General features: G+C 47.4%; 1 protein-coding gene across 2 annotated transcripts; it reads right to left on the reverse strand.

Annotated features, from left to right (window-relative positions):
* Window positions 1-27,661: 27,661 nt before the first annotated feature.
* On the reverse strand, window positions 27,662-99,953 carry LOC142992487 (RNA binding protein fox-1 homolog 3-like). Of its 2 annotated transcripts, XM_076142952.1 has the most exons (12): window positions 99,864-99,953; window positions 56,655-56,906; window positions 49,973-50,116; window positions 45,394-45,447; window positions 42,866-42,958; window positions 42,051-42,111; window positions 41,901-41,954; window positions 36,589-36,721; window positions 35,573-35,612; window positions 32,721-32,779; window positions 29,792-29,870; window positions 27,662-27,706 (listed from the first exon to the last, which is right to left on the reverse strand). In XM_076142952.1, the coding sequence occupies exons 1-12, from the start codon at window positions 99,951-99,953 to the stop codon at window positions 27,662-27,664; spliced, it is 1,104 nt and encodes a 367-aa protein (XP_075999067.1). The 2 variants fall into 2 exon arrangements, with proteins under 2 accessions (XP_075999067.1, XP_075999066.1); XM_076142951.1 differs by lacking the exon at window positions 99,864-99,953 and having other exon boundaries at window positions 56,649-56,873.
* Between the last annotated feature and the right edge of the window lie 30,519 nt (window positions 99,954-130,472).

Here is a 130,472-nt window from a genome sequence, read left to right on the forward strand (position 1 = left end):
AAACTTGAGGAAAAAATTAAATTTGCCCCAAACTTTCTGGAATTGATCCTGGTGCCATCTAGATGCTGTCTTTGAAATTCTGTCTCTCTAGCTCTTTCCTAGGTCAAGATTTAGGCTTTGTACAAAATGAGAAATTTGGTCCATGGTTACACTGTCGTCTTTGAAAATTTGACAGGAAAATTAAATTTGGCCCATACTTTCTGGAATTGATCCTGGTCCCATCTAGATGCTGTGTTTGAAATTCTGTCTCTCTAGCTCTTTCCTAGGTCAAGATTTAGGCTTTGTACAAAATGAGAAATTTGGTGCATGGTTACACTGTCGTCTTTGAAAATTTGACGGAAAATTTAATGTACCCCAAACTTTCTGGAATTGATCCTGGCGCCATCTAGATGCTGTGTTTGAAATTCTGTCACTCTAGCTCTTTCCTAGGGCAAGATATAGGCTTTTTACAAAATGAGCAATTTGGTCCATGGTTACACTGTCGTCTTTGAAAATTTGACGAAAAAATGAAATGTGCCCCAAACTTTCTGGAATTGATCCTGGTGCCATCTAGATGCTGTGTTTAAAATTCTGGCTCTCTAGCTCTTTCCTAGGTCAAGATTTAGGCTTTGTACAAAATGAGAAATTTGGTCCATGGTGACACTGTCGTCTTTGAAAATTTGTTGAAAAAATTGAATTTGCCCCAAACTTCCTGTAATTGATCCTGGCGCCATCTAGATGCTGTGTTTGAAATTCTGGCGCCCTAGCTCTTTCCTAGGTCAAGATTTAGGCTTTTTACAAAATGTGAAATTTGGTCCATGGTTACACTGTCGTCTTTGGGAATTTGACAGAAAAATTAAATTTGGCCCATACTTTCTGGAATTGATCCTGGTCCCATCTAGATGCTGTGTTTGAAATTCTGTCTCTCTAGCTCTTTCCTAGGTCAAGATTTAGGCTTTGTACAAAATGAGAAATTTGGTCCATGGTTACACTGTCATCTTTGAAAATTTGACGGAAAAAATTTAATTTGCCGCAGACCCTCTTCAATTGATCCTGGTGCCCTGTATATGCTGTGTTTAAAATTCTGGCTCTCTAGCTCTTTCCTAGGCCAAGATATAGGCTTTTTACAAAACAAGCAATTTGGTCCATGGTTACACTGTCGTCTTTGAAAATTTGCAGAAATATTTAATGTACCCCAAACTTTCTGGAATTGATCCTGGCGCCATCTAGATGCTGTGTTTGAAATTCTGGCACTCTAGCTCTTTCCTAGGGCAAGACTTAGGCTTTTTACAAAATGAGCAATTTGATCCATGGTTACACTGTCGTCTTTGGAAATTTGATGGAAACACTTAATTTGCCCCAAACTTTCTGGAATTGATCCTGGCGCCATCTAGATGCTGTGTTTGAAATTCTGGCACTCTAGCTCTTTCCTAGGCCAAGATAAAGGCTTTTTACAAAACGAGCAATTTGTTCCATGGTTACACTGTCGTCTTTGAAAATTTGACGGAAAAATCTAATTTGCCCCAGACCCTCTCCAATTGATCCCAGTGCCCTGTATATGCTGTGTTTGGAATTCTGTCTCTCTAGCTCTTTCCTAGGACAAGGTATAGGCTTTTTACAAAATGTGAAATTTGGTCCATGGTGACACTGTCGTCTTTGGAAATTTGACGAAAAAAATTTAATTCGGCCCAAACTTTCTGGAATTGATCCTGGTGCCATCTAGATCCTGTGTTCCAAGATTCTGGCACTCTAGCTCTTTCCAAGTTCAAGATTTAGGCTTTTTACAAAATGAGCAATTTGGTCCATGGTTACACTGTCGTCTTTGGAAATTTAAAAGAAAAAATTATATGTGCCCCAAACTTTCTGGAATTGATCCTGGTGCCATCTAGATGCTGTGTTTAAAATTCTGGCTGTCTAGCTCTTTCCTAGGTCAAGATTTAGGCTTTTCACAAAATGAGAAATTTGGTCCATGGTTACACTGTCGTCTTTGGAGATTTGATGGAAAAATTTAATTTGCCCCAAACTTTCTGGAATTGATCCTGGCGCCATCTAGATGCTGTGTTTGAAATTCTGTCTCTCTAGCTCTTTCCTAGGTCAAGATGTAGGCTTTGTACAAAATGAGAAATTTGGTCCATGGTTACACTGTCGTCTTTGAAAATTTGACGGAAAATTTTAATTTGCCCCAGACCCTCTCCAATTGATCCTGGTGCCCTGATATGCTGTGTTTGAAATTCTGGCACTCTAGCTCTTTCCTAGGCCAAGATTTAGGCTTTTCACAAAATGTGAAATTTGGTCCATGGATACACTGTCGTCTTTGGAAATTTGACGAAAAAAATTTAATTTGCCCCAAACTTTCTGGAATTGATCCTGGTGCCATCTCGATGCTGTGTTTGAAATTCTGGCACTCTAGCTCTTTCCTAGGGCAAGATATAGGCTTCTTACAAAATGAGCAATTTGGTCCATGGTTACACTGTCGTCTTTGGAAATTTGACCGAAAAATTTAATTCGGCCCAAACTTTCTGGAATTGTTCCTGGCGCTGTCTAGATGCTGTGTTTGAAATTCTGGCTCTCTAGCTCTTTCCTAGGGCAAGATATAGGCTTTTCACAAAATGAGAAATTTGGTCCATGGTAACACTGTCGTCTTTGGAAATTTGATGGAAAAATTTAATTTGCCCCAAGCTTTCTGGAATTGATCCTGGCGCCATCTAGATGCTGTGTTTGAAATTCTGGCACTCTAGCTCTTTCCTAGGCCAAGGTATAGGCTTTTTACAAAATGTGAAATTTGGTCCATGGTTACACTGTCGTCTTTGGAAATTTAATGAGAAAAATGATATGTGCCCCAAACTTTCTGGAATTGATCCTGGTGCCATCTAGATGCTGTGTTTAAAATTCTGGCTCTCTAGCTCTTTCCTAGGTCAAGATTTAGGCTTTTCACAAAATGAGAAATTTGGTCCATGGTTACACTGTCGTCTTTGGAGATTTGATGGAAAAATTTAATTTGCCCCAAACTTTCTGGAATTGATCCTGGCGCCATCTAGATGCTGTGTTTGAAATTCTGTCTCTCTAGCTCTTTCCTAGGGCAAGATATAGGCTTTTTACAAAATGAGCAATTTGGTCCATGGTAACACTGTCGTCTTTGGAAATTTGACGAAAAAAAATTAATTTGCCCCAAACTTTCTGGAATTGATCCTGGTGCCATCTCGATGCTGTGTTTGAAATTCTGGCACTCTAGCTCTTTCCTAGGGCAAGATATAGGCTTCTTACAAAATGAGCAATTTGGTCCATGGTTACACTGTCGTCTTTGGAAATTTGATGGAAAAATTTAATTCGGCCCAAACTTTCTGGAATTGTTCCTGGTCCCATCTAGATGCTGTGTTTGAAATTCTGGCTCTCTAGCTCTTTCCTAGGTCAAGATTTAGGCTTTTCCCAAATTGAGAAATTTGGTCCATGGTTACACTGTCGTCTTTGGAAATTTGACGGAAAAATTAAATTTGCCCCAGACCCTCTCCAATTGATCCTGGTGCCCTGTATATGCTGTGTTTGAAATTCTGTCTCTCTAGCTCTTTCCTAGGACAAGGTATAGGCTTTTTACAAAATGTGAAATTTGGTCCATGGTTACACTGTCGTCTTTGGAAATTTGACGGAAAAATTAAATTTGGCCCAAACTTTCTGGAATTGATCCTGGTCCCATCTAGATGCTGTGTTTGAAATTCTGTCTCTCTAGCTCTTTCCTAGGACAAGGTATAGGCTTTTTACAAAATGTGAAATTTGGTCCATGGTTACACTGTCGTCTTTGGAAATTTGATGAAAAAAATTAAATTTGGCCCAAACTTTCTGGAATTGATCCTGGTGCCACCTAGATGCTGTGTTCCAAGATTCTGGCACTCTAGCTCTTTTCTAGGCCAAGATAAAGGCTTTTTACAAAACGAGCAATTTGTTCCATGGTTACACTGTCGTCTTTGAAAATTTGACTGAAAATTAAATTTGCCCCAAACTTTCTGGAATTGATCCTGGTCCCATCTACATGCTGTGTTTGAAATTCTGTCTATCTAGCTCTTTCCTAGGGCAAGATATAGGCTTTTTACAAAATGAGCAATTTGGTCCATGGTTACACTGTCATCTTTGGAGATTTGATGGAAAAATTTAATTTGCCCCAAACTTATTGGAATTGATCCTGGCGCCATCTAGATGCTGTGTTTGAAATGCTGTCTCTCTAGCTCTTTCCTAGGTCAAGATTTAGGCTTTTCCCAAAATGAGCAATTTGGTCCATGGTAACACTGTCGTCTTTGGAAATTTGACGAAAAAAAATTAATTTGCCCCAAACTTTCTGGAATTGATCCTGGTGCCATCTCGATGCTGTGTTTGAAATTCTGGCACTCTAGCTCTTTCCTAGGGCAAGATATAGGCTTCTTACAAAATGAGCAATTTGGTCCATGGTTACACTGTCGTCTTTGGAAATTTGATGGAAAAATTTAATTCGGCCCAAACTTTCTGGAATTGTTCCTGGTCCCATCTAGATGCTGTGTTTGAAATTCTGGCTCTCTAGCTCTTTCCTAGGTCAAGATTTAGGCTTTTCCCAAATTGAGAAATTTGGTCCATGGTTACACTGTCGTCTTTGGAAATTTGACGGAAAAATTAAATTTGCCCCAGACCCTCTCCAATTGATCCTGGTGCCCTGTATATGCTGTGTTTGAAATTCTGTCTCTCTAGCTCTTTCCTAGGACAAGGTATAGGCTTTTTACAAAATGTGAAATTTGGTCCATGGTTACACTGTCGTCTTTGGAAATTTGACGGAAAAATTAAATTTGGCCCAAACTTTCTGGAATTGATCCTGGTCCCATCTAGATGCTGTGTTTGAAATTCTGTCTCTCTAGCTCTTTCCTAGGACAAGGTATAGGCTTTTTACAAAATGTGAAATTTGGTCCATGGTTACACTGTCGTCTTTGGAAATTTGATGAAAAAAATTAAATTTGGCCCAAACTTTCTGGAATTGATCCTGGTGCCACCTAGATGCTGTGTTCCAAGATTCTGGCACTCTAGCTCTTTTCTAGGCCAAGATAAAGGCTTTTTACAAAACGAGCAATTTGTTCCATGGTTACACTGTCGTCTTTGAAAATTTGACTGAAAATTAAATTTGCCCCAAACTTTCTGGAATTGATCCTGGTCCCATCTACATGCTGTGTTTGAAATTCTGTCTATCTAGCTCTTTCCTAGGGCAAGATATAGGCTTTTTACAAAATGAGCAATTTGGTCCATGGTTACACTGTCATCTTTGGAGATTTGATGGAAAAATTTAATTTGCCCCAAACTTATTGGAATTGATCCTGGCGCCATCTAGATGCTGTGTTTGAAATGCTGTCTCTCTAGCTCTTTCCTAGGTCAAGATTTAGGCTTTTCCCAAAATGAGAAATGTGGTCCATGGTTACACTGTCCTCTTTTGGAATTTGATGGAAAAATTTAATTTGCCCCAAACTTTCTGGAATTGATCCTGGCGCCATCTAGATGCTGTGTTTGAAATTCTGGCTCTCTAGCTCTTTCCTAGGGCAAGATATAGGCTTTTTACAAAATGAGCAATTTGATCCATGGTTACACTGTCGTCTTTAAAAATTTGATGGAAAAATTAAATTTGCCCCAGACCCTCTCCAATTGATCCTGGCGCCCTGTATATGATGTGTCTAAAAATTCTGGCTCTCTAGTTCTTTCCTAGGTCAAGATTTAGGCTTTTCACAAAATGAGCAATTTGGTCCATGGTTACACTGTCGTCTTTGAAAATTTGATGGAAAAATCTAATTTGCCCCAGACCCTCTCCAATTGATCCCAGTGCCCTGTATATGCTGTGTTTCTGGCTCCCAAGCTCTTTCCTAGGGCAAGATATAGGCTTTTTACAAAATGTGAAATTTGGTCCATGGTTACACTGTCGTCTTTGGGAATTTGACCAAAAATTCAATTGCCCCAAACTTTCTGGAATTGATCCTGGTGCCATCTAGATGCTGTGTTTGAAATTCTGGCTCTCTAGCTCTTTCCTAGGTCAAGATTTAGGCTTTTTACAAAATGTGAAATTTGGTCCATGGTTACATTGTCGTCTTTGAAAATTTGACAGAAAAATTAAATTTGGCCCATACTTTCTGGAATTGATCCTGGTCCCATCTAGATGCTGTGTTTGAAATTCTGGCTCTCTAGCTCTTTCCTAGGCCAAGATATAGGCTTTTTACAAAACAAGCAATTTGGTCCATGGTTACACTGTCGTCTTTGAAAATTTGCAGAAAAATTTAATGTACCCCAAACTTTCTGGAATTGATCCTGGCGCCATCTAGATGCTGTGTTTGAAATTCTGGCACTCTAGCTCTTTCCTAGGGCAAGATTTAGGCTTTTTACAAAATGAGCAATTTGATCCATGGTTACACTGTCGTCTTTGGAAATTTGATGGAAACATTTAATTTGCCCCAAACTTTCTGGAATTGATCCTGGCGCCATCTAGATGCTGTGTTTGAAATTCTGGCACTCTAGCTCTTTCCTAGGCCAAGATAAAGGCTTTTTACAAAACGAGCAATTTGTTCCATGGTTACACTGTCGTCTTTGAAAATTTGACGGAAAAATCAAATTTGCCCCAGACCCTCTCCAATTGATCCCAGTGCCCTGTATATGCTGTGTTTGGAATTCTGTCTCTCTAGCTCTTTCCTAAGACAAGGTATAGGCTTTTTACAAAATGTGAAATTTGGTCCATGGTGACACTGTCGTCTTTGGAAATTTGACGAAAAAAATTTAATTTGGCCCAAACTTTCTGGAATTGATCCTGGTGCCATCTAGATGCTGTGTTCCAAGATTCTGGCACTCTAGCTCTTTCCAAGTTCAAGATTTAGGCTTTTTACAAAATGAGCAATTTGGTCCATGGTTACACTGTCGTCTTTGGAAATTTAATGAAAAAAATTATATGTGCCCCAAACTTTCTGGAATTGATCCTGGTGCCATCTAGATGCTGTGTTTAAAATTCTGGCTCTCTAGCTCTTTCCTAGGTCAAGATTTAGGCTTTTCACAAAATGAGAAATTTGGTCCATGGTTACACTGTCGTCTTTGAAAATTTGACGGAAAAATTAAATTTGCCCCAGACCCTCTCCAATTGATCCTGGTGCCCTGTATGTGCTGTGTTTGAAATTCTGGCATTCTAGCTCTTTCCTAGGCCAAGATTTAGGCTTTTCACAAAATGAGAATATTGGTCCATGGTTACACTGTCGTCTTTGGAAATTTGACCAAAAAATTTAATTCGGCCAAAACTTTCTGGAATTGATCCTGGCGCCATCTAGATGCTGTGTTTGAAATTCTGGCACTCTAGCTCTTTCCTAGGGCAAGATATAGGCTTCTTACAAAATGAGCAATTTGGTCCATGGTTACACTGTCGTCTTTGGAAATTTGACCGAAAAATTTAATTCGGCCCAAACTTTCTGGAATTGTTCCTGGCGCCGTCTAGATGCTGTGTTTGAAATTCTGGCTCTCTAGCTCTTTCCTAGGTCAAGATTTAGGCTTTTCCCAAATTGAGAAATTTGGTCCATGGTTACACTGTCGTCTTTGGAAATTTGACGGAAAAATTAAATTTGCCCCAGACCCTCTCCAATTGATCCTGGTGCCATGTATATGCTGTGTTTGAAATTCTGTCTCTCTAGCTCTTTCCAAGTTCAAGATTTAGGCTTTTTACAAAATGAGCAATTTGGTCCATGGTTACACTGTCGTCTTTGGAAATTTAATGAAAAAAATTATATGTGCCCCAAACTTTCTGGAATTGATCCTGGTGCCATCTAGATGCTGTGTTTAAAATTCTGGCTCTCTAGCTCTTTCCTAGGTCAAGATTTAGGCTTTTCACAAAATGAGAAATTTGGTCCATGGTTACACTGTCGTCTTTGGAAATTTGACCGAAAAATTTAATTCGGCCCAAACTTTCTGGAATTGTTCCTGGCGCCGTCTAGATGCTGTGTTTGAAATTCTGGCTCTCTAGCTCTTTCCTAGGTCAAGATTTAGGCTTTTCCCAAATTGAGAAATTTGGTCCATGGTTACACTGTCGTCTTTGGAAATTTGACGGAAAAATTAAATTTGCCCCAGACCCTCTCCAATTGATCCTGGTGCCATGTATATGCTGTGTTTGAAATTCTGTCTCTCTAGCTCTTTCCAAGGACAAGGTATAGGCTTTTTACAAAATGTGAAATTTGGTCCATGGTTACACTGTCGTCTTTGGAAATTTGACGGAAAAATTAAATTTGCCCCAGACCCTCTCCAATTGATCCTGGTGCCATGTATATGCTGTGTTTGAAATTCTGTCTCTCTAGCTCTTTCCAAGGACAAGGTATAGGCTTTTTACAAAATGAGCAATTTGGTCCATGGTTACACTGTCGTCTTTGGAAATTTAATGAAAAAAATTATATGTGCCCCAAACTTTCTGGAATTGATCCTGGTGCCATCTAGATGCTGTGTTTAAAATTCTGGCTCTCTAGCTCTTTCCTAGGTCAAGATTTAGGCTTTTTACAAAATGAGAAATTTGGTCCATGGTTACACTGTCGTCTTTGAAAATTTGACGGAAAAATTAAATTTGCCCCAGACCCTCTCCAATTGATCCTGGTGCCCTGTATGTGCTGTGTTTGAAATTCTGGCATTCTAGCTCTTTCCTAGGCCAAGATTTAGGCTTTTCACAAAATGAGAAATTTGGTCCATGGTTACACTGTCGTCTTTGGAAATTTGACCAAAAAATTTAATTCGGCCAAAACTTTCTGGAATTGATCCTGGCGCCATCTAGATGCTGTGTTTGAAATTCTGGCACTCTAGCTCTTTCCTAGGGCAAGATATAGGCTTCTTACAAAATGAGCAATTTGGTCCATGGTTACACTGTCGTCTTTGGAAATTTGACCGAAAAATTTAATTCGGCCCAAACTTTCTGGAATTGTTCCTGGCGCCGTCTAGATGCTGTGTTTGAAATTCTGGCTCTCTAGCTCTTTCCTAGGTCAAGATTTAGGCTTTTCCCAAATTGAGAAATTTGGTCCATGGTTACACTGTCGTCTTTGGAAATTTAATGAAAAAAATTATATGTGCCCCAAACTTTCTGGAATTGATCCTGGTGCCATCTAGATGCTGTGTTTAAAATTCTGGCTCTCTAGCTCTTTCCTAGGTCAAGATTTAGGCTTTTTACAAAATGAGAAATTTGGTCCATGGTTACACTGTCGTCTTTGAAAATTTGACGGAAAAATTAAATTTGCCCCAGACCCTCTCCAATTGATCCTGGTGCCCTGTATGTGCTGTGTTTGAAATTCTGGCATTCTAGCTCTTTCCTAGGCCAAGATTTAGGCTTTTCACAAAATGAGAAATTTGGTCCATGGTTACACTGTCGTCTTTGGAAATTTGACCAAAAAATTTAATTCGGCCAAAACTTTCTGGAATTGATCCTGGCGCCATCTAGATGCTGTGTTTGAAATTCTGGCACTCTAGCTCTTTCCTAGGGCAAGATATAGGCTTCTTACAAAATGAGCAATTTGGTCCATGGTTACACTGTCGTCTTTGGAAATTTGACCGAAAAATTTAATTCGGCCCAAACTTTCTGGAATTGTTCCTGGCGCCGTCTAGATGCTGTGTTTGAAATTCTGGCTCTCTAGCTCTTTCCTAGGTCAAGATTTAGGCTTTTCCCAAATTGAGAAATTTGGTCCATGGTTACACTGTCGTCTTTGGAAATTTGACGGAAAAATTAAATTTGCCCCAGACCCTCTCCAATTGATCCTGGTGCCATGTATATGCTGTGTTTGAAATTCTGTCTCTCTAGCTCTTTCCAAGGACAAGGTATAGGCTTTTTACAAAATGTGAAATTTGGTCCATGGTTACACTGTCGTCTTTGGAAATTTGACGGAAAAATTAAATTTGGCCCAAACTTTCTGGAATTGATCCTGGTGCCACCTAGATGCTGTGTTCCAAGATTCTGGCACTCTAGCTCTTTTCTAGGCCAAGATAAAGGCTTTTTACAAAACGAGCAATTTGTTCCATGGTTACACTGTCGTCTTTGAAAATTTGACGGAAAAATCTAATTTGCCCCAGACCCTCTCCAATTGATCCCAGTGCCATGTATATGCTGTGTTTAAAATTCTGGCTCTCTAGCTCTTTCCTATGTCAAGATATAGGCTTTTTACAAAATGTGACATTTGGTCCATGGTGACACTGTCGTCTTTGGAAATTTGATGGAAAAATTTAATTTGCCCCAAACTTATTGGAATTGATCCTGGCGCCATCTAGATGCTGTGTTTGAAATTCTGGCACTCTTGCTCTTTCCTAGGGCAAGATATAGGCTTTTTACAAAATGTGAAATTTGGTCCATGGTGACACTGTCGTCTTTGGAAATTTGATGGAAAAATTTAATTTGCCCCAAACTTATTGGAATTGATCCTGGCGCCATCTAGATGCTGTGTTTGAAATTCTGGCACTCTAGCTCTTTCCTAGGGCAAGATATAGGCTTTTTACAAAATGAGCAATTTGATCCATGGTTACACTGTCGTCTTTAAAAATTTGACAAAAAAAAATTAATTTGCCCCAGACCCTCTCCAATTGATCCTGGTGCCCTGTATATGCTGTGTTTGAAATTCTGTCTCTCTTGCTCTTTCCTAGGGCAAGGTATTGGCTTTTTACAAAATGTGAAATTTGGTCCATGTTTAATACAGTAGGGTCCGAACGACAGCCCCTCCATGCTGGTGTAATGGGTATTAAACCAAAATCACATTAAGCCGTTCAGGTTGGAGCGAGTGTCACACAGGCCACTATTTCTTCTTGCGTTTATGGTGTGTGGTTACGAGTAAGAGCACCTGCTGACGTGGCAGGAACAGAGACATTATAAAGCAATATTCCTCACCTGCAGGGCTGAGCTGTTTCTCACTCGTTTCACTTTTATGCACGTTCTGATGCAGATTGAATCATGAGTTCTGCTTATCTCTTTTATTGTTCATGTGGTGTGACATCTTAAAGTGCACGCTGTCATTTTTGTCTTTCTTCAAAGATGAACTGCTTTCAAATTCCCCTCATCTTTAAAAAAATATATATCCTGTTTTCATGATTACACTTAACTATAGCAGTATTAGAAATGCAATGTACAAAAGTTGCTTGCTTGATAAGTTCTGAGCCTAGGTCAGCAAAGACTGCATTCTTGATTATGTTATCTTCAGACAGAGCACGTAACACTGTAGAAAAAGAATGAAAGAATAGAAAAAACGAGAAGGAGGTGAAGAAAAAACAGGTGGAGAAAAAAGAGGTCCAAATTGAGAATGAACGACGGAACAAGGACATGAGAAAGGGCCAGAAAGAAAGTTGATCTCCTTTTTATATTTTTTTCTCTCATCTTTCTCCTCTCTTCTTCTAACCATAACCCTCACACACATCGACCGCTATAGCAGGAGGGAAAGCTCCACCTATCACCTCCTGTTTCAGCTAGTCCCTATTACAATACATTCATATTTCCTTCAAGCCTTTCATACTCCAGACTTTCAGGTACAGAAACCATTCAATATTATTCTGGCCTTCACACTGAGATCAGGAACTTCTTCAGCATTTAGCAAAAAATTTTATTTATGTAGTTCCACGAAATGTGCACGTGCGGCTGTGTGTGCATGCATAGACATTTTTGAATGAATGTTTTCACCCAGTGTAGTAGGAGTGAGTGTGGTGTGGGTACTGTGTGTACTGTGTGTGAGAGAGACCCTGTTGGTTTTCAGTCAAGTGTCTCCCTCTGCTGTGTAAAACATTCCATCGCAGAGGATAAAGCAGCGTCACTCCTTGCTCTACTGATGGGGGAACGGATGGCGAATTCATCGTCAACAACACGTGAACAAAGCACCTACACTTTTTTAGACACACACGTACAATCCAATACATCACCCTGGCTATCAATCTTGTGTTGTTTGTTGTTTTGTGTTCTGGACATTAGTAGAGGTTATTCTAATATTTTGTCCAGTCACGTATATGAGGAGGGCAGAATATTGGAAACACTTTTTTATATATATATATGTATATACAGTATATGTGCTTATGTTATGGCATACATTGGCCTCTGGGTGTACTACTCCCTTACTGTGTTAACGTGTAATACATTTGTCTTTGTCCGTGCAGGTTTCGCTCCTGTCATTACCTGCGTGTAGTTTTGTAAGTCAAAAGTGAAACTTCCCTGAACAATGTAAGGGAGCGACGCTGCAGATGGCACTCGGATGGGCAGGGTGCCGCAGTGTTCGCAGCAGATGGCGGCGTGCTCGGCTGATGGATGCCGTGTCTCGAGCTCCAGACTAAAAACCTGCTGGTCTCCGTGAGTCTCTGAGACGGAGGGGGGAGGAGGGAGCTGTACGAGTGCACCGCCGCCGCCATCATCAACCCTTGCACGCCGCCTGGCAGCAGAGGGGTTAAAAAAAAGAGAGCAAATTTATGATTATGTAACTGATTTATTAGAGGCACAGCAGCTTTTATTCCTCCTCATTGACGTTTATTTTTGTGTATTATGAGGCAAATCCTGGAGTGTGTGTGGAAATGACAGCTGAGATTAATTAGTGTAATATAAATACTTGAATGAATTGATGAGCAAAATGTGTTGCAGCTGTGTTATAAACTGGTTTGGATTCAGTCATAATTTGCCTAATGATTTATCTCTGCTAATTTCGTACGCCGGTGAAATGACATTAGGGGGGGAACCTGCGGCGGAAAAATTGATAACGCCGACAAATATTTGAGCCGCGCTTTTTCCTCTGACGCCAGCACGCTCGGCGTTGTGTCAGGCGGCTATCCGGTGCCGTGTGTTAGATGTGCCATGGTTTGATATATAGGGTCTTTTAGCCCCCGCTTTGGCTGGAATCCAAGGCCCATTTGTACAGATGGGCTTTTACGTGGGCCATTTTCGTAAAGCACCCTCCCCATAAAGCCAAAGTGTCTCATCGCTTCATAATTGTGTGATTATGTTCATTTCTTGTAGTTGGGGTGACAGATTCTATTCTAGCCCAACAGATGCTTTTATCATATTTTAGATCCCCATTTGACCTTAATCAAGCGTTACATGTATGAATAAAAGCCAGAGATAATATTTCATTTAGGAGGAGGTTCAGGTGTGTGTGTGTGTGTGTGTGGGTGTAACAGAGGAGGTAAGGTTAGTTTCAGCACTCCAGATAAAACAAATGAGAGCAGGTCAAAGTAGAGAAGTATCACCAGTGATGATTTATACACGGACACATGGTGCCACCAAGTGGGATTATTATGACATTACAGCTTCTGTATGGGGACATAAATACATTTTCACAGCATTAACAAGTTCACCAAAAGGTAAATGTGAACAAGATTGTTCCATAATTGCTCATCACTCTGCTCACTAAAGACTAATGCTCTTCTTTGGCCACATGATGGCGTACACATATCATTAGTTTGTGTTGCTTCCACCACACATTTTGTGTTTGAGCTGTGCGTTGACTGGCGTCTACTGGAGTGATAACGCGGTAAATACTTCATGATAACACCGTAAATACTTCATCAAACCACCATGAGTAATGGCTTAATCAAAGGTGTGTGTAGACATGAGCTGACCCCATTACAGAGCTCTGTTAGAGAGTAGAGCCTGAAGAGGTGTGGAGTGAAAAACAGTGCAGCTTTGAAGAAGAGAAAGGAAAAATCTTCAGTCCTGCCATCTTAACTGTAAAGCCTTTGATTCTCTAACATGGAGAGGAACTGTCTAGTTAACAAGAACTGTCCTTTCCATTTGCCCAGATCTACAGCGCCACCCAGTGGACGCACCTGGTAGTGGCCTTTAAGTCAGTGAACCTGGAAGTCCCCATTAATATTCTGCTCAAAATCTGAAATCCAGGGGTGCTACATTTGGAATATTACCCAGATTTCCAAGTTCTATTTTCACGTCTATGAAAGCACAGTTTGATACCCTTGATCCTCTTCTACTCTCCTTTGCATGCACATAGGGTGAAAACAGGCACTTATAAACACTCTCACGTTAAAAAGCTCCTGCTATGCTCCGATTGGCCCCGCCGCATCAAGACCAAACCGGACGAATGCTCGCTCAGACAGATAAATAAAAGTTTTACAAGTCGACGTCAGCGTCTAATGGAAGAAAAAGGAGGAATTAAGCTCTTAGCCTTCAGTGCCGTCATGTTAAATATCTATGTGTTTGTCTGACTGGCCGTATTTCAGCTGGGTGTTTTGCAGCTTTGGCAGCGCTCGGCACAAACTCGCTGATACATTATGCAATAAAAATGAGGGAAAATGACTAAAAGCACAATATGTCACCTTTAATTTGTTGTTCTGTTGTTGCTGATGCTCAGATGGTCGAGATGAAGTATTTAACGTTTTACTTATTTTCTTTCGTTTTTTGTTTTGACACTGACGTTTAATCGTTGCTGCATCTAAATAATGGAAGAAGAACTGAGAGACTTTTTAATGGCGTTTCATTCCATCCCTCGGGATTATAAGCATTACAAATTCTAAACGGACGCTTAAATCGTGAGCGTCCACTTTGCTGCACGCGTCTGATAAGAAGAAGCGCCGACGCATAAACAACCCCAATGTTCCGGGTTTGACTTTTTTCTGGATGCTGTGAGGAAAGAAATATCCCATCAGCCATTGTTTGTAGAGGCTCAAAGGATTACACAAAGTCAACAATGATGGAGGGGCTCTGATCTTTTCTTGTATTTGTGTTTCCTTTTTTACTTCCTGCCCTTTCCCCCCCTGAAGACGCGCTCCTATATTTTTACTCTCGCCGCTTTCCGTGTGAGAGTTTGTCTTCGCTCCGCTTAGGTAAATGGCAGCCTCGCCGACAGACAGGTGCTCTCCATCTTGTAACCCCAGAAGGGACCCCAGCACAGAGACAAATGAGCGGGGGAGCGTGGGCCCCTCCCCTTTCCACACGGCTGATCTCACGCCGCTGTGGTGGCGTTGGCATCGTGGGGATTTGTAGCCTCGCCGTGGCGCCCCAGCGCGAAGGCGCCGCACGCAGGAAGTCATCACTCACCACAACACACCAAGGCCTCAAGTAGACAAGTTTATTAATGATAATAATGAGGTTGATGAGGATGATGATAATATTAATAATTAGTCATAATTATAATAACGTTAATGTCATAATAAATATAACTCTTCATCTGAAGCACGTAAAGAGAAGCATACAGAAAGAGAAAAAACAAAAACACAAAGTTCAGAGTACAGAGCCAGAGGAGGGGAGGGGGACATTTTTTTAACCTTTCAATATATCCACTTAGTTTTTTAACATTTTTAAACTTTATTTAACTGGAACATTTACAAAAGGAGAAAGAGATAGATTTTAAAAAATCCTTATAAATAAATTTTGTCATTATTAGAACAAAATACAAGATTTCGGGGAGTCTGAGGATTTTTTTCTTCCCCCTGAAGGGACGAGAGGAAGAGGAGGAGGAAGGGAGAGGGGGACGGGGGGTCGAGGTTATTATGTACAGAACACCGGGAATACAAAAGGGGAGGGGAGGGGCGGGGTGGTCGACTCACACACTAGATGGGGGTGGGAGTTGGGAGGCGGCGTCCGGGTGGTAGAGGGGCGGGGGGGGGGACGTCCTTTCCGCGTCGCACACTGGAGCAGGAAGATCAAGAGCGGTTCAAGGCGTCAGAGGGGAGGGGCGACCTGTACACCTGAACCCCCCCCACCCCCCTAAACCCCACCCCCCCGATCCCTCCCCACTTTCGACGTGCAGGTTGGAGGCTTTGTTACACAAACGTCACTGAGAGGCAGAACTCATAACAAATCAATACTCTGATTATTTCGCCATACTGCGATTAGGGCTCAACCATACCTGTAGGTTGACAGAATCGATAGGATTCCAGGTACGTTGTATTCTACTCGGAGTGAGCTTAACTATTCACGCCAATTTCAATCATGTTATGTTTCAAACAAATCGATTTATCGCCTCAATCGCAGTATAATCAAAGTTTGATCCGGCATTTAAACGTGCCGCTCGAGATATCAAACCATCAGGGGGCAGAACCGAAGAGCCGCATAGCACAAGTGAGCTCAAGGAGAGGAAACTAAAGGTGGAGTCGCTCCATTTGGATTTGCTTTTCGTCCGTTTGCTGCAGAGCATCACGATGCTCCCCAGCTGCTCTCTGGTCCCTCTGCTCTTTCTCAATTTGCCTCTCGTGTCTTACTTGCTTCTGTTAAACCTCAAATACAAAATCCTCACGTGTGAGCCTGAAGCGCTGCGAGAGCGAGTAAGTAACTGGACGATGTCAGACTTTTAATGTGCACAAAGATCAAAGACTAAACTGCAACGCGTCTGACTGGAGATAGCGACTCTATTTGCTACACGCTGACCAGCAGAGTCATCGTCCTCTCGTGCGGCCAAGATACAGTAAGGAAGCGAACGCATCATAGTTTATTAGCACTCGATGATCATTTCTGTGCATTAAAGGGGACACATTATACAGATTTACATGTTCTCACTGTAGTTACATTTAGGGTACTGCAATGCTTTGATGCTGCTGTGCTCAATGAGTGAGGCAGACTGTTACCCCTTTTTTTCGGTCTCTTTAAGACTATGCCTTAGCTGGGAAAACACACATTAGCCTCGAAATAGGTGTGTGTGTGTGTGTAGACGGCATTGATGTAAACATGTTACAGAAGCAAAGGACCAATCAGAACACACCTCAACCTCAAGTTCTCACAGAGTAATAGTTAAATGTAAGTAATAATTCAAACTCCTAACCCTACGTGTCCCCTTTAAGGTTTCCAGTTCACGTGTGACATCATTACATCATTCTTTTCCGTTTGCAAAGTGCATAGATAATTAACTGGACAAAATCAGGCGGTGAGACCCGAAACCTGCGGCTCTTCAGCTCTGCCTCCTCCCACAACGCACCTGTGTAACTAAAACTCCAATCCACAGTCGAGTCTTTCTGACCCGAGACGACTCGGTCGCAGAGAAGCCGAGAGACGACGTGCAATGGTTTTTTAAAAATTCTGTATCGTTTCCAGAGATGTGATCATTTTCTCACAGCCCAATATATTGATTACAGATTGATTAACTGGTTCACATTTCTGCTCAAATGGAGTTCTTGACGCAGGCTTCACGCCTTCACGCCTCGCCACAGAAAATCAAACCATTAGCGCTCATCGCCAATTAAAGACGTTTTCTTGAGATCTCGTAACAACATTTTTAAAAATCATCCCATTACTTCTCTGGGCTTCGGCGAGGAGGTCGTCCGAGTCTTGTAACGGAGAAACAAATGCAAAAACCTTCTCGTGATGCCGCGTCGGAGAAGAAATCTTTGACTGTAGCCAGCTAAAACTTTACAACAGTAACTCGCCATGATATACAGTAGATTTCCTTTGTCGTATATGAGAAAAGTGTCTACAGATGTACAGAGGTTGTGTGGGTATGAGCCCTGATTCAGAACGAGTCGTTTAACCTGATAAGATGAAGTTATTCAAGGACTGTGAGGTGAGGATACTGTACAGAATATTAACAGGAAGTCTGCGTGTTTGTCACAGGAGCTTTCCACTGTTTGACTTCTAACCTTGGTCAACCTCGCGTTACCCTGATGGAGCTATTCACACTAAACCGCTACCGTGGAAAGTAGCGGAACCCTGAACTTTCTAACAAAGTTGTGCTTCACCCAAAACCTGCTCGGCTCTGATAAAAGTTTCTTCTCAGGGCCGGCAGGTTATTTCCAATATGCAATAAAACGCCCACCAGGGTCAGCAAGAGAGCCGCTGGGAAAAAAACGCCGGGTCGTAAACCGCGGCGCCGAGCGCAGCCGCCAGCCACGAGGCTTCATCAGCGGGGCCTCGTTATTAGCGGAGGAGCGAGCTCTTCCTCGGCAAGCGATGAATCTAGGTCACGTCAATACACATCCAGCGTATCCGAGTCCCGCTGCCTCCTGATCAAAGAGCACTGAGACTGTGTTCCAATCACACTTTGGTTCAAGTAAGAGAAATCAATATTCATAAACTTTTTATCTGACATCCACAACACCTTGCTGCTAATTAGCAAAGTCTTCCCAACTCCGATGAAGAGCCAAAATTACTGCAGGGCCGATGATGTCGTGATTCCGTATCTGTCGGGGTTGGGGCGGAGGGGGTTGCGGGGGCGGCAGGGCGGGGTGTGTGTTTGTGTGCGATGTATCAAAGAATATGTTGTGTGTAGTCTCTGTGTGTGTCCTTCTCGTGTGTTTATCTATGATTCTCTGCACAGGGTGAGTGTGTGTTGTGTGTGTGTTTTGGTTGGTGTGGTAGGGGGGTCGGGGGGGGATCGGGGGCGGGGGGATCGATTCACACTATCACCATCACACTTTCAATCATATAACACATGATCACATGTTACAGTTATATATCAGGGACATATTTAGTCGGAGGGGGGTCTGATATCTATGTTTGGGGGCCAGAGACAAGGATTTCTTGCCCACCCCCTCTACTCCCTGACGTCACCACAGCCCATATAATAGATATGTATATATATTTATATACAGAAAAAAGAATACATACTTATCGGACACCCTAGACATTAAAGTACATTCAAAGAACTGAACCAACATTCTTGTTTAAACACGTTTACAGTGACTCTCCTGATATAAATGATAAGTTTTTGCTTCACCAAATTAAAACATTTTTTCCTCTTTAAACGTTTTCAGTGCTGCAAAAAAAAAAACCCAACACACAAATAAATATTCTCAGAATACATTGACAAAAGAAAAAACATTGTAGTCGACATATTTCAGCCCTCGTTCGTCGTTACCGTCGGATGGGCACTACTGTATTTCTATAATGTTTTATCTAGCGACATAGTCTATATGCCTCAGGCGTGTGTTTTGGTTATGCACCTGCTGATGTATTACAATGGGATTATTTGATTATAATTCAATTTGTTACATGGACGTTGATGAGTTATTCTCTTCGGTGGAAACGTGCATCCTCGGGAGCTTTATGCACCGTGTCATGTTGCTCTGCGCGCTGGCTGGGCGAGTTTGTCCGTCGGTGCAGAGTGACACAAAGGCTCGGGCTTGGAGTCTGGCAGGTGAGTAAAGTCAGCGACGTTAGCGCCATTTTCTAACTAGTCCTCAGTCATTGACCTCTGCTGGGGCGTGGAGAGGGGCAGACCGGGGAGGGTTGTTGGTTAAATACCGTCTCACCGTCCCGCCGTGGCTCGCCCCCCCGCTCCCCAACGGCGTAAACCAGTGACGCTGCCACTTGGGGAGGGCGGGGAGCCCCGGTGGTGCTGTCAGGAGGAAGTGACATCATGACAGTATCCAGCGGGTGGGAAGAGAGGGGGGGCTGTTCAGTGACACTGCAACAAGGAAGAGGAGCAAAATCAGCAGCCCAAGGAAGGAGGGTTTGAAGGTCGGAAGGAAGAAGGCGGACCAGTGAGACCAGGAAGTGAACCTTAGAGACCTCCAGCTGGAGGCTGACCTTTGACTCCACCCAAAAGGAAGTACAGGATAGTGTGGCTGCCTGGATGCCGAGCTCTGCCTGCCACCTTTCTATACACCGCAGGGTTTATGTATATGTAGGCCGTTTGTTTTGATGACCTCTGGTCTGTCAGTGACAGGAGCAGTGTGCCATAGAGAGAGGAGGGGGGGGCTCTTCCTCCCTCTCCTTCCTGCATACCACAGAATCAGCATCAAGGGCCAACTGTTCATCTCCCTTACCAAAAAACATAAAAACATATTTGTACATATATACTGTTTTATACACACTTTTTACCATTGTAAATCACAAAAGTATAGAAAAATAAAATGTTTTATAATAACGGGACACTTTTCATTCTCTCTCTGTCTTTTTCTACCCGGCAAAAAGGTGGTCCCTGGTGGAAACTGGCTCACTCCGTCTGTCAAGTTTGTGGCTGGTTTGACACCGCTGCCGCGGCGCCACTTTGTACGCCTCCCGTCTTCCCTCGCCAGCCTCAGTAGAGGGACTCCTTCTCGTCTTCTTCTTATGTTATTTTCTTAAAGCTAGTTCTCCTCTCTTCGTTGTTTTCATCTGTGATGTCCATCAATACTGAGTACAGCTCTTCCTTTTGTATTTACTGGAAACAGGGGAGAGAAGTGGGGAGACTGGTAAATAAGCAGAATGTCATGTTTCTGATAGGCATACATAATGAAAAGTCAGCATGGTGCAGATGTTGTTGCTCAGTGCCACGTTTGTTTATTTCTGTGTAACAGAAAGTGTGTCTGGGTTCGGAAATTATCTTTGAAAAAAGTAAACACATGGCATAATGTATGGAAAAATATATAACACGCTTTCATCAAAGCCCTGCCGCTCCAAAAGTTCTTCCATTTATGTGTGCACACAGGAGGAGAGGGAAAGTTAAGACACAGCAATGGAAACTCAAGGAACGGTCTGAGGTTAGCGAGGCGGTGGCGGCTGCATTCGCGCTTCATCCTGAGCGTAGCAACGACGACGACACGCGAGCAGCTGAGGCCTCCCTCCTGCCAAAACCCTGCACCACAAAGATCAGAGCGCCTTCAAATCACACGGAACACGTGGAGATCTGCAGTTTGGCAGTGCAAAGGGAAGTCTAAAGGGGGCGTGGGCGGTGCGTCCCGGGACCCCTCGTCACGACGACGAGCAAATAATGAATAAGTAAAGACGAGGCTTCAACTTTGACAGGGCTTTGTAGTGTGTTCCGCCATAGTCATGCTCACTCACGCCGCTGCCCCTCCCCCCTTATCTATCCTATAGGTGTCTATCCCACCTCACGCTCACTAGGGACGCACGAGACGAAAATATCTAGGCGCAGGCTCGCAGCTCAGCGGGGAGCGAACACAAAAGCGCCTGAGCCTCATACGGGCGGCAGTGACGGGCGAGGCTGCACACACAAGTGTATTAATCACACACGGACATGAAGGATCCAGGAGGAGGTGTGTAACAAGCCTGCGCTCCATTACAACACACACACATTTCATCGCTTTTTAACCAATAAATCGTAGCTTCTCGTTTCCTGTCAAAGCCCTTTAAAGGGGGATTCCGCTGATTTTCCCCACAATACCCGAATTTCCCCAAATGCAGTTTAGTCGACATATTTCCCGAGTGAGTAACGGCTGTGTGAGGGCGTTGGGGGGAGCTGTGCAGCTGGGGAATCTTATGGCGTCAAACAAGTGGCATGTTTGAAAACAGAAGCTTTCCCAGGCAGCACACAGCGCCCCCTACAGCCAAAGAAGCCAAAGAAGCCTTCATTCAGCTGTTTCTACAAGCTGAACTGTAGAGGCTTTCACAGAGCCACTTGGATCTTAGGTAACGGGTCAGCGGGTCCTGCTCTGGGCTCCGCATGTCCACATGTCTATAAAGCAGCCGCCACATCAGCTCAGGGGAATCCCGCTGGTGCTTGGGTGGGCGGATGTTCTCTCTCTATCTGGGTCGGGTCAACGTGTTGTCGTCCTCTCTTTGGGGTCTGGACCACTGATCGAGTACTTGTCGAGTTCTATTCAGAATTTTTGGATCTGAACCTGTACATTTGAAAGACTCAGATAGAAATATTACTCTTGATGACCAATAAGCTAAACTTGATGTACAAAATCAGTGGAATCCTCCTTTTAAAAAGAAAGCAACCATGATTTCAATCTAAATTTTGTGTTGTGTCATTTGGAGCATTCTGGAGATATTTGGAGTTCTCCTGCCTAAATATCTCCCAAATCCTCCAACTTAGTTCAGATGTGACTAATCGTTTTGTAGCTTTGTAAACGTCGCCGTATTTAAGCTTTAAGCTGAGCAACATCAACAACAAGCATCCATGTGTGAAGGCAGACATGATGTTCTTATAGCTGCTTTATTCTGACACTCAAAACAATCATAGGTTACTTATATGTCACATATTGACAAAAATAATTCATGAAGGAAAGAAAGTCATAATAGTTTACTTTACCTATGAAAATGAATCCAAAGCAAATAACTTTACACCTTTCAGACAATATATTCTCATTATAGAAATTACATACAATGCAAGAACAGTTTGAGCTGAATTGAAAATACACAGATAACCCCACTTCATATAGGAATACATATAAAACAGTTACTCAGAGAATTGCGATATAGTGTGTATGTACATTTAAATGTATTTACAGGTACTGTAACTTTTTTGCTTGGTTCTCTTTTGTACAAATCTTTTAGGATGGATTAATAAATGCACCCACCAGCTTATCAGGGCTTAGTGACTACAGCATTAAATATAAATGAAGGGTAAAGAGTATTTTCCACTGATATGTAAATGCACCTCAATACTACTAATCATCAGCACTAACAGATTTGTTGATCTAACAGAGGTCTGCTTGCATATTAAGCTGGTTATGGATTAGAGACCAAAACCAAATGAAACAAACATAAATATATCAAAGCGTTTGCATTATAAAGTCACCGTTGAATTACTTTTTTTTTGTACTTTAAGCATAATAAAATGTTTCAGACCTCTCTAACATGATCTACCATAGCTATTTACACGTTATGTCCGTATCCTTTAAGCCTTGATAAGCTGACACAGAAACAGTAACAATGCTAATTTCTCTGTAAACGGTAGACAGACCCGTGCAGGTTGGCCTAACTCAAACGCGCCCCTGTGATAACGTGACGCAGCCTCAGTCAGAGCGGCTCAGTTGGTTGGGGTTTGTCAATTTAAGGAAGCACAAAGCAACTGTGTGTGTTATATTTGGGAATAACTTGGAATGGAGGAGGTCAACGAGGAGGTGACGAGTCGCTATCAAGCCCAAAGCCCAGATGGCAAAATTTGACAATATTGAAGAAATTGAAAACAATTCTTGATTAATACTTTTTGAAGATTATTCTGATGTTAATATTTGAGAATATTAATATATATCGTCCTGTTTGGGTGGAGAATCTCTCAGATATAAAGAATCACAACCCAGAGAGATTTGACAGCTAAATAATAAACAAATACATTAAGGATGAAATGTAGAAATTCATTGGAGATGTACTTATTAAATCATATAAGCCGAGGAAAGAGAGACGGGTTAGTCTTCAAATGTCAATTGATGTTTTACTTTTTATAGCTTTTATTCAGTTGTGACGACCTTGGAAAGTTTCTGATTGATTTTTAAAAAAGAAAATCCAAAATTCTTTACAATATAAATGAGCACTAGAAAATCCAAATAACAGAGATCTATTTAAAAAATATAATACAAATCCACACTAGTGTCAACCTTTGTAGGCGACAAAGTGACGAAAGATAAAATCGGTGAAAAGCTAATTTTACTGCAGGAAATACTAAACTGTAGGTTTTTGTGATAATTTATTCAGGTATTTTTCTTAATTAAACCCAGCATGTGTTCTCTTCCTATAGGCTTAAGATTGCTGTGATATCCTCACAATTAGGAAAATCTAATTGTGTATTTAACAATAATAATGATGTCATCCATATATAAATATCAGCACAGGCACCTCCTCTGCTCCCAGACCAAACACTCCCAAATAGTGAGCGTAACACTTTGACACCTGCATTCACTGATTTGAGGAAGAAGCGATCCAGCTGTTTGAGTCGCTGCGCTCGTATGCGAGGTCAGAGGTCAGAACGTCAACGCCACGTCATCACAGGAACGGAGAGTAACGCCATGTGAAAACTATCGGCTTACTGCAAACTACAGTGCGTTAGCAAACTGCATTCAACCTCCTCGTCCTGTCTCTCTCACTCTCTCTCTCAACCCCCCTCCCCCTCGCACACGGACGCACACACTCTAATGCACACACTGTATATAGCACATAGGCACACACATTCAGAAAACAAATAAAAATCTATTTCATTCCCGTCTAGCTCGCTAATAGTGGTCACTAACCCGACACCCACTCATGTCCTCGACTGCAGATTTCACATGGGAAACTCCTACAAATGCACAAACCACTTCTCTCACTTTGAAAATGCTAAAAATAAGACCCCAACGTTGCTTTTTTTTTTCTCATATAAAAACCCAAAATGGTGTTTACTCACTAGCATATAAAAGGAAGAACAATATTTGTCTACCCACATAAAGATTTATAATGGGTTCTTTCTTTTTTTTTTTTAAATATACAACATTACTCTATATCGTTTTTAACATCTGGACTAAACGTAACTAGCTGTATATGATACTTTTTATAAATATGTTACATCTCGGAAATTTATCGTAAAAGAACCAAAACAAATAAAGTGCAACAAACAGATTCTGAGACCACGAACACGTCTGTGAGTACATAGAACTTAAATATTATTGGCAACAGCTTTGTCACTTGAGTTGTATTTCCGTAGCTGCACTGAAATCTTGAGAGCGTACTGAGCGACACACACACACACACACACGTTAGTCTTTATCAATCCACCTTACATACGCACGCATTTTAATAGAAGCTAATGCAAAGACTGGATGTCAACACTCATGTACACATTTACATTGTGTCTTGGGATTCCCGGGTGGTCGTTATAATACGTTGCTGTACTTCTGGTACATCTTGCGTACAGTGTATAATTTGTTATACAGTAAATGTCTACATTTATATATATATATATATAAATATAATACAGTAGCTATAAGTAAGAATAACAGTAACGTCTGATTTTCTCCAGTCTCTCTCGAGCCGTGTCTCATTTCACAGACGCATCCCTGAAGGACGCAGGCGTGACTGTTTCTGACGTTTTTTCTGTCGGCGGCCATGTTAACGGCGGCCAAGGAGCCTGTTTCTGGTCGCAAGCTGAATAAGGAAGCGATCCCGCTAATTATATGGACACCTGCCAAAGATCATTTCACATAGTCGGGTAATTTTTAAATTAAAATATTACGATTTATGTAGTGTCCACTGCGGAAAACTATAACTCTTCGCTGGCTTAGCAACTACCTTCTGTACACAACAGCAGCAGAGACCAACTTATTAGCTAGCTACATAGTAGCATTCTGTTTAGAGTTTAAGTTATTTCAGATTTCACTTTTCTATTTATTTGAAATGCGGTGTATTGATTGGAACATGCTACAAGATGTTGTTGATGTTTTGTCGCTTTTCAGTTTCAGTTTCAGTCTCTGACGCTTCTTGTAAGGGTAACGAGAAGGAGCCAGAACTAGTTCCTTGCTAGCAAGTTGCTAGTCCCTAGCTAGGAACGCTGGCAACACTTGCCGTTGAAGTCCAGCGTTCCTTTTTTAAGAAAATAAGAGTGCTGCAATTGACTAATCATACTTTTGCATTACAGAGAGCCGTATATAAGGCCAAATACTTGCTTGTGGATACTTTGCAGTGTATTGATAAGGTTTTTAAATTATACACAGACTGAATGAGCTTTTTCAACACATATACCTTTTCAGTCAGGTACCTGCAGGATCCCCGTGCTCTGCTCTTCTTTAGTTCACAACTCGCAGTGTGGAAAGAAAAGCCAACAACAAATGAATACATACTGCGTGTTTGAAATACTGTATTAGCTCTTCTGCCATGTAGCCGCGACACTGTGAAAGTCAGTTGAATTTTAGCAGCCATGCAGCCGTGAACGTTTCCACACTACAACTGCTACAGTTCTGTGTCGCTTTTGATGGATGCTCTTAACCGGTGGCCTAGACGAGCAACTGTGGCGCAAGCGGGCTTCAAATGAAAAATTCAGAGGACGCTTCCTGTGAAATGAGACAAAGCCTTCGTTTCAGCAATTCGACAAAATCAACACAACATTTTCGAAAGCCATGTTGCAAAGAGGACCTGCTGGTTGTGTTAGTAATGCGCTCTCCCGCCTTCTGCGAGGGATCAGCGCTGTATCGTAGTTTGTGGTTTGCTCCAAGTTTCAGTTAGCTTATCCTGAGGTAAAAACATTTTGTGCAATGCTAAAAAACCAGTGACCAGTACGGGAAACGACCTCTGCTCTCACCCACGATAATGCTTAGTCGTCATGTGCATGAGTCAGTGTGAGGAATGACCTGGTATTACAGTGCAGTACATTAATCTGCCATGTTGTATTAGTGAGGATACCGAAAGGCAACCGCATCTCCTACGAATTAAGTTAATATGGAACTCTTCTGCATTCAGCAATTACGTTTGATGCTGCCTGGATTATGCAATTCTTCTACAAAACGCTTCCTCCAGCTTGTTTTTACCCAAAGAAGTCGTGCAAGGCAAAACCACTCGATTAATGGCTCTTCCAGAGATTTGGGGACTACCGCGGAGGAAACCTAACAACTGTGAGAAAATCGCGATGAAATCTTTGGTCATCAGTCTAAAATGGCGGTCTTAGATCGTAGAACAAGACAATTTAGTGAACCTGCAACGAAAGCTCAAACAGGTTCAGAAATTGTGAACTAAAATCTCTATTTCACCGAGCTACAGCCCCACGTCTATGTGCGGGGTAGATGGACGCATTTCTGCCTGCATAGTTTGTTTTTTCCCGCATTGCCTACGTGATATCGTACAGTCTGACGTGGAGTACGTCATCTGGGTGTTAGCACACAGTTTACAAGTATCAAATAGTTATCAGCACGAACTACTGGTATGATATAAGATCGTGGGGTTCCCGATCCATGTCTACATGAGCGTGGAATAAAAGCAATTAATCACACGGCAGGAGAGAAAACCTGGAGATGACCGTTCAGGGCAAAGAGAGCCCAAAACACAATGTCTTGAGCCTTGGGAAACCTGGTGATTCAGGCTCTTTCGGTCTCCTTTGTGTAGGACCCCAGGGAGAACTTTTGTCTTTTCTGATACCTCCCACCGGCCATATTTGTTCCAAATCCATGTCTCGCTTCATCTGTGACAAAACCGTCGTGATATTTGAGCTAGTTTGGGATCAGGTATCTCAAGAAGAATAAAGACGGATTCAGGATTATACTTGCGGGTTCCTTTTTAAAATGCCTATGCAACGGCCCTTAACTTTTTGCCGCACTCACTACTTCACGTAATCCAGGGACCCACCCCTTTGCCTATCCCTCACACAAACACGTAATGGCTGATGCAGAATATTTGCATAGAAACGTAGTTGGTAGGAGATTAGGCTGCAATATGAGCAGTGTGAGTCCAAAAAGAAGAAATCTGACCTCTGTGGCCCTTTGTACTCTGCATGCTGTCATAACACAGTACAGCTCGTAAGGCTCCACTGCACAAGTGCACAACAGTAGGACACTCCAACAGTTAAAGAAACAAAAAGCAATCAGAGCAGCGCTGTCATGTGACCTAAGAATGACTCGGGCTTGATACTCGCTGATCGGATCGACCTCTCCACTTTCCAGCGGACGTTAGAAGTTGTAAAAGTGATTTACTGGGAGACATCAGGGATCATACTTGGTGCGTCTGCGGTTTAGAATGACCCGGTGAGTTCTTAGTCAGATGACGGCAGCTGCATACACACACCTCTGAGCATGCATCATGCGTGCTGCAGTAGGCTCACATTGGTTATGGTGACACAGCACCCATATACAGCAATCAAAGGTAATGCACATGTGCATAAAAAACTTTCCAAAAGAAACCAAAAGCACAAAATGAATACAAAACAAGAGCAGACCAATGATGACATCAAAAAGGTTGTTGTAGAAATATCGGCTTGAGAGGGAGTCAGGGGAAGGGTGTTGGGTGTTGGGGAGGGTGGGGGGTCAGCATGGGGAGCTGGAAGCTTTTAGTTTGATTTAGCTCTCCGCCAAGGACCGGGGGGTTCGCTTGTTTTGTGTTTGTTTTGTTTGTTTTTTTTAGATAGTTTTTGGGGTAATGTCTCTGTCTTTCGCTCTTTTTTTCTTTCTTTTAGTAGGGAGTGAAGCGACTGTACCCTCCTCTGTATAGGCTAGCCTGCAACATCAAAGATGAAAAAGTACCAATCAGTATTCAGGTGACAGCTTAGTTGGTTTCTTTTTCTCCACAAATTTCCTTCCTTTTCATGCAGGTGATCGGGTTAAACTGACGATTGGTTTTGCTCGTTTGATCTCCTAATTGCACAGATTATCGGTGTGTGTATGTGTGTGTGTTAGGAACAGGGTCATCAAGGCTGTGAGAGAGTTAACATGCTAGTTTCTTTCCACTGCAGCATAACAGGCAGGGACTTCCCTCTCTGCTCTCTGCATTTCCTCAAAATTAATCACTTAAAGCAATAAATTGAAAATTACTGCAGTTCATGCTTTTCACAGAGGAAACGCATTCCTTGAGGATGAAGGCTTTTCGACTTTAACAATAGCAGAGATTCAACCAAAGCAGAATGAGTTCAAAAGGGCTTAATCACCGTTCCAACAAAGGTGCCCGAACCTTTCTGCAGGGCCAAAGCACCACACAATATTAGTCCTTAGATTTAGCACCATGCTCAAGCTATCTAGGGCGGACACACACATAAAACATGCAAGTGGGCCTATGCATGCACACCTGCACGTGCACACGCTCACACACATACACACACTCCCTCCCTCCCTTCCCTCGTCTGATCTTTCAGTTTCTCTGCCATAATTAGGAATTCAGACAAACTGCGAGTGTCTTCAAAGGCTAATTCCTCCTAATTTCGGGGGAACCCTCTCGCTTGTACCAAACTTTCATCCACATGAAATGTGGCTGTATGCTGGAAATGAGTAAAGAGAATTTCGACCCTAGCCTCAGAGGAACTAATTATTGTATAGCTTTTAAATGCAAAAACGACTCTTCTCTGCTGCAGCACTATTAATCAAATATGATTAAAGAATTAGGAGGCAAACTGCTCTTTCTCCTGAGCTCCCCTCCGTCCGTTAGACTGCAGCACGTCTCCCAGGAGCCGCACCATTTGTCCGCCATCAAACACACACACACACACACCCTGTTGAGTCTATGTTAGCTCCCTCGGCTCCCAACACACACACACACAGCGTTGCTCTTATATATATATATATATATATTTTGGTTTTAGGGGCCAAATCCTGCCTTAGTTTCACGGAGAGGGCAATTAAAGTGTCGGAGAAATGGAAGGAAATTTGGAGAACAAAAGAAAGAAAGAATAAAAAAAAAACATTCAAGCACATTTTTTAATTAAGTAAATGAAGAGGAAAAAGAAAATGTCTTAATTAATGAAAGCTTTTAGCTAGCAGCTGCACCGGGGAACTGTACGCATTTAATGTTGTTGAGAAATCGCATGCATGCCGGAATGTTACATTTAACTAATTTCTCAAAGCGAGAGAGCACGCCTCCAATCAAGCGTGCGGGTAGGAGGGGGTGGCCAGACGACTTCCTCCCTCCACACCGGCTCGCTCTCTCTGCTTTCTGTCCCACGGCTCGCTGCTGCATGCGCTCTGATGGCCATTAATGTGTAGGTTCAAGTTCGTGAGCCCGCTCCCTCCGTATGAAACAAAGCAAAGAGAAACACTCTCTGTGTTTCTGAAAAAGAGGCTTTTACTCGTCATCGTTTCTTTCATCTTTGATGTTACAGAAGCTGCAAAAGCTAGCTAAAAACAGACATTAACTGTTCAACGTCATCCCTTCAAGTTTGGTTCGGCTGAATGAAGAAAGTAAAAATAAATGAGCCGACTCTGTGGCGAGTCGGACGATGTGAAATGAACAGAACAAAGCTTGGAAATGCAGTTATCAGGTGAGAATGCAAAGGTTGTCTGAGCGATCGCTCGCGTTCTCAGAAGGAGCCTGCGTCAAATCAAAGGTGCATGAGGCGTGCTGGCGTAACACAACATGACTTTGAGCCAATTGTCAACGAGCTCTACAGTACTGCTTAGCTCCACTAGGTTGTGCCAGATTGCATGACAAAAGAAACCAAAACGGAACAAATAAACACATGAGTTAGTAAATAAAAACCAGCGAGCGCAGCGGTCTCTGGTCTTTATTTTGGAGTGTGAGTTGTGTGTCTGCTGGCGTGTGTCTTCTGGTTGCAGACATGGTGCAGATAGGACAGACGGCCTCTCACAGACTTACCATAGTGCCCACACTGTACGTGGCAGCAGGGCCAATTGTGTGGTGGTAGGGGTCTGCTGTTGCATAGACTCTGCCATAGCTGCACAAAAGGAGAACACACTCATTGATCTTTCATTGACAAAGAGGAGAACATTTATGCACGCTTGTTTAATGGCCGACCCCTGAAGTCGACTCTTTCAAGTCCCTAACACAATCAATTACCCCCCTCTTGGCCTCCTGGGTGTCCTGTGTTACACAAGGTGGTTCAAAAAGGCAAGTTCAAAGGTTGGTGAATGATTCTTGTCTTCTCATTGTCGTCGTGATTAGATGGAATAACTAATGAGCGCCGAGAGATAAATGGAGAGACGGGGAGAGAGAGACAAAGAGAGAGAGACAGGGAGAGAGGGAAAGAGAGCTAGAAAGACAGAGAGAGAGAGCGAGAGAGCGAGAGAGAGAGCTGAGTGAGAGGGAGGGAGAGGGAGGGAGAGAGAGAGAGAGAGCTGGAGGGCTTGGGTCTCTCACCCCGTGGTTGTGTACCCAGGCTGCACAGTGGGCTCACGCCCCTCTCTTTTCATTGTTGCTGGTTTGGAACTAATCCTTCCAATTTCCTTCTGAGACAGGACAAGATGTGTCTGCCTTATTTATTTATTTATTTATTTGACTTCACATATTCCTCTATTTACTTTCTCTCTTTTTTTCCCTTCCACAACGCCTGCTTGCAAATGAGGGTCTGCACGGAGCAGATAAGGCACACCCAGCCAAGGACCGAGGGCACCAAATCAACCAGGAATAAAAAACCAAGTGGAGAGAGGGAGACATTTTCCTAAAGGAGTCAACAAGACGTACAGCGTTCATGCCTTTTTCGCTCGAGCTACATTGAGTTATTTCAGATCTAAATATGGCTCGGCCCATTTAAGTCCGGCGGCACCCAAGGTCAGTGAGCAGGACGTGAAATCAGAATGGCTGTCTTAGCTCCTCAGGGGGGAGACCGGTGCCATGAGATGGTCAGGGTAACTCTCCATGGTCCTCTTATCTTCTGCCAGCACCAAACCCCACAGGCCCTCTGAGGCTAATACATCTACAAAATGGCTCTAACCCGAATGGCGCTGATGACTGTGGGGTCAAACCACCCGGCTCAATGTCGCTGCTTCCTGCTGAGGCCGGTTTGATGTATCAGTGTGCTGGGGTGAACTATACAGTGTGTTTGGTTACTTAAATGGCTTTTGGTGATGCAGGCGATGTTCAGATTCAGAATGTTTCATATTTTATCAGGCCTCTGCTGCCCTCTCTTTATGATTGGTTGACTGTTCCACCAGCGTGTCCGATAAGGTATCGCCGAGACAATGGAGACAAACCCCTATTGATCCGCAGGGCGTGACCGCTTATTCAAAAGAAAGCAAACAGACAAAGCAAAACTAACAGCTCGGAGGTGAATTACATTAAATCTGGGGGAAAAGTATAGGCAAGAGAAACAGGAATTAAATCACTCCGGGAGGAAAAAGCTGCTGTCCAATTTCTGCTTCTCGCTGAGCACGGCTGCTCATAATTCGCGGCGCGGCGAGGCCTGATAAATCTTACATTATCGATATGATCTTCAGGCTCTCAGGCAGGGTGTACGTTATCACAAGTGACACGCTCAATCCTTCCCAGATTAGATTCCCAAACCGGCCCACATCCCGGCTGACAGCGGCTTTCAGGGGCCGAATGAATCAGCGACGCCTCCTCAAACGGAGCACACCTGAACCAGAATGGCATCGCTCAGAAGTGACAGAGCTCCTGCTGATCCCCCCTCTCTCTCTCTCTCTCTCTCTCCCTCCCTCTCTCTCTCTTTCTCTCAGACCTGGGGCCATTCATAAATACCACTGATGTACCCACTCTCCCATCAGAGTGGCCAGACGTATCACTTCTTTCAACGAGTCCTACGCAGTTTAGCCTTTGAGGGCGTGTTCCTTCGCTCTCAGCCGAGGCCGGTGGCTCACCCTAATGGACGGGATAATAGGACGACAGAAACCACAGCGGCCACAAAGAGCCATTTCTCCTTTGTCAAAAAAAAAGAGAAAAAGGCCGGTGAAGAACGTTCCCCATTTCTCCGATCTGTTGTGTGGCTTTTAGTTAGGAAAAAACTGTGATTACTTCAAGGCAGAAATAATCCAGCCTTGGATAAGTTTGACTCTGTCAGATCTCCTGGAGCCGCGACGCGTTCATGGACGTGTTGGGAGATAAAGTGTTGTAAGCGTTCCAATTTTCCCCCTCAGATTTTCTCATCTATTTCTCCTGTCCCTCATTTCTTTACCTTCTTAAATCCAGTGAGGGCCTTTTGATGGTCTCTAGTGTGGCAAACTTCAAACAAAGTCAAATAAAAGTGCTCATAAACACTGATAGCTGTTGGAACACTGGGGCGTGTGTGTGATTGTAATTACGTCTATATCACCACATTCAACTGGTGTTTGATCTGCATTGTATTCTGCTTTCCTCTCCGCTGTGTAATTACACAGAGAACAGCCACATTAAACATAAACTCTCTCTCTTTGATGTGTGGATATTGAGATTCTTAAACAGTTTGGTCAAATTATATTTAAGCTGCGTTGGAAATCAGGAGGTGATGTGTTGTCACATTGTTTATGTGCGGTGATTAATTTGGGGGAAGAAAGAAGAAAATATACTGCACAATAATAACAATAATAAGCACAGAAATGCAGATCAATCTCACTTCCTCTTCTGTGTTTAGGCTTTTAGGAGAGATGCATCCTCTAATTCTTCTATTGATTTCTGATATGATACTGATTCCGTGTAATGAACGACCTTTGAGATGTGCCGCGGTTGAGGTACGAGGCGCTTTCAGACGGCAACACACACCCTCGTTCAACATGCATGCATACATTGAGATTAATTTCAGCAGCAGACAGTTTGCTCATTAAAATGATAAAGATTGCATGAGTGGGATTCTCACCTGTCACTGTAAGCAGCAGTGGTGGTGGGCTGGGCAAATCTGTATGCTGCATAGCCACCCTGTGAAAATATCACCGTGTTAATCAATGATTAAGCACAACTCGCACAGAGAAAGATTAGGTGTCAGAGCAACAAGGAAACAACAGCACAGACTACATCCTTCAATTTCCTCCGTGGTTAAATGGAAATGCACACAGCGCTCCACCCCCCCCCCCCCCCCCCCCCCCCAGCGGATGGCCAGAGCCGCAGCCTCCCCCTGCGGACGCCAGAGGGCGCTGTTTGATATATGGTGCAGTACAGGCGCTGCGGAGGCAATTGGGGGAATGAGTGATGTCCTGAGAGAGTGGATATTGTGGAGCTCGGCATTATCAACCCAGAGGCTGAATGTGGCGGCGGCGGCGGCGGCATTGGCGTTGGCGTAAGGGGGGGTCACGTGAAGCAGCTCCCCAAATTCTGCCCATTTTCAGACTGAGAAAAAGCTCCCGTGCTGCATTATTGACGAGCCCCTTTTCTTTCCTTTACACGACCCCCCTGGCTCACAAATGAAGTAGGAAAAGGCAGAAGAGGTTCGGACCGTTGGGGGAGTCGGGAACGCTGTATTCATTTGCCAGAGTGGGAAAGGAATTAAAGACCTCATTGTGGAGTGCTGCTATTACTCTCTTTGAAAAATGAAGCTGTTCTCCCACTGTTTTTCTATTAGTGCCAGTGGAGTGTGTGCCCATCTGCGTCCATACGGTGGATAGGTGGCTCTTAATAATGCATGTTTTCATTCATTTTTAAACTCAAGGGGGAATACGTCCGATGGCAAACAGCGGCGAGAAGTGACGGCGACGGTCTGTGGCCGACGATCGCGAGTGAAATCGGGGTCAGAGGCCGCGATGTTGGAATCCCACCCCCATCCCCTCATTCCCTTCACAGATTTCCACGGGGACAGGAAGTCGCCGCAGCGGAGGCAGATGACTTCCTGCGGGATGGCCGTGCTTTGGGACCGCGCTGATTACAGCAACAGCCTGAACAAACACAGAGCGATAAATCACTCTCCCACATTGTCAAATCCTGCACACAACAGTGCGGCACATTTGTTATTTTGTCGTGAGGAGTGTGCGTTTCTATGTGCGCTCACTCCTGTGTTCCTACGTGGCGCCGCATGAATATGTATTGGCACACGCTCTATACTGTGTGTAGTGTATATTTATGAGTACCTCCTATAATTTGAGTTTGTCGCGCTCTCTTTCCACCGCCCCTGGGGAGGTTATGGGTTTTTACGCCCGTGTTGGTTTGACCGACTCTGTCAGGCAGGATTACTCCAAAGGTTATCAGGCGATCCGGGTTTGACACCATCCAGGGAAGAAACCATTCAATTTTTGGTACTGGATGATGATGCGTTCATGGAAGCCACGCCCATTTCCACCTGACTACATTTTCAACCATTTGGGACCAAACTTTGCACGTAGAATGTCTCATCCTCAAGACACGGAGCCACAAATTGGAAGGCTGTTGGAGGCTTGGCGGAGGTATGCGCGCCCTCACTAATGCCCCTCTAGTTTATAATGTGTTGGCCGCTCGTATATTTCCAAACGGTAATTCCAACGGTGGAAACTGTAAAACATGAGCAGGCCGCGGCTTTGACAGCGCGCCACTGTCCACTGAATGATTGCGGTGGGACTGCTTCCTCTTTGTCACCGGAGACCTTCACGCACACTCAGCCGGTCTGAAGCAGAGCAGCGGTCAGAGCCAAAACTAATGGCAGTAAAGCACCAGGGGATGGCCTGAAGGGTTGAGTGATGGGCCGGCCTGTCCAAGTCTTGGTCAGGGGACACTGGGGTGCATGACAAAGCTGGACATGGCTGAACAAGTGTGAGGGACAAACTATATGACTTAGAGCTCAGCCCGGGTCTCTCCTATGGCAGAGGGTGTCACTAGAATAAAAGGCGGTGAAATACAGTCGTATCATGTGGGCTGCTGTGGAAGTCATACATCACTGAGGTTCAGCATTGTATTTTGTTCCCAGACGCCGGCCGTCTCCGCGCATCCAGACGGAGTGAAAGTGAGAGGCAACTGTCACCGCGCCTGTGTGTGCCCACTGTCATCTCGCTATCTCAGCAGACAGGGGGGTGGAAAAAAAGACGAGCAGATTCAAAAGGACAAATTACATCCCCCCCGCAAACGTTTGGACTGATGTCAAAGTGGTTGCGGCGTGGTAATTTCAGAATTATCTCCACAGCCTCCATGCTTTTCTCTGTCAAGGGCAGCGTGCGGCGGGGCCGGGCCTGACGTGACCCCGCCCGCACGGACAGCTCCAGAGGGAAGGCTAATCCCTTTATCTGGTGCCGCTCCCCTTATCTCCCGCACGGTGATGGCTGGGAGGAACCAGCTCCACTCGGCCCCGCGCGGACCCCCTGGGGCAGACAGGGATATCCCAGCCAAACCCCGTGCGAGTGTACACAAACACAGACACACACACACAGGAGAGGAGGAGGAGGAGAGGGCGAGGGGCGGAAAGCTGCAAGAGACGAGCCACCTCCAGAAGCCAGACGAATTTTTAAAAGAAGCGATGACCTGACTTGACACGGGATACTGAGCCTGCGTATAGCGCTTTGCCAAAGTCTGAGATCATAGGAAGGGACTGAGTGAGAAGAGAAAGAGAGGAGGGAGAAGCTGAGGGGGTTTTGAATTTTGTTGTCGGGTTTCTTGGCAAGGCAGACGGAGGCCTAATCGACGCCGGCTTGGCAGCAAGGCTGGGAGAACGCCGGGGGCTGAGGAGATCACGTTTTTGTCTCCAGGGCAGGCTTTTGTCTGCTTTACTTCTGTTTCATCTTAGCACACAAGAAAGAAAAAGCCAACTGTACTTACATAGATCTCCGCACCATAGAAGCCATCTTGGTACACCACCCTGTGAAATGAGAGCAATGGGAGAGACGTATTAGTTGATTTGGCGTGCACGCTGCGTTGAATCCCGGCCCCAATTTCCCCCCATCCGGCCAGGAGCAAGTCAAGCGGATATTTGCATGGCAGAGAGGAGCCGGAGTGGGTCTGTGGGGTCACTTCCTAGCAGCTTTAGTGTACCACAAATAATGAATGACACATTAAAGGGAAAAGTGCGACCATTTCACAATTCTCGTCCAATTTTCTGCTCTGGTAAAATTGTTTGTCTTTCCAGTTGCTGCAGTGTTGTCAGGAGGCTTGGTGGCGGCGGCGGCGGCGGTGGTGGGGTTAGTGGAGAGAGGAGGGGAGGACAAAAGAAGGCAGCGAAGGAGCTCCGTCACGTGACTCTGCCATATAAATCAACCAGCTGCCATCGGTAGCAAAGGGCCCCAGAGTGGGAGGGAGGGGAGGGGAGGGGAAGGGAGAGGGGGGGACGTGGGATTTCAAGTCCCGGCTCCAGTGCCGAGTCTCTCCGCAGTGAGATGGATCCTGATCTAATCACAGATAGACAGCCACTCCGGGCCCCTCGGCCTGCCTCCGTCAGACCTCTCCCACGGCCACACAGACCACTGATGATAAGAGGCGAGCGGGAGGAAGGCCCGCACAAAGCCTGGAGATCAGCGTGGGCCCTGGTCACAGTCCAGTAATGCGCTATCTCAGCTCTCTGCGGCTCCCTGCGGCTTTGTTAGTTCCTCCTTTGTCAACAGGCGATGCACACATATAAGAATGGGCCGCCGCAGCTCAGCGTACGTACACAGAGCAAATACACAAACACAAACGTGTATGCACTAACTCAAGCATATGCATGCAAACATATGGGGATGATCCTCACACACACACACGCACGCACACACAAGCAAACACAAACACACGCCAACACAAACACAAGCAAATGTCTGGCACTGGTTATTGTTGACGTCTAGATTTAGGTTACAGATACTTACGCGCCATAAGCCGGGATTGGTGGCGGCGGGGGTGCCGTGCGGAATGTGTTGTACACAGCCCGCCCCCGACCTCGCAAGTGAGCGCCCCTATAGGCCACGGTGGCGCCTGTGGCAGGGTAGGGAAACCCTGTTACTATGGAAGGAAGCACATGAGAGGAAAGAAAATGACTTTCAGAGAACATCCTCGACTTGGCATTGCTTACCTTATGACAGAATACATTAGAGAGAGACGTGTGGCACTGCTTTCCCTATGACAGAATGCATTATGGAAAAGACAAGGAAACAATAGATTTAATCTTTTCTAGGTGCGCCTCATCGAGCACTCTCCCCTTTCCCAGCTTGCTGCTTTGTGCCGTACTCAGCAAGGATCCACATTTGCTGTACGCATCCTTTCCCCAAGCTTGGCGAGGGGCAGCCTTGAAGCATAGGCAGGTAATGGATGCAATACCACTAGTTTCGCACCACGGCTTTTGCATAGTTTAGACACAATGGGCTAGCAGCGAGGAGAACAGTGGGAGGGTGGATGGGGGAGAGGTAGAGGGCATTCCGCGGTGTTGGGGAGAGACAAATGGGAGGTGAAGGTTGTTCAACAACCTCGCTAGATGTTCAGAACCTCCCCAAGGGGAAACGGAGCAGATGGGCCGGACAGCCGAGGCCCAAACCTCAGCATGACCCCATCTCCAAACCCATCTGGGACCATCTTTAGCCAATCACGCGGCTACACACGCGCTCCGCTGATGGCCACGAGCAAATCAGGATGGGTGGGTCGGGGTGAAAAGGCATCAGGGTGATGGTGCGACAAAATGTCCACGGTGGCAGATTAGAGGACGTGAGGTTTGATCTTCAGCTCTCTATTTAACCTACAATCAGTCCCACGCCTGTCTGATTACCAGCAGTGGAGGTGCATACGAACACGCCGATCCCACTCCGTCTCTCCCGGTCGTGATTAAGTTTGCCTCCTCTCTTCCAGTAATCGAAATTCCCTCACACCCACAGCCCTCCGCTCTTTACCCACACTCCCTCCCTCTGCATGCACTCCATCACAACATAGCTACTCCCATCATCCCCGTTATTCTTCATCCCCAGCAGCTCACCCTCGCCCTCCCGACGCCTCATTCTTTATTCATTCCGTGACATGTTTTTGGCGGATTCATCACAGGCCACTTCAGTTTCTCGAATCGGGGATCGCTGTGTGACGGGGAATGGGTGGGAAAATTCGGGGGGTTGAGGCGGGTTAATAACATGTATCCTCCGCCGCAGTGGAGGCGGCGGGGAGGCACTCGCCATCACAGATAAACTCCACCAAATGAGGCTCCGTGCTAGTTTGTATATAATGAGTGGTGTGTAGGCTTCTGCCCGGGAAGTGGCGGGCCGGCGCGGCGTTATTGTGCCGCGCGTCGCGTTAACCCTGCAGGTGGACTAGACCGGCGAGCGTCCTAATGAACGATGCACACCCCGGCCCCGCTGCCTCAATAAAGCTGACAGGGAGACAGATTAGCGCCGCTTTTAAAAACACAGAGAGCCAGGTTTAATGTCTTCTGCCATTAACATCACGCTCCATTAGCAGGTCCGCCGCGCAACATATTCAAACGCGGCGTCTCATTTGGCCAGGTAACGCCTACATTGCCCCCCTTCCCCTCCCCCTCCTCTTCCTCCACCCACCTACCGAGGTTACGGGACACTTTGTTTGCTGCCAGCGTACCAATAGACTGCCCGGACTCGCAGGGTGCCCCCTTCCCCCCCACCCCAAGTGATTTATAATGCTGACCTTGACATTTAAATTAGTCTCTATTTTTTTCCCGAAGCACTGGACATCTGAGCACTGTTGCTAAAGGGCAAAAACAATCCTCTTTGATAGTTTCCGAGGTGTGTTTTCCCCTCCGCCCCTCCTTAACAAATCGCTACTATTTCTGGGCGCGGAAAGTCCACTTGCTCCTTTCTTTGCCCGGAAATTTGTATGCAATATGCACGCGGTGATGTATGTGAATGTAAACTCATAATGAGTTGGCGATAGGCTACACTGCTTCAATAATAACCCATAAATCAAAGGCACTGTCACACCTTGGTAAGCTCGTGAAAAGCAACAACAGCCACGGTGTGTACGGAAGCACAAACCCGCTCTCGCCACCAAAGTCAAACACCTTTTTTTCCGGGAGGGGGGCGGCGAGGGCGGGGGGGTGTGGGGGTGAGAAAGAAAATATGAGTTATGCGCTGGAGGGCGTCGGGGTCACGCAGCACCTCATATGTCATATGTGTCAACTTGAGAGAAGCTCAATACCTGCAGAGCCAGTTGGACCCGAAGTAATCCAGCTCTGTGCCAATGATGGGGTCATAGCCGGCCCCCATAAAGAAAGACCTGATTTTCCACAAGGTTGATCTCTCTAATACTTCCCGCTCAAATACATCGGGCAATAAGCACTTAATCCACGCGCTGGGGACCAAAAACAGCTTAATCTAATCAAGAGTCTGGAGCTTAATTATCCCCCCAACGTACACTCCAACAATGAGAGGATCTGTCTACATATATTAAGATGGCAATTAGCCTTTCTTTTCTGTCATTTACACAGCTGGTAGCTTTTCAGGAGTCCTCAAGAAAACACCACCTCAGTAAGTGAGAGTACGAACTGGTGAACGGAAAGCTGCTCATCTGCTGTCTGCTTAGGAATTCTCTCCCTCTCTCTCTCCTTCTCTTCCTCTCCTAGCCTAAGGGGTTTGGTCATATGAGGGAATAGCCAAGTAGTCGCTGTCCATGGTGCTGAAATCCAGTAGCAGCAATAGTCTCTACTGGAAACTGCATATATACATTTTTGTCATTTTAATGTTTTAATGTTTTACTTGTGCCATCATACTGAGATCATTTTACATACCTTACATATTACATACCATTATCTAACTACATTCATTTTAGCCGTTGTAAAAGTACAAATCTAATCACATGACGTTAAAGCCTGGTGACACATTCATACCTTTACCTATATGTACACATATAGATATCCACATAATCAAAAGGTAGATATATATAATGTATAAAAGTACTATTTAAAAGATCATGTGAGTCCTGCTGTGTACTCTTCATATACTGAATGTACACAGCCACACCTTTATGATGTTAAACTGTAGTTAATCATCACAAGGATTAGCATTGCTGAAGTTTCCCTGTGGTACAGAGGATGTAGCAGAGACACACACTGGACAGCCACCAGCTATGACACACACGCCACAATTTCCACTGCCATGTTTTATTGCCAGTACCTCCATTTGACTTGGAACCCAATCACATTGCTCCTCTCCGCCAAGCCATGACCCCCCCTCACCCCCCCTTACAGCCACCCCCCCTCCAGCGGGGCTCTGGGGAGGTTTGTTTTGCAGGTAGCAACAGAGGACATGGACCCTGGGTTGGCGCCGTCTGCCTGCGCGCTACCAGCCACTCCTCACCTCTATCAGTAGGAGGAGCCAATCTACCCTGGACGGGGTTAAGAGCGGGGAGCCAGCGTGAGGCTCTCATCCGTCATTCTCCTGAATGGGTTTTGAGGACAATAAACCTGTAGCACCCGGGACGAATGGAGACGAAGTGCGCTGTCACCGAGCCAGGATTTATGGCTCCCAATTTCACTGATCTCCCGCACAGAAATGAGGACTGATAAACAGTGATTAATCGCCTTTACATCCCATTTTACTCCCACCAAAAGTATATTAACTGTAACTACCATGATTTCAGAATACATCCTGATTCCTGTGCACCATTTTTTTGTGTTTTTCCCTTTGGGGAACAAAGGGAACATTGTAGTCAGATGCACAGTCGGTTCGTTTTATACATACACACTGTACATTCTACACACACACACACATATACATATACATATATATATGTATATATATATAAATAAAGGTTAAAACACCCTTTTGGCGCTCGTTAGAGTTTTGTTTCAAAAATGTATCTCTTATTTATGTTTCCGATCCTCCCAGCTGGCAAGCATATGTTGTCGTTTAGGCTTGGCAAACTCCAGCACCATGTCAAGACGACTTGAAAAATTAGCAGCCAATAAATCACCCAACCCCTCCTGCTTCCCCTGCCTGGAGTGGTGGACCACACTCCCTCTGATTTATGAGATGATTTGGGAAGAGTGTGTGTGTGTGTGTGTGTGTGTGTGTGTGTGTGTGTGTGTGTGTGATGGAGAGAAAGTGTGCATGAGAGAGGGAACATGTATTAGTGTCTGTGTTCTACATAGGTTATCTATTTCTGTATGGTGGAATGCGATGGTCTGAGTGTAAAGAAACAGGGCAAGGGGTGGCGTCGCCTGTGTGTATATAGGTCAGAGAAATGTATGTGGAAAGAAGTTCAAAATGACCTCATATTTATATATTTATCCAGAAGTTACACATGGCAGTAGCATGATGAGTATTTTTACGTGCTTGCACATGAGGGTGAATGTGTATTTGTGTGTGTGTGTGTGTGTAATTATCAGGGGAAGATGTCGGAACCAAGTGAGTGGTGTGGGGGTAGAGGAGGTGGGTGGGAGGGGGTGAGGGGTTGGAGATGAAATAAAAATGATAGATGACTGCTTTCTGTCATGGACAGTTATTTAGAGGTTCGCCGTAAAGCTGTCCGGGGAATGAACAGATTTTAGTCTAATGAGCAGAAAGGAAAGCCGTTAAAGTGGCGCGATGTGCTCAGCACTTCTTCCAAATGAAATAGTACCATTTCCCCCTCATTAAAATGCAAAGGGTTCATATAACATACAGCAATAAAGCTGGCATGTCGAGGCAGGGAGAGATAGGGAAAACCCCACTGAGCTCATCTCATTCCTCCATTACTGAGACCAGAAGGAATAGCGAGCGGCCTTCCACAGGGTAGGTGCCAACAATATCACTCACTCAATCTCCCTTATTCGGTTAGCTCTGTAAAAGTCAATCTGGCGCACTTGGCAAATCCATCCACAGCGGCAGCCTCCAAAATCTGATAACAGTTGCAGGGGCGCTTGCTCTTGAAATCATTTTTTTTTTCTCCCCTCTTTTCAGCTTTACAGTTGCACACTGCGCAAACAATGGCTCAGACTCCCTCAGCCACTCAGAGCGGCTTGGATCATCCACTGCTTATCGCCCGCCTCTCTCAGATTCACTTAGATTTGAGGGGGGAATTTAATGTTCAGTAGGTTCGGCGCAAGCACGATTGTAGAATTCGGGGGGTCAGGTTTGGAATTGGGCTCCGGGTGATAGCGTCTACAAGCACGGAGTGATGCAGTGCCTGTGTGCTTATAAGGGAGCCGGAGGAAAACACCTCGAGAATCCTGCCTGGTGTGTTTGTCTCTCACCTGCGTACAGCTCGGGACCGTAGACAGCTCCTACCACCGGGTTCAGCTTCCAGCCTGGAGAAAGCAGGAACAATCAGTCTTAAGAGCGACAACAATAAGAGCACAGAGTATATGCATAATGTATATAATGCAGAGTTTGTAGGCACGTACCGTTTGTGTAAGGGTTGGCCACTTTTTTGTTTGTCATCACTCTTGCTGTTGCATTGTTCACCTGTGCAAAGCGACAAAACAACGCAGCCATTGTTTACTGAACTTCACACTCAACAGCTGTCCGACACGGGCCAAAGGCAAGCAGCAAACCAGCCAGACGTAAAGATGAAATCATAACGTAAATGAAATAAAGTGATTATGTAAAACAGCGTGGTAGCACTTTGGAGAGATTGAGATTGGTTCCCCTTTACATGAATTTATTCATCAATTCCATTTTCTCTGAGATTATCCAATTACTGTAAAGAGGGTAAGAGCATGCACCAATTACCTACAGATATGAATACAAAAAAATGAAACAACCTCAAAAACCAGTAATTGGTTGGAAAAACAAATGGATTCGCAAAGAAAAACAGAGGCGGCGCTTTGATTTTCTCCTATTGACCTGATGAGAATGACTGAATAGGGGCTTGGCTCGTTGTAAACAAGACCAGCATCAGAGCAGGCAAACGCTAAACGGTGGCGACTGGGGGGGGGGGGGGGGGGGGGGGGGCGTCGCCTCAGAACCTAAGGGATGATGGCATGCATTCATTCTGCATCGTCAGGTAATGATGGACAACTGGGAGTGTCCGTGCTGGCATGTATGGATCACACATGCTACTGAGTACAGGTTATAAACACCATTATGCATGCATGCATCCATACACACATACACACACACACACATGCTAATGCACAGGTCTATACGTATGAGAGGGGGGTTGGCAGCAAGCAAGAAGTAGAGAAGGAAGAAAGGGGAAAAAGTGAAGAGAAAGCACCTCGATTTTGCGTCCCTCTACGATTGTACCATTTAGTTTCTCCCGTGCACGATCGGCATCTGTGCTTGTTTCAAAAGTTACAAACCCAAAGCCCTGTGCGCACCAGGTCGGGCCAAGGAGGGAGCCGGTAAGGATGGACACACACACAGAAAAAGAGAGAGAGAGAGAAAGGAGAAAGAAGGGGAAAAAGAGGTGAGAAGAGAGGAGAAGGTGAGCAGGAGCAGCAGCAGAGTCAAGTTGTAAGCAGCCGGATTAATTAGAGGCAGTTAGTGTAGCAAACAGAGAGATCCAGAGACAGGAGGAGAACGGTGACACCAGCTCGCATAACAAACCTGCCCCGCTTTGACCAATTAAACGGCACGACGGTGCTGCTACGGCTGAATGTCAGGAAACAGCGTGTGCATATGACTGTGAGTGCCCATAACAGCCCTGTAATTATCTAGAAAAACTGGACGTGGGCAGCTGGAGGAGAGAGCCGGGAGTGTGAATCCTCCGTTAAAGTTGATCGTCGACTATTTATAATTTATAAGAGGGATATTTTTACTGCAAAATGACTCCGGTTCGTCGGCACGTGCGCACACACACACACAGAAACGCACACAGAGGAAAAAAAAGTGAATGGTGTCTCTGCCAATACCCAGATAGAAAACAGTGAAGGTATCGACTCTGAACCTGACCAATATATATGGACCGCTCATTTCCATCCCCACCCCCACATCCCTCTGTCCACCCCCCCCTCCCCCCTCCTCCCCTGGGGGGTTTGTCACTCGCTTGAGTTATGTGGACTGGGATGCTGGACCTGAGAAAGCCTTAACATATGCTGGCCAAACAAGTCCCATTCCTTTGGTTTCTATATATACACTTATAGAGGTATGGGCAGGGGTGGAGGGGGGCTGGGGGGGGGGAGAGAGAGAGAGAGAGGGAGCATGGCCGGCGCTGCCTGATAATTGCTAGAGGATGTAATACATGTGAGAGATGGCAAGCGGCGTGATCTGGTATGCATACGCAGGATCTCCGGGCTTCTATTTCGAGCATAAATAACACAGGACCTGTCCTTGGGGAGAGAGAGAGATAAAGAAATAAATTCAAAAAAGGAATTGAGGGCAAAATTAATCCTTTGGACATTCACCCGACTGCGGTTACCCCCTCTATCTTTTTTTTTTTTTTATCACACGCAAATAATTAGCTTACAAGGGGGGAGAGAGGAGCCACCATTTTTCAAAGGAGACAAACATATTGAATGCAAATTGCCAAAGCTTCATAGGAAATAGATTGTTTATTAATGGCCTGGTAGGTTCATTATATAGCGCGCAGGGTGCGGGGGGAGTGGGAGAGAGAGAGAGAGAGAGAGAGCGCGCGTGAGAGAGCGAGAGAGAGAGAGGCATCATGGGTAATGGCTTTGTAGGGCACAAACAATAAATGCTTGTTACGGCGGAGGAGGCAGCTTTATCCGGTGCTCAATCTTGTCTGGCTGAGGGGGCCCGAGTGCGGCGGCCTCGCCTGGTTCCAGGGCTCCCTGCATGCCTATATATGAGCCCATACCACTCGCAGGTATGAATGGGAATCAATAGTATTCATGCCTCAACACCCAGCCGGGGAGCCTGTCTCCTTTATGAATGGAAAGCCGTGGAGCTTGGTACACTCTATTAAATGAACAGCTGGATGAGTAGCACTCCGCTGTTCACACCACCAAAGGCTTGAGCCGTCCACGGGAGGCGGGCGCCGAGATAGATACTGCAGTTAACGCGGCGCTGTGGCGATTCTTCCTACGGGCTTGTTGTTGGCATTTGGTGGTTAGGAAACGCTTGTTCTGCAGTTATATTTACATACCCGACTGAATTAGGCTAAAATTAGACATCTATACGGAGAGTAGAGTTAAAAATATAAGCTTTTCACAGGCAGAAAATGGTGCAAACGCTCCTGCAGCCAGTTTTTTTTTCTGAAATCTAATAATGTGTATGTGTGTGTGTGTGTGTGTGTTTGTGTGTGCTGGTAAATATGTGAATTATTCCATACAGTAACAAGATGGTGTCCTACGTCTCACAAGATACATCATTAGTCTTCGAATTCTGCGTTTATTTTCAACACACACATATCATTATTCTGAAATGACGTTTTTGTAAAATATCTAAAGAAGATGAGGGGAATAATGACTGAATAATATAGAAGCATTTTTTAATCGATGCCTCGGTTTGAAGGAGGACCGGAGTTCTTAAACAAGCGGTTTCAATTCCATAAGCTGGAGGACCTGCAGCCACTGGTGGATTAAGCGAATTGTGAAACAGCTCAATAATGAATTGATTGACAGGGCTAATGATTCACAACTCAGGTTAGGGCCACGACAACAACAACAACACAGAGAGAAAGGGAGGGAGGGAGATAGAGAGAGGTACGGTGGATGCAGCTCTCCAGGACGGGGCTTAGAGACCACCACTCTTCCGCCAGTGTACACACACCACACTAATGCCATCATTAGGAAACAGAAGAAGTACATGGTAATGAAGCAGCTGGCGTTCTAGTTCACTTACCTTGGATCCTCGCTCATTAAAGATAATCTCCACATCTAAAATCTTTCCAAATTGCTGCGGAGAGAAAAGAAAAGAGGGAGAGAGGGAGACAGAGAGACACAGAGAGAGAGGGGGAGAGAGAGAGGGATGGTGTTAGATAGCCTTGCTGACTGTGATGCGTGAGAAGGCCGGCTACAGAAAAAGGGAAACCATTAAGGCGATATGGAAATGTTACTTTTGTGAGGAAATGGCGGTCAATTTGCATTTGTTAGCTCGGCAAACTGTTTTTTGAAGCCGGCGTGCTTAAAAAGACAATTCCCGTCTTGTACTCTGCTGAGCTATTATTACTATTAGCGCAATCTATCGTTTCATCAGCGCTATAGGAGGAGCAGATCACAGATATCATCAAGCCTGTAAAGACCCTGCGACAAAGACGCCGTCAGATCTTTATTTTATTGTTGTTGCACCACGTGGAGATCAAGTGAGAGGAGGATATTATCAACCACCATGTTTACATTCATGTCAACATGGTGGTTGATCTTTAATAACGCTTTAATGTGGGAAGGTGGGGTGATGTCATTATGACCTAAGCGCCTCCGTCAGACACTAAAGCTTAGGTGGAGTCCAGCTTGTACCTTGCGATGCTTTGATCGAACTCAAGTGGACAAAAGAGTCTTAAGAGGACGTTGTGGACAGAACGATTGCAGTGTGGGTTTTAAGACCCAGCAGACTCCTGTGATCTCTCTTATCCTGTGTGAACTGCATGTAAACTTTACACAGATCCTTTGACAATAATTACTTTACAAACGTGCTGAAAACTAATCTCGTCCGAGTAGGGCTTTCGTTTCCATTCACACACCTCTCTCTCACACTCACACACACTCTCTCTCTCTATTCCCTCTGCCCTTTTGTTTGCCAGCGCTCCCAGTCAACAGGACATAAGGGGCAGCCCCGAGGGGTTAACACGCTCAAGCCGTTTCGATTTAACAGGCTTGCCTTTCGGATCATTAGAAAACAGAGGAATGAAAGTAAACTGTAAGTTCCTCTAATGAGTGGAGTGAGAGCGACTTTTAATTGCTGTCTAAAATGGCCGTATTATTTCATTAAAAGTAATTACCCTGTCAAGCGGTCCGCATCGCCTTCATTTCGGCACAACAGGGAAGAAATGGGCCTTCCATGTGGTCGACGCTCAATGGGAATGGATAGATCGTTTGACTGAGCCGCTAATAGGGGTGAGGAGGAGCCGGCTATTATCTGGCTGGAGTGACAAGTGGAGTGGGCATGAGGAGTTGAGGTTAGCAAAAAACACACGGGTGCCTCCGCTGGAGAGGAGGGTCAGGCGGCGACCTCGCCACGCACAGATAAAAAGGTGCGATTATTTATAACCACCTCCCATTTCCGCAGACTGCATTACCTCCCCTATATGCTCTGGTACTTTCGCCTCTCGTTGGGAAATAGATTCCATAGATCCCATCTACACATCTGCCTCATATGGCGCTCGGCTCCATTGATTCGAATGGGAAGCGATTTTAAGCGCGAGGCTCGATCACACACACACACACACACACACACAAGCATTTGTATCCCAGCATGATGCCCCTTTCTCGCCTGAGATGACAATGCTTCCCCCACGCAATGTGCAGATGCTAATTGTTTTAACCGAGCGTAATGGGCTTGTGGCGTCAATTAATTAGTTTCAGAGGAAGTCGTCTTTGTGGATTTCCACATGGCGCTGGGGACTGCTCGCTGCTCACGAGTGATCTCATACACTTCTATACCCACCCACCCACTCACTCTCACACACAAACACACACACATACACACACACGCACGTATACAGAAACAGCTGCATCAGCAACACCAATAAACAATAGCATCAAAGGGAGGGGTCTCTGGAGGGAGGACAAGGGAGGGATTGACGTCATCTGCACGGTTGCAGCCATAGAGAAGCCTCTCTGTGTGTTTCAGTATAGAAAAGTCCGTGTCAGTATGGAAAAAGAGCAAAATTATCAACTTCATAATTTCCTAATTTTCAACAAGCAACTCCAGTTTATGTTCTGACTGCTTGTCTGAGGCTTTGACCGACTGACTGGTTAAGGTAAAGGATAACAGGCGATCTGGAGGCCGAGACACAGCGGAGCATCACTTCATATATAAGTACTTACCTAATTAAGAAATCATTCTGCTCAGTATATTAATTTAAAATGAATGGATTAATAAAACATAATGTCATCAGGATTGTAAAATAAATGAATTATAACGTACAAGCTTATGCTGAAGAAAAATAGTGATGTCATTGTGTGCTCAGTTTTCCCAGTGAACAGAAGATTTTTGGACGTTTTTGTTCCGTTGAGATATTTTGAGCGTCTGTGTAAATTGGAGCGTAACTCCAGCCTTTCCTTGTAATGTTACTGCAACTTATTGCAACTGGTATGATCCTACGACCCGAACACCATCTGAGCCTCAGGACCCCCCGCAGCCTCGCCGGGTCAGCAGCAGCCCGGCTCACTGAGGCCGTCGGTGTCTGACATAAACACAGGAAAGTGGGTGTAAACTGGTAAAAACAAATCAATATGTCCACCGCAAAGTTGTTTCAGGGCTGTCTGATGCTGTGTGTCTACACAGTGGTAAGCCTCACTTTAATACCAAGATGCCCAGAGACGTCAACGGCCCGTCTTATGGCTTGAATGCTGCGTTTGAGTACCATTGGAAAATTAAAATTGAGATGAAATTGAAGATGCTAACTTGGAAGTTTCTTTGCGTTCCTTCCTTTGCATAAAAGAACAATGGCACTATTACCATTTTCCGAGAAGGACATGAACGCACCACTTTACCATTTGGTTTTAATCACTTTCCAAGAGCACTCGAAAGCAGCATGAGTGCCCTGGTGGCAGCCTAGAGTCTCCAACCCCGGACAACAACAACAACTCCTGAAGTCATTATTAGATCATAATGGACTGTAGGATGCAGCGATTGACCTATCAGAATTCGGCCTCTCAGAGAATCGGGACTTAATTATCTTTAAGCGCTACAGACACCTATTATTACCACGGCACATCTTATTCAAACAGCAGAGTGTGTATGGAGCTTGTTCAGACCCAGCGGTCGGTGTGACAGCGGGATGGGGGGAGGGTCAGAGGTCTTCATCGCTCTGGGGACGGCATAAGAGTCCTCACAATTCACTGCAGGTGGAGAGAAGTGGCGCTGAAGAGCAAAAACGAGGGCACCCTCAAGCAGCGCGGCATTGGGTGCCGCACAGAGCTCCTGGAGTGTTTTCACTTCCCCTACACTCGCCAGCTACACGCTTTCTAATTACTGACTAAGGTCCGCTGTGGTCGTCCTAATGAGCCCTTCATTCAGCGCCTCGTTAAAGGCTCACAGTCATCTTCACACCCTTAACCCTGTGGCGGCGGGGTGAATCTCCAGCCCTCCCTCCTCATTTTAGGGTGCCGACTCCCTACTTGCTGCTTGTCGCGGAGCCTTTCAGTCGCCGGAGAGGGTTTTTTTCCTAACACGCAATGTGGGAGCAGATGGAGCTCCTGAGGGGTTTTTTGCTGCGCTGTGGCGTCCTTCTCTAGTGGGCCATGCAGCACCTCCACACTGCCTCTCCTCTTTCCCTCCGCTTGCCTAGCTCCGATGCCTTTTCCCGTCTGCATGTCGGTGGGTTCCGCTCATGCGTAACAGTAATGGCGTATTGAGCCAGTGGCACTCCAGAAGCCATTAGAGCAAGAGGGATGAGGCTTTGCACACACTGTTCACACAAAGGCCCATTGTGGAGGCCATGTCAAGGGGTGGAGCAGGCTGCCTATCTCTTTGCCAAGCTCTGCCCCAGACAATCAATCCCACAATCCTCTCTGATGCCAGCCGCCAGGCGAGTAACAGGAAGGAGCGGGGCAAACGCGCGGGTGCAAGGGTAAGACTGGTGATTGAGGGGGACTGGGCGGGCCGCGATCAATTTGTATCGTATATCTGCATGCGCCGGCCAGGCACACAAAGCCTCCGAGCTAATTACTGAGGCGATTTGGATTCCGCACAACCTGCACCAGAGATGGGAACAATAAACCCAACAATCGCTGAGAAATAGAGAGAGCGAGCGCAGTCACGTTGTCTGCCATTTATAAAGCCACAGCCCAGGCTCTCAAGTAATTAATATCATCAGCTGGATGTTGTCTTCATAACGATTGGAATTAACGCCTCTGGGTTCTAATGTTCCAATTAGTGCATAACATTTAAAGTACATTTTTGGCAATCCTCTTGATTCAGATCCATTATCATTATTGAATTGGGGATGTTCGGTTCAATTCTTATGGATGTTTTCAGTGAGTCACACGGGCGAGCTGATGAACTGTGTCTTTGTGCATTAAACGCTTATAGGAAGAAACAATTCTGATCGGAGCCTTGGGTACACAAATATGCTTTGTGTCGTTATTTGTCTGCTGCCGCAAATGTATATGTATGAACAGATGGGAGGGGGAGCGTCAGTCAACTGTTTAGTATTCCACTTATAGGCTTTTCCCTTAGTGAGGAGAATTAAAAACGCTGAAAGAAAGCTGCGACGTATAGTGTGTGTACATCTCTGCAGGGAAATGAAGGTACTCACCCCAAACATTTGCCTTAGGTCGGGGTCCCGGAAGCGGAAGGGAATGTTGGAGACGTGTAACCGTTTGGGCTGCTGTTTCTCCGAAGAGTCTGAGTGCTGAAGCTGGAGCTGCTGAGAGCCCTCTGTTTGCGTCACGTCATCTGTCTGCCAGAGGGAAACAAACAGGGAAGACACAAGCTGCTCATTAGCTGCTACAGTATACTGTAACTCCCAAAGCCCGAGGTGGAGGTGGAGGTGGGGGGAGGATGAAATGGAAGGGTGGGGGTGGGGGCACACACAAGGTGGGGCGGGAGGCCCAGCTGACTAACTTACTCAGCGTCTGCCATTTTTCAATCCGACGAGAAAGCCGAAGCGATAAACAGGCGATGACTTATAGTTTCAAACCCGGGGTTGTGCATTACAAATCCACTTATTAATCTCTTGCACTTAGCTCCTGAGCAACGGGCGGAAGATTGAAGGCGCTGACAAAAAGGCGTGGATATAGATCCCAGCGAGCCCTGACACGTCTAGACTAAAGACACATTATTGGTGACGTTTGCACACAGCCATCAGAGTGCGAGGCCCAAAGCCCTCTGCATTGTTGTTTCCATCATTATGCGAATGCTATGCTGACATTTCTATATAAATGACGCGTCTGATGTCAATGATAAATTCCACTTGTTTCCCTCTCTGACACCCGTGATGGATTTCACCGTGGGCGCTAGCGGCTTGTCTGTTAAGATGGACCTTGTTTTTGTGGCCGTTTTTTTCTTCTTCTCCCTGCTGTATTTCCCCTGTTGATCAAACATACATTGGTCAACAGGAAAGTTTGTCCTCTCAATTTTCTTCTTCATTTCAGGACGATTCATCTATTTACAGCGGCGGGAAAAGGATCTAATTGAACAACACTGGACCCTGAACCCACCTACCATTCTGAATACAAGCTAAATAAATTAAAATGTTTCTTTAATCATGGAAAATTAATGTACAATTGTATTTATTTTTTTTTTTATGACCAAACGTAAAGCCTGTTAACTGTGAATACTCTACATTCACATGCTGCTGTAGCTGGGTACATAATTATATATTCTTCTGCATTTTCTAATCTATTTCATGTATAATGTGTGTATTTCTTGGCAATTTGTGTCACGTTAGTCTTGCACCGTCTGTAGTAATTAAGAGGCTTTGCAGTCGTGGGTCAAAACCTGCCAAATATAAATGATTCTGATTGTGATTTGGCAGCGCTGTTGATGCCGAAAGGGGATTTGATAAAGTGAAGCGGGAGAGGGGGAGCGTGAGAAAGGAGAGAGGGAGAGCAGAAGTGGCAGATATGGAGCACAAAAGCTGTTTGAATGTGATATGTAAACCGGAGGTCTCCGGGGAAGTGCACTCCGAGCAAGGCAAACATACTATACACTGGTTGGGAAGTCACGTACACAGACACAATCTTGTACCCAGACGCAGGCGTGAAAAAGGAGTAGGTTGTTGCCAGAGTACAAATGGTTCAGATGACACACACACACACACACACACACACACACTCGCACACACGCACTGATAACCCTCACCCTGCTCCCAGGCTGTCAGATGGCTGCAGGCCTCTCTGAGTGATACATGTCCCACCATTTAGGAAATGGGGTAGGGATTTATTCATTATAATTCATCATCACAGTATTATCATTATCATCATGATCGTAATGATGATCGCCTTTATTATTCTCATTATCATAATCACAATCTCCACTGTAATGGCCGTCATTTATTTGGTTTTTATGGCCCATTCCGAGACGGTGACATACATTGTTAACAGTGACAGTTGTTTGATTCAAGGTCCCACTTTGTCTCCCCTGCAGCCGTGCAGGTAGGACAGGTTTGGCGGCAGCTTCCCCAGCTGTCCTGAGTCCTGCCTGGACCTGACGGCGCCCGGGACAAAGGTTAACGCGGGGCGAAGGACGCCCGAGCCGGCGGACGCGCTGAGCTGGTCAGCTGGGCAGCGAGAGTGGATTTGTGACACAAAGCGAGGGAGAGGGGGATACGGAGAAGGAGAGAGAGACGGGTAGAGGGGCAGAGGGGGTCTTAACTCTGCCATGTCCTCGTGTGCTGGAGGTTAATAGCCTGAGTAGCCATGTTGGGCCCCGGGGGTGACACATCGCAGACAGATGCTGGGACCGTGGAGGGTGACAAGGTACCAGAGCCCTGCGGGTCAATCTGTTTCATCGGTCACACATGACACTATCGACCTTTAGCGTATGTTACCAGACTACAGAGCACCGCTGTCCTCCAGCCGCGTCCGTCTGGCTTTTTATCATGGGAGGCGCAGCCGCGTGTTTGCAAACATCCAGATTAACTTTCAGCCGGCCCTCAGACAGGCCGGCAGCACGCTGACATCGGGGGCAAATACACATACAAAGAACACAAATACTGGATCGCTGACTCCCAGCACCCCAGACTCCATCCTACTAACTCAATAAGTTACAGTGTCACAGAGACCTGGGACGCCTGCCTGCCTGTGCTGCTCCCGAGGCTCCAACCTGCCTGCCTGCCTGTGAGATGCTGGTGTTGCAGTGGAAAATAATTACCTCCATATTACCATAGGAGACCACCTTCAGTGGCACTTTACTGTCCCGACAGCTGCTGTCGGGGGGGTGGAGAGATTGGGGGCTGTGTGCGCGTGTGTGTGTGTGAATGCCCGCGATGCAAAACACACCAACAACGGCAAAGCCAGCAAACCAGAGAGTGAGAGAGCTGTCAACTCCGGTAACTCTCCGGCTTCCTGTTCAGTCATTTCTCTAAAAGACTCCCTTGCTGTTATTTGCAAATCGCCTGCAAAGTGCTCTGCTCAGCACTTTCCCCCTCCTCACGGAGTGGCATTACAAGAGCATAATTGAAACTATCTGATTGGAATGCTGCCAAGCAGGTAGATTACATCCGATTAAATAGAGGGGGGGGGGGAGGGGGATACCGAGTCTTTGCTCACAAGAATTATAATGCCTGTGCTTTAATTCATTTTTCCCCTCCTGGTCCTCCATTGTTTGTTTTCTTTTTCTAAAGGACCTGCAAACACATCCCCCCCTCCGTTAGCTCAAAGAGCAGGAGGTGAGAAGGGAGCACGCGGAGTCGATCTCCCCCAGCGTCTTACTCTCCCCCCCCGTCCCATTCATATGGAGGAAATAACGCAGACATCCTCTTTTTAATGGTGGCCTAGATACCGCCATCAGCCCAAACACGCCTTTGAAAGCTACACCCTTGTAGAGTCTCAATCCTCTAAACACAGCTCATGAGAGATGAGAGAGGCGTGTGTGTGTGCGCGCGTGTATGCGAGTGTGAGGGAGTGAGAGAGAATGGGCGAGTTCCTTTGTAGCCATGTGCTCACCCATGTTTGCTGCACAGCTCTTTGTGTGTGTGTGTGTGTGTGTGTGTGTGCGAGCGCGCGTGTGTGTGTCTGTATATTATCACAGCCCTCCAGAATACCCTTTGGAAAGCGTTGGTGCTGCTGACACGAGCTGTGAAGAATCAGGAATTGAGCGCTGCCCTGACGCCACCGCCTTAATTTGTTATCTGAAAAGAGAATGATTACTCATGAAATCCAACCAAACCTCAGACGACGTGAACCCGGACAGATAACGAGGGGCCTTTCTTTATTATATTTTATTTTTTAAAGCAGAGCTCGCTGGCAGCAGCCCTGCGCTCCCCCTCATCTCTGAGGATTGGGAGGAAAGTTGGGGGGGTGCCTCTCTACTCGAGTTGCACCGCTTTCAAGTGGAGCCGTTTGAACGTGGCAGAGAGCGACGTCCCCGAGGTCTGGCTCTGGACAACACCACCTTCTCAGAGTAGACGGAGAGCTGGTAGACACAGACGGAGACAGAGGCAGAAGCGAGAGTTCCCTGCACCTCATTAAAACATACACACTCTCTGTTCTCTACGGGGAATTCACACAGAATCCATACATTTCCCTGAATTTCCATTGTCTCTCTCTCTCTCTCTCTTCCTCTCTCTCTCTCCCTCTCATGACTCTTTTTTTAAAAAGTCTTTAAGTCAAGAAGATGTGCAGAGTAAAGCGCCGTCGTGGGGCGGAGGAGCTGAGCGCAGCAGAGTCGAGTGAAGGGAGGCGGGCGGCGGGGGAGTCGCAGCGAGTTGCGGATCTGCTCCCTCAATCTGTGTTTCTGCAGGGTGCCCTAATCAAAGGCGCCCGAGCCCGTCTGTGGCACCCACAGCAAACAGGCTGGGTCTGTCATTAAAGATGGGGAACACAGCGGTGGGCGACACTACACCAGCGGCCCCTAGGGATTAGACTCTCTGTTTACAGCCCACTAATCTCATCCCTCTGTCCTCTCTGGGAGCGGAGGAGGAGAGAGGATGCAGAGAAAGAGAGGAGGAGAGGAGGTGGGGGAAAAGGGGGGCTGACGGAAAGTGGAGGATAGAGGAAAGTGGAGATGAGGAGAGGGAGGGCACAAGAGGGAAGAGCATGAAGGAGAGCAGGGCTGGCTCTCATCTCTCCATGGCCACCATCTCTAGGCTTTCTTCACAGCGGGTGAACAGATGAAATGAAATCAAATGCGAAATGGAGAGAGAGGGAGAGACAGGGAGAGAGAGTGTGGAGGGTGTGCGTGAGTGTGTGTGTGTGTGTACGGGGGGGAAAAAAGGAGGCTGAGCCTGAGAGTGGAACCTCCTGCCAAGTCTCTCCTCACTTCAAACTCTCTTGTGTGTCAGCCATTACTGTAAGTGCGAGGCATAACCACGCAGCGGTGGGAGAGCGCCACACACAAATCTCCAAATCAAACATCGGCACGTTACAGAGCAAAGATAATACGCAGCGCGATGCTACGGCTCCCGCTCGTACCGTGTTAGCCCCCCCCCCCCCCTCCGCTCCTCCAAACGCTTCCCCCCCGCGTACAGTAATTGTGAGGCTGGGAAAATGGCGGTATTAACGGCGTTCTTTATGAGTGACCTAGATCTCTCGGAGGAGCGGCGTGGCCTCCCGGCGACCTCTCCCAGCAGGTGTTTTTCCCGCTATAGGAGGAAGGAAAGGGGCGAAGCCTTTTATCAAGTCTCTCTAGATGCGTTTATGAAGTGATGAAGCTAAGCAGCCCTCCCTTCATATCCACCGCTTCCTCTCCCAGGGTCACACACACACTTCCTACAACTGTCAATATGCATCCGTGGAATCTCTGCGTTTACAAAAATGTGAAAGCTCCGTGTTCAAATTCCTTCTAACCGCCAGCGCTGTGAGTATTGTGAGGTACAAACGCTCAGTGCAAAGTCACAATTGAACTGGTGCAAAGACGCCACCGAGAGAGAGAGAGAGAGAGAGAGAGAGAGAGAGAGAGAGAGAGAGAGAGAGAGAGAGAGAAGCTGCAGAATCCCTGGCAGCTGTTCGGCAGGAGGTTCTGTCTTATGCTTGAAGGAGAAGCTCAGACGTCTGGATGCAGTTACAGCTAATTAGCTAATTTGACAAAATAGGTTAGAGATTGGTTGGGGCTCCTGCCTGTGACGGGAGCAGCACCTAAAGTACAGCTGTCTTTTGCTCCCTCTAACCGAGACCAAACGGAGGGAGACCAAAGGGGGCCCGTCCCTCTTTCTAGAAGTCCTAAATCATTCATGTCTGCTGCGCGTCCGACCTCATCCCCGAATAGAGAAAACAACCCGGGCTCTCCGTGCTCCTCTGAAACGCGCTTTCACTTTATGAGAGCATTTGCAATTAAATTCAATCACCTCCAGCTCTGAGCACCAGGCTCTGCCGTTAGATCCTCCAGCATCACAAGTCTCACGTGGTGATGGAGCGAGCGGCGGCGGCGGCGTCACCAAAGGTGCATTATGAAACATTGCTTTAAAAAAGACTCAAATCTAAAAACAAACAAAAGACAAATCTGAGCTATGTTAATGATTTTTTGGAGAGGATCCTTGTGATGCGGTTAATAATTAAAGGTGTAAAATGAACACTTGTTTCCCTTCTTAATAATTTATGACCTCTTTAATTTTAACATTTTATGAGAATTCTGAGGCCGTACAATTTCGCCCGCTGCTCACAACAAGCCTCTAAAACTGCATTTTAAATTTACTGTAGGCGCGTTTGATTCCGCATCGCTTTACGACGCACAGAGAGAAACTGCTGCGTGGCACAAAAACGGAAGAAGGGAGTGTGTGTGTGTGTGTGTGTGTGTGTGTGTGTGTGTGTGTGTGTGTGTGTGTGTGTGGGGGTTTTTGTTTTTTTTTCCAGAGCAACCGGTGCCAAAAACTTTCACAGCTTTTGGCAGTGGCGGATAATAGATGGAGGTGAAAACTACAGGGAAAAATTACTTTGTCCAGCTTTGAACTTTCTCCTGCACACCGCAGCAACAAACCACAGGAAACAGGGACGCTAAGAGAAATGTAGTCTTCATTTAGAAACACAGGGAGTGAAGGAGAACCAACTACTTTGGTCTAATCTATGTGTGGTCATCTCAAACATAAGACATGTATGCACTACAGAAAGGTACTTAAATGAGGAATAAGAGAATAAACTCTGAATATTTAGACGGGGAAAGTCAAATTTAAGAAGTAAGATTGGATCTACGAGTGACTTCATTCTTGTCACAAAGTTATTTTTTCCAACATCATATCTTCTACTCAGAAAAGTCAAGTGTGAGTCTGAGATGAAGCTTCACAGTAAACATGAAGGTGAATGGCTGAGTGAGTGACAGCTGTGTGTGTGTGTGACACTGACCGGTACGGTTGTGTTGGCGGTGAGGGTGGGCGTGCTGTTGTCACTGCCGGCCGGCTCGCTGTGCGTCTGCGTGGGCGTGTAGAGGGTCATGGCGTGCTCAGGCACCCTGCTCTGCCCGGTGTAGTCCTGTGTCGGAAGCGGGTGCGGTGCGGCAAACTCTGCGGGAATGCCGTTCTGTGGGGGAGGTGGGTACTGGGCTGGGGTGTACGGCTGGGCCATCGCTTCTGGGGGGTTGGTGGCCTCTTGGTTACCCTGCGAGAAACACATGACACATGCGACAAGCCTCGTCAGAACCGGCCGCTTAAAAGCTGAGATGAAAGCTGCACTGCCGGCTCCGGCGCCGTCATTAAAGGCCGACGCGTTTCCTCAGAGATTTGGGAGGCAACAGAGGCGGCTCGGCCTGCAAACCGACCGAGTCAGGGAAACAGACATCGCATCACATTTCAGCTCTGATTAAAGAATTCCTTGATCATTCCTAATGAACGCAATTAATGTTGTAGAGCGAGCCTGTGGTACGGGCGAGCGGGAGTCAGGGGGGAACCCGGCTGCACTTGTGGCAAAGCACGGGAGAAAAGATCAATTAATTGATAGAATTTTGATTAGAGCTTTGATTCCAATGACAGGTCTGTTAAGCTAACAGCTGCTTTCTCTCCCAGCTCCACTTTCAACCTGCGTCTGACTTTGTGCGTCACTATCTCCCCCCCCGCTGCCCCTCTTATACCTCATAAGTCTCATCCCTCCTCATGCCTGCGCTCCACATACGCAGCGTATACGGTCCCACACATGCCTCTGAGTCCGTCCTCCTGGCTTCTGTGATAGATGGCCCTTTGCTGTGAGGCGCTTTTTGCAAACCCTTTCTCTCGTGTGGATGCTTGAGATGATGAGCTGCAGGAATAATGGACTTTTCTAGCCGGTACACATTGTTAAACTCAGTAATGGCCGGACTACAGAAGTGCATGTCTTATTGTTCAAAAGCACCTGGGCTCTGCGAATCCAGACTAATGAGCAGAACGGCGAGATCAGTGCTGCTGGAGCGGATATCCGTCCCAACATTAAAAATACAGAGGAAAAAGGTGAGACAATAACACCAAAATCCAATAACACCCCCTGCAAATACCCTCAATCAAATTTAAAGATACAGATCATGCGAGCTCAACGCATAACTCTTTGGATAAGAGAGGGAGGGAGGGTAAAGCACACAATAGCAGCCAGAAGTAAGGGTTTATGATTGGAGAAAAACAATAACAGTAAACAGATAGAGAATTTTCTGTCTCTTCCTTTACAAGCTGGCAGGGGATGGCGAGATGGGAGATAAATGCGTTTTATTCTTTATTTTCTTGAGTTGTCGCTGCGTTCGGGGCTCCGTTCCGCAGACTTCCACGGGTAAGCTCGATTTGGGGCGAAAAGGAGGAGGAGGAGGAGGAGAAGGAGGAGGCTGCGGTTTTAATGAGAGAGCCGAGCGCAGCTATGCTGTAAATGTAGTGGAAATAATTCTACTCTGACGTGTTGGCAAACAAACCTCGGACTAAACTGTGCTCTGCCAATTAAGGAAATGCTCCATTATCTAAATGAAAAAAGAGAGCAGGGCCTGGAGCCTTGAGAGGGGAGAGAGGGATTGCAGCTTCCAGGAGCCCGCTGGGCCTCCGGGCTCAAAGTGCTGGAGAAATGGACCCTCGCTCCTGTCTGACCTAATCTCTTTCTCTCTTCCTCATTCCCTTTCTCATTATACACTTATTTCTATCTCTCTCTGTCTCTTGCTCAACCATCACCCTCACTCGCTCTTTCCCTTTCATGCTCAACCCCCCCCTCCCCCTCCCCCTCCCCCCTCCTCCTCTTTTTATGCTGAAACTTTTTTAATCTCTACCCCTGTGCTCCACTTTCCCTTTCCCTCCAGTCAACGGCATTATATAACACGCTCGCATTGTGGGGCATCCTAATTCAAGGAAGCTCTTGATGTTGGCAATTTTCTACTTCTAAGCGCTCATTTTAAAGAGAATGGTTGCCGGGTGCCTAAAGAAAAATACACCTTCCTCGCATGAAAGGCTGAGAGCGCCGGACGGGGCTTTGCGTTCGGTCCAAATGATCTGCCAGCAAAGGCGTCGATACTCAGCGGTCCAGCGAGCTTAGCAGCGGGAATGTGCTGCGCTCTGCATATGAGACGCACCAGCGCTCCGGCCATTAGGAGGATCAAAGCTTGAGTTATGGCTGTTAGTTAGTCTCGGCCGTGACCGCTGTCCGTGGGAACGATCCCGGGTTTTGTTTCAGGATTCGCCGAGACGCAGGGGACGCAGTAGGGGGAGGGGGGGGTGGAAGAGGGCGGGGCCTTCCCTTTGCTACATGGTTTAAGCTCCTCATCTGCTTCTTCCTCTGCTGCTTGTTTGACAGCACTTTAGATAAGCAGGCAGTTTTGTTTACCTCCCTCACCCGTTTCCTTAACATGCTTGAGTTCTGCTCCTGTTATGACACCTTTTAGTAGACTGTAAAAACCGTCATCTGCTTTCCAGAAGGTCTTTGCACTCGGGGTGTGTCTGGTGGGTGTGTGTGTGTGTGTGTGTGTGTGTGTGTGTGTGTGTATTAATTAGCTGAGGCTACAAGACCCGACCACTGGAGACAGCTGGAAATGGCTTTGTGACTCCTGAGCGTCGACGTCGACCCAAAAAACACAGGAAGTCGTTGCCGTGTGAGCATTTTGAGCGATTCAAGAATGATCACTAGGGTGCAGGTGAGGAAGACGCAGATAGAAAATACTTCACCGTTTAATTTAGATGCTTCATATTTCCTTTCATTTCATTAGAATCATTAATACTCGTACTAGCTTCTGACATAGATTAGGCTAATAATGTTCATTATCCGTCACATTTAGTTTGCTCTTCTAATTGTTATCGTATCAAATTGTCCCTTCCTTATTTGTGTTTCCAGTCCATACCTGTTATATTTAGAGACCAGCATTTCTCTTCATCTTACATAATAAAGAAGTCATGAAGCTGTGATCGTTTTCCCACGCTGCACTCCCGTAACGTTCCCAAACTCAAACCGTCACATTCCCTGTATCAGGCCACACAGGCCGGTGTTACAGGACTGACACACACACACACACACACACACACACACACACACACACACACACACAGTGTAACACCCAGGAGCTCAGTGCTGGAGAGATAAAACCGTGTTGAAGCAGTGTGGAGAAGTGTCGAGGCGCTGTGGCGATGCCGTTTCAAAGGGCAGAGGAGGCAAAAGCTAGGAGGCGGAGAGCATGGGCCTCATTAGTGAAACACAAAGTAACCCTGGCTCTCGTATGATCTTCGCCTTCCTCTGATGTATGTGACAAACGAGTTATTCGACTGGAAATGAACTGGGGGAAAGAATAAAGCGCCATGCAAATCGGGGGAGTTGCGGCGGCCGTCCCAACGCGCCCGCACGCCCTTTACTCGCCACTCTCGCCACGGCGTCGGAACCGCAAGACCTCCTCAACAAAAGAGATGAGCACAGGGCCGAACACATCACGCTAGAGCTGAAAACAGGAGGAAGTGCTACAAGTCGTCAGTGTGTTTCTCTCCACCTGCAGGTCTGTTGATGGGAAAGAAGCCGGTCCAATTGCGGGGCTTTCATGCCTCCTCCCCCTCCCCCTCCCCTCCCATGGCCTGCTGCCACGAGCCGCCTAAAGCGCGTCTCCACGGACGGAACAGCGAAGCATAAAGCCAGCCGGAGAGAGCGGCCTCTATCGATCTCTCTCTCCCCGCGCTCTCCCTCCTCTTTTTTACATTCCGCTTTCCCTCCATCCCTCCATCTCTCCTTTCACCCCTTCTACTCCTATTACCGGAGAACACAATAAAAACACTCTCTAATCTTAAGCACTCTCCTCGTGTAAAATTGGATTGGAAACCCTTACTTAAGGAGATCACTTTTGGAGCAGAGTTTCTGTTTTAAGGGCGGCGTCGGGAGCCAAAGAGGTGAGGAAGGCCGCGTGGCAATGCCCACTGCTGAGGCTGCCAGTCTGGGAAAAACGCGGTATTCAGCATTCAGGGCTGCGCTCTAACACAGATGGAGGGAGGGAGGGAGGGAGAGGGGGAGAGGGAGAGGGGGAGAGAGAGAGAGAGAGCTGGTGTAGATGGTCAAGGCTATATTCCATCTCGGCAGGTACAACCGCTTGGCTGCTCGCCAGCGTTCCGTGATCCTCTTTAGCGGCGCTGGGAGGGATAGTGTTGAGAGGCCAAGAGGAGACGCGCTGTGCAAATACAGGAGCTGTTAGGAGGAACTCATATCGGCAGAGTGCTCGGCCGACTCGTACGTGTGACGGGTCAAAGAGCGGCGCTAAGGCAAAATACGGCGGGCGACTAATTGCGTTGCATCGAATCCGGAGGGAAATCACTCAAATGGGAGCGGCTGATCAATCTCGGTGATAGGAGCCGTGATGGAGTGGGCAGCTTTATGGCTGCGGCTCCGTCACAGGCAGCTCCCATCATTTGTCAGCGAGGGCTTGCACCCATACAGGTTCTTACTGTGTGTGACATTCAGAATCTGCAGCCTGGGAATGTTCCTCCTGCGGACCACGTACACGGACGGAACAATTACAACAGATTTATGAACGCCTGTGCGGTGGCGTACATAAAGCAAACGTGTTGACTTGGCAAAAAAAGCATTACCGTCACATCCCTTCATGGAATATCGCTGGCGGGAACTTTGCTTTGTCACATAGCAGATGACATAACGTTTTTGGTGTGAATCTGAAGCTTATCTGTGACTGGAAAGCGTTTCCCGTCTCATCCCAAACAGATTGCGCGCCCAGGATTCCTCCAGCGCGGGCTCCAACAAAGACGTGGCGCTCATTTGGATTTAATGACTGCCTGACAGCGACAATGGCAAACTTGTGACAAATCCCACTGGGCCGTCACAGCGCAAAACCCGAGAAGACTCCAGCAAAGAGCGCAACACGGCTCAGCGGAGGCCAATGTAAGGCAATCAGTTGATGCAACACAAACGAAACACCGAGCGCTTTTCCAGCCTCTTGTTGTTCTCTGCTTCGCTGCTGATGCTCGGCTAATTGTAGCCCCGCGCGCAGACAGCCAAGGCGGGCAGGCGAGGAGGCGGGCGAAGAGACGGCCCGGGATGATTTCCACAGGCAACTGGCATTCATTTTGTCTTGAAGGCACATAAATAAAGGCTGTCTAGTCGGGTCCATTTTAATTAGGCAAGCCACATGATCTGACTCCAGCTCTCTGTGTTAGCACTCACCAGAGGCTGCGGCATGTGTTAATTACAACCGCACGCCGTACAGCCAATCTGAGGTGAGTCGGAATGAGAGGAGCTCTGAAGAGGTAAACAACAACAACAACAACAACAAAACACCTTAAGTTGAGCTTCTCGTGATGAGGCACATGGTATCTGGCGCAGGAGCTACCCCCCTAACACCCCCCCAGTCGGCCAATTACAGCCCGGGCTTACGGGGGGGGAGAGAGGGGGGAGAGAGCGGGGGAGAGGTAGAGGAGCAGCCCAATTTAATGTAGATTCACAAAGCCTGGGAAACGGCTCGTACGCCTCTGCCTCTCCGCCCTCCCCCCCCGCCCCTCCCCCCCTCTCTCCCCCCACTCCCCCACCCCTCAAAGCCCAAGTCTTCCACGGCGCTACAGTGGGTTTATGATTTCAAACAGGCTGGTGAGAGGGTTATTGTTTTGTCTCGCATTTCCTCCCATTGCAAACTCCCGTCTTTCCATTTTTCCACCTCATTTGCGGGAAAATCAATTCATGAGAATAAACACTCGGCGTCTTCGCTCCCCCCCCCCCCCGTCCAAGTCAATTTAGATTTTGAGCATGTCCCCCCCCCCCCCCGCCCTCTCTTTTCCGAGGGGCTTAATCGTTTTCACGTGTCACATATGTTTCATCCCCTCTAACCTGATTTTTCCTCGTTATTGGGAGCACTTATTTGCTACGCGGCCTTGGATGGCGGTATTAGAAAGAGTTCATTTTCCCCAATCCCTTGCTGATTTCTTCATTACATGGCGGCGACACGGCAGCGCGGCCCCAGCCCCCCGTACTGAAATGGGACCGCTCTCAACGCCCGCGACTGCAAGTGTTACTATACCTCAGAGACGCCGGAGCGCCACTTAATAAACAGAGTAGACAGAGGATCACTTTGAACTCCTGTGACATGTAATGAACCTGTCTGTCTCCACCGCAGCCAGCCAGAGCTCCGTCTGGGCTCAGAAATAAATAAAGAAATAAGTAAAAACACATCCAAATAAGCCTGCAGGCCCTGTGAAAGAGCCATCAGTTACACATGGTTACACGCAACGTTTTGCCGACGCCATAAGAGAAGATAATTGTCTGTTTCAGTGCTGTTGCCTCTTTTGTTGCATAACATCTATTTGCATCTGGGACTAATTATTCCAGACTGGGTGTCAAAATTCGGATTAAGTTGTGGGATGCACCCGGTTTTATATTTAGATTTATTAAGCGAGAGAAGAAGACGCCGTGGCTTTGACCCCATCACATCCACATCAGGGAACGTTCTCGTCACAAAGCGAGAGCTCGCCGCTCCGCGTTCTGCCGCAAAGTTGTCAGAAAGTATTATTGATATTTCTTCTATTTAAAAAAAAAAAAAAAGGAAAAGAAAAGGGGGCGTTTTTGAGATTGCCATCGATCACCGAGACAAAACTGATACCTGAGCGATCGATGGGGGATGTTCCCTTATTCCTGTCATACACACATGTAAATCGATTGAGCGCTTTCGTCACGCAAACCTGCCGATCTCCAGACTACAAATGAGTCTTTTGAAATTCAATAGGGGCCCGACATGCCAACATTTGTTTTAGAATCAGCTGTTTGTCATGTTAATTTGATCCTTCGCGTGTGTGTGTGTGTGTGTGTGTTATGATAAGGGGGCCAGAGTTCCTCGTGGGGACAAGATGCCATTACTTAAGCATGCAGGAATCTCGACGTGACATTCCTTGACCGCTGTGACAACGGCAAACATATGCAAATGAGGGAGAGTGCCACTCTCATTATGACCCTGTCACACACACACACAGGCACACACACACTCCGACACCTCCCGCCGGACCCCCGCGCGCCACAGAAAAAGTAAAAGAGAGGAGATGTGATGACGGCTGGAAGATCGTCGCCTCTCCTCTCCTTTGCGTGCGACTCCCTCTCCCTCTCTGCCGGCCTGTTCGCTTTCCTGTCTCTCTCTTCCTGTCTCTCTCTCTTCCTTTCTCTCTCTCTCTCTCTTTTGGTCTCGGCTCCGTGGCGATCAGAGGGACAGGTTTACAGGGGCGGGAATTCTTTTGAAGTGAAAATGCCGACCGTTCCCTGCCGCACAGCCAAAGCTCATCTAATCAGGGGCTAATTCCAGTTATTAAGATTTGAGAGATAACTTTGATTCATCACAGTCCATCTACCCCCGATCGGTTAATCACTGTCGCGCTAAGCTTCTTTTTTTAGTCATCCTTTTGTTTTCACTCCCTCTGGCACCCTGACAGGGAAGGGAAGGGGAGGGGGGGGGGCTGTGAGAGAAAGAGAGAGGAGGAGGAGAGAAAAGAGAGAGAGAAAGAGAGGGAGAGGGTGAGAGATAAAGATATTAACAATATTAATGACCCGTGATTCTCGTCTCCTTAATGAGAAGGGTTATTAACTGTGATTATCCATGATGAAACGGTGGTAATTCGTGAAAGCTTGAGAAAACTTGTACGATCGCTTGTCTGCCGATTCGCCGCTCTGATGTCGGAAGAAGGGAAAAGGTGAGAGGGAGAGAGAGAGAGCGAGAGAGAGAGAGAGGGAGGAGAGAGAGAGTGTAGGCCTGGGGGAATCTGGTGGGAGCGGAGATGCTCTCAGCAGGAGGCTGGGAGGGTTTTTCTCGGCATCCGTCTCCGGTCCCACTGCTGCACATTAGACAGTTAGATTCTGCATTCTCCTCCAAAAACACTCGAAAGCGTCTCTCTCTGGAAAAACCCTTAGCGTTGCGTTGCGCCGCACATCCACATACCGACTCCCCCCACCATCCTCTCCAGGTGGCTAACGAGTGGGCGCTCGCACACACACACCCGCACACACACACACAGTCACCCATTCGCCGGTTGACATTGCTGAATGGCTGTTTAAACACCTATGCTGCTCTCGCCGTATCCCTGATACAGCATTTCCCTCACTCAACCTCTTTTTTTTTCATTCCAATTATAGGAAGTCGCAGTTGCTTGTGGAGTCCCTGTCAGCTCCATATGATTCCCACAACGAGGACGGCTGAGGGGGGGGAGAGAGGGGGAGAGAGAGAGAGAGAGAGAGAGAGAGAGAGAGAGAGAGAGAGAGGGAGGAAAGAGGAGCACTGTCTGGTGAATCATTGATGTGCAGTCAAAGTGTTTCATTGTGGATCTGTGCGGGCGTGTGTGTGTGTGTGTGTCTGTGCGTGTGTGTCTGTGTGTGAGGGGTGAGATGGGGGGGTTAGCAGCAGACAGATAACAATCCTGAATTATGCATGTCTGTCCCTTGTGAGGACTCGCGTGGGGAGGAGGGGGGGATGAACTGCACTCGCGCTCCTCATCCTCTCGTCCCCTGGGAAAAATTTGGGTAAAAAAAACAGAGCGAGGTGCGCAGAAGAGGCAAGACCACCGCGGGCGAGCGAGAGGGAGAGAGAGAGAGAGAGCGGGAGTGCTACCTGACCGCTCCACACGCCTGCCTCATGTCCTCACACGCTGCCGCCGCCACGCACAGACACACGTTCATTCATGGAACGGTGCGGCAGTGGCGATCGCGCTGACGGTAGATTTCTAAAGGCGTCTCTGGGACTTGAAGCCTCGGCCACATGAAACACCATCGAGCTCCTAAAACTGCACTGTATCACCCACACACGCACACACACACACACACACCTGCTGGGCCCATTTCAGATAATAATCCAATTTCAAACATGCCAGTGCACCTTTCAGATGGGAGGAATTGGATTGTTTGCATTACTGACCTGTGGAGCAAGGCAGTGTGGGAAACGCAGCCTCCGGGCTTTATTAGATTCAATCGCTCCTTTATAAACAAAAATCTCACTTTTCCAAAAGCTAAAAAAAATAAAAAAAACCTAAATGGTCTAAATGTGAGCAGGCCAGCACTTTGTGGACACACTCCATTTATTTTCTCCAATTAAATCTCTTTAATTGGATTGAGGGCTGGCACCTGGTTTACACTCTGTCAACCACGCAATCCACAATAATTGATGCCAGAGCTGCTGTGTGTGTGCGTGTGTGCGTGTGTGTGTGTGTGTGTGTGTGTGTGCGTGTGTGTGTGTGTGTGATGTCTGGCGATGGGGGAGGGATTTGTAGCATGTCTCACTACTCCACAATTTCGCTGTGATCAATTTATCAATGGCCCACCTCCCCTTGTCCACGCCGCTGAGGAGGGAAATACCTTCACACTTCACACACACTTCAACCCGAGTGAAAGGAAGCACGCGCACACACGCACACGCACAATTAAAAGTCGAATCACATGCTAATTCAGTGTATTTATAGAGCCCTGAGATTTGTGCGGTGCGGTGCGGAAATCCCAAACTGCAAGTAACCGACGGGACGCTCGGCATCTGTGAGGAGAAACTTGTGTGTGTTGTGGTTGATGATATGACCGACAGTGACTTAGGATGAGAATCACGTTCATTATGAAAACCCTAATCTGATGTGAAACACAGAATGGATGCAGCTTTGTTCATCAAAGCCTTGTAGTTTTGTTTTGTTTACTTCCACTGCGGTATTTGTCTTCATCCATGTTCTGGTGCAGTGAAGCATTTTATGGATTTATGTGATTAGACACAGTTTGTCAGGATAAAATTGGATTAAAATGGGAAAACGAATCCAGAAAGAAATCTAATGGAAAAGGCAGAATGTGGGAAATATTAAAATGGAATTTAGAAAAAGTAAAACAGATTTCACAGGGCGCTGCATTTACATTTATACCTCTGATACGGACGTGCACGCCTGTAGAATGTGCGCACCTACAGAACTAGGAGAGCCGGCGCCGCATACAAATGCCAGCGCCGGAATACAAATGGTGCGCGGCCGCACATGGAAATGTACAGAGATACAAATCCGAGAAATGCATCACGGCGCTCTGACAGCACCTTTAAGACACTTTGAGAAACACCCCGCTCCTGAACGCCGAGCTCTGCAACCATACAAATGGAGAGAGGCAGAGACAGAGAGAGAGAGAGGGAGAGAGAGAGGCCAAGGGAGACCCGACACAGTAAATAAAAATACAATTTCCTCCAGTGACATGCCCATTCTGTTGGAAGCCTGACTCTAATTATTCTAAGCACTTTGAAGGATGGCTTTCCACTGCATTAATCTACACATCCCACTAGCCCATCCACAGTCGATGCACTTTTAACTACCTAAGGACGCCCCGAAACTCTCCCTAAAACCTCAGGAGGAAGAGATTGACTTTGTACAGTGATGGGCTAAAGTGCCTGCCCGGGCGAATCTTCCTCTAAATCTTACAGAACAACGACACGCAACAGTTTTCATTTTCAATTTCTTACAGGCCCACTGCATCACAAAGAGGGAGGGTGGGGAGCTGTGTGTGTGTGTGTGTGTGTGTGTGTGTGTGTGTGTGTGTGTGTGTGTGTGTGTATGTGTGTGTGTGTGCGGTGGGGGGGGTGGGGGGAGGGGACGTATGTAACAGCGTTCAGCTCAACATAAGTCAGTGAATTCTCATTACAGAAAGCGAGCCGGTGTGAGAATGCGGTTGTTCTCCTCTGGGGCAGAAATCCGCCCGCAGCTCATTTTGAAACCGAGATGAATCGATAAATCACCGGGGAACCATCAATCAATCGATGACCCTATCAATATTCACTCGATCGGACTCCTCCCCTTCGCAAAGGAGGCCGTCTTTTGCTTAGAATACGTCAGGTAAATGGGCTTTTAACATAATAGATCTGTCTGCCTGGGCCCAGTGCAAGATTGATGCCGTACAATATCCACATGTTGACACAAGCTGTAATAGTGATACACAGCAGGTCCGGTGTTTACATGTAAAATCATCAGCACACACACACACACAGAGAATGAATAAGTGAAAGAGTGCTTGGGTTCTCGTCATGTTTATCAAAATCTCCAAGATCAAACCGCCTTTGGAATGGCTTCGCCCGCTAATTGAGGCTGCGTTTGGCTCGGCTGCGTCGCAATATGGACTCTTTATAAACACCGGCCCTCCTCAGCGGCACGGAGGGGGGGAAAAGCAGAGGAGCAGAAACGGAGAGACGGAAGCAGAGATTCTCCTAATTAATCAGCGGCTCGGGTTTTAAGCGCAAACTTTATTAAAAGAGCTACGGCTTCCCTCCCCGGCGGAGACGCGGAGGCTAAACTGTGCAGCACATTATGTGTACAATGACATTCTGATGTGAACTCTATCCAATATGTTTCAAGACCAAACGAGTAATGTAGCTGAGGTTGCAATAACCAGCAGAGATGTGAAAGTGGGAAAAAAATGAAGAAAGCAATAAAAAAGGCCTGCAAGACGCTGAAATATAGAAAGAAATACAGGATTGTTATAATGATGGATACAGACTTGTTATATTTATACGATACCGACCGGCTCTCATTCACATTTCTACATTAATAATGAACGACTCGATAGCTAATATTCACTCAGAGGGAAGCTTTTGTTATCTGGGGCAGGAGAAGATGGAAACTTCTGCATCTGACCGATTTAACTCGTCGCACCGGCTCGGAAAAAAAAACAGAAAAGTTTGGGGAGGTAAATTAACTTTACCTAAGTTACCACGTACGACCCACGTGTGCCCCTCTGCAAAACACTTACTCCCTGCGGAATTGTTGGGTAGCCATCAGCAAAGTACTGCAGAATGTGTGTGTGTGTGTGTGTGTGAGAGTGAATCGCAGCCTGAAAAGGAGGCTGCAAACTCAGCAGGCATGCTTTGAATCGAAAAAACGGTAATGAATGAATAAATGAATAAACAAGCAAGCAAACAAAAATAAATAAAGTTGTCATGTTCTTATTCAGAGGGAAATCACTACAGTGGAGGCCCGATGAAGAGGAATTTGTCTCTAAAACTATCGGATTACAAACTCTACAGTTCCAGTTGATTTGCATGATGGGAAAAAAAAGCTGTGATCCTTTTTATTCAGACGTCTAATCAAAGATCTGCGATTTCCACGAACGCCGGAATTGAGAAAAGACACGACGCGTTCTTTACAAAGTTGCATCGTAACGTGAGAAACGCTGTCAGAGACACAAAAAAGGCGCCCGTGTGCAATTCGGCCCCAGCACAATGGATGCCAGCGAACGTCTCGAAGTGAAGTTGAGTGGAGGCGAAAAAGAGGCGGAGCCACGGCGAGCGAGAAACGTGTCTCCCTCCCCTCGCCGAGGAGCCTCGTCTCTCCTTCCATTACAACATGACACACACCTAATGATGGATACCCGTCAGAAATGTATGTGTGTGTATGTGTCTGAGAGAGCTGGAATGTGTGAATGTGTGTGTGTGTGTGTGTGTGTGTGTGTGTGTGTGTGTGTGTGTGTGTGTTTCAGTCTTTAATGGTCGTCGGATGGAAATAAAGGCCTCGGCTGTCAGTCTCCCAAACAGACTGGATGAGATGAAGTGTTCCACACTTGAGAGGAGGTGTCTGAAGTCACACGCTGTCCTAAACACGCCGACAACATCTCCTCTACTATAAAAACGCACACTGATTTTATTGCTTTGTATGTAAAGTTTGACTTTTTGTTCACTTTGTATCTTTGTAACTTTGTATCTCTTCCTTAATGACAATCGTTGACCTCGTCTACAGAACAAGTGTGAACAGTTCTAAATGTTGTATTTTCCACCTTTCTTATATAAAATTCTTATTTCATATATGCAAAAAATTAGCCCAAGATTTATTTTTTATTTACTAATTAAAAATTGCCTCAAATTCCTCCTTTGCTGATTGTTTTTTCAATTTATTTTGAAATGGAAACGAAAACATTAACCCAATCCTAATCCACAGTTTGGTTCTGTTATGAAGCAAAACTGCAGAAAAAAAGAAGCCACAACTCAACAAAATAAAAACAAAAACAAAGGAAAAAAAACTACTACAAATATAAATACTCATGCAGTGAAATCCACCTCATCCCTATGACATAAGCAGGCTTCAACAGCATTCCTGTTCCCGGCTCGTAGCAGCCATATGGAGTGTGTTCCTGCCCTGTTAATACAGCAGGACACACCAGCTTTGATCAAAGACCTAAAAACTCATTTCATATCAGAGGTAATCAACACTGTCTGACATCTGATGGTTATTAAAAGGCTCCAAATATGAGTGTAACCCTAGCGCACAGACACGAGTGTGTGTGTGTGTGTGTGTGTGTGTGTGTGTGTGTGTGTGTGTTTTCCGAGTGCTCTGGCTGCGAATACAGTGTTGCATCGTGGCAGCCAACACAATGGAAACAGATTGGTTGCGGTGGCCCTCGTCCTCTCCGCGGCCGACAGAGGGAACGGCGGGCCTAAGGGTCAGAGCTACGGGCCGCTCTCACACCGGAGGCACCGGGCCGAGCCATTACAGCCTGCTAATTGGAGTTTTCCTCGGGGTCAGGATAGCCATCTGCGGTGCCTCCTCCCCCCCCTCCACCAACACCCCTGCATCATTTTGAACACTATGTCACCCTTTGACGTGACTCTCTTTCTCCAACCCTCCAACCCCCTTTAAGGACAGAGGGAAGGGGCTAAGGAATTGACTGCGATCTCCCTCCACCGCAGCTGGTTAATATGAAAAAGTCTCCGTCTCCTCCGCGTGCCATCCATCATGTCAAATGGTAATATCTTTAAAGGTCAGGCCGAGTCATAAAGAAAAAAGAGGCTTGGCTAAACTTTCCCTGGGATTTCCAGAGGTCTAATCACCAATCACCAAATCTGAAGTGTCTCTTTTGATTGGCTTTTGATGGCCTTCTTTCAGCGTGAGTGATTACCTCCTCTTCCTCCCACTTTCCCCCGTCCATTTACATGACCTGTAGCTGGACCATTTGTGACGTAGAGACACGGGAGAAATTCTCCGGATGAAAACAGCCGATGTGCCAAAAAAAAAAAATTTAAAAGAGGAAGAAGAAGAAACGGTTTATCCTCGACTTATCCAGCTGACTTGATGCTGAAAGGTTGCCGGGGGAGCGCATGAGAGGAGAGGCTAAATAAAACGGGAGAAGCAAAGGTAGCGAGAAATGAAAGCCAGGCGCAGCAGCTAAAGACTGCTACTGTCTGACAAGTGTCACACTTGCGCTTCGATCCAGCCTTCCTCCTGCGCTAATGACTGTCAACACGACAAGCAGGGCCGTCTGAAGGGGGAGAAAATTACTCGCTGAAAAGCAATTGACTGACCCCCATCATTTCTCAGGGAACCGGTGACCTGTGAATATTTCATTACGGGGAAGTCGTGAGGCCCATATAAATGGAGGGCCGGGGCGAGGGGGGCCCGGAGGGGGGCGGGGGTGCCGTCCTTAAGCGGCTGAGGCCCCTGTCGGAGAGGGAGGCCGGGGGTGGGGGGGGGAGGGAGACCTGCCGCCCGGTCTGCCTGCAGCCTGCCTGACGTGGAGTCTTTTCATTACGCCGACAATGCATACCTGAGTGCAAAGAAGAGGGAATTCTGTTTACAAAGAGGCCACGGGAGTCCTCGGGATGTAGATGCAGGTGCAACACGTCTGGATGAGAGAGGAGCTTCATTTACCAAAGCCTGTAGAGACCGGGAGATTTTGAAAGGCGGAGGGGATAAAGAAGCTAAATTGTTTTTAAGCGCGGGCCAAGGCGAGCCGTTCTTTTACCCTTTGTGCGACATTCATCTTACATCCAGAGACATCAGAGGCCTCGGAATCAAGAGGGGCAGGAAGAGAAAGAGAAGACGAGAAAGATGAAGGAAAATCAATCCCCCGGCAAGCTTGATTGATCGGTGGAGTTTTGGACAATTTCATCAGGAGACTCCACTAACCAGAGATGACACGACCCATATTGGAGGGAGAATGCATTGTGGAGATTGATACCTGCATTAGAGGCATCAGGTCGGATAAACGCTGGCTCTGGCAGTAAATACAGCGGGCCCGAAAACCCCCCTACCCCCGACTACCTCCCCACCCCACCCACATCCCCTCCAATGACGACTTAATACCAGAAAAATCCTCACAACCCACACTTTTACTTTTCAAACTTCGCCTGGACGGGATAATTGAGTCAATTAGGAGCACCTTAATCCCACAGAAGGGATCTTCAAAAGGAAAATATACAGTCAAGGTTTGGGTTTGGTCTTAAGGATATAAATAAAGAAGAGCTGGGAGATTGTCTGTGTTTATCCAACGATGGGAGGAAGGAAGCAAAAAGGATTATTTCTGATCTCATCCAGGAACTACATGTTACATATTAACTTCCTGGGCTTCTTTCCTAAAACTTTAAATCATCATTTGCACGGAATTGACACTTGCTTTATAATTACTTTGTGACAGTTAGGTATTCACCAGCATTCCAGGGAATCGTAAAACACTGGCAACCAATTTAAAAAAAACGGTTGTGGAGTTAAATTTAAGGAGAGGAAGTAGGGTATGAGGCTTCGCCCGTCGTTTCCTGGTCATTTTGACATTTCTCTTTAATCCCCATTATTCTGGAGCGTCAAAGACGGGAGGCGAAGGAAAGTCAATAAGCGCACGCCGTGATCTAAACTTCCACCAATCCACCTCTATGAAAAGCGACTCTCCTCTGTGTCAAAGCGGCGACGGAGGGGGGGAAATGGACAGGGTGAACTAGAGGGAGGTGCAGAGGGACAGAGGGAATAGTGCTGATCGAGCAGATCAGGCAAGAAAGCATGAAATACTACATTAGAGAGGGAAAAGGACAAAAGCAGCCACCAGGGCCCGATCATGTAGCCGGCCTGACAGCGAGGCAGCGGCTGGAAGTAATCGAGGGTCACGCGGGCCAGATGACTGATCGGGGGACGTTGGGCAAAGTGACAATTTTCGCGGATGGTAAATATTTTAGCAGCACTAGGTCGTGCGGTGGAGGTCAGGCGAGCTACCTTCTAAAACACAATACGGACACCTTTAATAAAACGGCACACACACACACACACACACACACTCTGAGCATTTTACTGGATATTTTACAAACACATACACACCCACACAAACACTCACTCACTCACTCACTCACTCACTCACTGGCTATCGTTTCTTTGTCATATCAACTGCAGCAGCCGGGGTAATTTGCCATTATAGGATGAAATTCAGATCTATACTCATAAGCAGGTGGGGGATGTGACCGTGAATGTCAGTGACATTTGCAAAGATCCAAATTTCACACTTGTTAATGCTACATAAAGGCCTCTTCACTCTGCGTCTTATGTCGGGTTTGAAAAGGGAAAGAGCACCGTCGACAAAAAGTACAACAAAAAAAATAATGAAAACACTTCCAGCATTCCAGCTCATTGGCCTCGGCGTCCGTCCAGATCAAAAGTGGATGGTCAGCTGTGCCGGTGTGACCCTGCACATGGCTCTCGTCCATGCATCGCCGGCCGACAGCACTTGGACCCTGTGTCGACTACCCGCGGTGGCCATTTTCTCAGGTAGCCTGTCAAAGCACAGACGGATGACGTCCGAGTCTTTCCCAGAGGCCTCCTGCCTGCACGCCGGCCAACCTGGCAGTTGTTGTCAGGAGCCATTGAGTGGGGTCGGACAAACGATGCCCCCCTCTTTGCTGGCCATCCTTACCGAGCAGATCAGGGAGCGTGATGGAGCGGTGGGGGGGTGAGGCGGGTGGCAGAGCTTGTTATAGCGTTGGAGATGGGATTGGCCTCTCGTCGCTGTTTTACATTACTGCATGTCGGCAGGAAAGTTGATTAAAGCCCGGGCGCAGACGTGAACTCCTCACCTGCTCTGCCTTTCATCATGGTTGGGGTGGGGAGGTGACGGACGCCCCCCCGCCCCACTTCGCGCTGCTGTGTATGCAATGAGATTATCGCATTGAAGGCCGCATCACACTGCCCTCCAAGGCTAATCAGAAGCTCAGGGTGAGGGGGGATACGGTGGCCCGGCTGTGGGTGCGTGGAAAGAGCAGGCTGGTGGGTTCTTATCACTCAAAGACCTCCAGGACATCCCCCCCGCCCTTCCCTCTCTCTCTGTACCTCTGCCCCCCCGCCCCGCCCTTCTCTTCCATCACAAACCTGCCATGCATGAAAAACTTATCATGCCTCTTAAGCAGCACTTCTGTCACTTCTTTGAGCCTGCGCCGCTGGTTTCTGTTGCACCGTCCTCGTGGCAAATTAGCACACATAATGAGCTGGAATCCACTCCACACACCCACCATTAAAAAGGGCCCTTGGGTCCTGACAGACGCTGTCACAGGACCATCGGACTCCCCCACACCCCGCCCCTCTCTCTCTCTCTCTCTCTGTGTATGAAATGCATACCTAAGACCTTAAGTGTGTCCCAGCTGAACTCTTGAACCCCATCCCTTCTACATCTCACTCCGCTCTCCTCTGACACGATCCCTCAGAGCTGCATTTCCTGATCCCAGTGCCCATTCACCCATTTACCCATTTTGAAACAATATAATGGCCACAATGACTTCTTGGACTGGATTCAATAGGTACTTCAAGAGAAGGAAACCTGCTGGGATTGCCTTAAATGATGAAAACTATTGTGCTCAGAAAGAATCAATCAGTGCTTTTCAGCGTAATTCGATTCTATTCACAAAGGGGCTTGGGAGGCAATCTTAAAATGGAAATGCTACTTTGCTTGGGCCGAGCGGCGCTGAGATGAAGAGAGGAGGAGGAGGAGGAGGAGTTTGCATGGTAAGAAACCATCTCATAACCACCGTACAGTTTTCAATCATGTAAGCATGTGTCTTACAAGCCATTACAGTCTTTGTGCTGAGTGCAACAAAACTCAGCTAAAGCGGGTTATCACTTTCAGCCCCGGCCAAACAATCAGGCCGACGCGGGCGGGACGCAGCGCCACACCTCCTCCCTTCTCCCATCCTTCAGAGCCTGGTGGCGGCTGAAATTTTAAACGGTCTCGGCTTACATTTTTCCAAAACCGCAGTGCTTTAAATGCGCCGTCCACAGGCGTATTAGATCAATTTAAAAGACTTGCAAGTTCATTTGGGAGTGCGGCTCAGTTTCCTGAAAGCAGGAGAAAACGGAGGAAAAAAAAAAAAAATGACAGCATTATCTGTCTCTGAGCAAACACGAATGCTGTTTGACAAGTTGGTGTAGTTACAGCAGCCAGAAGCCTTACAGGTATTCACTGTCGGGTACTGAGTTACATATGGTTGCATAAGATATAGAAAATATTGCATGCTTAGTGTAACAGTAAAGCCATCAGGCTGTTATCTAACCATGACAGAGACCACAGATTAGTACCTTCAACGACTTTGATTAAAAAGAGGACCAGAGGGCTGCCATGACGACCATTATCACAGAACACAACCGGCATTATTTATGCTTTAATCATAAACGCCACCTTTTCCTTGGATTAAGCTCTTGTAATTTTTTTTTTTGTGTGTCTGTGCCTGAAGACGGGCTTGCAGACGCGCCACATTATCAAACTGGCAGGTAAAATGCAAACTACAACTGCGCGGGTTCGTCCCTTCCGAAGTAAAGCCGCGATGCGTGAAAGGGGAGATGAATGGTTGAGAGCAGAAGAAGAAGAAGGAGAAGAAGAAGGAGAAGAAGAAGAAGAGCTAAAAAAAATAACGATTCCGCTCTCGAGTGCCAATCCAGCTGGATGTCGCTTATCTCCCTCGTTGGTAAAGTGCGGTTGAGGCTCCGGTCAGCATGCTTAACCGCTATCTGTCACTCTGCCTCCTCCCGTTCTCCTCCACCCCCACCCCGTCCGCCCCTTCACTGCTCTGGGACCGGCTCCATTTCAACCCGGCTGCGGTCTTGGGAGGTAGACGGGGGAAGGGGGGAGGGGGGGCAGGTAGGGAGCAAGGTGTGGAGGTGGTGAGGGGGGACATTGTCAGATACTAACCCATGGGGCTGTTCAGGTTCAGGGGCCCCCCTTCTCCTTTCTCTCTCCCTCTCTCTCCCTCTCTTTCTTTCTTGGCAAGAGAAAAGGCAGCGTCTCCTGAATCATTAATGAAGGCGGTTGACGCCCCGTACAGCAGCGCCCGGCAGCCAAAGTCTCTCTGCCTGCAAACCAGCCAGGAAGTCTGAGAGAGAGAGAGAGAGAGAGCGAGCTGCTGCACTGTATATCCACAGTATGGTAATGATGGCAGCAAAGCCAGGCCTCACTCCGCCTTGGCAGTCCGTGCTGTATAATCCGACTTGACGAATAGAACAACTCGGGGAGATGGAGAGGCCTGCTAAGTCTGGGCTGGCTGCTGCTCCCGTGTCCGGCGGAAAGTTTATGAGCAATAAAGCATATTCAAAAGAATCCATCATTTGAAACTTCTAAACAGCGGAGAGCAAAAAAAAAAGTCCTCCTGTCTGTGTCTGTGAAATTTAATCTCAAGTGGGTAGCGAAGAACAGTAAACTAATTAAAATATGGGTTTCAAATCCCGGGTTTGATTGAATGCTGGATGGTTTACATCTCAAAGAGACGCGGGGGCTCTGTCACAGATTGTTTACTGTGAAAACCAGAAAGGAAGGAGAGAAACAAAAAAAAAACACACCTGCTTTCATCTACAATGAAGACAACCATGTCGCCATTGTTGCCTCCTCAGATTTCCTGATCAAAGTGCCTCGGTTCAGTACCAAACCTTCCCCATCATATCCATACTTCAGACTGGGAGTCGAGCTCTCGGCCGGTGGAATCAATCCGTTTGATTTTGGTGTGTGTGTGATTGTGTGTGTGGAGGGGGGGGTCACCAAGTCTCAGAGATCTCAGGCGGGCAGGTGACGGCATCGCGGGCGCCATATTTAGAGGCTCCCACTGCGAGTCTGCTTCAATTAAGACAGGCAGTGCTGACTTGGTATTCACACTAAACTTCACTTTATCATAACAACAGAACAGAAAACATTTAAACAACAAGCGAGCAGGAAGCTAAATGTGTTCGTTAACACCATCGTACCGATTGATTTCTATATCATTATCAGCTATTTAACACCTAGTAATGATGCTGCTCATACAGTGTGTGTGAAGAGAAACCTTTGAGTAACATGTATGGCTAGAATGTCAATTTCTCATTCCTCAGTAGTCGTAGTATTAGGATAAGTCATGAACGTGCGTTAGCTTTGTGGCCATCGTCCGAGTACAATTTAAATATAAATGAAACAAGGAGAGGATCGACCCTAGTATAATGTATGAAAGACTGAATGAGTGGCATCTATTTCCTAAATAATTAAACTGAACACAGTTGAAGCCGTGCGTCCGCCCCTGCATCGTGTTCTGCCTGGTCCAAACACACAGGTGGATTAGAAACGGACGTTTGTTGCATTCATGGACTCAATGCTAATCGACGCGTGAATGAAGCCAGGGATTCGAGCTTACTCAGGAAGTGCACCACTGCAGCCCTCTCCTCCCTCAGAATAGCCCCCAGCTTTACGGTATCTCTGCCTCTTTGTTGGCGCTTCGCCTCGAGTCTTCGCCTGCTGTATTTTTGCAAAAAGCGACAACAAAAACACTTGTTTTTTACGGGGAAGAGCCTGAATCTGATTCAACTTCAGAGGATTAGTGTAACAATGGGGGAGCTTGTGCACTCACACATGCATTCGCTTACTGTCACACACACACACACACACACACACATAGAGAGAGAGAGAGAGAGAGAGAGAATGAGAGAAGCAGTCCCTGCCCAAGTGGGAATGAACTGCTCCAGAAAGGCCAGGGCCCTGGCAAGGTAATTAACCGAGGGTGCTTGTTTCACATGGCAGAGTCCATTAAGTGCCATGTCACACTGATGTCAGGGTAAAGGTATCATGCACGCACGCGCACGCATACACACACACACACACTTACACACACCCAGGCGTGTGCTTGTGATGGGGGGCAAGAGTGTTCAAGGTGGAGATAGTGAAATGAGAACGACAGAGGTAAAGGAACAGGGAGAAGTGATTGTGGCTTCTTCTAACCGATCCCTCCCTAATCAGCAACCCCACTCCCCCTGCAGGTCCAGCCATCGATCGGCGGCTCCACCACCCCGGCACAGTGATGAGGAGCAGGGGGAGAAGTGGATGCGATACCCCTCCATACACCCTCTAATTGCCCTGCCTGGGTTACCGCGGCGCCCCCCACCCCTACCTCAACTATCCCAGCAAAATGGCCCCCATACACCGATTGATGGATCAACAATTCCACTGGCTTGAAAACCGGCCCAAAAGTAAGCCCATTAGGCACGGATCAGCACACCAGACGATCCGAGATCGGAGCGCGGGATGACTGGGGAGGATGGCGCTAAGCTGCGGGAGGAAGTGGCTACGCTCGGCCCCACAACCACAACAGGGAACAAACCGCTGTGGCACCAGACCTTGATAAACACCTGAGCTTGTACGCCTGCTTGTCCACACAGACACACATACGCGGGGCACACACAAAAACACACACCAAAGCATATACCTTCCTCTGCCTCTCAGAGTACCGCTGCATCTCAGATAACATTGTCCCCCACTGAAGAGACTTCCACACAAGCTAACTGAGGTTTATCTCCCACTTAACAGATGAGCCAAAGGAAACAAGAGAGGCACTTAGGGACCGAACAAAGAGAGGGGATGGAGATGGAGGAGGGGACAAAGACGAGGTGGGAGAGGAGGGAGGCGAAGCGTCGGAGCCAAGGGGTCAGTTCTGTCCAATTTGAGGCGAGGCCGCTTTCAGTAAAGAGGAGGTGAGCAGAAGCAAAAGGGGAAAGGATGTTGGTGGCAGGTAGGTTTATCAGGCTGCTCTTAAGATGATGATCACACTGAGCGTTGCCTCAAAGTTGATTGCATTGGAGTGTGTGTGAGCGATGGACCGTGGCGTAGCATGGTGACGGATGGATCTGTGCCTGCAGCCCTTTAAGCTGCCGTTACGCTGCCCAGAGCAGCGCTGCAATTAAATGAGTAAAGGCCCCCGGAATCTTGAGAACGGCAACCAGAGGCCGGATTGGGGCAGGAGAGCTTTGGACAGCAAGTGCTGAACTGAACACTGTGCTGATTTGTGCACTGACTGTCCCCGAGAATAGGGCCATGTATTTTTAATCAATGTCAAAGTGATGAAGTGTGTGTTTGCCTCAAAAAATCCCCTGACAAACACAAATAGAGAAAGACAAACTCCCCAAGGGGCCCCTCGCACACACACACACACACAGAGGCGCACGCACACACACTTGAAGAGCGACGCAGTGGAAAGACTGGACAGAACATTCCCGCTGTTGACCCAAACAGCCGGCGCCGTCTTACTTTTAGGCTACAACCGGAAGAGAAGCACCGACAACCTATTTTCCCCCAGCGACACACACATCAAACGCACATGAAGAGCACCTCGGCTTTAAGGTAAAAGATTTTTAATAACAATAAATAGTGTTCGGATAAGCGGCTGGCGGGCTGATAATTAGAAATTGGCGGATCTGTGGCCATCCCTCAAGACAGACACATGCTGACGTTTCTGCAGGTTATCTGGTATTGGGAATCATTCCTGAAGCATAAACAAGCCAGGGAGATAGGCTGGCTGCCCTCCAACAGCCTGTCTCCTCAATTTTACAGGCCTCTTTTCCCCTTTCAGCCAATTCAGCCCCAAATATCGATCAGCACAGAGAGAGAGAGGGAGGGAGGGGGAGAGGTTGAGAGAGAGAGAGAGAGAGAGAGAGAGAAATTGAAAGAGAGATGGGGGGAAAACAGAGAGAGGAAGGTGGGGGGGAATTAGAGAGATGGGGATGGGGAGAGGGAGTCGGAAATGGAGGCCAAAGAGGTGAGGAATGTGGGCAAGTTGCAGAGAGGCACAAAGTTTTTCAACACACACACACTCTCACACACAAAACCAAGCGACGGGAGCAAAGCAAAGGAGCAAACCAGGGCGGGGAAGTCGGAGAACGCAGAAGCAAAACAGCAAAGAGCGGTGCGAAAGCAGCGAGAGATGTCTCAATCCACCGACGCAAAACAGACATGCGACTATGCGGAGCCGCTGCGCTGTAATCAGATCATTAACCCAAAGACCACTGACCTAGGCAGAAAGCTCACTGATCCTTCACTGAAACGCAGAGCATTAAGGAGGCTTCTGGATGATTGCTTCAGAATTATGGGACCGCAGAACACGGGCAGTCTGGCTTGTGGGCGTAAATGAAGCCACAACCACAATTCTGTGATACATTATGCTCGTAAGTTCTCCGAGCTTTTATTGGACTCTTTACGGTCTTGGCCCCTATTTAGACTCCACTATACTGTATGTAATCTGACAAGAGGCTTCAAGGGGCTTGATGAGATTACATCAAATGGAATTACAACACATTGGTTGCAGCAAAGCACTCTCCCTTATCAAAGGAACCATTTGGAATGCTATTTAAAATAGCGGGAGATGCTACGCAGCGGAAGACTTTGGTCGATCTTTGACCCCGTCGGAGGACCAATCAGTTTCAGCGCATCCGGCGGCCTTGGAGAGGGGGAAGGGGTCAGGAGAGGAAAAAAGGGGGCCAGTCAAAAGCAGGGCCGTGCATAGCTTTACGCACTATAAAATATTCATTTGCTAAGTGGTACAGCATTTTGCCCTTTGAGAGGTTCATGCATTGTTTAGGCCGCGGAGTAGAGGAGGAGGAGGCCGGATGGTGGCGGAGGAAGTACTCGGTAATGGGGCCAAACAGGAACGCCGACGTGTGCTCGCAGTCGTCGAGGTAGAAGAGGAAGAGATGCCTGACGCGGGAAGGAAGCGTGTTACAAGTGCTCTACCTTCAAAACCAGTACGAGCGCTCACTGACGGTTCACCGCCGACAATGCTGTGAGGTCAGATGATGTCACGCTTCAGCTACTACCTGTATGTATTTTTAAGTCTGCGCTCAAAGAACGCCTCTGGGGAATGTTCAGGTTTTTTTTTTTTTTTTTTCCGAAGCAGCAGATGTCGAACTGCAACAGCGCCGCCCAGTTGTATTGACTGATCTGTGGCGTGTGCTGACAGCCGCGCAGTCTGCCGCACAACACAACGCAAACCCAATCACTCTGTCATCTCGCTATCGAGAAATTAAAGCGCTTGAATTCCTGCCACCCACACACACAGAGAGCGAGTGAGTGAGAGAGAGAGAGAGAGAGAGCGAGAGAGCGATGCCTTCTCAGCTCAGTAAAAAATTACTTCTGGCTCATTTACAGTAATATTATTATAGCCATAAGTTACATAAAAAATCCAAAACCTAAGCTGGAAATGCATTATGGCACAGGAGTGGCTCCCGCTGATTAAATTCTCCACATTGAGGAAAGAGTTTTGGAGCCGGGTAAACTTTGACAGGCTGTGCTTGGTGACCCCGCCGGCCTCTGGTCCCGGGCTTTAATGCTGCAGCCTCACCCGGCTTCCCACTTTTACAACAGCAGCTTACGCTAAAATGCTTAGACCAGAAGTGGTCGCCACATTCCCGGCAAATACAACCCAATCTTTAACCTCTTTACAGTGTGCATGATATACTTTGCAAGCAGGGGCCAAGGGTTTATCCATTATGAATGAGACCCATATTACTCCAGGCATTAGCAATGTATGAGTTGGGCTTTAGAAACACAAGGTCTGGGTTTTTTCTGCCTGCTTCCCTGCCACTCCTTCCTACCTCGCTGTTTTCTTCCCCCTCATAGCCACGTGCTGCAGCTCGCACACAGCCTCCCGCCGACGCTCCGGCTCTTGCCTCGCCGCTCGTCTGGGCCGAGCCCTGCCTGTCCGATCTGGCAGCTCCTTGAACGCGGGGAGTTGGAGGAGGCAGGGCCGCGCCCCGGGCTGCAGTCTTCCACTGATCTCGGCTTTGCTCGCTCTCAAGCTTCCAACCCGGCCAACCCCCTACTCAGCTCCATCACTCGCATCGCCCTGTCTTCCTTAGTCTGATCTCAACTCATCGAAGGCCTTTGTGATGGTATCTGATTTCTCAAACCCAGCCGACTTAAACTTTAATGAAATGCAAGCGTGAAAGAAAAAAATACTGCATCCAGGCAGAATTCACTTTTGTGCTATTCTTACAATACACATAGCTTACAGCTTTCAATGCATTTTTCATAAAACAGTCAATTCAGACACTTACTCTGGATCATTTTGTTTGTCGATGAACACGTGTTTGCCTGGTGTTTTATGTGCTCGTGTGTAGTTAGTTATATAAAGGTCATGTTGGGAAAGGAGAAAACAGTCCACAGCAAATGAGGTGGTATAAGCACATTCAGAGTCCATCAATAGATCCTAATACCCACCAGAAAACATGTATACAGCTTCCCCATTGCACCAAGCACAACTGTATACAAGCCTACACCCTCATCAGTACTAACAAACAAATCAATGAGGCAAGAGGGAATGGATGTGATGACTAGGACATCTTTACTGCTTACTTTTAGCATTCTAGCAGTGCAGCGTAAGGTGGGAAGATGGGGCAAGTGCTCTCTGTAGAGCCTGGGACTCCCCAGGGCTGCAGCCCTCGTCTCCACCCCCACTTTCTGTTCCCTACTGTGGGACAACGTGATTACAGGAGCCCCCGGGGAGAACCAGGCTTCCAGCAGGCACCGCGGCCCCCTCCCCCCTCCCGCTGTTTGCCTTTACGAGAAGGAGCAGACTTCAAAACCCCTCTCTTTGGCCCTGACGCGGCTCGGCCCAACGAGGATCGTGTCAGACTTTGAGATGGACAAAACAACAAGCTCAAGCCATTAAGAGCTGGTGTAGTCTTGCATCACATTAGTTGACAGCTGCAATGTGATAACGGGCTGCTGGGACGTGGACAAGGCGGAGACATGCAAAGTGCAGTTTTAAAGCCATTAATGATTTGAAATGCGCTTATCTTATTCACTACAAGGTAAAATATGGCCACTTGTTCCATGTTGTCCTTCTGTAAAAAGGAAATTAACATAGTTTTCAGCCGGGTTTCAGCCACAACAAATAGCGTAGGACAGGAAGAAGTGTGGTGAGCATCAGAGCGGCAAGAGGCCTGGACAAGGCCTATTATGACAGGAAGCTCGACTCATCAGCCATTCAGGGCACTGTAAGAGGAGACATAAATCAATGGTGTGCCAATTATGACACCACACTGAGCTGTGTGAGTGCAGGGAATTAGCTGCACAAATCTCAGTATCAGGTTCAGTTAGATGGGCTGCTCCAGAGTGGGGAGGGAAACACCACAGGGAGGAGAAAGAGGAGGCAGGGGAAGAGAGAGAGAAGAAAACAAAGAAGATCTGAAGTAAATGCGGGAACGTAAAGGAAACTCATTACAATTGATAAGGGAGTCGACCGAATGCATCCCTGTTTATCTCTTTTGTCTTTTTCAGCCTTGAACATTGCAATGCGCGGCTGCAGACGGTGACGGGGGAGAAAAGCGGGAGAGGGTCTATAAGCTCCGTTATCTCCTCCTCACCAAACCAGCGAGGAACCGAAGCATCTGAGGTGAGAACTGCTAGACTCGGGTTGCCGCACATCAAGAGCACATCTCATATTTCATTCTCTCACACTGAGATTTCTCTCTCAAGAACATTAAACTTCACCTGCCTCCCCCCTCCTCCGCCCCCACCACACACACACACACACACACACACACACAGGCACCCGCGCCCACTGCAATCAGGCAGTTCGTCTCTGCCGATCACGGAGGAAGCCGGGAGCGCGGGTTTGATGGAGGCAGCGGCGGTTCAGCTGGTCCTGAACACGACGCCTCAACATCGCCGAGCACACAGCTGTATCCCAGAACTTAGATTCTGATTAAATGGAAACAGAACAGCCCATTAAAGTCATTAACATATAGCCGGAGTATGCATGGGGGGATGTGCACCAAAGGGTGTGCGTGCACAGTAATGTAGCGCATACATTAAGAAAAGATCCGCAGATAGGACTTAAAAGAGCATATCTTGCAAAAGCTTATATATATTATTTATCACCCAGACATCAAAAAGGAGACTTTGTAATGACCTTTTTAATTCATATGCAAAGGTACTGCAGATTCTCAAACTGCAAATCTAGCCCCAAAAGCACAGAAAAGGCAGAATGTGCTCGGAGCACAGGCGTGGTTTTCCATAGCGCTGCCGCCTGTATGCTTAATTCAACGTCACACTGGATATGTTAATGCTTTATCTGGTAGTCGGCGTCTTACGTCCCTGTTAATTCCTCTGATTAATATGTGGTAGTTAACCAGGCCGCAGTGTGGAAGATGAAAAATACGGGGAGGAAAAGATGCCAATGTTTTGTACAAATCCTAAACTGGTTAAGTCAGGAGTGAAACCTGCATATATCTGGTTAGACTGAGCTCAGCACCATCAACACTACAGCCTAGCTTTGTCTCCACAGAGCCTCCGCTGTCAATCTACGGCGTTTGGAGTCAGAATTCTGTTTTAACCTTTACTGAATGTGCAAAAAAGCTACAAAAAAATAAAACGCATTCATCAAAAAAATCCTATATATTTTCTGCAGCAAATCTCATTTTTTTTTAAAACACTTAAGTCGTTTTGAGCTTGCATATTAATCTTTGAGTCAATTAAGCCTTTGCTCATAAAGTTACATTTGCCATTTTACGGTTGCCATTCATTTTGCAGCCATGAGCATTGGGCCACGCTGCAGCTGCACTTAGAACCCTACATGTTGGTCTGGAGGATGAAATTGAAATGTATAGATATTCCAATTTGCATAAGAGGGGGGAAAAAACCAGCTCATGATGATCAAGCACACAATTGATCCTGATTACTCCTCTCATCTTACTCATGTAAGAAACAAACAGTGGGGCACTTCAAAAGCGCCAACACAAACATTAGCATACATTGAAATATAGATTGTCTGTCACACACACACACATAAAGGTGGAGATGTTTCCTCTGCGCGTCTGATCCCTCATCATCGCCAGAAAATGGGATTCACACACTCGGGAGCAGCAGGAGCCGGACTGCCACTGTGGACTCAGAGTATTTGATATCCCCAGTGAGCTGCTCGGGTCACACTCCCCGACAGTGTGTGCGCGTGTGTGTGAGTTTGAGTGTGTGCTCGAGTCATCAAACATCAAGGTTTGTTGCCTGCATTCCCTGCTGATTTTGGTTTCTGTTCATTGGTTGATAAATCATGAATGTTTTAATTGTACACTGACCTTGATGAAATGAATGGGTGTCATTTATCAATTACGAGTGCAAAGGGGTGATGTGGGGGAGTGTGTGGCGACAGAATTATTCCTCACCTCATCTTTGGCTCGGACTGCCTCCCTTCACACACACACACACACACACACGAACAAACACACACACAATCCACAAAGCTTCTCAGGTGGACACAATTTTCATCTCGCGGCGACGATGTTTTTCAATTCATTATTATTGCATTTTCCTCCTGCACAGAAAATCCCTCCCCTCGGTACAATTTGCCGGGATGTTTACCAAAGTATTTTCCAATTCAAAAGGAGGAAGAAAATGTTTAAAAAAGAATGGAAAATTAAAAAGAGAGGTTGGTATGACCGGGCCTAATCTCTGCGTGGGCGCATGCGACGCGCCCGCACAATATGGCTATTCGCGACAGGGAACGTCAAATCCCCACAGAATGCAGCTGCTTCCATGAGATGTGTTTTTATGGGGATTTAGGCTCTGGAAGAGAGATTTGAGTACAGAGCCCATTGTCAGAACTGTGTGAGGGGGAGCCACGGCAACGGAGGATCGGGGGCTATTTAGCAGAGCCCGTTAATGTTTTTACACGGCGTTATGGATGCTCCCTACCTGTAAAAGTTTGGGCAGTAAACCGTGTGTGCTGTGATACCGTGGAGAGGTACAGGAGGCTCGTTAGGGCCGCAGCGTGTCAGCTGATGGTGCGAACCACCGAGAGAGGTGAAACTGAAAGTGTGCGGTGTTATTTCTGTTTATTTTCTCCATTTTCTAATCGTTGAAGAAGACACAGAATTCGACCCCTCCCCTCTCCCTACCTGAAATTTTGTGCCGTTTTCCTTATTTATATTTTTAGTCGTGTTGAGATTATCAAAATAAAGGCACACGCGCACACACACACACACGCACACACAGCCACCTCTCTATGACAAAAGGCTTTTTTTCGCTCCACCTTCCATTGTGAGCGTTTGGAGAAAGGCCAAAACACAATTATCTTCTGACTGGAGTCGGATAAAGCATGCCGTGGCCTTAATTCTGCTCTTCCGAGGGTTTGCGGGAGCTACCAACCCCCACCCGCCATTACTTCCTCGGAGCAGTCTAGCATGGAGAGGGACAGCGGTTTTCATCCGTCACAAAAGGCTCGGCGAGTCCCGTCTTTAACCAGCTAACAAAAGACCAGTCTACCCTTTAATTCTCCCCATATCTAAACGCTGGCGGTGTCCATTTAAGTCAAGCACTGGAGATTCAGCTGTGGGCCAATTTTCCAGGCCGCAGTGTAGTCCAGGCCCAGATAGACGCGTGACCACGAGCCATAGATGCCAGCGCCGACCTTTTGAATGGTGCGCTGCCATTCTCAAACTGCAGGCCCCCAGACCGACGGCGCCTACAGGCAGATGAGAGAGCCTGCTCATGTGCAAAACTGGCCTCGCTCGCCGCACGGGCCTCGCCAGATCCGAATGCCCCCGCAGATTCCGAGGAGCATTTTACAGCCTGTTTAACAGTAACTTCAAAAATCCCCCCCATCCCACTTTTTCCACAAAGAGATTTCTCAGACATGGGGCTGCTGCTGCTGATTGCCTCTGAACGTGGCGTTGATTAAAAAGTCAGCATTGTTCAGCCTTTCTTGTTTTCTCTTTCTTGTGGATCCTGGGAGTACAAACAGCTCGATAGGCTGCGTGTGAAAGTCTTCGGGCCTTGTGTCTGACGAGGGACCGGCGGTGAGAAGGAGGGCCCCGCTCGCCCGGCTCTTGGAATCCAATAAAGCGCTTTATTCCAGGGCCGGGGCCGACGTGAGGCTAATCTTTGATCTGAACTGGAAGCTGAGGGCTCCGCAGAGGGCCGCGCCGCCCGATTATTTATGGAAAACTTCAAAGATTCCGTTGATCACACTTGTGTCTCTTATCTAGCGGGCGAGAAACAGCCACAACAACAAAAAGTGACTTTGCGAGGAGAGCAGAATTGGGAGCGCGGCGAGAATGGTTGGGGGGAAAAAAGCCGAGAGCGTTTGAAATTGAGGGGAGGGGCGGGATAGGTTTTCACGGAGCTCTGTGGGGAGATCCCCCAGATTAGAATTGATCAGGCCGATGCGTACGAGCCATCTGCCTGGGAACGGCGTCTCTCCGGGAAGGACGAGCGGGCCCGGGGAGAGGGGAGAGGGCCGCTCCCTTTCTGCTCTCCGTTCGCACTGAGGAGCGGCGGGCCAATGTCAGGGAACCCCCACTCCTCTCCTCTCTTCTCCTCTCCTCTCCTCCCTCCATCCGTCTCCCTCACTTCCTCTCTACCTCCCCCTCGTCCCTCCTTCCCCACTATCACCACCGCCACCTCCACATCACATCAGAAATGTGACTGGCCTCAAACTGCTGACTTGCTCACAGTCCATTGAGTTTCCTCTCCTTATCAAATTACAGCCACCTCAATAACCCACTCGCTGCAGCACGCCGGAAGAAATGAGGTTTTCTGCACCGCCCGCCCCTGGCACTGCACTCCTTTCCCTCGCTTTTTTCTCCCCTCGCATTTTTCTTTCAAAAACAGCAGACAGGGAAAGGGGGGGGGGGGGTAGAGGGGGTGGCTGATGTGAATGTTGGCGTATATTTTTCGAGTGGGTAATGTTTCGTGTGTGTGTGTGTGTGTGCGCAAGGGGGAGAAGATGGCCCATCGGCTGCACATTGCTGATTCGCAGACGCGGGCTGATGTCCAGATGGCAGGCGCCTTCCGGTAGAGGTTTTTTTTTTTTTACTTCCACCCCAACAAACTGCTCAGTCACAGCGGCCCCCAGCCTGGACCCCCAGCCTGGACCCCCAGCCAGGACCCCCAGCTACCTTCCAGCACCATCAGCTATCCTGGGTCACCACCCTCTGTGAGCCACCAGTCATCAAAAACAGAGCATCATCTCCCACGCCAGTATTCCACCGCCATCGCCGCCACCATTCCAGACTGAAGGAAATGACACGGGCACATCACCGCGTTATAATACACGCCGCAGGAGATTTGGGAGACACTAGGAAGAAGAAAAAAAAGAAGGGGGGACCGCGCAAGGTCATCCGTCTCATTTTGCGAGTGAAGCCGCGGTTATTACAAAGTCAAAATGAAAAGGCTCGTCCCCAGGTCACCTGTCTGACACATGATGGATGTCATTTAACCTCCCCAGCAGCTGGTTACGGGTTCAGACTCCTGGAGTAAATAAGGCGGAGGGGGCAAAGTTGAAAACATCTCTGCGCCCCCCCCTGGATTCATTTTCTAGCCAATATGACAGAGTCTGCCTCGGACGAGTAAATCATTCTTCAACATCAACAGCGGCAATGCTCCCCCCCCCCCCCCCCCCCCCTTTGCGTTAATGTATGCAAATGAGAGTTCAGGATAGATTTACAGGAACTTGTACGACACAAAGCCCCCCCCCTTCACACTACACCTCCGATGTGAATTAACATCAATATTTATCTTAGTTCTATTATCCAATTTCTACCTCATTCACATGCTAATTGCTACAATTACCATTAAATAAAGGCCTCGGTTCAGAGGAAATAACCTGCTGGTGAGCACTTGAATCACTGACTCGTCACCTGTGCTCACACACACTCACACACACACACACACACAGACACGGATGCCACATGCACACACACTCACAGATGTGCCTACGCAGAGTCAGTTAACATCAGCTGCCTGGTGCATATTTAAAGCTGTAAACACTTTATCATGCAGCTATAAGCGTACCTATACATTTAGCCCATATGACCGTTACATGCTCATCCTGTGGCAGAGCTAACCTGGGAGCGCAGATAGAGAATTTGTCCGATTTCCTCCTCTTTGTTCAGTTGAAAGCTATGTTACTTCAGACGTATGAGTCAGAGAGGCAGACAGCTGCAGCATGAAGCTCCATAGATTGAATCATTGGATGCCATATGTGCTCTATCATTTACAAACATGAAATACTCTTTTTGGCGGACAAAAAAAACCCCACAGTGTGTTCGCAAACATTACAGGTAATCTGGATCCCCACGGCAAAAAGAGTGTTAGATAAAAAGTGATGGAAACACAGCAAACGTGCGCTTAACTCACGGCAAAGAGACGAGAAAAAAAGGCGAAGTGAACGAAAGCGTGAAGGACTCGCCGGAATTGGGAACAAATGCTGGCGTATAATGACCGCAGCAATGCGGCGGGAGAAGGCGGGGAGGGGTTAACATGAAAGCCCCCCCCCCCCCTTACACTCAATGTTACCTGGAGGGCTGAAGACGTCGCGTCCCACCTTCACCGTTTTTATTGGAGACGACGCCAGCGTGTCAGTGACAGCGAATGTCCAAGTTGAGCGGGGAGGAGATTAGATTAACTCCCCTGTGAAAGAGCCTTGTCTGCTTCCATTGCGCATCCTGTCTCGTTAAAAAGACACAGGTACGCCACTGCAATAAGCAGGCAGCGCTGACATGGGAGTCGTGTTGGGAATACCGGGAGTGAGTGGGAAAAAACCTATGGAGTATTCTTCAAACGCAAACACACGCTGACACACAGGTTTCCTCTCGGGCCCTCTCCTCTGAGCAATGGCCTTACACCAAGATCAAGCGCGCGATCCTTCAGGACCATCGGGCTACATGCTACACCGAGGCCCACCAGACCCCACGGTTACTCCCTCAAGGGCCCCTCTTCCTCTGCAAGGACGTCCATTTTATACACTGACGGCACAGATGTGTTGCAGGTAAGAGAACCCAAAATAAAAGGGCCTGAAACTCAACTGGAAAGAGGAGCGGAGCCCAGGTAGTAACAGAGTTATGAAGTTCCATCGCCTTAGGGCAGCAGGCAAACTCTGCTCATTGAATCAGCGGCAAACGCAGGGAAGTGAATTCAGACCGTGTCGAGAAAACAAAAATAAAAGCAGAGAGACAGCGGCGCGTACAGGAGGAGGGAGAGAGGTGGACGCCGACTCCAAAAAATACAGAGAGAAAATCCAATTCTGCTCTCAGGAGCGAGATCGACGTTCCTGAAGCCTCGCAGGAAACTGAAATCTTAAAGCGAGGAAGAAGGAGCCTTTTTTTTTTGTTTTATTCTTATGTGGAGCGAGGGGACGCCGAGGGGGCCGAACCCTCCCCTACCGGAGGAATATGCATGAAAAATGATTGGTAATGTCGGAGGAAGTCGCGCCTTTTGACCCGCCGTCGCAATCAGGGGAGCCGCTGACCTTTGCTGACAGCAGAATATGTTACGCCGTCGTCTCCTCGTCGTAAAGTATTAAAACGTGCGCCGCAAAGATCTATTAGTTTGCTCTTTATCCTGACAGAACAAATAATACCGAGGCATATTCCCAACAGCCCCCCCCCAAAAAAAGAAAGCGTGAAGAATATCTCAGTAATTCAAAGTGACGCGCTTGGAATGAAAGAAACGTACAAGAAAATAAATTCTTAAATGAGCGGCGGGCGGTCGGTGGTAAATCCATGGCGGTCGGTGGCGTTAAGGCCGAGCGGAGGGCCGTGTGGTGGCGGCCGCGACGGGGACGGATACGGCGCCTCGCTGTCTATCTTACGCACACAAACCTCCCTCGTAAATTACCTTGAGCCACGTAGAATTTACGAGCCAGAGATATCTCACTGCCGGCCCATCATTTCCATGGCACTGTCGCCGTAATTCTCTCCAAAACTGCCCAAACCCACGGATAAAAAAACGGCCACGGCGGGTAAAGGGTGAAGAAGAAGAAGAAGAAGAGGGAAGAAGCGGAGGCCCCCTGGATGATATGGGGGGGGGGGGGGGCACTCAGACACAAGAGGGAGTGGGAAGAGGACAAATGTGAGAGGAGGAAGAGGAAAGAGGAAGAAGTGGCTCTGTTTGCTCTGCATGAAATCAAGCGTCTGGGAATTTGTCGAATTGGAAGATGAGTCAAATTGCAAAGGTGTTGAGCGGCCCGGCTACGTCTCTACCTCTGCCAGCGCCGGCGTGCGGCTCCTCGGCTTGACAACGGCTTTTACCTTTTGAAATATGTGTTTGTGTTTCGGCTCGACAGACAGAGAGAGAGAGAGAGAGAGAGAGTGTGAAGAGATTTGGGGGGAGCTTTTAAAGCGCTATCATGGAGTAGGTGGAGGACGGCGGAGTGTATCAGAGAGGGCAGTCCGCACATGCTGCCCTGTGAGATTGGATTCTCACCCGTGAAATGTAAGCACACAGAAAAACGGCTCGGCGGCAACAACCTCCAATTTACACAGCAATTTTCCACTCGCTCGCGACAGAACTAAATCGCATTTGTCTCCTTCACGTCCCTCGCCCGCTCGCCCCGCTCGCCCGCCCTAGAATTCCATTCATATCCAGTTAATTAGCGCTTCCTCGCTCCCGCGCTCAGAAAGAGCAATCATTGGACGGAACGCGCCGGGGTAATTTATTAGTTTATTACAGTTCATGGAGGAAGCCGGAATGTGTTGGATATTAGAATGATTACTTGTGTTTGTGCTGATCGCCGTCTGTGTGACGAAGAGGCGAGCGAGAGAGAGAGAGAGAGAGAGAGAGAGCGAAAGTTATTTACCAAAACAGCTGGATGGATAAATTAGAGCCTTTCTCTACGCGACAGTATCTCTGCAGACTGCGCTGTCTCGACATTTCTGGGTGAAAAGCGACGTCTCTCAAGCTTTACTCCCTCCTTTGAAAACGTTAATTGCTATTCATTACTCGCTATTGCTGAATGATAACAATGTTGGGAGTTACAATTCTGAGTCATTAAATTAGAAGGAAAGGCATGAATAGGAGCGGGGAAATGGAAAATCCTCGTCCCCGCCGAGCCTCCGCTATGATTGGAGAGAAGCCTTGAAGGGGGGCCGCAGGAGTGTGCCGCTGACCCCCCCACCCACCCACTTCCCCGCCCCTCCTCCCGTCATCACTCCACCACTTCCAGAAGGACACTCGGCGCTAATACGGCACTTAAACAGGCGGCGGGAGCAAACGCGCAACTTACACGACTCAACATCCCCCCGCCCGCCCTCTCTGCGCTCTGCATGTACACAAACACACACTTGTGCACACACACACACACTCGGCGGCAGGCGCACGCGATCCTGTGGAGGCTGTAATCTGTAATTTGTAAGTTCCATTTGTTTTTAACACACACCAAAGCAGCGTGTCCTGTGGGACCTAATAAAACCTCATAAGCACACGGAGAGAAAGCCCGAGGCGCTGCTCTTTCCCACAGATCTCACCTTGATAGATGATTTTAGAGAAACACAGAGGCGTGCTCCACTAACAAAGTGCTGCAAGAGAGGAAGGAGGGGAGAAGAGGAGAAAAAACAGTGATATTTAGACTCGCCGTCTGCGGGGAGGAAAAGTGAGGGAAGGAGAGAGGGGGGGGGTGGGGGAGGAGGAGGAGGATTTGGGTTAAATTACACAAGCTTTGCTCGTTTGGTAACGATTACCCAACGCGAGGCAGAGCGATCAGTGGGATACCTGTTTGGCCGAGCAAACAAGAGAGCAAGCCGTTTACCGTCTTTCACCCTCCCGTCGTTTGCGCGACGCAGAGCCCGGATCAACCTCGTCTGCAGCCAAGGCCTCGTCCCTCATCCTGAGGTCGGATCCCCCCGCGTTCATTTGTCTCGCGGCGTCAGAGGGAGCGGCCGGCCGGTGGAGATTCACGGCCATTACTTTATATTAGTTTGGGTCTCTAAAAGCAAACGTGCCATAACTGGCCGATCCAGACCCCCACCTCCGCTGTATAGAAAAGTAATAATAGTAAAAAGGCTCATTTAATTTGGAGAAACAAAAACAATTATGAATCTGCCCGGGTAGGAGTCGTCTGCTCGCTGCTCTTGTGCTTTCGGTTTCTCGTTTGGAAGAAGAAGAAGAAGACGAAGACGAAATTGAAGAAGACAAAGACGAAGACGAAGAAGAAGAAGAAGAAGAAGAAGGAGAACTAGAAGAAGAAGAAGAAGAAATACCTGTGGACCGTTTCAAGGAGAACTTGGAATCAATTTCAAGCCCCATTTCATTTTATACGGCCACACATGCTGACCCACAACACCAGAGTTCAAATATTGATCTTTTTTAACAGATGATGCAGGGGTGTATGTGTGTGTGTGTGTGTGTGTGTGTGTGTGTGGTGCTCGTCATAACACACGCCGCCCAGCTTGCGTACTTAAAAAGAAAATAATTGAATAATGAGATTGGGAACGATAAAGAAACAGGACTTGGAGGAGGACAGGGCGCTGATATGAGGAATCATTTCCTCCAGCTTGAAAACGTCGGCCGCTCCAATGAAGACGGATAATGACCTTTGGAAAAACAAAATTTCACTGTTTGCCCGCAGATCTATTTGTCAGCAGCAGAGGCGGCGGCGGCGGCGGCGGCGGGCTTGTCTTTTGGCGGTGAGGAAAACAGGCTCACAGGAGCACGAGGAGAAGCGGTAATAATGCTTGGCTGTTCACCGCTGCCATTAAGCCGGCGGTGATAAAAAGGTGCACTGCTTTTAATGGCTCCTGATAGCTTTTTTTTCCTCTTCCTCCTCTCCTTCTTCTTCTCTCCTTTTTTTTTTTTTTACTTGTACGGCCACTCTGTTAACTCAGCACATGGGGTAATATGTCTCATTTGAGAGGGTCCCGCCGCGAGGAGAATGCTTGAAGGACAGTGCGAGAGTGACACTACATTATAAACATAATAATCACAGCTGGCTAAGATACCGCAGTAAAGAAATAATTGGACTCAAGCTGGTCGGGCTGCTTAAGCATTTTAGCGGCGCCATTTGCAGAAATAGAAAAACCTCGGGACAGATTACGTTCAGCGGGAACAGTATGAAAATAAAGAAGACTACAGCCTCCCCCACCCCTGTGTGTGTATGTGTGTGTGTGTGTGTGTGTGTGTGTGTGTGTGTGTATGAGAGAGAGAGAGAGAGAGAGTGTGTGTGTGTGTGTGATGTAGCGAGAGCTCCCGCGTTGTAAAGACACGGAGCCGTTGTGTCGTCGTCTCTTGTCTCGCTCTTTCTCTCTCTCTTTCTCTCTCTCTCTCCCCTCGCCTGCCCCTTGACTGGCCTGCAGTCCTCTCCTGGCCCTAAAGGGGGCGCTGGAGCAAACCCAGCAGCAGGAGTGACCTTTCAGACCAGGAAATACCACACAGTGGAATACATGAGTTGCTAATTGAAACGCTATGCGGGATGCTTTGCTAATTTTAGACGCGTTGAATCAAAAATGCTAATATGGACGAATAGCAATTATGTTTTTGTTTTGTCAAAACGCACAAATAATTGACGGAGATGAAGATGAAGAACAGACTATTCTGAATCAAGCGAATCAAGCTGAATCGCCGGTGTTTCCCCAAAAACTGCGGCTGCTGACATACTGTGGAATGAACAAACGTGTGTGTGTGTGTGGGTGTGTGGGTGGGTGTGGGGGTGTTTGTGTTGTGGCATATAAGCTTGACCTCAGGTGTGTATTGTGTTTTGGTGCTGAGTATTTCATGACGTTGCCAGGGTTTGTATTAGCATGTGCGCTCAGTCTAATTAACGTTTCCTTTTTGTTTTCCTGCTCCTGTCGTGTTCAAAATAAAGGTTAATTAAAAGCTTTGGCAAGAATTTCGCCTTGTTACGATAAAAGTAGAGTAATTATTGTGGGGTGAGGACATCTACAACTTCAGCTTTGTTTCCCAGAAGTGGAGTATATTAGCATCAACAGCACTATGAATGCTAATGCAGTGACACTGTAGGTCTACAATATAGACAGGAGCACTCCAGGCTACCGCTCACCATTAATGAGTGGAGGATATTTAGCATTATTGGCAAAATGTAAATATACATTTATTGACGCGCGGCTCTGCATTTCTCATGCAAAGCCCTGCATGTGTCCTCCTACGGACGACAAGAATTCAAATATGTGTGTTTGCATTAAAGCAGGAGTCCTGGTGGATAAGCCTCGGCGGCGAGTAAATCTGTGGCGCCGTGTGTGCCGTTGGTCTGTGCCGAGAACAAATTTAATTTTGTTCCATTTACAAAGGTCTGGCGGAGTAAGACGGTGCGTAGCCTTAAGAAAGAACACAAGTCAGCCTGGCTGTGAAGTCAGTCAGAAGAACAAGGCAGCGCTCGCTCACACACCAAATGAAATTTCAAAATAAACGACTGAGCTGTGATTTACAATTCTCCTCCGGGGCAGAGAAAAGTGAGAAAACATTTCAATCAGCCCCTCCGCCTTTGTTATGCTGCTATGAATCAGCTGTTTAAGGGACAAAACAGCTGAACGGCGGCGAGAGAGAGAGAGAGAGAGGGAGAGAGAGAGAGAGAGGGGCCAATGATTTGGCACCAAAGGACACCGAGCGTACTGAAAGGTATATTCCAGAGCCCACAGAATTGGGTTTTAAGTTTTTTCTGATTTCACTTGATCGAAATCTGAGCGCTCGACTTAACTGGCCGGGGAAACGGAAAAAAAACCCAACCAGGCTGGCGTTGCTCTGGGATACGGCGGAGAGATTTCCATCTATAATAACACAACAGAGGGAAACCGGATAACTCGTGAAAATGGATGTAACGGATATCAAACTCAAGTGGTTAAATGATCACAACACGGCTGCATGTAGAGCCGGCGTCAAACGGAACAGACTATTGTGCTTTAGCCCTTCTCCCGAGAGGTCGGGAGAAAGGTGGAGTGCTGGGGGGGGTCTCTCTCTCCTTGGCTCCCTCTCCCTCCCTCTCCATCTCCCTCTCTCTCCATCTCTCTTTCCAGTCCCCGTTGGAAGCCCTGGGAGGCCGCGGCTCATTTCTCAAACTCATCTCCAATGCACCCACACAGGCCTAACGAGAGCCCATGTAGGGACAAAAACCTATTAGGTCTCCCCAGTTACAGACAGCGTCTCCATTTACAGCTGTCAATAGTACAGCTTGGCCTACAATAATTATCCCCCAGGAAGGAGGCGTCTCTGCATGGCTCACATTAGTCCGTCCCCGGGAGACCGCCAACCTGAATCCTTCGATATCTAAAGTCCCCATGAATAGCGGCGCTCGGGGAGGCAGGATCAAGGCCTGAACCGAGAGGGGGAAGTGTGTCACGAGTATTCCCAGGCCTCGGTACATCCCTCGCCTTTAACCAGATGTGTGTGTCTGCGTGCGTGTGTGTGTTTGGAGTGAAAGGGGGGGTGGAATGTCAGCACGCACAAGAGTCAGTGGTAGCAAGAGAGATCAGCATGTGGATGAGGAGGGGGAGGAGGAAGAGGAGGAGGAGGAGGAGGAAGAGGAGGAGGCCGCTGAAACCAGAGAGCCCAGGCAATTCCTCCCAGGCTCCTAACAGGACGCACTGACATGAAAGGATCTCCTTTTCTAGGTGAACCAAACCGTTTACGACGACACCGAAGCCACGTACAGTTAAGGGGTAAATTCAAAACAGGCCCGACCGTGGAAGCCACAAAAAAAGAAATCAATAGACGTAACAATAACAATAGACATCAGTGCAGCGGAATGCCGTGATAGAAAATCCAATTACAAATCAAAGGAAGCAATTTTAGAAAACGAGAGATCTGGAGATAAGTCCGAGAGAGAGAGAGAGAGAGAGAGAGAGAGAGAGAGAGAGAGAGAGAGAGAGAGAGAGAGAGAGAGAGAGAAGTGACATGAAGACAATAACAACTGCTGCTTTCTCTCTTTAGACATAAGTAACATCCTGCTTTCCACTGAACAGCATCGTCTTAGATAATAGAGTTACATTTACGAGCATTGCCATATGCCCACCCAGTGGCTGGTAAATAGAAAATCCATGAGATGCCATGCTTTTATGGCTCTAAAGACAGCTACTAACTACCACCAGCAAACCTGGGCTACCCCGTCAGCCTGTACCGTAAATATATTTATACTTTAATACGGGCCTACAGCGGTGAGCATTGCATCCCGTAAAAGCCTCAGCACACTGTAATTCATAACTCTCTCAATATCCACTGCCATAACTCACGAAATGAGGCACTACAATACAAATTGACGGTAGGAGAAAAGTGACATCATCCTGCGGATGAAGCCCGCACCCCATGTGGTACAGAAAGAAAGAGAGAGAGAGAGAGAGAGAGAGAGAGAGAGAGAGAGAAAGAGAGAGAGAGAGAGAGAGAGAGAGAGAGAGAGAGAGAGAGAGAGAGAGGCCCCCTGAAAAGCTTCCTGTCGGGAGGAGGAACAGCCCTTCACGGTGACAAAAAGGCAGCAGTGCTATGATATCGCCACTTTTTGTAATCAGAAGCTCACAGTTCTTCCGCCACACCGCAGGGGGTCTCTCCTTGTGTTAATGAAAACAAACATTTAGCCGGGATTTATACACGCCGCAGCCAACTACAAAGAGCATCAAAGCAAACTGCCCGAGAACACACACGCACACACACACACTCCCAAACGCCGCCGCACACAAATAAATGCGAGGTATGCTTGGGTAATCTTTTATGTAATAAACTCCGCTCTTCCTGCGATATCACGCGGCGCCATGTTCAAACATAATAAGCAAAGCTGTTCGGGGGCCCAACTTAATACAGAGTCTTATTTGAAATGCAAACAAAGTGCGAGGCGTTCAGAGGCTATCACCCCAATCTAGTCCCCTTCTGTTCTCGAGCTGTCGCCGCTCGCTGAGGCCGGCGCCGTGGCAGAGGGAGGGGGGCGGCGGTGCGGGGGAGGCGAGGAACACCGGTGTCCTGCCAATGATGGCCGGTGTGGGAAAAGGGCAAGCGAGAGAGAGAGAGAGAGTGAGAGAGAGAGGGAAGAGGAGCCTGACCACAGTGTGATGCACTGGGTTCGTTTCCCTTCCAGCGACTATTTACCACAAAACAAAGTCCAGATATAAAAATTTGACGTTTTATGGAAACAGCAGGTGAAGTTTCAAGTGTCTCTGTAGTACTTATAGGAAAGACTGTGAATGAAAACACACACACACACACACACACACACACACACACACACACACACACACACACACACACACACACACACACACACACTCACACACAGGTTTACTTGCCTGTAGGATGGAAATATACCCAGGGACGTAAATTCAAATCTATACCATATAAATTGATACAAATAATTAATGTAAGCTGAGGGTAATAGAACATAAATATATGTTGAGTTATTTCCCGTAATGCAATCATTTATAAGGCGACGTTTGTTTATTTGTTTGTCATCAACAGATTTTTACTTTAAAGCTTTGATATTTTTTACAGTGGACATATTTTAGCGTGTGAATGAAAACAGGGTTTCCTCTGGGAAGCCGTTGTGCGTGTGCGTGTGTGTGTGTGTGTGGGTGTGTGGCGACCCCCAGCCTCCCCACATCGCACCCAGCTACAGTGTGTGTGTTTATGTGTGTGTATGTGTTTGTGTGTGTGTGTGTGTGTGTTTGTGTGTGTATGTGTGTGTGTGCGTGTGTGTGTGCCCACACCGGACAGATGGGTGGGGGTGAGGTGAGGTGGGGGGGCTGGCAGCCATTAACGCGGTGGTGGGGGAGAAATCCTGGGCACCCTCGCTGTTATTTCCCCCCGCAGTAACACACTGTTTACAACACACACACACACACACACATGTGCTTGTGGTAGTAAAAACAGAATTGGATGGTCTCCCTCCCCCCCCCCCCCCTCTCTCTCTCCCTTGCAAACCCACCCCCCAATTCCCTGAATTAAAACATGTGAATTATTCAGCAGACAGACGGACGCGCGGCCTCTTAAGAGTCACCTTGTTGTTGATTTTTTTCCCTTCATCTTCTTCTCCTTCTTCACCTCCCTTCAAAAAAAAAATCGCGGTCTTCAGGTTTCACAAAACAAGAGGATCAGTGACAGAATCAATTTCCAAAGAGAGGAGGGGGGAGGGAGGGGGGCAGCAAAAGGAAAAATCAATGTTAATTTACAGTGGTATATATAATTATTCCACACGCTGGGCCGAGTTTGGGATCGCGCTGCGTGCATGTGTGTGTGTGTGTGTGTGTGTGTGTGTGGACGTCAGCTGCAGGCCTCGTCCATGAATCAAACACAGGGCAAAGTGAGGAAGAGCTCCAGCAATTTGAAGAAAGAAGAACTCACTCCAAAACTGTTTCAAAGCGATAACGGCGAAAAAGGCAAGCCGGCCCGAGATGTTGAAATAATTCACTTATCCCCTCACAGATTCAACCGCGTGTGTGTGTGTGTTTGTGTTTGTGTGTGTGTGTTTCTTCCCTTCGCCAAGTTAAAATGCACTCGAGCTGGAACTGCCTGCAAATATATTTCTTTAATTTAATTGAATCAATAGTAATGTAATCTCATATAATGACTTCAATGATTTCTGTTTGGTTGTGTGTGTGTGTGTGTGTGTGTGTTTTTTTCCCAGCAGGCATCACGGTCGTCTCGCTTCTGGATTTTTATCGGTTTGAAACTCTGTGCTTGTGTGTGTGTGTGTGTGTGTGTGTGTGTGTGTGTGTGTGTGTTTTGTTTTTGCCGTTAAACGTTGGATTAGTTCTGCTCGGGGGTCAGCTCAGGTGAGAGACATAAGACGTGATGTGCGGCCCAAAAAAAAGAAGAAGAAGAAGAAGTATATAAAGAAGACGTTTGCTCGCCTGATTGTTTACAAACACGGGCTGCGGTGAAAAGTGAACACCAAGACGAAGAAGAAGAAGAAGAAGAAGAAGAGGAAGGAGGATCCTGGTTAGGAGATTTGATGCTATAGAAATATGCCGGCGAAAGACAGAAAACAAACCGAATGAACACACTCACACACACACAGTCATGAAGTCATGAAGCAACTGATACTTTACATCACTCTTATCACCAATTCACTGCTTTAGAACTGCAAAGAGAGGGAGGTGTGTGTGTGTGTGTGTGTGTGTGTGTGTGTTTGGGGGGGGGGAGTAAAGTAAGGAAATAAGGACCGGAATGGTTCGGGGAAATGAAATGAAAGAGGTGAGGTGACCCCCCCCCCCCCCTTTCTTTCCCACAAAGGGCGGGTGGGGGTCAGGGGTTAGGGGGGGTGAAAGCACTCAGGGTAACGACACACAATGCGAGCGCCTGCGACGCTATCACGTGCTGCCCGCGCGCAGGCGGAGGAGCGGAGGGGAAGGATGGAGCGAGCGAGAGAGAGAGAGAGAGGGAGCGAGAGAGAGAGAGAGAGAGAGAGAGGGGTGGTGGTGGGGGGGGGGGAAGCGAGCGAGTCAGTCTTACCTCGGGTAGGTAGAGGAAAGCAGGGGGACACTGGAGGGAATGAGGTAGCATCCCAGAGCCGGAGAGCAGCAGGCAGCCCGAGTTGGCCATGGAGCTCAGCGTGGGGTAACGGGATGCTTTGCGCATTGAGTAGGGAGATCCTTTCGCTCTACTCTCTCGCTCTCTCTCTCTCTCTAGCTCGCTCGCTCACTCCCACACTCTTTCTCTCTTTCTCCTTCTGGTACAGCGTATCACTTCCTTTCTTCTCTCTCTCAGTCTCTCTCTCTCTCTCTCTCTCTAGCCCCGTTCGGTCCTCCCCTCTCTGCCTTTTCCCTGCCGCTCCTTCACTCTGCCGTGTTGTCGTCCGTGCCTCGCCGTCCTCCTCTCTTCGCCTTTTAAATTAGAATCTCCCTCTTTTGTGTCTCTATTCTAGCACTGGATGTAGCGCGGATGCAAGCGGCACACAGACAATGTGCATGTTCCACCTTTATCACTACACTGCTCTCTCTCTCTCTCGCTCTCTCGCTCGGTGCCTCCCGCTCGCTCTCTCACTCGCTCGCTCTGTGTCTGCTGATGTCTCTCTCCCGCTCGCTCGCTCGCTCTCTCTCTCGCTCGCACTATCCCTGACGCGACTCTGTTTACTTTGAGCACGATAAAAGCCAACATAAGCATTCAGACACAGAAGGGGAGGTTCTGTGCAAGACGAGGAAGGAGGGGGAGGAGGAGGAGGAGGGGGGGTAGTGAGAGTGGGAGTGTGTGTATGTGTGTGTGTGTGTGTGTGTGTGTGTGGTAGTGGTGGTGGTGGGGGGGTTGTGGAGCCGACAGGGGGGTTGGGTGGGTTAGGGTGGGGGTATGAAAGAGGTGGCGGTAGCATTGGTGGGGTTACTGATGAAGTCCCTGGTGTATTCATACATCAAACAGCGATGGCTGGAGAACAGAGGGGATGTGAATGACATTAGAACAGCTGATCCTGGGCATTAGCACCTCGTGGGACGCTGCATGCTGCCTTTAATTGCAGCCCCCCCAACCCGCAAACACACACACACGCACAGCACGCACACACACCCACACATGCGCGCTCAAGGACATACATACACACATACATAGGAGTGTGTACAGCAAGGCGGAGAAGATGTATTAAAACAAAAACACGGCATTATGAGGCCAAGTCGTGACATCCTTCTTCATCTGCGTTTACTGAGCTGTAAACACGCGCGTGGAGCCGAGCGTGCGGGGCGGCGCGCGCTAAACTGTGCGACGAGCTAAACACGCCTCGGCTCCATTCCTATGCGGATTTCTTGTGAATGGCGTATGAAGTGACTCTGAGGGAGCAGCCTGGCGCTCTGTATGTGTTCGCTACGTCACACACGTCAGCTGGGTTCGGCAAAGCAATTAGGCTATGGTTAGTTCAAATAAACTTGCCGCCAGTGCGCTCACGTGTACACTTCACTCTGACGTCTGTCTGTGCTGCCATTAAAGCAATATTCCTGTGATTTTACAAAATGATGGTGATTTTTGGTTCATGTATGTCCAAACTAAAAGAGAAGTGACTATGCCCGCCAAAATAAAAAGCTAAACATTCCGTCCTCACCTTCCCAACCTTAAATCTCGATTGATTGCTTAGGTTTAGGATTTGGCTCAGAAGTTTTAACACACGTATTCTGATTGAAGTCTACGCTGCACGAAAAGCTTAGACGAGGTGTTTTCATAGATCTTTAGCGAGCGAGTTCTGTTTTCTCTGCTTGTCTGGGTCTTTGTAGTGTTTGGTGCATTGGCCTCGCTGGCAGGAGGAACGGGGGTCCTGCTGCGGGAGACACAACACCACCGGAGAGAGGAATGAACTCACTCAGAGATGCTAGATTGTACCAAGTGGGGGCGGTGGGAGGAGAAGCCTGACCGGTAAACTACACATGCAAACCTGTAGTTCTTTGACTCGCGGGAATAGGACAACTCCGGTCAATTCCGATGAGGGCAACGTGAGCGGCACACCTCCACTGATAGCCATCTTTATTGTGAGTATAGACTCTTGTGTCTTGGTTGAAGAGTACATGATCCGCCTAATTATTTCACACAAAGATCAGTCACCATAGACGTCTTACACGCTTTGGGTGGAATGATTTTGTACCGCCGCTAAAGATGGGAAGCCATCTCGCCCTCTCTCTGTCTCCCTCTCGTTCTGTGTGTGTGTTTGTCTGTCTCTCGCTCTCGCTCTCTTCTTTTTTTGCTGTCTGTCTCACCCAGTTAATATTTCAAATGAGCGCTGCCAGATCGCTCCCTTCAAAGGGAGTTGCTGGAACGTTCTCAACGGTGCCTGTCTTCTTTTTTTTTTTTGTCATGTGAAATCAAAGCTCTCAAATGTGCCGGAGTTATCCCGAGTTAACTCTCAGCTTTCGAGTGCTGCTTTTCTGCCCAATTAAAACGAAATAAAGGATCAACAACTGCCGTGAGTTGCCGAGCGCCCGATCATCCAAAAAAGTGATCTTAATCATCATCATCGTTTTTATCACTGTCGCTCTTTGTCTTCCTCTATTTCCGCTTTGCAGAGCAATCACCACATCACTGTGGCGGCCCTGTAATAATCAGCATAATCATTATTACCACAATCACCATCATCATCACTGTCACTATTGACTCTGTCACGTCTGTCTTCCTTGCTGCTTTACCAGGCCGGCTGCATAACACCGTTTAGCCAGCGCGGCAGGCTTTAAGTGAATGAGTGTAAAATTACAGGCCTGCTTTGTTTGCACGTGTTTGTTTTCATCCCCTACTTTCAGATCTGGCTGATTTGAGACATTACAGGCTCTAAATCCAGGTTTAATCTCCTCCGAAAACATTTGGTGACACATCCATCTTTGTATATGAGCCGCGGCTCCGGCGTGACAGTGGATGCGGCGTGGCTGTCTTTGGAGCCGGCGTTAGTTTAATGTGCTCTTTAAAAAAGGTTGAAAGCAGCAGTTCTGGCAGTAAAAAGCCATCACATACGCTGGGAGCACAGTCAGCAATAATCAAAGGCAATACAAGCGCCGGCTAATGGGGCCCAAACGATTCGCCGCATGTTCCTTTTTTCCTCTGTTTATCATATGACCACTGATCAATACGGCGCACTCACACTAATCATCGTGAGCGACGACGGTTTATTTCCTTTACTACTGTCACTCACTGCACTTGACTGTTGACACAGCTCCCCCATCAGGACGGGGACCCACACGGCTTGTGTAACACAAGGGGAGTTATGTAACCTCACGCGTGGCACCGCCGCACAGACTCCTTCTTCTTAACAAAGAGCGCCTGGTTTGAGTGTGCAAACTCGCATTCTGTCCAATTCGTCATTAGTCGCAGCATCGAGCGTAATTAGCCCAACAGAGCGACCGATATGACCGCACCAGTCAAGCCGGAAGAGAGATGAAGGCTGCGAGAGAGAAGATCACGGGGCCCGAAGGGGAGCAATGTGGTCTTCCCTGACACCCCCACGCTCATCCACCCACCCCTCCCCCCATCCACCGGACACACAGCAAAGCCCATTGGAGATGTACACTAATGAAAACAAAGCAGCAGTGTTTTGTGCTGGTAGATTTTGTTAAGAAGCACCAAGGCCTTTGAAGGGGCGCCCTTGAAGTGCCCCTCTGACAGACTTCCTCATTATCTGGCATCTCCAGAGTGCCAGCCAGCCCCGCTGCAGGAGAGGGGGCACGAGAACGCCTCCATCAGCCTGCCCCGGGGGTAGCCGGAGAGGGGAGGGTTGTGCTCTCGCTAAAGGTCCACTGATTATATCTCAGGCCCAGAGCTTCAGGGATCCCCGCTAATTAAAGGTTGTGTCATATCTGTTAGAGATAACAAACTTGCGGCTCATCTTTCTTTTTCTTCTTCCGCGGGAGCATTGCCTTTTTTTCAAATCAGGGACTCCATTTTACAGACTTCCTCCCTCCTCCTCCTCCCTACCAATCTAAGCTCTCCAGCATCATGTCAGATTGTTGAGCTTTGTCTGCGTTCAAGGCTGACCAGCTTTGTGCACCCGGAGGAGAGGGTTCCCGTTTAACCTGCCCTCACCCCTCTCAGCGTGCCCGCCGTGTTGCAGACGCGTCGGGGATCCTTCGTCTGCGAGCGTAATTAAAGCCCCCGTTCATTATTCCTCCACTTTGAGCACAGATCTGACTAATCAGGAGCCATTGCCACCGGGGCATCATGGACACGCACACACATACACACATACACACACTCCTCCCAATGCCAGAGGAATGCATTCCTGTAAGCATGCGGGCAAAAAAAAAAAAAGTACTTGTTCAATCTCTGTGCTAAATGAGTCGCATTAATCTCCCGCCTATCTTTGAATGCCGATATCTGGCAGCGGTGACGTATGCCTTTTCTCCCCTCAAAGCTGTCATGTACTAATGCATTGATTAAAAATCTTGATTGAATGGACAGTTACAGGGCGAACTGCAAGAGTGATACGCAATCCATACCTGGGTTGGACACGGGGATAGGATGCGGGCCGCGGCTCTGCTGCCGCTGGAGTGGCGCACTTGCCTCTCTAATGGATTTTGAAACAGAGGTTGGCTTTTATATGGTGTCATTCATCCTCATATGTTTTCGCCCGCCGCATCTCACAATCACTGCTTCTTTATGGCAAACTAATGCACCTAGTGCTAAGATCAGCAGGTTGGCCGCGGCCATCGTTCACCCAGGCGCACAGCGGATATTAGGACAATCTCGGGAGGCAGAGCAGAAGAATAGGGGCACTGACTATGCCTCCTACACTTTGACATATATCAACCTGCCACGCCCCCGCTCCTACATCTCTAAACACACCGCCGCTTTGACAAGAATAGAAGGAGAAGGTTGGGAGTGACGGAGCTTTACGGAGGTGGACAGTCGATATCAATGTGCTGAGCTTTCCACCACCCTCTTACTTAAAGTGATACATCCGCCATATTACAAAATGGAATGGTTTTCAAGGAAATTAGACCCTGGTTCTTTTCAAAGGTGGAGCATAGAGCATAGAGCAGTCCCATAATCAGTAGAATGAACCACAGAACAGGACCAGGAAGCTCCTCTACATGAAGTTATACGTTCAGTCAGATACAAATGTGTCTAAGTGTTTCCCTGTGACATTTGACTCTGAAACGTCTGTATAGTGTAACAGTTCTATGTGAGAACCCAGAGGATACGTTTAGCTCTTATTCCGCCGTTCCTAACATCTATCTTTGTGCTGTTAAAGAAAACGAGTCTGTCCAAATGCATACGGACCCGGCAAGCGAATGGCAAATACATCCAACTCACGCAAATGTCAGCGACCGACTTCCGGGTGCAATTTCCCCCCCTGAAAACCGTTCAACTTTGTAAAATGGCCGGGCTATCACTTTAAAGGACAACTGCTGGTGGCTACAATGTGAGCCTGTTATACTAAACACTGTGATCCAGGGTTGTGTCAGAATGGAGGGGAAAACACAGGGAAGGGTTTTTGTTGAGGCGTAGGTGTACACATGATGGGTCGCGGCCCTTCAGCCCCTCTAGGCCTACAGAAGCTGCGACAGTGAGGGAGCGGTAGAGACAGAGACGGCAGGGCAGAGGGACAGCCGAGCATGGAAATCACATCAGATCAATGATTAAAAATTTATCCATCGGCGGGCAAGAGTCGCTCTCGGGGAAGCTGTGACACGGTACGTGTAAGCGCGCGCCGTCTGGGTGTACATGTAAAGGCTTAAGTGCTAGGCGGCAAATATGCATTCTACCATTCTGTCTTTGAGGGCTGAAGCAGATGTTTACATGCGAGCTTAACGGCAGCGTGGAAATGAATACAAGAGAAACGATTGTGTCGCTGTACGTGAATGAAGCAGCTTTTGTAGACAGACGTACGTTCATTCATTCCTCAACCATTAGACCCACATGCAAACATTCTTTAGGGAGATTCTGCTGTTGGGTCGCCATCATCAATAGCGACTTAAGGCCGTGCCTGCGTCAAACCCCAGCTCAAGTCCAACCCCAAACAATAACTTAGTAAAGCTTCATTGCATGTCTGAATCAGTTTCTGTGCACGTTAACCTAAGGATGTGCTTTACCGGAAGCTTGCAGACGTTGGTTCCTAGTTCTTGTTTCCTACTGGCTGTGGTCAGTTGTGGCACCTGTGTGACTCTTGCAGGTAAGGGGAGAACTTTGTGGAGGCATTACATGTCATAAGTACCACACGGCTCTCTGCACTTGCCCTCAGCAGACAGTAGGGGGGCCGAGCAATTACAAAAGGGAATTGGGCACACGAAATTGCGAGATAACAGGGGGGCAAATTTCAGATAAATGAATTCTGCGTGCAGAATGGAAACCCAGAAGTACTCACAAGCACGAACAAAGTCTGAAAACCAGCCAGCCAGAGAGCGAGTGAGCACTTGACAAGCACATCAGACGTATCTGGTATAGGAAACATGTATCACACTGTTCACATCTATTCTAAGCAATCATTATCAAAATCTATCATCCTTGTGCATTTCAGATTTGTCTGAGTCGCCCGGGCAGAAAAAAAAAAGAGGCAACCTCAACCGTAATGGCTGCAGCCCAAAGCGAAGTCAATTACATAGATTGGTGCAGTGACATAAAGTGTATTCCATTTGGGAGCAGATTGGTCATGCCCAGTAATGTTCCCTTCCAGCAGGCATACCTTTGACCATTACTCCAAACAGGCAGTTGGGGAGCTGGAGACCGATTCCCCACATCTGTGAATGCTGGTTTGTCTCCCAGAGGGGTCAGGGGTTCAACGCCGCCGCTACCGTGTTCTCATATTTAGCAGCGCGCGCGGATGAGAAATGGTACGTCGATACCGCCAGACACACGGGGCCACGCGACAGCTTCAACACACACACACACACACACACACACACACACACACACACACACACACACACACACACATCATAGAAGGAACAACGACAAACCGCAGCCAGGCAGAGATGTGTGAGCGCGTGCACGTGTGTGTGTGTGTGTGTGTGTCTTCACGCTAGTGTAAAGTAACCAATGACACTAACTGCAACACCTTGACGACTAAAAATAAACACGCATTTGTCAGATTTGCAGTATCTCTGTTGAATTACTTGTGTGTAATTACACGTAAACAAATGCGGCGGCTGTGGAGATGATTGGTAGCCTGTGATTCACATTTTTAGTTCCACATTTCCCATTAAATAGCAGCACTTCCTGTTAAAAGGAGGTTGCTACTTGCCCTCCACCCTTTCCACCACTCCACATTTTACATTTATTTTATCTGGTATCTGACTGAAGTGAGTGTAAACAAGTGGATTTTGCTGCTGGCCTTTGGCTCGTTTCACCATCTGCTACCAACTGCCTTTGCCCCATTTCATCTGGGAAAAACGTCGCCCCTCTTTTTGTTTCGTTGCCTTAAATCAATCCGCCGCGTTTCCCAGACAAATCCGAACCGGAGGCACGTGCTGTTAGATGCGGCGGAGAAGCTTGTACACTTATAATGTGAGTAATTGACGGCGTTATATGTGCTAAACGCTAAAGAATAAGCGGAGACTGACTATTTGTTTCAATAGATTATCTGTTGAGGATCATCTCAGGAGTCGTTTCTATACTAATTGGCCGTTTCCAGAGCTCATCAAGACGTCCCCCCCACCCCCCAGCTACATCTCTAACCTTTGAACCCGCCGTGACGTTGAGGATTTTTCCGTAGCGGTCGCCGCCGCCAGTCCGCTGGCTAAGAACAAAAGGTGACTGAGCTCCATCAAAGGGGCCCCGAGGCGGCGGAGGTTTCATTGGCTGAAATCAATGCCATCCTCTGAATCACTTCTCAAATTCAATTTGTTCAAAGGCCTTTTCATAATCTCGCTCTTGAATATTTTATGTAGGATATCTTACACTGTATTTTCTCCTCTTACTACAACCTGTTCCTTCTTTTTGTGTCACGACTCTTTGGTAAGCACTTTTTGTTTGAGAAGTGCTACTTAGCGGAGGCTCTAAATATATCGTCTGTGTGGGTATGTGTCTTTTTCCCAGTCCCAATGTGTCTACCTTTGTGTGTTTCCAACGCTCTCCCTCTCTGCCTGTGTCCCCCCCCTCCCAACCCCTCCCCTCTCCCAGTGTTGGTGCGTCTTAAATGTGTGCGAGTTGTGCCTCTGCCAGGGTAGTGTAGACGCGGCGTACCTGCCAGGCTATAAACCCTCTCCCGTGTAGCACGAAACGCCCAGAGCATCTGCTGTTGTTACCCAAGATCCACCCTTGCCCTCCACCCACATTACCGGCAGCACCGAAACACAGACCCTCGCCACCTTCTGCATTCTTTCCATTTCGCTGCCATCAAAACATCGCTGTGGGGACTCTCGCCGAGATACAGATTTTCCACAGACACGTACCCCCGGAACGGTGGCAGGGTGGAGAGAAAGGCGATGGCTTTTGCAGCAATTCCGCCCAAAGGAGGTGGAAGAAGAAATGTGAGCGTAATATCTCTGTGTGGGAGCCGGTGTCATGAATGTAATATCATACTGTGTTTCTACCCAAACCCCAATGCTGCGATCCCCTGCTCAATATTTTAAAAGACGGCTGGTTTTTAACGCCGCCCTGTCGAGGGCATAATATCAATAGTTCCGATGGAAAATGTTAAAGTGTCAAACTCTGCGAGGAGCACATCAGCGAGGAAGGGGAGCCGTATACGTACGCCTGAACGCGTCTCGTAGGTAAATGTTAAAGCGCAGCACCCTTGGCGAGAGGGATTGTTTTTCCTGGTCATGCATGTCTATTGCGATCGGTCACGGCCGTGTTACTATATTACTTACGGTGACGCGTGTTCACTCTTTTCTTTAATGCTTCTTTTTTTTTTCTGGCGTCTCTAAATGCTATCTGTCAGTAGGTGTCGCAGGACTGATCGAGGCTCGTCCGCCGCCTTTCTCATTACAGCGGGTCGGGGGGGGGGGGGACACAAAACCCCAGCGAGCGCGGTAACCTTTCATGGAGACAGAGGGAGGGAGGCATCCGCACAGAGCCAACACCTCCGTCTACTTGACATAACCCTATTACTGCTTCCTTAATTTGTCCTGCCGTGACAACTCCCAGCTAAAGAAACGGTTAAAAGAATGAGTGAACAAAAGCTGCATTGCATTATGGGGGTATAGAGGGAGAGAGAGGAAGGGAATTGTTGAGAGAGGAAGACAATGGGGAGGCAGAGCTGATGCATCAGCCATACTGAATTATTTCTAAAACGCCACGCATTATCTCCAGCCGGCTCCTACGTACTTCACTTAACCCATCGCTCTCTGTTTCTGTTTAGACTTTTTTTCCCTCTCCTCTCTCCCACTATTAACTTTTTGTTTAGATTTTTCGGCATCCGTCTGTAGGAGTCGAGCAAACTTAAAAAGGCGGCGAGGCCGAGCTCCTGAATTCTTCAAAAGAGTTTCCAACAGTTAAAAATAAAGAGCCAAATTTCAGATAGGTTGGAAGCCGATGTGATGTTTTATTCCGCTTCCCCCTGTGAGAATATCAACGGCGGTTTCAATGCAAATAAGAAAAAAACCCTATAATATTCCTTTCACATTTAAGATTTACAAACACAGAGGTTCCAGAGAAAGATTGGGCTCTTTGTTTCATAAATCTGTTTGTACAAAACATGATCAAAGCTTTACACAGACGCCGTGTACCTTGACGTGGAAAGAACTAAATGACTCAAACAAAATGAGTAACAGCTTCAAAATAGCAGATAATAAGAGCCGCCGAACTACAAGCTCAGTGAAAGTGCCAGACACTCACACAAATATGACACTAAATCCTGCGTTTGGCAAATCCTAAGTAAACAAAAGTGTGATAAAACGAAAGCCAAAGCACTCCTCTATTTTGTGCAAATGTTTATTCTTCGTTTTTTTTTTTAAAGGCTTTATTTTTCTATAGCAGCTTAGGCGCCTCATCAGGCGAAGCTTCATTCAAGTGGAAATGCGGACGGGCTCCCCCCCCAACTTTAGACGTTCAGGCTTCCAAGTGATGAGACGTGAGATTTTAGCACAAATAAAATGTTTAATTTACTAATTTCCATGTTGTTATGTATCAGACACTAAACTGATGAAACCTGCATGACGTTCAGGAAAAGAGAACGCTTTAAATAGAGACATAATGTGCAGAACACACCAAAGAAGAAGAGTCTTCCTCACTTCCTGTTATAACTGGCATCGAGTAGGAAGTGGAAACATAAAGGAATGTAGCTGTTTTGTACAAATGCGTTGTTTGGAGGACGTATGGCGTCACCTTGGCGTGTCGGTGACCCCCGTGTTGTCGCTCGACGGCGCTCTTTGCCTCTCACTTCTGATCTGGGCGGCGGCTGCGGCGGGGTTCAATGCCTGAGCGCGGGAGCTGTCTATGTGGAGAGATTAAAGGACCTGTATCGATCCACAAGCCCCTCATGCATTTTGCATGAGAGAGACATTGTCAAAGAGATAAAAAAGAAGAAGAAGAAGAAGAAAACGAGTGGCGGGAGAGTTCCAGAAAATATGCTGAACTCGGTGAAAAATCTTAATGTCGAGGTGTTATGCATGTAAACTCGCTTTTATATATTGGATCGTCCGTGAACTCTCATCGACCCGAGATATTACCCGTTCCTCATTCATTCCATCCCCCCACCTCCCTACCTACACACACACACACACACACACAGACACACATACTCACACACACACACCTGTCCTCTGTGTTTCGGCGGAGGTGTTTGCTGTGAGGTTTGCAGCCGAGCCCCGAACGTGCAAAACAAGCCCGAAGAAGAAGAGCAAAAGCTGGCAGGCGGAGAGTGTCTAATGGCGGCGGTGAGTCCGTTCGAGAATTTTCAAGTAGAGTGTGAATTATTTAGGTTGTGTGGCGAGTGTGCAGAGCATAGAGCCACTCTGCCCGGCACCAGCAGGCAGAGCGGCCGCCGCCATTCGCTCTGCAACAAACACTCGCGCCTCCTGTCTGTGATCTTTATTTCTCCTACTTGGCATCGGTGTGAGAGGGTGAGAGAGTGAGAGGATGAGGGAGTGTGAAAGGGTGAGAGAGTGAGTGAGAGTCAGGGGGTGAGAGTGAGAAGGTGAGATAGTGCAAGGGTGAGAGGCTAAGAGTTAGAGGGTGAGGGAGTGAGAGGGGTGAGAGAGATTGAGAGAGGGTGAGAAGGTGAGATAGTGAGAGGATGAGAGGGTAAGAGGGTAAGAGATTGCGAGTCAGAGTGTGAGAGGGTGAGAGTCAGAGGGTGAGAGAGTGAGAGTCAGAGGGTGAGAGAGTGAAAGTCAGAGGTGAGAGAGTGAGGCTCGGCTTTCAGGTGAGATGAAGAGCATTTGCGGGCGGGGGGGCGGATGAGGGGAATGTATCATACTGTGTTCAATCTAAGTTGCCACAGTGGAAGTGTCTGAGGAGCCCAAATCTGAACCAAAATGCTGATAAATGTGCAGAACGCAACGAAACACGAGAGAAGCGACTCTGACCCATTTAGGGCCTCCTGCTGTGACTTATTATTCATCATCAACATTTCATGCAGGTCATCCATGCATGTTTAAAGCCACCGTACTGTAGCGTGCAGCTCCCTCTCAGAGCCCCGCAGAGCCTCCTTATCCCCGGAGCACAACGTCAATCTCACCTGAACGACCCCGATAACAAGACAAAAGCAATCAATCTCTGATATTGCCTGGGTGGGAGAGTCGGATTGGGGGGGGGGAGGGGGGGGGATAATGCCGACGCTATCAGCGCGCGGCAACAACAAAGACAGGAGATTCCTGTGCGAGGATGATTAGAAAGCGCGGGCACCGTCGTGACACGCTGATCTGTGTGCCGCTTAAAACGCAGGCGGCTGTCATCGCTGGCAAATGATGTCGGCGAGCGGCGATAGAGGCGACGGGGATCTGCGGCGTGCGGATCAGAGGGCTGGTGGCGAGGCTGCGTTGATGCAAAAACGCAGCGACGCTTTGTGTACACGTGATAGGGCCTCACGCAGAGACGCCCTCACACACACACACGCGGCGGCAGCGGCGACACATTGATTTCCGAGCGCGGCCACGGACATTTTGACACCGAAGCTGCTGTTTTAAGCACGATCGGAGGCTTTTCCCGGGTAAGAGAATCCACTTTAAAGTTTGCTTCCGTCATTACGTGAGACTCAAACTTTCAACCCCCCTAATGAGATTAGCAACACACTTATGCAGCGCGAGGGGGAAACTCTGCGCCATCCTCTGGGCCCGTAAATGTAAAATTCATTAGCAGAAAAAGAATACATATTGAACAATCAAATGAGCAGGCGGCGTTTGAAGACATAAAACGGATGGCGAGTTTAAATGCCGGCGCGGTCAGGGAGCAACCTCGCAACAAACTCTGCCCCCTTTGAAAATGGAACAAAATAAAAGGAAAAAAAAAAGTGACCTCAGAAAATATAATTAAAAAACAATATGGGCCTGACCCTGCCTGCCATAAACGCACACACACACACACACACACACACACACACACACACGCACGCACGCACACACACACACACACACACGCGCGCACGCACACACGCACACACACTGCCGCTTTATCGCACCGTAGGCAGGGGCGTGTAAGGAATATACATTAAAAGATAATAGGGGCAGAGAGGGAGGGGTCGCGGGGGGGGATGGGAGTTTTCCGACATCAAAAATCAAAGCATTTTAAGTAGATTGTACACACGCACGTCTCTGAAGCTTGATCTTACTAATCTACAAATGGCTTCTTGTTATTAAACTGCTAATTCGGAGGATTAAAGGATCCATGAGAACACAATCCCCTTTACTTCCTTTCCAGGGTATGCTGAAGGTGGCTTAAATATTAATTAAGCACACACACACACACACACACGCACACATGTACAGAGTGCATACGTGTGTGTGTGTGTGTGTGTGTGTGAGTTTGTATATCAGTCTCCCCCTTCTCAATCATTTTTTCTTCATCTCGTTTTGTGAGCGACTTTACCTTTTTCTCTTTAAGCCTCTTTCCCGCTTTGTCATAAATATGAACCAGAGAGCTTAACACACGCGCACACACACACACATGCACACACAGGCCTATTTTCATATAGCAGACAACCATATCTCACTGAGTTATTCCTTTCATTCTTCTCTGGATGTTCTTCCAGCGACATTTCCTCGCTCTTCTTCCTCTTCTCCCAAACTCCTCTTTTTTTTTGTTGCCAAGACGGTAAAATTCAAGTTACACTCTCGTGTTTTTGTGCTGAAAGATTTCACAGCCTTACGCAACCGAGAACCTGCTGCCAGGGTAGGAAACAGCGCCGGCATGTGATTTACATTGTGCGTTTGTCTGGCTTTGAGTTTCCAGACGTTTTGTTCGTTTTTGATGCCGTATTTGCATTTTTCAGAAGTCCGAATTAGTTGATCGAGTTAAAGAACGCTTTCATTTTGGCGGGCAGGTATTTATTTCGCTCTGAATCATTCTTACACGTGTTGCCTTCACATCTTTCACGCAGCGGGGGATCTAATTCAGGGATGGACGGCGCTCTGTATAGAGCATTAGGCGTTATATATAGCTCATTAAGAGCAACACCAATAACACACTGTGACACGCTCGCCTCGGTAAAGACGGATAAACTGCTGACTTGGATTTACAAGGTGCGTGGCGGCGACGAGCGAGGTTAAATTATGAACCAATCTATTTCTGATTTTAATAACATCCTCCGACGACACATTATTTTAAGTGTTCCTGTAAAAAAAGAGGCCATTACCGATATACAACACGGCAAATTATTGTAATATCCTGATGAAAACCAAAAGTTCATCTCGTGGCGGCTGCGGACGCTCTTAAAAAGAGACGGTAAATTGACGTCGAGTGTCAAGCGCGTAAAAGTCAAAGAGTCACATTTGCGCCATAACCCGGAGACAGAGGGAGAGAGAGAGAGAGAGAGAGAGAGAGAGAGAGAGAGAGAGAGAGAGAGAGAGAGTGAGAGAGAGAGAGAGAGAATGTAATGGGCCAGCATGAGAAACTACTCGCAGGAGATCAGATTACCGGCCTTTTTCACTGAAATAAGCAGTGTAATTTATACTGACCTTTTTAGATTACTATGAATGTGCTGTCTGTGTAATTTTAACTGAAGTCCTCAGCAGCTTTGCCGGTCTGGAAACGTTGGCTATGAAACGCGAGGAGTGGACAGTCGCTGCTGCTGCTGCGGGGGAGGGGATGAGAGGGAGGGGAGGGGAGGCGAGGCGAGGGATCAGAGGCCGCACGGCGACAGCGCAACACCAGACAAATACCCCTAACACACGCGTCTGGACGAAGAGGGGAGACGGGGAGACGGCGAGACGGCGACGCGATTTGAATCGTCGTCGCAGCGAGTCTACGCCGTCGGAATTCAAAAAGGGCGGCGTTCCCGCTCACGTTGAAGGATAATAACAAAAGTAGGGAGCCTATTTTAGCTGTGACAAGTGTTTCAGGATTAGAATTTCATTCCTAATGGGTTCTCTGGTAACGGTTTAATTCACTACCTATGCGATATCAATTCCATTATAATCTCATTAAGCTATTGCACACCGAGGTGATTTCAAATGAATGTGAAACAGCCAACCATACGCTCCCCTCTAATTGAGCAATACTTTTTATTCATTATTATTACCCATTATTAAATTAATGAACTTAATGGACTTATTTTCCAAATTGCAAAGACCCCTGGCAACATGTTTTTAATTCCATTAGCAGACGTATCGAACGAGAGGGAGAAAGAGAGGGAGAAAGAGAGAGAGATGCACGAGAGGTGTGCGGGCAATTAGCCTACCGCTGCGCCGGATCATCAGTGGCACAGTGTCTCTCCGCTCGCTCGCCAGAGTTTGTCCATCTTGTCCTCAGTCTGCCGACGGCGCTGTGACAGTGAACGCGGCGACGCGGTAGGGGGTGGGGGAACTGTCAAAAACCAAAGACTACAGCCGAGATGAAGCTAAACTTTTAGATTTGCGCGATTTGATTTGATTTGACCTCTGACCTCTGATCTGACGTATATATGGAGACGCGTCTGTCAGGGCTCACAGAGATCACAGGGAACTAAAAGTTTCAAAAGGGGAAATGATTAAGGGGCCTAGGTCAGTGCCTGGTGTCACCATGGTAACCATAGTCTTGGGTCATTTGTATGCCGCACCTGCTGTTTACAGAACATTTATGAGGATACCTGCTGGATCAGGCCTACTCCTATCCAAATGTGATGTAAATGTTTACTCATCGTAACCAATCAGACGAGGATCCATGTGCCATCACCGCAGGAAGCTTCATGTTTGTCTGCATTATTCAAACGCTGTGTCGTTTTCCACCAAGTAGGCATATTTCCAAACACCACCGTGGAAGTCTGGGCACGGAGGTTTAAGTTTAAAGTCGCCGCCGTAAAAGGTCAAAGGTCAAAATCTGCACAAGCAACGCAGGTGAATATTGTACTGTAAGCTGAACTCGACGTAACGGGAATAAAACATGAAATAGATTTTGTGAAATGAGATCTTTTCAGAGAGCAGAGGCCGCACGCAGAATTACCCCCAGATGAAAGCTGCAGATCTGCATAACTGAACGGCCGATCAATAAGTCTCAAAGTAAAATGGCAAGTCTTGATAAGGTTATTGAATTTTCTTTTTAATTAAAAAGCATACTACTGCGCTCTCTGTCAAGTACCGCCGCATCGCTGATGATGGATTCGCTGGAGGAGAAGGTTGTCCTTATTTATATGTTCATCACTATATGAAAAACAGCGGCCGGCGTGTCAGCGCATTATCAATCAGCGCCGCCATGAAATTTACTTTCTGTTTCTCTACATCAGTTATTGGGATTAAGCTGTCACGGAAAACCTCAAACCTCAAACAACGACATTCAATATATATATTAATTCTTATTACGCGTCATTCATCAGCTGGGAACTCAAAGTGGGGAGGCGATTATTCACCATTAAATTATGCAAATGACTCGGCTGCTCACGTGCTCGCCGGTGTGTTTTTCCGCCAAGCGGCTTTTGTCGAGACGTTCCCCGCAGTAAAAGGCGCAACAACACAGGCCGCGCTAATGCAACCATATGCCGCGGATTATGCAACGCCGTACATTGTATCCGTTTTGTTTAATGTAAACGTCCAGAAGTGGCACACTCTCTCCCCATATTCCAGTGGTGGAAATGCATAATTTAAAAGAGCTGAGGCCGAGCTGTTCCTCGGCGGCGCGGAGCGGAGCGCCGCCTCGTATCAGTGTGAACATCAATGGATAGAAAACTGTGCTCCCCTGAGAGAGTGCCATTACATTCAATCGTCAACCGCTGGATAAAACTCATTTCGCTCTCTGCGATGTCTGAATGGCTCTATACATTCTGCAGAGGCCACGATGTGATAGCACAGCATGTCAGAACCACACTAAAGGGCTTTTAAACCAGGTTAGAGTGCTGCATAAAGCCACCGCACAAAGCCACAAAGCACTGGGGCAGAACGGCACAGGCGCTCGCTGCTCGCCGCCGCCACAGCTGACCGTCCTCGCGCCGCCTAAAGGACCCTGAGTAAACAAACAGCAAAACAACTCGCCGCTCGTCAGGAGGTCTAAGCCTGGTTGTTGACGGCGAGATAATGACAGATTCTATTTTTAGATGAATGAAAGTGTCTTCGGGTGAGGGAGAGGCAGTCTTAAATATTAATTCCTGGCTTCTGTTTAGCGCACCTGAGAGGAGGATGAGGAGGATGAGGAGGCACCATGACTCAACCAGACAAACGTTACAACGCAAAGAGGAAGACATGGCCGCCATTACGTTATTTTCTCAACCCGGGTTTTATTTGTGTGTCCTTTTTGCCGATGAAATGACTGTGTCAACCCGGGCACATTATGCGGCGTTTCACTGAGAATTATTTATCAGCGGGGGCTCGTCATCTTTACGCGCTGGCCCTTTGCACGCTGCTGAATATTTCTGTTTCTAGTCTGAGCTTAAACACGAGCTTTGACCGGCTCGAGCTCGGCAACGGGAACAGGAGCAGCGGATGCGAGTGTGCAGCGAGCGGGTTATATAATGATCATGAAAAGTGCATGAGAACCAACACCTCCACGTGAAAAACACAAAATCATGCTGACAGGAGCGTGCGAGAGGCGGGGTGCACGAGCGCAACACACACACACACACACCCTGACACACACACACACACACGCTGACACACACACACACACGCGCTGACACAGAGACAGGCCAAGTCTGACACGAGGTGAGATGAAGTAGCGTTTCTCATCATCCAGTGCGCCTCGGCTGTGTCTGACCCGGAGGATGGAGGTAAGCCCAGGGCACGGCCCCGGGACCTAGGCAGCCCGAGTAAGAGGGAGGGACCCCGCCGAGACTTATAAAGTCCCCGCCACAATTTACTGGGAAGGCTCAAATTGTGGTGTCCAGTGGCCACAGCGCGGCCGTGCTGTCAGCGCCGCTCTTATTTGCTTCATTCCCTTTGACACCGCCTCTCGATTAGGGTCGTAAATTCCACGAAATCGGTCAATAACCTATAACACTAATGTCACTCTCCTGCCATTAATTTTACGGCCCGAGCGCCACACTGTTTCTTAACCCTTTTTACGTGACAGGCGGATTTTTATATTCCCCGGGATTGATTGAGAAGAGTATATAACGCGCTTTGAATAGAGCCTTTGCAACCGTAAAGATAAACACATGTTTGGGAAACGCCAGCGGAAAATTGCGAATTATTGCAAATTTAATTTCTCCCTTTTACCCCACTGAGCCGTTTGTCGGAGGTGTACGACGACGGAGCGCAAAAGCGACGGCTAATAATTTTGTTTATGCATTTTAAAGAGTGTGTGACAGGATAATTGTGTTTGAGTAACTGCGTATAAAATAGTGGAAAGCTCGCAAATTACATTTTGTCACTGCGAGAGGGGGGCAAGAGTGGGTTCCTTATCATGCGTGGCAAGTTGCCAGTGGATATGTTTCCCGCCCGCTCTCGCTGGGGCCTCTCCTCCAATCTCTTCCGTATGTGAGAGCTGACACTTCGGGGCACATCCATGGCACAGACGTGTTAGCGATGCACACGCCTTCTGCTGCCGAGGAGGATGAAGGATTGCCATGAGAGACGTCTGGAGTTACAGGCGACGCAACAGGCAAAGAAGGCAAAAGTAGTATAAAAGGATGAATAGACGGATGGGCGGATAAAACCAACAGGAAAATAAAAAATATACGTGTCGGAATGAGGCCACGCCCCCACCGCCCTCGACCTTATTCCAGAGGAGGCGCCGTCTTCTGTCATGTTTGTTGTCATTGATGCAGCTAGGATCTGATCCAGGGAAGAGTCCCTAGGATTTTGGTAGCGGCAGGCCTGATGGTGGCGCTGCACTCGCTTTTGCATTTCGGCTTATAAGATTCGAAACCATGAGTCGTCAAGAAACAGGAGTCAAGCTATATAGGACATGCCCATTTGGAGCTTCTCTTACTGTTTGGGCCAACTGTCCCCAAATTTGAGATGAAGCACATCTGGACCAGGCCGGATAAAAGTCACATCTCAGTTTGTTGATTTTGAGAGAGGGCGCGGCCTATTCTCCAAAAAGGAATGAATTTATTTCAGCAAACATGGCCTACACTTTGTCAAACGAAACAAACATGGATGGGCCTGATTTTGGCGCTATGACAACAACATTTTGTCAACAACTTTCTTCTCCTGCTACACTTCATCACTGGGAGTCACAACTGCCCTGCTCGGCCTTGGCGGAGGTATCTGCTGTCTTCTAGTTTTGAGGTGAGTCTTTTCTTTGGAACAGAGAAGACACAGATAATCTAAGTGAACAGATTCACCGCAGGCCCGAGTGACAAACAGCTCTGAGTAACGTTTTAATCCTGCATCATGTTTTGCCTTTTTGGTTTTGTTTTTGACAAAATCTTAAGCCCCGTTAAATTTTTCTGCACAAGTAACTGGAGACGTGCGACCTAACACATCCCTCTGAGCGCGATTCTCTCATCCGGGTGTGTTCACTGAGTCAAGAGTGAGAAACAGACAATATCACCTCGCGCATTGGCACGTTGGCACATGTTGGCACGTCTCCATCCTGTTACTCCACCGGCTCGCTCATTGTTCCCCGCCGCACACACTCGCTGTATTCTCTCCTCTTCCTCCTCCTCCTCCTTCCCGAAAGAGAGGAGAATCTTTAAGCAAACGCGGCCGTTCGTCATTACAACGCCGAGCGGCCCCCGAGTCGAATTGGACACGGAGCGGGCGAGGCAAAATGGCCGCTCGTAGTAGTAACAGCTCACAAGCCCCTGGACAACCTGAGGCATGGCCATCCAATCCCACATCATTAAGGCGAGAGTCCTTTATTGTGTTGGAGGCATTAAATGGTGCGGCGGCTATAGCCCTGAAGTCACACTCCACTAGGAGAAAACAGCAGAAAAATAACGGCACAGCTGGATAATGACTTTTCCCTGGGAGGCTGACCATGTGTACAAAAGCGCTAATGATAGCAGGTGCAATAAGCCAGCGCAAGGCTTTTACTGCGTCCGGATCTATTTTCCTCTGCTAAACTCGCCAGTGATTTCCCCCGTGTAGGTGTCTTTCTGTAGTTTAAGAACCCACCCCACCTCCTCCCCTCCTCCTCTCTTCGCCCGCTGCACCCCGCCCCCCCCACCCCCTTCCTCCTCCTCCCCTCCTCCTGTATCTAATCTCTTTATCAGCTGTGCAGCTAATATCAAAAGAGGGCCGCGGTGTGAAAATCCTGCAAGTAAAACCCGCTGTCAGAGACTAATCACAATTAGCTGGGCTCTAGACCCATTAGCCCCAAGGGGAGGAAAGCAAAAGCAGACAGAATTATTGTTAAAGCGCCTGATTGTTAACGATCCCATGGAGCACAAAGGGTGGGATGTGGAAAGAAGAGGGAAAAAATGGTGTCTCCAGCTGTTGGTAAACGTTTGGCGATGAATGCATGTATGTACTCTATATGCTCGGGGTGGAACAAGCGCTTTGAAGGCGGCGACTCAACTGCATCGACCTGAAACGGTACACTGAATAATAATTGAGGAATTTGGAGCAAAATCAAGCAAATGCAACATAAATCCTCCCTTAAGTCTCATTCTGCGTCCATTTGCGTCGTCGTTTGCGTACGAGAGGCGGAGCAGAGCGGCGACCAGGGCGACCCTTCTCCAAGTGAGTTACTTCCCGCCATGAGTTGATCAGAACAACAGCATGATTCTTCGCTTAAATGTAAAGTTTGTAATGCGCATTAAGCTTCATTTGCATATTCTTGAACTCAGTTGCGTTCCCTTGTATGTAAATGTTAAAGGCGCATTAAATGTATCAAAAGAGAAATCTAGTTGAATGGAGCTATAGTGGAAATTACAGACTTCTGATTTATATAATCATTACATAAATAAGCACTATGGTGTCAAATCACCTCCAGGCCAAAGACTCACACTCTTAGTTTATACATATATGTTTTAATCTCTTTGGTGTCAGCGGCTAAACAGATAACACGTTTCCTGGATACACACACTGTGCTGCATCCTTAACGAGGCTTTGTAGCGGAGCCGTTTCATCAGCTCCAGCGCGCGCGTGAGTGTGTGTGTGTGTGTGTGTGTGTGTGTGTGTGTGTGTGTGTGTGTGTGTGTGTGTGTGTGTGTGTGTGTGTGTGTGCAGCGCAGATTATAAAACATTAATCTCAAAGTTAATGACTGATTGCAACAGCCATTACCGAAACTCGGCAGAAAAACGAGAGCGACAACTTGTAGACAAAAACAACTTTCCACGTGACATCTGCCAGTGAGTGGAGCTATCAGGGGAAAAAAGACGCCTGGCATTCCACGTGAAGTCCCAGGCTTGGCGGTAGCATTCGCCCGGAAGATAGAAACGTCTGAACTTATTACAGCAGTCAGGTAAAGTGTGTGGCCACGCAGTCTTGTAATGGGGGTGGAGAGGCGGCCAGCAGCGACTAATGAAGGCGTCTCGGCGAGCACTAAAGAGTCTACGTGACACTACTCCTGATTCGCCCGCTGCGAGGACACAGATCAATTAATACATTAACAAACGATCGCCAGCACTTCATCTCGCAATATGAAACCAGGCGGCCGGCCCTGGACTCGCCTCTGCCTCCCTCCCTCACCTCCTCCAGCACGGCGCAGCGGCTCTGGCGAATGAGCGAGCGGCCGTCTAATATGAATTCCAACATCCAGGCTGCCAGTTAGGGAGCGCGGCTGAGAGAAAGCCCCTCTGTGCGGATTTTTAATGTCTCACCAGAGGCTGCGGCGGCCATATGCACGCCTATACGCCGTATGCAGCCGCAGCACTTTCATAACGGGCAGATTTGCTTCCAGCCATTTCACTTTTTTTTCTCCCTCACAAATTCCTGCTAAAATGGAAACCTACTGATACAATTTGCAATAATGTACAATATCTGACCGAATCAAAACAGGTTTGATGGATCGTCCGCCTAAAGGGAATCCGGCTAATGGCCACTTGCTCCAGCGCCTCACATCCACTCGTTTTTTGGGGGGGGGAATTTTTAAAGCCGGTGTTTGTCGCCGTCTCGGTTATTTTTTCGTGGGGAGAAAGGACAAAAACAAAGCATTAACACATGCCAAAACACACCAAGCGAGCAGCCTGCGGCACACTCGGCTGTGCTGGTCGGGGAACTCTTAACGTAAACCATTGCTCCTCGCCATGCCACATATATCCAGTCTCCCCATTACCACCATCTCTACTCAACAGCGAGGGCCCTGCACTGTTAAATTATTCATGGCATTGAGGGGAGGACAGAAGCACGCATGGCTTCTCCACTCCATGCCTCTCTCTCTCTCTCTCACTCTCTCACTCTCTCTCTTGACTCTCGCCCTCTTTCTCTCTCGCTCGCTAATGCAAAGGAACAGCCGGGGTTGAGCGAATGATATACAGAGCGTCTCTCCATCGCTCTGCGGCCATCGCAGGAAATGTCGCCTCCACTTCCTCCAATTACCACAGTGGAGTTGAGGTTAGGTTTGGTTGCACGCCCGTGGCAAAGCGGCCGCCACGCGTTTTGAGGGGATAAGGTGGGCGGCGCTCGGGGGAGGGGGGGGGGGGTGAAGGCACCGTGCATAACTTGGGACGTCTTTGTGTACACATTCATATATATCAGTGGGCAACAGGGAAATGTAAGCCAAAGGTAATTGCCCTGGATAAGAACATCTGCTTGGTGAATAAATATTCTAATGAGTGGAGCTTGCAGGTTCCCCAGACTGATGCATGGCTGACAGGCCTCCAGAGGGACCCCCAGGTAATGCTCACCACCTGCAGCTCCAGCAGGAGGCGGTCCCACCCTCCTCCTATAGCTAAACGCCGGCCATATGATGCACGCACACATCTATACATGCCGACGCTCGCACACACACACTGTCGCTGCTGTCACGTTAAATGCACAATACGTTTCTGTCAGCACTTCCAAACTTTCTCTTCTTCTGTGCTCTTTCAGCTGCTTTGCCGCATCAAAAGTGCCAAATCTTGACGTTTGCACCTTAGTTCAGTATCTAAATATGCTTCATTAAACCTATATTTACACTTTTAATTGATTATGTGACAGTGTGAACAAACTGCTTCACGGCTTCGGAGTAACAGCTGGCACACGCCACAGACAAACCACTTTCATCTCACACAGACTGTTTCAGGATCTGGCTTATGGAATGCTGAATATTTTCTGTGATTCTGGAGATAAATTACAATCCTCCATCTTTCTGCGTTCCACCTGGTTGGGGCTTTGTGTCACAGTCATGTCACATTCCCCCGGAACATGAAGCCTGATGGAGGAGTGAAACTTCTGCCTGCCCTGCTTGGGGAAAAGATGGAGTTTAATATTTCTGCTAAATGAATTTTTCTCTAAATGGAAAATGATCAAAATGTGTCACTTTTTGAAATGGATGATTTCCTGCTGGTCGTCCATTCCGTGTTTGCATAATATTAAAAAAGACTAATTGTTCCTTTTTGTCGTCAGGGCCTCCAAATATCAGCTTCGAGTGAATCAAAAACGCTTAATTCCATCTCTTCCCCCCTTCCAAGTGCTTGTCTGGGTACAAAACGGGCGAAAACTTTACTTCCTCTGTGTACTTTTGTTTACATCCCGGGCTGATTGACTGTGTGTGACATCAGCGCAATCTGTTTTCCCGATCATTCATCACTACAGGATCCTGATTCCTCAACGTTAAGACAGGATGCAATCACCGACCTCAGAGCTGTATGACTGAAACGATTTCCTTAATGAAATGAATGTAATGAATTACAGCTTGCGGAGACTAATCAATAACATTATTTTAATTGATCCCCAACACTGATAGATCCACGCTTAACCCTCGCATACACATTTATTCTTTATCTCCTGCTGCGTTATGGATCGGGTCGTTTTTTGATCCGGCCCAAGCATCCTTTAATATCAGGGTCGATACCAAATTCTGAGTTAGAAATCTATTTTGCAGCCATAAACATCCAATTGGTCATTAATAATAGATCAGCTGGTGTGTTTACTTTAGGTTTTGACAACAGACGTATGGAACTTGTGTGCATTCACCACACGTAGCTTAGTACGATGTCGTCATATCAAAGATTTCACATATTTAACGTGAGGAATCTGAATGCATTTTAATATTTATGGATGGAATCAGGTACTGCAAAAATTTATAATAGCCCTAAAATATGAATTTAAGAAACAAAATATTTACATTTGTGTACAATTAGGATGCCTTTAGGAGAAGTCATCAAATTGAAGGATGGAAGAATTATTCAATGGAAGGCGAGGGTTAAATGTAGACAAACAAATACGCGATAAATCCAGGAGTGAAGAAGAAGAAGCAGCCGCCACAGAGCGACACCAGAGGCCTGCTGATACACACACTGAACCTACACAGCCCGGCCCGCGCCTGCCAGGGTGTGTTTATGAGACTTAGCGAATGTATGGCGAGGCAAGCTGCATCCTAACACACACACACACACACACACCTCCAGGGACAGCAGGAGAGAGTGACGTGCCTCTTTCTATAAGCATCAATCCCGATACTACTAAAAGCTTTGAGTATCACAGAGGCCTGAGCTCGTCCAGCAGCACAGCGAGGCCTCAGAACGCTCCAACAAGCCTTTGACCTCTTTTTAAGGTAAATATAGTTGAGGTAATAATGTACATCTGCTGTTACCTTGGAAACAAAAATGAAAAACTTTCCTCACAGTTCAGATGAGAGATCATTTAATGGAGTTCTCCACTTAGAGTGACTTTGGACCCAAACATCCTCCCTCTCATCAGAAATCTGAGCTGCAGATCAATAGCCGCTGCCATCCTAACATGTTTAGCATGCGCTGGTTATTCATGCCTTCTCTCTGCCACTTCAATCCCACGTATGAAAATAAACAAAATCCGGCTCAAGCGTGAAGTCATTTGTTACGGAGTCGACGACGTAAAACAAGTTTCATCAAAAAAAAAAAGAGAGGGGGAGGGGGGTGGAAAGAAAAAAGAAGAAGAAGAAAGCTCTTTCCTCCCCAGAAATCTGAACTGGCGATCAATAACTCCAGCACATGCACACCCTGCAGAAGACACATCTATAACTGCATTACAGCTCAAACTGTTTACCGCGGTAACGCTAGAAATGTGCGTCTGGGAAATAATTTCATTTGCTCTGTGTTTTTCTAAAATGCAAGTTACCTAAAATGCGAGCGGGTGGGAGGGAGGCGGGGGAGGGGGAGAGTGTGTGTGTGTGTGTGCGGGGGGGGGGGGGGGGGGGGGGGGGGGATTAAAATGGTCTGCAGTCTGCATTAGTGAGGGAGGGAGGAAAATGTAGAAATGCAAAGCAGAGTGAGTATTGGGTGTGTATTGTTGTGGTGAGAATACAAACCACTGAGGAGACAAAACCAATCTGACTAATCACACATGATCTCATACAGAATTAATCAGCAGCTCTGGTTAACGATGTGTAATCACCCTCATTCTACCCTTAATGCCGCTTAATGCATGAAAAAGACAAAAAAAAAAAAAAGAAATAGGAAGGATTTCTGTAGAAACCACAACGTCTGGGATGTAAGAAGCAAAACGGCAACCACGCTAAAACACGCTGGCAGCACTAGATCGTGTCCCCGAAAGACCCCCCATCTGCATCCAGAGAGGGCCAGCGGCACAATGCAAAGGGAAAAGTTTCCAATTGTTCACACCCAAACACACACACGCACCCAAACACACACACAGGGTAATTATACTCGTACAGCTTGAACTTAAATAACAGGAGAGGGCTGGCTGGATGTGTGTGTGTGGGTGTGTGTGTGTGTGTGTGTGTGTGTGTGTGTGTGTGTGTGTGTGTGTGAGTTATAATCACACTCGTGCGTCCTCTCTGGTAGAAAGGCTGCATAAATCTGACATGGAGATGCAGGCCTCTACAGCATATGGTGACAGCATCCGGTGCTCTGCCATCAATAAAACACATGGAAGTAGAATAAACATCGGGCTGCGTTCATGCATGTGGGAGGCGCAACGCCGCACACACACACACACACAGACGCACACACACACAAACTCACACTGGTGTACCGTAGGCGTGCAGGCAGACTGTGTGTACAAATACACTGACGCATACCATGTACATGCACACAGCAACTCCCAGCACACACACACACACACACACACACACACACACACACACACACAGACTCTCTCTCTGTCTCTCTCTCTCTCTAAGTCACCTCTGCAGGGAGAAAAAAAGAAACAAAACAAAAATAAATAAAAATTAGATCCGCGGTTAAAGAGGGTCCGGTACTCACCCAAAAGTACATCATCATTTTGGACGCGGGACAGGTGAGGGCGGGCGAGCGGAGGAGAGCGGGGCTGAGCACTGGGACCGGTCCAGCCAGCGTGGGCGTCAGGAGGAAGCGAGTCCGACCGTTTGGAAAGAGAGCTTTATTGGTCCCTCTTCCACTGAGGCAGCCCTCCCTCTCAACTGTTCAATGGGGCTTGACTTAAGGTTTCCCCCCCTTCTCTCTCCTCTCTGTGTGGCGGCGGCTTCTTCTTCACTTAATGTTTTTTTTTTAAAGCCCCCTTTTCCTCTCTCTCTCTCTCTTTCTCTCTCCTCTTCTTCTTCTTCTTCTAAGCCAAACACAAGAAGGGGAGAAAAGCAGACGGGAGAAAGGAAAGAGCTGGGGAGGTGTTGTAACCTCTTTTTTCTTTTGACACTCTTCGACTCCACTTGCCTCTCCACACCACTCACTTCGAGATTCTCTCTCTCTCTCTCTCTCTCTCTCTCTCTCTCTCTCTCTCTCTCTCTCTCTCTGCTCTCTATCTCCCCCCCACCCCTCTCTCTCTCGCTCTGACTCTCCCACTCGGTATCTCCCACTCCTTCTCGGCTTTTGTGCCGTCTCTTATTGGTGAATGTGAAATCAGTCGGTACGGCACCGAGGCTCAACTAGAGCAGCAGCAGTAGCAGCAGCAGCAGCAGCGGCAGCAGCAGCAGCAGCCTGCGCTTGACAGCTGCCTCCAGCGTTCCTCCACTGGAGCCGTGTTGCTCTGCATAGAGGAGAGCGCCGAACAAACCGGGATCCTGCAGACGGTACTGTAAAATTCAGCATCCCCGGGTAGGGAGGGGGGGAGGGGGGAGAGGGGAGGGGAGGTAGGAGAGGGTGGGGGAGGCAGGAAGCTGGGAGTTGTGTGTCGGAGGGTGGCGGGGGGAGAGACGGCTCTCTCTCTCTCTCTCTCCCTCTCTCTGCAGGGGGGGAGGGCGGAGGAGGGGGGAGGGAGGGAGGGAGGAAGAGGCTTCTGTTGATGATGATGCCGGTGATAGTGGAGAACTAACAGAACGCTCTCTTTCCTCTTGTCGCTGTGTGTGACTGAGATGTTGCACTGAAGTTTGTGGCAGTTTCAGTTCAATGAGAAGAAGAAGAGGGAGCGCTGAAGAGAACCTGAAAGTATGCCACAGGCAATTGGGAGGCAGAGCCTAATTTACCCTTTTTCTCCCCCAGTTTTAACGCTGAGGTTGACTGTCTTGAAGAGGTGTGTGTGTGTGTGTGTGTGTGTGTGTGTGTGTGTGTGTGTGTGTGTGTGTGTGTGTGTGTGTGTGTTTGGTGAGACTGTGTTCAGTGTATAAAATGCATTTCCCCACCTGCAACACAAACAACCAAAAGTCACAGATTGGTGACCAGCAGTGTGTGAGGTAAAATCCTTTTTTGGTGTGAGGGGAGTAATAGGTGGCGGATCAGAGGCCAGATGAAGTTGGTTATGGTGTGAAACACCTTTGTGTGCCAAGCTATATTACATTACATGCTTTAGTGTGTTTTCCATCTGGCGGGCTGTAAAGGGGGGGGATGGGAGAGGGGGGGGGGGGTACGGGGGTTTGGCTATCTTTGAGACAGCACTGTAACAATGAGCCTGCCTCAGCAATTTTCAAAACATATCATCAATACACGACTGGGAGCTCGCACTTTTAAATATTAACCCTGTGGCAACCGGGGCAGGCTGCGGAGAGCTGGAGTGGTTTTGCGGCATCCTCTAGTGCTGGATCATCCAATAAAAGACGTCCTGGGGGATGAGCTAATTTGCTGTAGGATCCTAAAGAACATTTGCCAGCTATAGCGAACATTGCCGTAATGAACAGAGCAGATATATTCAGGTTATGTTACCCATCAGTAATTGCCACATAAGGAGGCTGAGTTAAATTTGCAGCTGGCTTTGAGCGAATTGATACACAAGGGGCCTCATTCATATGGCGTAACTGTCATCTTAAATTTATCACCCATTTTATTTTCCCCCTCCTCCATGGAGGCACACGTGAACGTGAAAGATGGAAACGCCAGGCGAGTATTCGAGGAATCGCAATTAGTTATTTTGCAAATATTGTTATCGGAGCAGCGCGCCTTGATCCGAGCGTGTCACATGTGCCGCGCAAATTGTTTTGCGTGTAAATCAAAAACGTGCAGCACGTCGTCTTCTGGAGCCTCTTCTTTATATCACAATGCTGCCTTTCCATTACTTTACACAGACACACACACACACACACACACACACAGACACACACAATCTCTTATTGCTGACATTACCGTGCACATACGAGTCCTTCATATCTTTATACATGTCCACCAGGCCCAATGGATTTACATTAGCAATCACCGAGTGGGTAACCGCCCCACTCCTCCATCAATCTCTGATGGGAAATAAAAATGAAATGCACTTCTCAGGCAACTCGGATTAAGGATCACGCTTTTATCAAATACTGAAGTCTATTTCAAGTCCTGCTCATAAATAACTGAAGGGAGAGATGGAGAAAAGAAGAAGGGGTGCGAGCGAGGAGGGAGTGAGACCGGCGGGGAAGCGGAGGGAGAGGCGAGACAGGCGGGGGCGTGGAGGCATCACAGACAGCATCATGGTCTGAAGCTAATGTGCGGGGCACGTGGGGATTTTGGGTATTAGGAAACAAAAGGTAGATTGAGGAAAATAAGAAGAGAATGTGAGGGCATTTTAGCATTATGTAATCCCCATGTCTCCTTTCTGGGGATCGCCTTCAATTACAGATGAAGCCTTCAATTACAAATGAAATTTGGAATTGGGGATAAGACGGGGCAGCCGAGGGTGCAGACCCCGTCTCCTCTCCGTTCGGTCTCTTTTCGGACTTTGCTCCACAGTGCTTACCGAGGATGCGAGTGGCTTTCCCGACCATTTAGATTTCCCACCATAGTCTAGACACTCCCCGGAGACTCCGCCATCCATTATAAAGATAAGAGCCAGCTTTCACGGAGAAGAGGAAGTGAAGGCCTCACACCGAGCACGTTCTGCCTAAAATGTCCGTCTGTCTCACCCTCGCTGACTCAAGATCTTTTGTCTTAATATTGCATGATGATCTCACCTCTGCTCTGCAGCACGCTACTCGCCGAGCACCTCCTGTCTAACCGTGTTCTGATCTCGTCGTTATCTCATTACAAAGACTCTCGAGGAGACAGCCAGCTCCATTTCCTCCAGTTCTCCCTCTCAACCGCTCAAACTCCCGACGGGTTCCCCTACGCTGCGGATACGGCGAGCTTGACCCATCATCCCCATTCATCACGCGCCGACCCCGCGCTGTCTGGTCTCAGCTGGCCACGGCGGTGATGCGAGCGCTGGTTGGAGGGAAACCTGGAAGAGGAGCGACTGCATCCTGAGACTTGTTTCTTCTAATGGCACACTTCACTTTATGGAGTGAAGGAGTGACCCCTCTTTACAACTCGCCGTCAAGAATCGCTCATTTTATGTGTCTTCATCAGCTCCACAGGTAGGTATTGACATTTCTATACAAGATATAGAGCGAGTGTGGCTCAGGACTGAAGTGAGGCAGAGAGGAGGGACTCCACAGGGGCTTTTTACCTTTTTCCCTGCACATCAATCACCAAAATATTTAAGCTGTGCATACATTTTTAATACCACTCTTGTATTATTTTTACGCTGGCAGTGACAGCGACTCAATGCACCGGCATTCACACCAGCCTGCATTACACACCCATTGGTTTACCTTTACAAAATGATTGTTATTAAAAGGTGAGATGTTTTTAACCCTTTCAGGTGCACGGCTGTCACTGGCACCCCGGACTCAACCAACACAACAACTCCTGTTACACTGAGCCCCATGCTGTCACTCTGCATCAAACACATTTCCTGGGCTCACAGTTTTGCACATTCCAATGCCAATCTTGCAAAAACATAAAAGCATTGACGGTAAAGATCATTTTTTTTTCTGTAAATTCAAATTAAATGACGGGACAAATTTCTATTTTCAGACAAATGGTTCCATTGAGGTGTTTGGAGCTTCTCTGTCTCCAACTTAGTGTCAATCAAATCTTTCCTCATGAAGTTAGAGACATTTTCTTGGAGTCCTTTGTCTAAGCTTGTGCACGTGAACGAGCTACTGCTGAAACAAAGTGGGAGAACAGAGCTCTTTGCTGGACAGAGACTCTTTAGCTTTGACCAGAAAAGATGAGGGAAAAAATATCTACCATACAGAGGTCACGTCCAGTACTATGAAATATTGACTCTTGTGGTAGTGCTGTTTTACGTAGCTGTACGAAGCACACAGACACTCCTCACTGCCCCCTGGTGGCTCTACAGGATCTAACAATGGAAAACAACAAATACTAAAAGCTACTGGTGTCTGCATCTGAAAAAAATAACATTCATATTTCTCTACAAGTTGTGGATAGAAGTAGAACAACGCCGGCGACCTGAATGAGTTAACTGACTTCACACATGGTTTCCAGGGAAACCCCTTGCAAAATAAAATCCATCTTTCCATCTGCGCTTCAAATCTCTAAACCCAATAAAACAAGCAGAACAAGAAATAAATATATGGTGCTCCTTCAGCCTTTTCCTATATTTAACCTGTATATTTAGCCTTGAAAGTGGCACTATTTTGTTTCCAAGCCCTGGAAGACATCATTAAACATAATTTGTAAGCATAGATTACACTACACACTGCAAATTGCCCATCTGGTGATTTTGGAGCTCACTGTCTAGGAAACAATAAATCTACCGCATGGCTTCACATAAAGAATCCCACTAAAAGTAACGTCTCCGTGTAGACATACGTCGAGTACATCAAACAGCGCGGCGTGCACAGACTGTATGTAGTGTTAATAATGCAGTGTTTACATCTTGGCATAGAACAGGCAGTACTGGCCCAAGGCTGTAAACTGGCAGGGCTGTGCAGTAATTAGGGGCTGTGTGTTGGGGATGTGA

The sequence above is a fragment of the Genypterus blacodes genome, unplaced genomic scaffold (genome assembly GCF_046128005.1).
Source record: "Genypterus blacodes isolate CSIRO-AG114 ecotype Tasmania unplaced genomic scaffold, CSIRO-AGI_Gbla_v1 ptg000022l_1, whole genome shotgun sequence".
In the NCBI taxonomy this organism is placed as follows: Eukaryota; Metazoa; Chordata; class Actinopteri; order Ophidiiformes; family Ophidiidae; genus Genypterus; species Genypterus blacodes.

Excerpts from the sequence above, each read along its gene's own strand:
- LOC142992487 (XM_076142952.1), bottom strand. The coding sequence starts at position 99,953 with ATGGCCAACTCGGGCTGCCTGCTGCTCTCCGGCTCTGGGATGCTACCT. Across the intron at positions 42,959-45,393 it reads TTAATGAGCGAGGATCCAAG|GGCTTTGGGTTTGTAACTTT; the intron begins GTAAGTGAACTA and ends TGGTGCGCACAG. Across the intron at positions 32,780-35,572 it reads TCTATGGTGCGGAGATCTAT|GGTGGCTATGCAGCATACAG; the intron begins GTAAGTACAGTT and ends ATATTTTCACAG.